At 34.0% G+C, this 144179-nt stretch overlaps 8 protein-coding genes and 1 long non-coding RNA gene across 14 annotated transcripts; 2 read left to right on the top strand and 7 right to left on the bottom strand.

Annotated features, from left to right (window-relative positions):
• The first annotated feature begins 14771 nt into the window (after positions 1–14771).
• On the top strand, positions 14772–15765 carry LOC144544955 (pterocarpan synthase 1-like). Its single transcript, XM_078293511.1, has 2 exons — positions 14772–15055; positions 15263–15765. The coding sequence occupies exons 1-2, from the start codon at positions 14772–14774 to the stop codon at positions 15462–15464; spliced, it is 486 nt and encodes a 161-aa protein (XP_078149637.1). The 3' UTR covers positions 15465–15765.
• A 4779-nt stretch (positions 15766–20544) lies between these two features.
• On the bottom strand, positions 20545–21772 carry LOC144544937 (uncharacterized). The gene is made up of 3 exons (XR_013508364.1): positions 21694–21772; positions 21298–21365; positions 20545–20671 (listed from the first exon to the last, which is right to left on the bottom strand). It is a non-coding gene; the product is annotated as an uncharacterized LOC144544937 (long non-coding RNA).
• A 1338-nt stretch (positions 21773–23110) lies between these two features.
• Positions 23111–27018, bottom strand: LOC144544851 (uncharacterized). The gene is made up of 2 exons (XM_078293389.1): positions 25178–27018; positions 23111–24149 (listed from the first exon to the last, which is right to left on the bottom strand). The coding sequence occupies exons 1-2, from the start codon at positions 27016–27018 to the stop codon at positions 23111–23113; spliced, it is 2880 nt and encodes a 959-aa protein (XP_078149515.1).
• A 13646-nt stretch (positions 27019–40664) lies between these two features.
• LOC144545191 (cysteine-rich receptor-like protein kinase 25) lies at positions 40665–76891 on the bottom strand. 3 transcript variants are annotated; one of them, XM_078293783.1, is made up of 10 exons: positions 76480–76888; positions 76086–76316; positions 75313–75529; positions 73303–73344; positions 72833–72988; positions 42529–42695; positions 42245–42455; positions 41716–41959; positions 41362–41512; positions 40665–41280 (listed from the first exon to the last, which is right to left on the bottom strand). In XM_078293783.1, the coding sequence occupies exons 1-10, from the start codon at positions 76792–76794 to the stop codon at positions 41014–41016; spliced, it is 2001 nt and encodes a 666-aa protein (XP_078149909.1). In that variant the 5' UTR covers positions 76795–76888; the 3' UTR covers positions 40665–41013. The 3 variants fall into 3 exon arrangements, with proteins under 3 accessions (XP_078149909.1, XP_078149910.1, XP_078149908.1); XM_078293784.1 differs by lacking the exons at positions 40665–41280; positions 41362–41512; positions 41716–41959; positions 42245–42455; positions 42529–42695 and adding exons at positions 70599–71214; positions 71296–71446; positions 71653–71722; positions 72195–72405; positions 72479–72645 and having other exon boundaries at positions 76480–76891; XM_078293782.1 differs by lacking the exons at positions 40665–41280; positions 41362–41512; positions 41716–41959; positions 42245–42455; positions 42529–42695 and adding exons at positions 70599–71214; positions 71296–71446; positions 71653–71896; positions 72195–72405; positions 72479–72645 and having other exon boundaries at positions 76480–76890.
• A 14771-nt stretch (positions 76892–91662) lies between these two features.
• LOC144545192 (cytochrome P450 81Q32-like) lies at positions 91663–93966 on the bottom strand. The gene is made up of 2 exons (XM_078293785.1): positions 93014–93966; positions 91663–92396 (listed from the first exon to the last, which is right to left on the bottom strand). The coding sequence occupies exons 1-2, from the start codon at positions 93920–93922 to the stop codon at positions 91782–91784; spliced, it is 1524 nt and encodes a 507-aa protein (XP_078149911.1). The 5' UTR covers positions 93923–93966; the 3' UTR covers positions 91663–91781.
• Positions 93967–106424: 12458 nt separating this feature from the next.
• LOC144544850 (putative glycosyltransferase 2) lies at positions 106425–107768 on the bottom strand. The gene has a single exon (XM_078293387.1). It carries the CDS (start codon positions 107766–107768, stop codon positions 106425–106427), a length of 1344 nt encoding a protein of 447 aa, XP_078149513.1.
• Positions 107769–114316: 6548 nt separating this feature from the next.
• LOC144544849 (cysteine-rich receptor-like protein kinase 6) lies at positions 114317–116130 on the bottom strand. The gene is made up of 5 exons (XM_078293386.1): positions 116008–116130; positions 115672–115882; positions 115154–115397; positions 114910–115060; positions 114317–114589 (listed from the first exon to the last, which is right to left on the bottom strand). Exons 1-5 carry the CDS (start codon positions 116095–116097, stop codon positions 114317–114319), a joined length of 969 nt encoding a protein of 322 aa, XP_078149512.1. The 5' UTR covers positions 116098–116130.
• Positions 116131–116551: 421 nt separating this feature from the next.
• Positions 116552–117364, bottom strand: LOC144544848 (antimicrobial ginkbilobin-2-like protein). Its single transcript, XM_078293385.1, has one exon. The coding sequence runs from the start codon at positions 117362–117364 to the stop codon at positions 116552–116554; it is 813 nt and encodes a 270-aa protein (XP_078149511.1).
• A 15398-nt stretch (positions 117365–132762) lies between these two features.
• Positions 132763–139320, top strand: LOC144544747 (cysteine-rich receptor-like protein kinase 8). 4 transcript variants are annotated; one of them, XM_078293308.1, is made up of 9 exons: positions 132766–133689; positions 133778–133894; positions 135697–135842; positions 135993–136203; positions 136322–136565; positions 136658–136808; positions 137208–137478; positions 137767–137889; positions 138869–139320. In XM_078293308.1, exons 1-8 carry the CDS (start codon positions 132858–132860, stop codon positions 137841–137843), a joined length of 2049 nt encoding a protein of 682 aa, XP_078149434.1. In that variant the 5' UTR covers positions 132766–132857; the 3' UTR covers positions 137844–137889; positions 138869–139320. The 4 variants fall into 4 exon arrangements, with proteins under 4 accessions (XP_078149435.1, XP_078149434.1, XP_078149433.1 ...); XM_078293307.1 differs by lacking the exon at positions 138869–139320 and adding an exon at positions 138699–138849; XM_078293306.1 differs by lacking the exon at positions 138869–139320 and having other exon boundaries at positions 137767–138136.
• Positions 139321–144179: the final 4859 nt, after the last annotated feature.

The following is a 144179-nucleotide window of genomic DNA, read 5'->3' as shown; positions in this document are numbered from 1 at the left end:
TTTTGCCATTTTAATTTACAGAATTTTCATTTTTAAAAGATGAACTTTGGAAGCTCATAACTTTCTGTAGGAAAGTCCAAATGAGGCAAACTTTATATCAATTTTGTGTGTTTTGATGTGTTCTATCTGACTGTGAAGTCTGTTTTCCAGTTTGATCCCTCTATTGTTCTGAAATGGCTGATCTGTCAGCAGAGGTCATTTATATACATTTCAATTAATTCCATTGTACCAGTGGTACTTTCATTGCTTTATATTGCTGAGTATGGACTTAGTGTGTTATAAGGGGCTGATATATGTCACTTTATACAAGATTAAAGGTCTGGTTTAGTTCAGAACAGGTTTTCAAGGGCTTAAAGCCACTGTTTTTATACCAGTAAAAAAAAAGAAAAGATCAAAGAGTTCAAAGATCATGAAATCATCACTTTTAATATATTTTTGATGTGTCAAAGCTTTGGAAATATGCAGGGAGGTCCCTGATTGCTTTAAAATCATGTTTTTATACCTTTTCACTTGATTTCAAGAGGCATTATCATCAAAACTTCATAAATTCAAGGATGTAAATGACATGTGGCAATGTAATTGCTGTCTTTTTACACATTGAACCTTAGTTTCTCACTATTTGCAAATAAATCCTTTAAAATAGTGAAATTAGCCATTTTGATAGCATAACCTCATTATTTCTTTGGTTTTATTTGCAATTAGGCCTTTCTCAAGTGGTCATTAGGTTGAGAGTTGCAAAGGATGCCTGTGGCTCACTTTAAACAACCCTTGTGCATTTATCTTTTATTTAAATTCACTTTATTCCCTTATTTTGATTATTTTTGTAAAGAAATCAAAGGGGCAGATGAGCAAGGATGCCTGTGGCTCACTACACTCATCTTTGCCTCTAATTAATTTACAAAAATGATCAAGGGAGGCAGAGATTAAGAAAATGAAAGAAAATAGAGAAAAATGTATAAAAATGTGATTTTTGTGAAAGGCTTTGTATTAAAACAACACATTTTGTGTTTTTAATGCTTATATGCATTATTTAAATGTTTTTAAAGAAGATTGTTGCATCAGAACAGAAAAGAAACAAAGAAACACAAGAAAGAAAGATCAAATGGCAAGAAACAAACTTTATTAATGAAATTGATACTTGAAATGGCCCCCTAGGGGCCTTACATTGAATTCAAGTCTTAATTACCTATGAATTAAGCTTGCTAAACACAAAGGAAGCCTATGGTGTGTATGTGCACCACTGAATATGTGTATTTGTGTGTATAGAACTTGATGTGTGTGTATCTTTCTCTAGCTATCTCTTCTTTCCTGTCTGTGTCTCTCCTTTAGCTTCATTTGAGGTGCCTTTTTATAGGCAGAGAGCATGGCTCCAGATTTGGTAGGGCTGAGGTGGTCTCATCTTGGCCCAAGGTGTTTGATCAAATGCTTCAGCTTGATTTGTGTTTATTTGAATGCCATCAAGGAAGGGGATCACCCAATCATCATTTGGCATGTCATTTGAGTGTGTTGTATTGATTTGAGCCCTTGGATTGATGTGTAGGGCATTGCATGGCATCATAGCCCTTGATTTCATGGTTTCAGAGGTGCAATTTGATTTGCATGACTCCTGGGGTGCAAGAGGAATATTCCTCTATTTTGGCATGACCTCAGGTGTCCCAAGCACGTGTCCTGGGGACCAGAATGAGCTGGGAGCAGCTAACAAGCTGATTTAGGGTGCACCCGAGCCACTTAATGGCTTAACATGGGCCCTCCTCGATTATTGAGTGTCACACCCCGAGACAACCCGCCACGTATTTATACGTAAGGCGTGTGCACATCACATACATTATCAATAATAAATACTCATGCAATATTTACAAGTCAAACAAAGTCTTTTAACATCACCAATAGTTCAAACACATAACGTACATTTAACATGAGTTCAAGACAAACATGGCAAAGAAATCGATAATTGCCACATCAGTCAATGTATCCACTTTTAAAGAGATAATTAAAGTTTAACTAAAAGAAAAATAAAAAGATATTTGAGTCATCTGCTCGTTGACTTCCTGATCCGCATCCCTTCTATTCGTGCTCCTCGTCGGTTTCATCAATTTCCTGGAACCCACGTAAAAGTGGAAACGGGTAAGAGATCGAACAGTCTCTCAGTACGGGATTCAGTTCCAGTCCCGGAGTTTGTCAAATTTACTTATTAACACAAAAAGGATATTAAAATTATATCATCACATGCTATATTACTAATGCATATTTAAAAAACACACACACAAACACACAAGCACACACACACTTCTTTAGTTATCTTTCATGTTTTTAACTGCCTCACCAGGGGGACTCAAACCCCACTAGATCTTGGCTGTGTCACTAGACGGGGACTCGAACCACCGCTAGATCTTCTTTGCCTCACTAAGGGGACTCGAACCACCCCAGCTATTGGCGTCTCACTAGGGGGACTCGAACCACCACTAGTTCAACTGTCTCACTCAACGGGGACTCGAACCACTGCAAGATATTGACCCGTGACGGAAAGTCTAACTAACGCCACGTTAACGAGGGGTCCAGTCGAACACCAGACCCAATGTATACATTCCAACATGCGTTCAACGCATATTGGCTCCTTTCCTTTAATTTATCCATTACATTTCATATTCATTTCATTAATCACACACGAGTCATACTCAACACATCACGTCCTTCAAATCCGTTGATCAAACGAATAATCATATCCTAGTATTCTAAAACAAAGCAAAAAGGATCGTTCGATTCAACATGCATAATTCCATAAATAAATAAATGCAAACAAAACGATAAGTAACAATTTGACAATGTCCAGGAAACCCGTACCTGTTGTCGTGGCTAGTTCACTGTTGCCTCTACTTTCTCTTTCGTCACTCGGATCTAAATCACGAAATATGATTTCTAAATTAATATCTATACACGTTTCTCATTAAGTAATTTATATCTATTATAATTAGAACTATATTCCTTTAAAATAAAATAAAATAAAATAGCTTCGGGGTCAGTGAATGATTTCCATGATTTTCGGTGAAGATTTATTATTTAATAAATAAATAAAATAACCTAGTTACAATCATTTTATTGTTTACAAACCATGAAATCGTAGTATAATATATAGAATTCAATTCTAGACATTTATGCACCTATTCATACAGACCTATTGTTTTTGTGGATATTTTAAGAAAATATTATATAAAATACATATGATTAAAAGATAGTATATTTAAGAGGGTAGTACAATATGATGCTTTGAAAGAGTATATATGTATATCAGAAATATTCTAGGGAACATCATTTATATATATAGATAATACGAAATAATATCTTCTCAATCTTGCCAATTCCAGAAAAAAAAATGAAAACAAACAAAGTACGAATATGTAAAATATTTTATTATTGTTTAACAAACTGATTTGTGAAAGTCTATAAGTTTTTGACAATCGAAATCCTTCTAAAATTTTACTGATTATATGTTCTAAAGATTTTATTAATTAAATGAACATGAAGAATCTTATCAAATAAGTAATTTTCATAAACTATATAATTTTCATGAATCATTATCAAACGAATAAATAAAACAAATAGATGAGAGTCAATAGACATTATTTATAAACGTTTAAAAAATCAACATACTAAAATTATAATAATTATAATAAAATAATAAAATAAACATTTATAATAATTCCTCACAGATTACCTTGATGAAGGACTTCAAGTTTCACAAAGGATGATTATTATAATTGCACCAAGTGTGATACCCGTATTCATTCAAGTGGTATATAGTCAATCTTGAATTTGACCAATTTGAAGAAAGAGGAGAGAGAGATGTGTCAGGGAACAAACTAAATTCTTAAGTAATTTACAATCAACACAGAGGGAGAGCGGTTTTTGAGACAAAATAGGAACGGCAGAATTTAAAAGGAAGATTTATGGTTTTAATTAAAAGGGGTGCATCGGGATAATATTTATAAGGAACAGGGATTTGAAAGGGTGCTTAAAAAAATATAGGAGAACGGTTATATCTGAAAGGGTGGCTGATCAAGGGGTGAGTTATTGGTAGTTATTTAAAAGAAACATGTTATTTTATTATTATTATTATTATTATTATTATTATTATTATTATTATTATTATTATTATTATTATTAATTTTTATTTATATAAGGCGCAACCCTACTCCCCATATTATTTTTAAAATATGAAGAGTCACTAATTGAGACGGTTACTCTGAATATAAATACAGATCATCTGTGAAGAGTCGCTAATTGAAACAATAGATGGTTATATTTAGGAGTTATTATTTCAATTTGAGTAGTTATCATTTAATGAAATTTTTCACTGCCGACTATATGCTAAATTGTTCCGTTTAATATAAATACTCACATATATATCAATCAGAATATATCCATTCTATTCAAGGTGCCTATTTCCATTTAATTAAATTAAGCTATTTAATTAAGGAAAGAAGAAATGTATCTAAATTATTTTCATCGTACATTGATATAGTACTTCCACTACTTCGTGTTAGCAAACTGAATTTTAAATTGTGTCATACTTAATTTTATTTCTTAATTCACGTGGCATTACATCATTCACCCCTTAAAAAGAATTTTGTCCGCAAAATTCAAATATTAATTCATTGTAGTAATTTTCAATTATGTAGCGTTACATAATTTATATATATATATTTTTCAATGAAACTTTTAATTAGATCGTACGTACCTAAAATTACATGACGTTACATTGAGCTTCCAAGCATATAGCATTGACAGATAGCATCGTATTGACTCCCTTATCATGTTCTAAGATTCAATTTACCACCTGCATAACCAATTTGATGCTCTCAGCCATGGCCGGAACTGAGCTAGTGCTCCTTGCTCAATTCATCTCTCTGAGTTTATTAAACTTCAAATTGAGGGCATAGATAGCATCGCCTGAGCATATTGAGTATCCCTGTGAAATACCGAGGTCCAATTATGCTCTAAACTCAAGTTCCCAAATTCACCTTCCTTCTCTTCTCAGCTAAAATTCGAGCTCGTGAGAGAGAGATATTGGTCAATTCTCATAATTAGAGAGGAGATTATTGACATCTTTTGACTTGAGGTGAGAGTTCATGTTATTCTCTAGCCATTCCCTCGAATTTTTCGCTTTGATTTCATGTTTGGAGCTCGGGCTGAGGGGAGAAGACAAAGTCAGAACTCGGGTCCCACGAGTCAGTGACTCTAGGGCACAGTACCCCTTCATGGAGTGCTTGGGTGCGCTTGGTACTTGGTGAGCCGCATAGGGGCTCAAATACGGTGTATGGAACACCGGGTGTGCGCCAATCGAAGGGGCCGGCCAAAGCGCAGCAGCGCTGAGTTTAAATTAAACCCTTCCGATTTGGGTGAACTTGGTTCAGTGTGAGCCTAGGTGCAGACTGCTTGGTGTATAGAGTTCAAACCTCGTGTTCCAAGTTCACCTATCTCCTGTGTTCAGCGAAATTTCGCTTCTGCTGCTGACTAGAGGGTCCCACCTGTAATATAGGGGTTTGCGGCTCCTGATTTGTACCCAGGCTGCTTAGGGTTATTGCTATGGGTACCCAGGCTGAGGTGGCACCAATCAGAGGTTGCCATGTCAGCAGAAACTTTGAAAATTCATAACTCCTTGGCCATTTGGAGTTAGAATCTGAACCTTATATCAAAATTCATGGTTTTAAATGTAGAATATTACCATGAATTTTAATATGTCATTTCCCTTTGTCTTGGGAAGGTTTTAAAACATTTGGCATCTTTCCAAGCATTTAAATTATTACCAATATTTAATTGGCAATATTTTAGGGTACAACAAATGCCCCCCACCTGGGTGGGGTGTGAAGACCTCAGGGGCTGAACAACTCAGCCAGGTGCCCCCAGTGTATCTCATTATACTTCATGAAACTCCTCCTCAGTTATATAACCAACCAGTCACCCACTGTCCCGTTTACAGAGAATTTTTGAGACAGATTTTTGAAAAACCATTTCCTTTCATATAGTCTTACAATATTATAAGATTGCTGAATCAGGGATTACAATTTTGCATATATTCTTACAATATTATTATTTTATTGGTTATAAGATTGCTGTATTGGAGCTTTGAATCATCCAACTTTACAATATTATTATTCCATTGCTGTTCTAAAAAATACCAGAAATGCCTTCTATGAGAAAACAGATAAATCTGAGGGCATAGGCCATGTTTCTGTCAAACCCAAGTTCACAGACAGAAAGAAAACTCTTTTCCAAGCAGTTTAGACTCAAATTTTGTATTATTCGGGTTTTTATACTATTTTCTATGAATTGTTTAATCTCAGCTTCTCAATTTGCTTGATATATTCTTCTTTCTTCTTCCTTTATTAATGCTGCTGGCACATATCATTTATTTAATTTAAGAACAGTTGTTTGTTTAACCGATCCTTATATAAATTGAGTTCACAAATGGTCAAGAACTTGATTTACTTGATAAGATGATACTGGTAAAGAAATTATCAGATAACGACCTTCCATATTTATTTCATTGCTTGTTACAATAGGAAAAATCTTACCATGTGTACTAGAGTCTGGAATTCATGGAGATACTTTGATATTCATGCCAAATCAGATTGAATGGTCTGGATCTGAACTCAAATTTGAGTTATTTTAGGAAATCTGAATTTTATGTACTATAGAATAAAATGCTGATGTATATCTTGGCCTCTTGTAGTAGTACTTTTGATGGATATTAGAAATTTAGAATACTATTATTGAAACTTGTTGCCAAACAAGATCTTCAAAGAAATACATGATGAACCAGCTTGATAGCTGAATTCTGAGGACAAGTCTAAATTGCTTGTCTATGGAGCTGGTGCTTTGGTTGCCCTTTAGATATCATCAGTTGTTGTTTCGGCTGTCGACTCTATTTCTTTGGAATCTACTTCTAACCTTGTTAAATATCACGCTACCTTGTATACCTATTATAACTTAGCAAATAAATTGGATTAATGCACATCCATTGATACAATTCAAACCATTGATACAAAATTGATGGAAGTGGTTTCATCGGTCGTTGATAGTCCAATCTGCTGTAATGTCTACTCCACCTTTAAGAAGCCAAACGAGAAGTAAATTTGAAAGAGTAAGATGGAGTAACATTTGAGATAATCTGGATTAAGTTACTTCACCTGTAGATCCTACAATTAGAGTAACACCATGTTCTAATTTTCTCTCTTTTCATGAGCTTACTTTACCAAACTCCAACCAAAACATAATTATTTTAATCTACTTTAGTTCGGAGTAAGAAATTTAGTCCAAATTAACTTTACTCCATAACCAAACAATTTCACCTTCAATTATGTAGTTCTCCACCATGTGGGCTCCAAAGTGGGTGGGTAGTGATCAAGTCAATTCCCTACAGTCTACATTATCATTTGCAGCATGCATGCAGTAGTGAAGCATGTGATTTAATTTTGTCAATGACTGTTGTGGGTTGTGGCTTCATCTGTACCTACCACAGCCTGCAAGAGGAAATCTATATGTTACCCGATTGCTTAGTTTTTGTTCAATGCTTTTTCGCAGGCAGCACATGTCATCACTGTTCGTCCTGTGAACACCTTTATCTTTTTGCCAAACCAAAACGCACTTCTAATTCACAAGGAAATAAAAAAGAAGAGAAAAAAAGAAAGAACCATTGAACTCGATCAAATATCCCACTTTACTGTTTCATTTTGTACCATTAATTCCATTTCATCTTGCTGAACTTTACTAAAATTTCTTAATCATTCCTTATACGAAGAGAAGAGAAGGTCAGCCATGGTGGCTGAGGCGGCACTTCCCAGCTGGCGTCACCCTTGATCAAAATGCTTTTCTACAAAGCACATAACCATCTTGGCACTGGAATCGTTAACGAAGATTATTGTCAAAATCAAAAATAAGTCTAGAAGATATTATTATCCCTAAAAAAAAATCAAGGACTGCTATTAGATATTCATGCATGGGCCTTGATTTTAAATTTCGACTCTTCAAAGACTGGAAACTAAAATTCCAACTCTTATCTTCTTCCTTTGTATTACAAAAAAAAAAAAAAAAAAATCAAGTTTATAGGACGCAATTTGAAATTTCAAGTTTATTATGGCCGGATTTTGGTAGTTGGACAGAATAAAAATTATGAGATGAATAAATCTCTGAATAGAAGAGATTCGGATTCCAGACAATATCACCTTTAATTATGGAGTTCTCCACCATGTGGATTCCAAAGGGGAATTTTTTTTTCATAGAAATTAATAAAAAAGTAGAGAGAGAAACAGAAAGAGTACAGTAGTTTTATTATTGGTAAAAAGAACGGTACAAATTTTACCAATTCTAAAAATCAAAAGCGTTTAGAACAGTAAGAGTTTCACCGTTCTTAAATCTTTCTTATTTCTTTTTGTTTATTTCTGGCAACAGGAGTTGTTACAGATTCGTTGAAAAAATAAAAAAATTGGATTTTAGATAGGTAATTTTTTACCAATCCAAACATTGAAACATAAGGAAGGATCTAATTAAATTATTTTTTGGTGACACCAGATTGCACTATATTTTCAAAAAATGTAAAATTTTCAGTTTTAATAACACGATGAGAAGAACTACATGAATTAGACCAAGGTTATAATAGATATAATAGTGGCCGACTGAGCATATGACATGCATGCTTTTCTGCTTCTTTTTTCTGTTTTTATGCTTTGTCATATGATCAACACAACTGCTAGCTACTTTGTCAGGTGAGACGTAGAGTTATTCCCGATAATCATATTATGTACTGGAAAGTCTGACGGTATAACACATAAACCTCAAGTAGAAGTACCAAATGATGCGCAGGAATGAAATTTTGCAATATGTGCTGGATAAAGCAATACACAGAGGTACGTGCAAGACAATTCTCTAGAGCATAGTGAAAATGGAGCATCCCAATTTTTGCGAGAAGTACCTTGAAGATACAAGAAGAATAGAAGTAAATAAATCTTACTATTCTCAGGTACACAACAGATAATACTAGATATTATCATACACAACTTAATGGAACTGATTGTAATTATGCATGAATTAATATCATGTTTTCAAATTAAATAGTAAGAAAAATTGCTTACCTTCTGCTCCATTTTCATGAATTGATAATACTCTTGATATCTGAATAAGCCGTGAAAGCATCACACTTGGCAGTGTGCTTGCACCAAGAAGAATCCCAAATGAAGCATCAGGCCTACAACATGAAATGGCTTACATTCAATATTTTAGATGTGATATCGTACTGTTCAAGTCAAAATTAAAGACTGGTTTCTACTTCTTTGCTAGAACTTCAACCCAGACAAATCCGATCGATCTTCCTGGACAACCTTCTATTTAATTATTTACAATTAATATTATGAAAGCTCCTTTAAGAAGGTAGCGAACAAACATGGTATTGTACTAGTAAGGTCAAGTACCAGCCGACAATACCAGTATGAATTGATAGTACAAACTTGTACCAGTTACTCAAGGTAGTCATCTAACCCCTTTTCCCTGAATTTAGTTCTACCTAGCTAGCCTCTTATTTGGATAAACCTTTGCTTGATTTATTTCTAGCAAACATTGAATATTTTTCTAGAGTTGAAAGAAAATACAAATGATTGCTTTATTATCTTTTGTAGATATTGTAGCATTGGTATTTTCCACTAATATTACGTTGAAGTTCTCTAAATTAGACGCTAACAAATAAAAAATTTGACAGGTATTACTGTATTCTATTATAATTTAGATGATGATATCTTTCAGTCCAGTTATCTCTAGCAGACTGTAATTAATTTCATGTTTTATATATGAAATGAGCTTTGTACCTTCTATCAAAAAATAAAATAAAAAATTAGATGAATAAATCTCTGAAAAGAAGTGATTAGGATTCCAGACAATGTCACCTTTAGTTATGGAGTTCTCCAGCATGTGGGTTCCAAAGTGGGTGGGTAGTCAAGTCAATTCCGTACTATAGTTTTATTTATTTATTTTGGATTTGAAGCCCGTAAGCGTCCCTACTATTGTCTATAGGCTTTGTCAATGACTGTTATGGCTTCATCTGTACCTACCACAGCTTGCAAGAGGAAATCTATATGTTACCCGATTGATTAGTTTTTGTTCAATGCTTTTTCGCAGGCCGCACATGCAGAGCTGGTCCGGAAGATTTTGGAGCCCGGGGCGGAATAAATGTTTGGACCCTTTATATATACCCGTGTTGTAAAAAAACAGACTTAACGGCCTATTATATGCCTGTTTAATTGTTAATGACTGTCAAACAGTTATGAATACACTTATCGAAGGTCTATTAGTGAATTTTTCTGATTAATTGGCCGATTATTCTCGATTATTCCCAATTATTTCGTTTATTCTCGTTTGATCGTCCGTTTTTTCCGTTTATTCCCATTTATTTTCGTTTATTCCAGTGATTATTTAAGTTTACATTGTTTTTTTTTCCTATAACTGTATGATAATAAATTTCATAAACATGCATTGCAATTTTATTTGTACTTGACTATACATTCAATTTTTTTATATATGTTTTTTCTTCTTACTTATTTTGAATTAATTGATTAATTCCTTTATTATATATATATCATATATTTTTCTTACTTACTAATGTAATTTTTTCAATTAGTACATCATGTTCATATATTAAATTAAGTTGTTATTACAAACTAACTTTAATGATTTTATGTTGGAATGTTTCATGTCTTTAAAATAATATATTGTTAGTGTTTGAAAATGCTTAATTCTCGAATTTATTTTTTAATTAAATAAATGTGTTACTTACACATGTAAAGTGCATGTGTATTGTTAAGCGTAGTTTCATGTTATAATAATAGAACTAAGTTAAATTAAGTTTATTTGATAAGTTTGATGAGTTAAATAAATTATTTTTTTAATAAATTATGAATATATACACATAATTTTAATGAAAATACAAAATTGTCCGCATAATTCTGATTAATCGACCGCATTCCGATTAATTGCTTGATAGTATCCCGTTCATTCGACAAGCGTATACCGTTATTTACAATACTGATATACACAATTTTTTATTGATATATAAATAGATCATACCTATTTATAGAAAAGTTTGAACCCTTTGAATATTCAAAGTTTGAGCTCTAATATTTTATTTATTTTTAATATATACAAATTATTTTTTTTTTTAATATATGCAAAATATTTTTGTTTCTTTTGGGGCCCCATAAATCTTGGGGCTCGGGGCGGTCGCCCTGGCTACCCAGCACCAGGGCCGGCCCTGAGCACATGTCATCACTGTTCGTCCTGTGAACTTCTTTCGCTTTTTGCCAAACCAAAACGCACTTCTAATTCACAAGGAAATAAAATAAGGAAGCGTCTAATTGTCATTTAACTTGCGCCAATCCTGTAAAATTACTAATTCAATTTTGTAACTTGTATAAGAAATCTTATAAAAAACACACTTTAAATTTCTAACATTCGACAGGACCACTTTGTGTACTTGCAACTTGTACACAATTTACCAAATTAACTGTACTTGATGCGGAACCACTTGATGCACTTCTCTAAATTTAATGAATTGTATGCGGCAAGGTATATATTCCGGTATGATTTTTCTTTCTAGTACAAGGTGAATTTATTATTTCCGCACTAAAAATATTTCTTTTGCGGTTCGTCTCAATAAATGGTGTGCACAAAATATATTTCCTTCGCACCGAGGTGATTTTATATATATGAAAAGAATTAGTTGCAAATTTATTTATTTTTTATATAATAAAAATAATTTTGAAATCCAATTTAATTATAATATTTATAATTAAAAACAATATTCAAGTTGTTCGAAATATACGTAACATGCTAATTCAATTCTAAAATAATTCAACATTTTCTGCATAATTGTTAATACATTATGATATTACACAAATGAAGTATTTTATCTTGCATAATCTTGAACCAACCACCTTTCAGATTTTCTCCTCTATTAATTAAAAATAAGGATTACTGCAAAAGGGTACCTTCATTTAGTTTGAATTGGAGAACATTATACAACTCATGAAAACTAATTCCATCTAGATCAGAAGACTGCACATTCGTAATTGGAAGATGCCTCATGCATTAAAAGGCTGACTTCAATATTTATATATTATTAATTGCAAATTCCTTTTAGAAATATTTATGTAATATGTTCATTCCCATCATGACAGACTAGGTACCACAATCCCTCGTGTATTTTTTAAATAGAGCTAGGGGTGTCAACGGTTATAATTAGGGTCAGGTGAAAACATTTTTATGCCCGTATCCATAACAAATTGTTCTTACTCGTACGAATTACATCATCAGTACACTACCTTTAGCTGCTATATATGGTTGTCAGATTATGAAATGGTAGAGGATAAATAACGGAGTAATGCGGCTTATATAATAATTATTTTCATTATTTAATAAATAAAACAATAAAACACATTTCATTTCACACATATATTTGTGTTTTAAAGATCTAAATTTTATTGGAATTTGCTGGAATTTATTTACGTGGTTTGATCATTAATTAAATGTATAACAACTACAGAGCAGTACGTTATTGATGCTGTCGATCGTGCTACGGGCCTTCTATCTAGTATTTCATCCTCATCAGCTAGTGCCTCCTCTTCTAGTGTTATTGCCACTTCTGACTCCATTTAGTATTACCTTTTTATGTTTTTGCTAGTATGCCTCTAATGTTCGATGTTATTTTGGTTTGATATGTTGATTTGTTGGTAGACTTTTATTGTTTGCTAGGTGTAGATGGATTGTATACTAGCGTTTTATTTTGGACCTGATGTATGAACTATTTCGATTTATAATGAAACCGGTGGTAAAATACCACTTTTTCAAAAAAAAAAAAAAACTGTATAACAACTACCAAGAGTAGTTGTACAATGTATATTCATTGCTTATATTTTATATAATCTATATAATTTTTTATTATAATTAGCCGATCGGGTAACGGGTATGGAATAGACTTTATCCATATGAAATACTTTTAATTAGTATTTCGATATATACGAGGTATAATAATTGGTTGGTACTGGTGCTGTCACTCCTACAATACGCTGATTAAGAATTAATATTGAGTTCAATTAAATGCTAGCTGAGAGTTTAGAACTGTATAATTACCATAATGTAAGTACTGTTCCATTCCTGTAAAAGGATGATAAATTTCATTTACAAACTACAAGAATAGTTATTATTTTCCTGTCGTGTAAGTGTCAATTAAAGCTGTTAGCTTTTGACTATTTTCAAGAGAAGCTTCGCATAGCCACTTTGGCGATAACACAGGTTCCGTCGTCATGAATGATATCTCATATTTTGAAATACCCGATATCCTTCAAATTGACGTTTATCTTGATTGAAGCCATCTGAACTTTAATTTTAGGTTAATTAAAATTAAAATATTCCTGTAGTGTTGTACATGAGATAACAACATGTAGCACCATGTTGTTATTTATCCATATCTCTTCACACTCATCTCTTGTGTTTTCCATTAATGAATAAAAAGTCAGCTATGACTTGTTTCTTCAAATTTAATAAATGTCCCGTGATCTTCACAGAAATTTTTATATTTCCGTAGCGGATCTTTCAATGAAGCTAGCCGTCAAACTCAGAAAAATTGCAGAGGCCCCAATTAAAATAAAATATTTAAAAAGGCATTCAAAACAGTGTGTGAAGCAACAAGTCATTATATAAAGGCACTGCTCTTTGTCCAGTCCCAACTCAAGTCCATCAGCAAACTTGTCTATGGAACAGCTGCTCTCCTAAAGTTCTGTAAATCAGGATCCAACTCCCCTCAGTTACCAGAGAGTGCGTATCCTCTGAGAAATCTCATATTTTGTGTAACCAACTTGGCTGGTGCCTATTCAGGGATAGTGCAGCGGGACAGTAATATTTGAGTTTTGAAATTCGTGCATAACATATTTGAACGGTGGAGATATCTCAGAGGATGCAAATTTGTTACCGGAAGGGTACAATGATTAAAATACGAACTATACATGGATTAGTCCCCGCCAGATGCCTATGGAAAATATAGGAAGTCCGTTTGAGATTTGAACAAGGTTAAAAGAACGGTCCGGATTTACTCATTGTACCCTTAAATACATAGGGATACAAATTCATGAAAAATCAACCCTTACCTTTTTGCAAGAATATTGTATACCTGAAAATAGGTAATATAGTCCTCATAAGGGATGAACATAGTGTTGAAATCTACGTCGTCCTTGCCGGGTTAACTTAACTGTTTCAATAATTTGATATAAAGATTTGAATGTCTAATATGATCTCAGGTTCACCTTTGGTGGGTAATTTTAATTATTTTGGTTTGAGATTCGTTAAATCAAAGTTAATAGGGTGTGTATACATACGTAATTTAAGTATAATCCAATTGTTATATGTAATTAATGGTTATTTAATCAATAGATTTTCTAAATATTTTTAATGCATTTTTGTGTGATACAAATATATTTGGTTATTTAGGAATATGTGATTCCCCTATTTAAATTTAGAAATTATTTTTTGATTTTTTAAAATTAATTTTCTAAGCACTTGTGATTAATTAAGTAAATATTTAAATAAATTATTAGAAGGCGTAAAAGATCATCTAGCTAGTGCACTATCACATTACTAAAATTAATTTTATAAATCTAGAGAGTGCATGTATGCATGGCTATAAATACCCCTCCCTTCCTCTCTTATTTCACTCAACCTAACAGTCCTCTATAGCCATGGCGTTCAACATCGCTCCTGTTTCCACACTCCAGAAAAATGAGCTTTACTTCCACTTGTACTTGCACCACACGTATGGGGGATCAAACCCTAACCAAGTAGTAATAGTAGACCCAAAACTTCCGAATTCATTTGGTTGGACCGTCGTTAATGATTGGCCCGTGTACGATGGAAACGGCACCGACAAGACAATCGTTGCACGTGCACAGGGCCTGCATATTCAGGCTGCAATGAGCCTCGGGAGGTGGGAAAATTATTTCAGCATTGTGTTCGAGGATGCCAGGTACGTACACTACATAAGTTAGAAACTTAGAGTTCATATTAATTACAAGAAATTAGTTTTCTATTTTCAACTTTTATGATGACTTGATCAATAGGATATTAATTGTCTGGTACACAACACATAAACATTTGAAACTTGACAAACAAGTAGAAGCAGTGTATGTAACTTGCTAACTTATATATGCATAATGCATGGCATATCGATCAGGTTCAAGGGGTCGTCGCTTCAGGTGATGGGGCCTGTTGTCGAAGAAGGGGAGTGGGCCATTGTCGGAGGGACCGGACAGTTCCGTATGGCACAAGGCATCATATTCAAAAAGCGGCTGGAAAAAAAAGCAGATGGGAATATTCTGGAGCTTGATATCCATGCCTTCTACTACGCGGGGCAACCTTGGACTCTCGGGGTGTGACTGTTCCGCACCAAAATTAATTCTGGCATTATGTGAATCAGTCAGGTGTCGACCTTTTGTTTCCAGTAGTACGTACTTGGGATTGTTTCGTTATATCCATGCTTTCTACTTATTCCCATATTTTATTTTTGTGTGTTTTGTTTGGTTTTGTTTTGTTTTATTTCGATCCCATAATCCTACTCAATGAAGTGGATAGATAATAATATATGCCAGAATTTGATTGTGCTTGACTAATTTGGAATGATGTTACTGCTTGATTAATATCATGAGTGCGCAATATATATATATATATAATCTTTCATTTTATTTTTATTTTCAATTAACAGTATGGCAATTTCAAAGTCCAAACTGTACAATGCATGCCACGAGATCAATATAATTCTTTGATATATTTTAGTACGATTATTATTCTTTTACAAATTGAGAAGGTAGTTTTTATGTTTCTATATATACTTATAGGCACCATATATTCCTACAACAAATGTGAAAGAAGTTTTATTACAATTAGATCCAAGGACCTATCACAATGAGACAAAAAGAAGAAAAAAAAATATCAAACTTTTATTGGCGGATATAATATCTCAAGCCGTACTAAAAGAAAAATGTAACTATATGTTTTAAAAAGTACTAAAAATGTTAAAAAGAACTACTGAAGTATTACTCTAGAGAAAGAGGAGGTAGCACAATTGGTTAGAAAAAAGTTCTAGACTTGTTGTACCCAAAAGTTGAGAGTTCGATTCTCCCTCATGCAAATTCTGCAAAAATTTTCAAAAAAGAAGTGTTACTCTAATAATTTTTTTCTAAAAAGTAATATTGTTTAATATTTTTAAAAATATACAGTCACCTGTTTAATATTTTTTGTAATTATATGTTGAAATCAACGAGTTTGTGTTAAATCTATGTACCTAAATGTTTAAAACTACAACATATTTGTTAAAAAAAAGTTGAACACTTAAAAGATATAGTCTTGCTGTAGCTCTTGATATAAAGTACTTGCTATATATAAATATCATAAACTGTGAGAGCATATACTTAGTCCGAGATGTGAAATTTTCTTTTGAGACAAGTCTATTTGATATTGCCATTTTACCATTTCAAATTAAAATTCGGTTGATTCGGATCTATTTCAGGAGAATCGACGGAGGTACGTTTGTGTATGTAGTAATTGGTAAATTCAGTGCAAATGGACTGATAGTCCTAAGATCATACCTAGACCATTGGTGATGCACCTTGAATGATTAATAACATGGTATATGTCCAAAATAGAATCAGTTTTTATTTTGTGTTTAGCATATAATTCTTATTTGGTATGATTTCATCTAGTTGATTGACGAGACATTTTAGATATTTTTTCTTCAATTAATGATGCTCACCCGACGCTAAAGTAGGTGGCCCAGCGTGCAGCTAACGAACATCACCTGAAGGCCTACAAGATATACATCCATTAGAAATTTTCTTGTACATTTTGCTTTTAGACATGGTTTTCTTTACTCCAGCTGTTGCGACTAGATTTATAACTACCTTTTTATTATCAGAGTTCTCTTTTTGTCTGTTGCGACTAGATTTTATGACAAATTTTTACAAATTTGAAGAGCATTTTTTATTCTGTAAACTAATTTATTTAATATTAATTTACTTGGGCATTAGTTTAACTCAAATTATTAGTTGAGAAACATTATTATCGTTGCCTGTATTTCATGGGTTGTGAAGCAATGTCAAGGACAGCGGTTTGTGTGTGGGTACAAACGTTTCCAAAGACAATTTTTTTCTTTTGTTATGAGACGTTATGATGATTACATTTGCCAGGAATATAATATAATTTCTGAAATAGATAATAAATCGGTGGAACATTAATTGCATGCTAAAATGAAACACCAATTTATTGATCAGATTGTTGACTTGCTGCCATTTAGTTGGAATAGGTGAACAATGCACTAAATTGGAATATATATGCCTCATCCATTAACACGCTAACCGCAATACTTTCATATTATTAATTTCAAATGGTATTTAGAAACATTAATATTATAACCCGTCACGACAGACTACCTACCACAATTAATTCCGCATCTACTTTTTTAAGCAGATTAAGTAATTGATTATGATGATCGAATGATGCGATTACCTAACAAGAAGAATATAATTACTACATATTTAAGGCAGCACTTGCATCAACATGTACAGATTTAACAATGAGAAGTCAATTCTTCTCGCTTTGGAGAGAAAAACATTTTATTTTTGTTTTATTTGAAGATAAGTGACATTATTCAACAGTGTTTGCAACTCATCATCGTGGGTGGCGCCTATGTCCACGTCAATATGTATAAATTTTTGCGTACTTAATATAGAAAATCTTCAGTATTCATTATTAGGTATTTATATAATAACATATAATAATACAATAATAAACAATGATCGGTTAACTAGGTATTTTTAAGATTTAATTTGTTACATTTGTATGATATTATTATTTTTTGCTAAACAATTAGTTACATCTTTTTAATACATTTTGTTCCGTTTCTCAGTTATATATTTATTTTTTTAATGCATACATTATGTGACATCATTAATCGGGTTTAACACGTCACCGTTATTTTTAAAGATATATTTTTTAATGCATAACCAATTGTGTTTTGTAAATTATAACTATATCTGTTAAAAACAGTACAATTACCAAACAAAATGTTACAAGGAATTTGTTAAGTGCTTGCAAGAATAATACTTTTGTCAAAAGTAACTTGTTTAATATTTTCTAAAATATTCAGTCACATGTTTATATTTATTTTGATTATATATTGAAAGCAACTATATTGTGTTAAAACTAGTTATCTAATTGTTTTAAATTACAATTAATATCTTTGTTAAAAAATTTTTTTGCTAACTATGTTTGGAGATGGACACTTAAATAATAATTAAACTCCAGCACCGGAGAATCAGCGGAGTTTTACGTGCAAAAATTGTTAAAATCTGTGCAAATTGAATATTTTAGGGTTAATCAAACCTAGACCATGGGAGATGCACCGTAACAAATTAATAATTAACATGGAACGTCGATCTCCAAAATGGAATAAGCTTTAATTAGGTGCAAATTAATTTGAATTATCCACTGATTATTTGTAGATCAATTAGCAAGACAACAATAATTTAGGCAACAATAACACAAGTGTTAGGCAGCATAATGACAGAGTATTTAAGCATGCAGCAAGATGTTCGATTAAGGTGATATTTATGAAGGCTTTGAGATTTGTAGTTGAATCAATTAATGCCTTTCATGGAATAAATTATAATCCATCTCTGTGTTAAATTAGGTCAGTGCTTATTAGAATTAATTATACTTGGTCTCTGTATAGTAGGTAATTTCCACCATCAAGTTTAACTGATACAAAATTTATGAAAATGGTAATTAATTAAGATGAACTAAAGAAGGCATTGAAGGTTAACTCTACTGAAATTACTAGATTGTTTCAGAGTAAATTCTATTGTTCAAATATTTTAAATTGAGATAATTTTTTTGTAATTTTTGCTCGTACAATTATTTTTTGGCCAACCTAAATTTAAACATGAAATTTGTTTAAGTTTCTATTAATTATAAATATTATACAATTTATAATTTTCACAAATATGAACACATTGGACATAATATAGGACACTATGATGCTTTCAAACTGGTGGTTTTTTTTTTTTTTTTTGTGAAAAATTGGTAGCAGCTACCAATATTGAATTGAATAAATGTGTTTACAACATCTCTAGTCTAATAAAATTATAGATATTACAAATCAGCCAATTCCTATAGGCATAACCCCTCTTAGCATTGTGTCATTAGCCATTGAATGTGGCCTCTGACCCATACCCACAGTAATCCACAATCGAGTCTCTTCTCCTGCCATGTTAGAAAGTACCCCTGGTGGCCTTCTCTTCCCTCGAAATATCACTTCATTGCGCTGCTTCCACAGCAACCATATAACTGCCATACATCGTGTCGCCCATTGTCTCTGTGGTATCCCTAGTGCTGCACTATACCGAGTTCTAGACCGCTCCCAGGTCTCCAAAACCGTATCAGCAGTTATATATTTGCGGCCTAGGCGACTGTTTGACTCTCTCGTGTGTTTCGATCTGAAATGACTTGAATCAATGATCTGAATCTAAAGTTTGAACCGGAATCAATGGCCCGCATCTAAACATTTTTCATTTTTATACAACAACACTCCAAGCAGCACTACGATGAAAATGTTAGCCACAAAAAACGACCTGAATTTTTTTGGATCTAGGCCATTGATCCCAGTACAAACTTTAAATTCAGCTCATTCCCGATCCTTCTAGTAAATCTAAATTTTTATGGAATTCCATATATATATTCTTTCAACCAAAATGAGGGGTAGATAAATGATTGAGAACTTATACCTTCTAGTCAAGCTTTTAATTTCCTATATTAATTGTTTGAATAATGTTCGGGTCCCCGAACTGTATTCTTCGCCCCATCCCCTCAACTAGTTCAACAGCTTCCAACTGACTTTTCAACTGCCAATATAAAAATAATTAATTTTGAATAGCATATGTGAAATGAATTATGAATAGCATTGTCTCCAACAACTTTTTGTACGTTCAATTCATTATGCACGTACTATGAATAGCATATCTGAAATGAACAGGGACCAGTCACTAAATTATGAACAGAAGCACCAGCTCCCAACCAAACCTTTAATAAATGCAGGACCACAATAATTCCATATTTTTATAGAAAAAATTGATGTTGAATTAGTTTCTCAAGATTATATATGAAAGAATAATAATGTTGTCTCAAACTTCAAAATCTTTCATTCTTTTTTTCATAAAAACGACCTGAAATTTGGAGGGGGGGGGGGTTGTGTGTGTGTGTGTCTATATATATATATACTAGTATTTTGCCCGTGCGATGCAACGGGATATATTATAAGAAAATAAAAACATATTTTTATTAAAAAAATATTTCAATAGAAATAATAATTATTTTGTTAAAAAAGTAATAACATCACAGAATTGTCTAAAATAGAATTTGATATGACAGAAAGAGAGAAAAAGGATGCAAACATTACATTTATACTGACATGATAGAAAGGTTATACAAACATTACATTTATACTAACATGATATAAATTGGATCCAACATTAGTTGCACCTATAGCTGCTAGTGCTATAAAGCCTTCCTTCCATTCCCCTTCCAGTACCACCTATCAAATATATACATAAGCGAAAAGAAATTGTTTAAAACGGAATAGATTCCCTGAGTCAATAATTGATTGTGGTATCGAAGTTGTATAAAAGAAAGAGTGGGGCTATGGTACTTTCACGTAGCGCAGATTGGTCTGTACTACGGGTCAATATCTTCGTTTTCAAAGGTCAAGTAGTCGATTTGAACTGTTTAACGTGATCTTCATATGAAAATGTACTTGCAGAGTAAATTTTATATTTTTTAGAACCTTTTTACTATTTTTTTAGGTAGGTAGAAGTCACTACTTTTGAATGGTCTAAAAAATTAGATAAAGTGATTTTCTACCCATCTAAAAAAACAGTAAAAAAATTGTAAAAAATGTAAAATTTAATCTACAAGTATATTTTCATATGAAAAACATATTGAACGGTTCTGATTGACTATTTGGCCTTTAAAAATGAAAATAGTGATCCATAACGGACCACTCCGCGCTATGCATTAGCTTCTTTCCTATTTATTCCAATAAGTCATTTGACTTTGTTAAGACACCTATTCTCAAGTCCCATTAATGTGTGTTAATTCACTCTTCTTAATTTGTGGTAATTGTAACAATATGAAAGCATGTAGTACTATATAAGAAATTACTCTTTCATTCGCAATGTACAAGTTCCCAATTGTCTGTACAGCACGTTCATTCTGAGGAAATAGGCGACCTATTCAAAAAAAGATCAGTTATTTGATATATAATTATTTTTTAGAAAGAAAAAAAAATCATATTTGTGCAGTATCGACCATGATTGGTAATTTCTCTTCCATCATCTCACAAACCTTAATTATTCTGATACTCCTGATAACTTACAAGAATGTATTTGATACAGTTCAGGTATGGAACTGTCTAAACAGAGGGAAATTAAGGCTAGGTCAGGTCCATTTGACACAAAATTGATGAAAATTTAAAATGACGCTCAGAAAAGACTCAATTTGGGTTGATTGAATAATTTTGGGAGTACTTGACAAAAGTGTATCACTAATTTTGCATACCAGAGAAATGACGTCGCCTTAAGACATTCCAATCTACCTGCGAATGTACTCTGTGGTAATCCCCTAGCTTCAAATATATCACACAATAAAAAATGCTCCTCTTAGGCCTGATAAGAAAACACATGCATGATGCATGAACTGAGAGGAGTTAGTTTGAGCATTTGGAGAGCAACAAAAAAGGGGGAGTTTCGTCTTATATCCTTCTAAATTTCAAAAACACACAAAAAAGGAGGCAGTGTATTTTTAACTTCCACATAAAATGAAAGAGTCTGAATTGAATTGGATAAGTGGCACATGACGCCACAATTAAAATTTTCAAATTTATATATAAATTCCATGCGCCGTCAATAACTAATTAATTGTAGGCTTGTAGCACTCTGTAAAATGAAAGAGTCTTAATTGAATTGGATAAGTGGCACATGGCTCCACAATTAAAAAATTCAAATTTATATATAAGTTCCATGCGCTGTCAATAACTAATTAATTGTAGGCTTGTGGCACTTTGTAAAATATATAAATAATAAAAATATTATGCAGAAAAATATCAACCAATTGAATATACAGTCCTAATTAAGAGCATATATATGTCCCAAGAGATTTTAATTAATAAAAGATTTTTTTTATTGCATAGAGCTTATTCATACTAATTGTCCTGGTTGTCTTTAAAGTCAATCAGTAGTTATGCTTTAGTTACCCAAAAGCCTAAAAAAGAAGGATAAACTAACATTTTGCTGGCTCTCACGGATGCAGTGCCTAGTGCTAGCTTGGCGAACATTAGTGTCGGGGCCAGCGTCGGTGCTGCCGGCGGAATCAGAAAAACAACAGTGAGCACAATTAATAAAATAATTTTATGCGGCCCCGATAAAGAATAAAAGCATCATGCATAACCCTACAAATGAATTAGAAATCAAATAACTCATAATCTTGTATGGAAACTGGCAAAACACCACATATGCCCCTATCAGATTTCTTTCAAATACTCAAATTAATCTGTTTTTCATCTCATTCAAAGAAATTATATTTTTTCTCTTTCAGAAGTATGCATGATTTCAATATTTTGCAGGGGTATACAAGATACTACGACAATAGCAGGATAAAAGCAATTAAGACAAGCACATAGTGTAAGTATCAGTCAGCCTTGAAAACATATACTAAATTGAGTAACAAGAAAATATACCAGCCATGAGGCCTCATTATGCAAGAGTCTAGGCACATCCAAATGGTTAGGTTTGATAAAGCATTGTAACAATCGAATTTTCTCTCATATATCTGAGTCTATTTTAGAATCTTTCGGTGATGAGGCAAATGTGTGATTGAATAATTTTGTCATGATAAATTTTTCTTTTTTTTTTTTTTTTTTTTTTGAAACTATTTGATAGCGGCTATCAAATTATATTTACAAGTAAACCAATTATCCTTAACAAAGATTAAACCACATCCGCTCCTCCTGAATTATCCTTCTCGCTAGTATCTCCGCAGGTACCATACTCCCTCTGAAAATCATTTTGTTCCGCTGCTTCCAGATATTCCAAACGGTACACAACATCTTGCAAACCCAATCCTTTAAGGTCCCACGTCCTTCCTGCCTATAGATTGCAACTGAACGGCTCCATATTTGAACAATCGAGTGCCGGTACGGTACCAGAATTGTTTCAAAGTGATAAATTTTGAACCCCCAGCTTGCTTGCACCGCTGCCCACACTCTCCTCGAGTACCTGCACTGATAAAATAGGTGCAGAATCGTCTCCTCATGTTCATTGGCACACATGACACACCCTCTCTCGCAGTGCATCCCTCTTCTTCTGAGAGCATCTCTTGTCAGTAATTTCCTCTTGAGTAGGAAATACCCAAAAATTCTGACAGTAGGTGGAATTTTTACAATCCAAACCTTCGGAAATGCAAAATTCTCTTTCCCCCCTTCCATAAAAATTCTGTAAATTGATCTAGAGGAGTAAGAACCTGCTGAACTCCATCTCCATCGGATCTCATCCCTCATGTCAGTAAATTGCAAATTGAAGTCCGGTGCCACCTCTTCCAGCAAGGACTGGCCCTGTCTAAGCGACAGCACCATATTGCTTGGTCGTTGTGCTCTAGTACTAGTCTCAAATAGAGGCATTCCGTCCCATGAGTCAAACCAAAAGTTGATTCGCCTACCATTGCCAACGATCCAGTATGTGCTCCAATGGAAGATCCATTTGATGTTGTGTAAAGCTGCCCAAAAAAAGGATCCTGTAATGTTCCATGCCAAAGGCCCTCCTTCTTCTGTTGGTTTGGCATGCAATCTTATGCAAATTGTAGCCCAAAGAGAATCTTGTGAGTCATATAGTCGCCACCACCATCTTAGTAGCAAGGAGGTGTTCTGAACTGTTAAGTCCAGTACTCCCATCCTACCAACTGATTTTGGTGTTGTGACAATAGCCCAATCCACCAGGTGCATACCTCCCCTTGCATTATTCCTGCCCCAGAGAAAGTCCCTTCTAATTTTGTCGATACGCTGAATTTTCCGGCCGAGTCAAGCCGAGTTACACCGAGTTGAGCCGTGTTAGACCGAGTTGAGCTGAGTTTTAAACAAACTTACACGGCGAGCAAGTTTTCTTCGACAATCTTGGTTGAAAAGTGATGAATCGGCTGAGTGAAGAAAGTCTGCACTGATTCCAGACAGATTCTCACGTTTTGGGTTGATTGTCTCACCGATTCTACATTTTTTTTTGTTCAATTTGGTTTTGCTAAGCAAGTAGTGCAGAGGAAAGGGCGAACGGGTTGAATTTGACCCATGTGGACATCGTGAAGAAGAAGGAGATATGGGTCAATGCATAAATGAAAAAGTAGAGATATGTGGGCCCCGGGTTGAATTTCATTTTTTCTTGGATTCCAGGTTCATCCACGTGAGTGAGAGATTAAAGATATGTGGGCCCCTCAAAAGAGAAGAAATGAAAAAGAAAATTTTTTATCGGACTCCATAATTTTTTTACATTTCACAAAAAAAAATGAAAGAAATGACAGGAATTGAGAAATGACATCCTACTAATTTTTTATTTGACATTATATTAATGTTTTTATTTTTTGACTCTGTACAATAATATTTTCATTTGTATTTTAATACAGACGACAATGAGATAATTCAGTCAGCTTGATATAGCTTCTGGCAATAAAAATGTGTTCTGTTTATAATATTTGTAATAAATTATATAATTAGTGAATTATTTGAGTGTAATATTGTCTTAATTAACATAGTTTTTTTACAAATTATTTTTATTAATTTTTTCCTATTTTTTTGCTACAAAACAAGACTTCTGTCAAAAATATCCGAGTTACCGATCCGATTCTTTCGATTCCGGCCGATTTATTCGATTCTGACTCGGCGGTTAAAAGTCCGATTCCGATTCCGATTCCGATTCCGATTTCCGGAACCATGGTTAGAACCGACTGGAGAAGTTGTAGCCTCCCTACCCTAGTTAGCAATTTGCTCTGCCAACCCTGCAACCTTGACTGCAGCTTATCTATCAACGGCATGAAGTCCTGTCTTTGTGGTCTTTTGACCGACAGTGGCATGCCCAAATAGATTACTGGGAATTGCTTAACCAAACAGCCTGTAATTTGCCTCATTATCTCTGTTTTCCTTGGAGAGAGATTAATAGGGACTATTGCACTCTTTGAGAAATTTACTTCCAACCCCGATATCTTGGTGAACAGCCTGAGCAAGATCTTAAAAGATACCACCGTAGGCACATCAGCTTTCAGGACGAAAGCCGTATCATCCGCGTATTGTAGAGCCATCATTGACTCATGCAATTTTGTGGACATTGGATTTGTGAGTGTGTTGTTGACATTAGATATCATCATCTGAAGTACATCAACGGCCAATATGAACAACATTGGAGAAAGGGGATCCCCTTGGCGCAATCCCCTTTTGTGCTGGAAGAAGATTGTATGTTGACCGTTAATAACTACCCTGGAAGAGCTAGTTGATAGAATATCCATGATCCATCTTATCCATTTTGTCGGAAAACCTCGACTGTGCATTACCTCTCTCAGAAACTCCCAACTTAAAGTGTCGAAGGCTTTCGCGAAATCAATTTTCGCAAAAAGTGCCTCTCTTCCTCCAGTCGATAAATGCTGTAATATCTCTCTTGTTGAGATGAAATTTTCAGCAATAAATCTGCCACGCACAAAAGCTGTCTGGTGAAATGAAATCAGACCAAGCAAGACCTCTGCCAATCTGTTGGCTAAGATCTTTGAGAGGATTTTGGGAAACAAATTTATGACGCTGATAGGTCTATAATCCATAGTTGACTTGGGGCATTCCTTCTTTGGTATGAAGATTATATTGGCCCTGTTGATGCTTGTAAGGTCCAGTTCATGGTTATAGAACTGATTGATCATGGCTGTGATATTTCCCCCAATATCTTGCCAAAAAACCTTTGCAAACTCATTAGGTAAACCGTCTGGACCGCATGCCTTATTGCTTGCCAAACCCCGAATTGCCCGATCAATCTCTATGTCAGTAAATGGAGATTGCATATGAGCCAAGTCCTGAGGAGTATATAGGGATCGAGCATCAAATGCCTGGACCTGTGAGGGCACACCGAGCACCCTTTGCATTCCTTGGAAGAATAAATGACGAATTTGCCCTTCGTCAGTGATTACTTGTCCCTGATGATGAATTTGCAATACCGAATTCACTCTCGCCCTCGAGGAAGCAAAATTGTGAAAGTACGCCGTATTTCTATCCCCATGCTGCAACCATCTACACCTTGATCGTTGGTGCCATCGAATTTCCTCAAAATTTGCTAGTTCAAAGATTCTTTCTCTTAGGGTGAGCCTCAACTTGAACTCTCGCACGTCTAAGTTCCTCTTCTCCTCAATGCAATCAAAGAACAGAACTGCCTTCTTACAAAAGGATAGTTGTTCTGTTAATTTTCCAAAGTTCTCCAGATGCCACTGTCTCAATTCGTTATGCATCTGATTACACCGACTCTGAAAGTCATTTCTGGACTCTGACTGAGTCTCAATCTGTTGCCATATCCTTTGAATGATGCTCCTCATCTGTGGATATCTGAACCAAGCCTTTTCTAGTCTAAGCGGTTTCCTTACCGATTGTGGATGCTTGCAGGTGAGTAAGAGGGGTGTGTGGTCCGAGACACTCATCTCCAGGGCCATTAGACTTATTAGAGGGAATTGAAGGGAAACCTCTGTGCTGACAAAAATTCTATCCAGTTTAGAGAAACTTGGATTCGGCCTTTTATTGCAGTAGGTGTATTGTCTGTTTTGTAATTGAATTTCAATGACCTGCAAACTAGAGATTAAGTCATTGAACGAGTCCATTAGCGCAAAATTTCGGGTGTCCCCAGTTCGATCCGTTAACCACCTCACAAGATTGAAATCTCCCATCAAATTGTTAGTTTGTAATAATCTAGAAGTCAATAATACGATAATTTATCATAAAGCTTTGTTCATGAATTGGATGATTAATATCATTTTGTTGCCTTGAGTATTATTGAATTTATGGATCATTTCGAGTTCATGACTGAAATTGTGAAACTCCATAATATATATGATATATACTCTTAAAAGGTGACTGACCAAGGTAATTAGCAGGAACACTAATTACCGCTATAAGGTTAGTATGTGGATTAAAAGATGGTTAAGTTTTACAAACCACCTGACACGAGATGTCATTTTAATCACATAGATACATGTTCTAGGAACATGGTATTTGACAGACCCCGAATGAAACATTAAATAGAATTGTGTTCGTGTCATTAATGTTTTTCATTCAGTGTCACGTTCTAAAGTATGAGGTATTTATCGTTCCCACTAAGAAATATGTATGTGTGATTGCTATCTACCGCTGTCCGTAAAAAGCAGTCATAACGGTAGTTTTTCCATATGTATAGCTTAGCTGAGGAAGTGATAGTTTACCAAGAATACTATTTGTCCCTCGTATCTCTATACGAGCTATAGCATCACTGGGCCCCTTGATAGAGTAAGATTATCTGCTAGCGGTATAATTACAAGAGTAATTATATTTGATAATCTGCTCAAGATCAAGAAAAGATTCAGTTAGCAAGGATGACACACATCTACCTTGAAACTAATCTGATAGCTATGAGACAGAAGAACAGACACAAGTAAATTGTTTACTGGATCGTGATATTGTACAGTACAGCATCATCTGTGTAATTGGATGGTCATGATGTGTTGCCAGATGCCACCCATGATTATAGAAGTTAAAACAGTTTTAACTCTATTTACCAACATAACACAGATCCTATTGGGTCACACCATATAGGAGTTAATCGGAGAATCTTATTGTGATTGATTATAAATTTGTTATGATCAATAGTAAGATGGTTATAATTAATTATACGTGTTATAATTAAATTATAAATATTATGTAAAAATAACAAGCAAAAACATTGGTTAATTTATAAACGTGTGTGACACGTTGTATAAAAGTTAACCGGTTAATTTATAAATGTGTAGGACACGTTGTATAAATTACCGAAACAACAACCGCAAGAAAAATATATATAATTGTTCAGAATAATTATACGAATATTATTTGTATTCGGGCCGAGGGCATTCGGGTCTTTTCAGATTCGTCTTATCCGCATGACATGTCATCGATCATATCCAGATGACACGTCATCGATACCGAAACAAACAACCGCAGAAAAATATATATAATTGTTCAGAATAATTATACAAACATTATTTGTGTTCGGGCCGAGGGCATTCGGGTCTTTTCAGATTCGTGCTTATCCGCATGACATGTCATCGATCCTATCCAGATGACACGTCATCGATCTTATCCACATGACATGTCATCCTTATCCATTCAATGGCATATCTTGTAAATAGGCATAAGTTGAGGGGTATTTCGGTCTTTTGCGAACCTCCTCAAAAGCCTATAAATAGAGGGGTGCATGTAGAGAGAAAAATCACTAATTCACTTGTATCGTTTCGTGCAGAATCGAATCGGTATTTTCTCTCTTTCTCGGTTTCTCTCCCAAATAGTGTTTCGGTTGAGAAAAGAAAGTTATACGTAGTTGACGTATAATCTTGCGGGTTGTTGTGGAGAATATTTACGGGATTGATGAATAGTGTTTTACCGAATTTAGCGGTATGTCAGTTTTGCATATTGATGAAACTGAGCAACCGAAAATTCGTGTTTACGAGTTTTCGTCTTTTCCCCGTGAATAGTGTTTTTGCAGAATTCTGCGGTTTACGGTATTTCTGGCAGAAGAAATAAACCGCTCTCTGGTTAGTCCTGGTGGATAACCGATAGAGGTATCACACGTGTGATACTCCGAGTCGATTCCTTCCCTGGTGAGGCTCTACTCGCTCGGTCTGCATTCCAACTGTGATTTGGAAACAAGGTATAAATATGTTATATTTATCTATTTAATTTGTAAGTAGATTAAAGTTTTAGAAATCAATCATGGAGTAGATCTGTAAAAGGATTAAATTGGGTTTTGATGCCAAAGGAATACTGAAGGTGGACCGCCTTAGAAAGTTTCCTGACATACCCCGTTTAATCCTGAGCTTAAGTTGGCCGTAGAAATTTTTGTTCTACGGTCATTCCGCACCTTAAGCCTAAACGGGTTTCCGGTTATAGCACCCCGTAAACCCCAACACAAATACCATGGCGCGTTAATATGCCGGTGCATACCTTGCATCTCTTGCAAAAAGGATTGCTTATTGGCATCATTTGTTGGTCCATAGACATTGGTGACTATGATGACCCTCCCCGTTTGGCTTTGTTTCAACACTGCTGTACAAGTGTTTAGAGTTGCCCAACTGTTAATTAACTCATAGGACCTTTTCCATGAAATAAGTAATCCCCCCCGAGAAGATGATGCATTTAAATAAACACAATTCCTTTCGAAAAAAGAAGGTAATATTCTGGTCACATACAGAAAATCTAATTGATTGATTTTAGTTTCCTGTAAACAACATATGTCACAACGGGATGTTCTCAGCATATCCCTAACCACATTACATTTGTCAGGTCTCCCAAGACCTCGCACGTTCCAGCACAATAATTTCATCTTTTTGATTCCTATCATAAAAATTAATTGACAACTATCACAACCGCATGGAATCAGATCCTTATTCAGGATCGGACCCCATCTCCTCATCTGCGTACTGGGTGTAATCTTGATCGTCAAATTCTGAGTCTTCCTCATTAAGTGCATCCCGAGTAGCCTGGAGAACTGCCTGGTCCATTCTGGATTGATTATCCTCCTCTATGGTTTCCATTACCACCGATGGTGACAGGCCCGACCCAATTGCTATATCTAAGCAATGACCATACTGGACTTGGATATTGTAAAATCCTTGTGGATCAAGGTTCACATCACACTTATCCTGGTTGCTTGTTGGGCTGCAGTTGTCTTCAATTGATGGTGCTAGTGTTTTCCTTCTAGGCCTCAAGGCCTGTTCCGACGGCCCGCTATTAGAATTCTTTTTTCCCAGATTGACACGTGGCACTTGCTCTGATTCTGGGGTTTTGAGCACATGTTTATCCTTGCGAATGGCTACTGTTGGTGCCAACGCCCTTTGCCTGCCACGCGCGTCTCTTGCCTCTTGTATTTTTTGTGAGTTTCCTCCTGTGGTCCTTCGTGTGCGCGTCAATGTGCTCCTCTCTCCTTGACCCGCACTACCCATATCACTATGCCTCATTATCATGTCATTTACTCCCCCTTTGGACGCATGTGCCATGTTCTCAGCACTGGCTCTGGATGCTTCTGAGACTGCGCTGATTCTTTGTGACCCTGATCCCAACAGTGCCACCTGTCTTTCAGTGACAGCCAATTCCTTCTCCCAACTTTCTGGAGGGGTATCCGTTCGGGAAACGACAACCCCCCTTTTCAGGATCCTATGTGGCAATATCTGAACATGTGGTTCCACTGCGATTGCCTTATCCGCTCTATATCGACCCGCTTCACCTCTAGTTTCTGTGTATCGAGCTCCACTCGCACACATCGTCACCTCATTTGAATCACTGTGATTCTGCACTGTGATCTTCTGTGGCCTATTCTGTTGCATTGCCTTGATTTGGGTTGGAATTGCTTGGTTGTTACCCGCCTCACCCTGCTGTCCATTGTTCCGTCCTACGACCGGTGCCATTGACATTGCTTCGGCCAAGGCTTTCCTTACCGGCAGAGGCAGGGTATGTTGATCCATTCCCTGACAAAGGTCCATGAATATCGCCCGTGATAGATGGACCACCTCTCCATCATCAATTAGCTCTTCAGCAGCCGGTGGCGAGCTGGGAGGTGGTGGTGAGATTAGAGGCGGTGGTATCTTGAACTGTTGTGGCTGAGTTGGCAAGTCTGAGCGTGTGTAAATCAGACCAATCTCCCATGTTATCGGTTCAACATACACATCCCTCTCAAGACCTCCAGCCACCATTGTGACAATTTGCGGTATTCTACAAATATCATCCACCGCCACCGCCGTTGTCCAGGTGCTCAGCTTCTCAGTTGGGATGGCTGACCCCAAGTAAACACCAAATTGAGACATGGCCCTGATTACCTCCGATTCCCTCCAGAGGTCCATTGGAATCCCTGTGAGCTCTAGGCGAACCTTGAAGGTAGGGATGTTGATTGCTGCATTGTGCAGTGCCGTCCATTGCTGGAACGAGACCCCTTGCATCCACAGGTAGCGAGGTGTCCTTTGGATGAACGTTGCCGGGACCAGACCCTCCGGTAGCTGCAATAAGAACTTATCATCGCCAATAGTGGCCACCGAGATCTCATCAATATTTACCAAGCCAGTTGCCATTGCCCAACCAACTACGTGCTCCTCCTCTACCTTCTTGTGATATTTGGTTGTGTCTATAACCACCGAATTATTAAGGCGGCACAACTCTTGAAAATATTCTCCGTCTCTGTTGACGAATGAATAAATTCTCAAAGGTCTCTCTCCCGGTATGGTCTTCCTGACCAAAGGTTTTGGGCCCATTAGCTCCTCAAAGCCAGGCTCAGAATTTGGTGCCATGGTGGTGGTTTTTGGTGGAGAGTAAGGCCTTGCCGCCGGATTCAACTGCTTCTCGGTGCAATGTTTAGCCGTGTGTCCATCCCGCCAACACCTACCACATTTTCTCTAATTCCTGCACGTGGCAGTGGAGTGACCCACTCTACAGCACCGAAAACACCTACCCCGCCACTCCGGATAGGTCGCCTGAGGAGGGAACCGTAGTACCGTGGGACTATGGGGTGAGATAAAGTGCCTTATGCCTGCAGGTGTCGTAGTCTTGGTAGGCGGTGGAGACCTCCTTGGAGCAGGTGGTTTTGCCTAAGGTGGGACTGTTACCATCTGGGCATACGAAGGCTGAACTGAGTAAGGGACGTAGCGGCGAGCCATGGGAGGGGAAGATGGATTTGGGGTGATGTCCTTCTGTTGTGGGTAGCGTCGCCTTCTCCTGACCACTTCCCAGCCGCCTTGGTCTGCTTCACCTGAAGTCGCCTTTGTTGCTCCTAAAATCACCCTGGTCGCTCCCATCTCCTATCGCCCAGACCGAGATTGATCTTGCTTCAGATAATTCAACAGTCGTCATGATAAATTTTTCAAGGCCCTACATGCACAAAAAAAATTCATCAGATTTTTAAACATAAATATGTAACTCAGAAAGTAAAGAAAAAAAATTTAATTCATCATGAAAAATACAATGGTACAGTGTAAATTGTTTGGCATGCAGTTCCTTCACATCCTAACTTTGCAGTGTAGTCCTTGTACCTTTAATTTTTGCACAATGAACTCTGTAACTCGTAGAATTTAGGACAGCAAAACTATGAAACATAATAAAATTTTATGATACATATCAATTTCGTTCTGATGGATGCAGAGTAGATAGATGTATCATCAACAGATATAATTAGAATTGTGGATCTTCCCCTAATTATTTCCCCGAACTGTATTCTTCGCCCCATCCCCTCAACTAGTTCAACAGCTTCCAACTGACTTTTCAACTGCCAATATAAAAATAATTAATTTTGAATAGCATATGTGAAATGAATTATGAATAGCATTGTCTCCAACAACTTTTTGTACGTTCAATTCATTATGCACGTACTATGAATAGCATATCTGAAATGAACAGGGGCCAGTCACTAAATTATGAACAGAAGCACCAGCTCCCAACCAAACCTTTAATAAATGCAGGACCACAATAATTCCATGTTTTTATAGAAAAAATTGATGTTGAATTAGTTTCTCAAGATTATATATGAAAGAATAATAATGTTGTCTCAAACTTCAAAATTATTCTTTCTTTTTTTCATAAAAAAAGACCTGAAATGTGGTGAAATAATATTATACACAAAATTGGGCTGGATTCTGATCGCACGGTACTAATTAATTTAAACACAAAATTCGGGTTACTTCAGAGGATCTGGACACAATCTTGTGGGAATTTTTTTTATAAACCATAATTAATTAAATTAATTTTAGCAAAGCAGTATGATTACTTTTTATTTTTTACAAAAATCATAAGGACCGAATCTCCAATTTGGTCTCCAAATTTTACTTTTTGGAGAGATCAAATTGGGGATTCGGTCTCCACATTTTTCTCTGTTTTGGCCAATTTTTGACTCTGTTTTGGTCTGTTTTGGCTATCCACGAACACCCTATATTTCTGTGATTATGTTTCGGCCCTATTTTTGCCTGGGACAGCCACTGTTTCATTCAAGAGCAAGCTATTTCTGCCAAGGACAGCCCCTGTTTCAGCCAGAAACAAACTGTTTCTGCCTGAGATAGCCCCTGTTACAGCTAGGAACAAGCTTTATCGGCCAGGAACAGTCTCGTGTTTCAAAATAAAGGGAAACCGAATCCCCAATTCGGTCCAAAAAAAATAAAATGTGGAGACTGAATTGGGGATTCGGTCGTTATGGTTTTTGTAAAAAAGAAGTAATAATGCTGCTTTGTTAAAATTAATTTAATTAATAATGGTTTATAAAAAAAAAAGTCGTCTCGCGGACCCAGTATCAAAATAGCAAATTAAGATATACCTTATATTTTATAGCCATCCACTCTCTCCGATTAGAATATAAAACTCTCCTCGCCGTTTTTACATTAGAGAAAAAAAAGAAAAAAAAAGAAGAAGATGGAGTCTTCTGATTTGCTCCAATCTTTCCATCCGATAAAAAGTAAGAAAATAATTATTTGAGTCATTTTCTTTTAACTATCCAATGATAATCTTCCAATTAATATTATGCTGGTACGATACCAAATTCATACTTTGCCGGGAGCATTTGTTCACAAATAAAGAGAACATATGATATATACACACGCAAGTTCGATAAGTTTAAACTAAGTTTCCAATTAAGATTACATTCAGTTTACCCGGGAGAAGTATACACGTGTGTGACTATCTGACTCCACGCAAACTGTCAGGAATTAGGAGGTACTGGTACAGACTCAAACTTTCAACATTGTGGATATTTTTTATTAGCATTGGGCCTTTCTCTATATGGAAAACGCATCTCGAATCAATAAATGGGCCTATACATAGTGTTCTCGGCCCATTTATGTTAGCACTTCCTTCATTGTGAACGCACAGGCCTCAATAAAACCCAAATAGAGGGATGCGCAATTGGATTGAATGCAAATAACAGGGACCTAAGAAAAATACAGAGGGCTAGTTGACTTTGTAAAAATCCTGCCACCGGTACTTAACAACATTTATAATACAATCCAGATTGGCAGATTTTGTTTCAATTTGAACTTTAGGTTAAATCTTCTTCATTGCTGCAATGCTGCTTGATTCCTAGCTAGGCATTGATATTCTTTTATAAACATATTTAAGAATCAATTCATGTTAGTCTTGCAACTGATCTTAATTTGAAAAAAATATCCAAAAAAGCAAAGTTTATTATATTGACGATATGAATATACTCAGAGCAATTGGGTGAGTGAAGTAAACATGTGAATTTTTTTTTTTAATGGGTAGTGAATATTATATTCTTAGGTTTTTTTAGTATGAATTAAGCATATTAAACCAGGATGCAAAATTTGTAAGCCATTTCGACATTACAAAAATGGTTATCAAATGTCCACTTTTAGGAATTAATTTCATAAAAGCAAAGGAGCGCTTCAACCGAGGCGACTATGGCGATTAAGGCGATCCCAGAGCGATTGCCAACTGGAGAAGAAATACCACCAAACAACGCCGCCGATATTAATGGCGGATGGCAGCAAGTGATCTCGAAAAGGCACAGGAAACAGGAGGCAAACGAATTTTCGCAGATGAAACCTAGATTTTCTTCTCACAAGGTACAGTACGAATTTGACATGGCAATAAAGAGGCGTAAGTGTTTCCGATGCTTGGCAGTTGGCCATCAAAGGGCGCAGTGCAGAGACCCTCCTAGGTGCTTTAATTGCAAAAAATTTGGGCATATTTCATCAAGGTGCCGGACTACAAAATATGACCAAGGTGAGAAAGAGAAGCAGAAAGAGAAAATCCCAAATACACACCCAAAAACAGCACAAACAAACACATACGCACAAACAGTCTCAGGCCAACCGAAAATGGAAGACTTTGTTGAAGAATTCATGAATGATCGTCCTGAGGAAGTAGATGTCTTCATCCCTGCGACTAACCAACTAAGGTCTCAAAACTCTTACCTCGGTAGCGCAGCTATTATCACCTTCCTCAGAGGCGGCTCCAGCCGTGATTTCCCATGGGTAGTCAAACGCACCATGGTTGAACTTCATGGAGGGCTTCCTGAACATTACCAGTGCTTTAAACTTGAAGGGGAAACATATATACTCATATGTGTTACTCAAACCATCAGAGATGCAATTGTTCAGCAAGGTCCCTATGAAATTCCCGTTGCTGGGGTTAGAATCAAACTACAACACTGGACCAACACCCACGGCATGACTTTCTGCCCCACCGAGTATCAGGCGTGGATCAAGGTTATAGGTCTTCCTCACAGCTTGTGGAATGATGAAGACCTTAAGAAGGTCATGACTAGGGTGGGAACAGTTAACTACGCCATGCCATATGGTTTAGCGGCTGGTCAATTTGAACATATTACCCTTTACATGAACACCAAGCACCCAAAGAATATTTCAAAGTTTTTGAGGGTAAGAATTGGTAATTTCACAAAGAGAGTCAGACTTGTGTTATTGGGGTGGAGAATTGAGCAAGATGGCTATTTTCCACCACCGGTACCGCCTAACAAAACTCAGCAAGCAAGGGAAAGACATGCACCATACCAACGTAGAACTCGGGTTGTAGTCAGACCCCCACCGCAGCCAGTGCAGGCCCCCTCAAATACTAGAAGTAGGGGGGCATCAAATAATCATCCATGGGTGGGGGATGAACTGATAGCTAGCCAAATCAAGGTAACAAGGAGGGGAAATACTTGGGTGCCAAAATCGGTAGTGCTACCGGTACAAGAGCTCAGGTGGGTGCTGGTACCTACAGTGGCAGAGCCAAAACCAATGGAACCGGTGCTCAAGCCGGTGCAAGTGCTTGAGCCAGGTAAGGATCTCCAGACTTATCACAACTCGAGCACACACATGGTGGCAAGGTCGGCGCCGCAGTTAATCACGCAAATAATATGGCAGTTGGGAGAAGTTTTAGTTCTATGTGGAAATATGAGCAAGTACAGGATTTCAAATGTTCTGCCTGGCTGGAATAATCACATCAGCACTAACTTCGCCGCGCTGATTGTGAGTAAGGAGCAGAGGGGGTACACTTTCAATAGTATAGTAGGCGTGCTACTTCAGTCAGGAAGCGAAAAGGATGGGGGAAAAGCTCTGACAGCTGGTGAAGACGAAGGAGACCAAGGCCCACACTTCCCACCGGGCTTCGAAGAATGGGCTCTATTACACACACTAGATAAGGCAGAAAATGGGCCAAAGAAATTTACTGATGAAGAGCAAGTGGCTACGGGTCCAGAGGGGCTGACACTGCAACAGGCCGAGGATCAGTTCACAATCACTGATATAACAAACGGGCCCCCTCCGGGCTTTGAAGATTACACAACACCAGCAAGGAGAAGCCCAAGACTTGTTGCCAAGAACAAGGGGGCCTACATCACAGCAATGGATAAAGCCTCTCGCCTCAAGGACACACACAACTTCACCGCACAGAAAAAGAACAAGGAAAGGAAGAAGCAAATCGCCAAACCGGGCCCGAGTTACATGCAAAATTTGGATCCGATATCAGCAATCCAAGCCGAGATAGTGGTGGGCATGGCAGGTATTGAAGTTGATGAGGCAATGAAAGTCAAGATGGGTAAGTTGGTCTCCGAGGGGCCAGAAGCACAGTAAGGCCCTTTGGTACTGTAAAATTGATGTTCAATTGTGCTCATGAATAGTAAAAAAAAACATAATTTTATTACCTGGAATGTTAGGGGCTTAAATGAAAGACAGAAAAGGCTAGCTATTAGGCAGACAGTACTTTTGGAGAAACCTCACATCCTGTGTTTACAGGAAACCAAAATTGAATGCATGACAACAGTAAAGGCAAGAGAAATATGTGGTAGACAGTTAGACAAGTATGCAACACTGGATGCAATTGGAACTAGAGGTGGGATACTAATTACTTGGGCAACGAGCAAATTTACACTAATTGATGTTAGAACTACAAATTACACGTTATCAGTTCTGCTAAAGAATCGCACTGATGCTTTCACATTCATGTTCACTGGTGTCTATGGCCCCTCATTAAGATCGAATAGAAGAGCATTTTTTGAAGAGCTGTCAGAAATCAAGCCAACAAATGGCCAGCCATGGATTTTAAGTGGCGACTTCAATGTAACCATGAGTGGAGATGAAAGGAACAACCCACAATCCGATTGGAGAGGCACACTTAACTTTGCAAGATTAGTCAGTGATTTGGGTCTGCTTAACATATCAATGCAAGCAAGGCAATTCACATGGTCAAATGAACGAGACAGTCCGGCAATGGCAAGGCTGGATAGGTTCTTGATATCAACAGATTGGAATACTAAATTTCCAAATTCACAGCAGCGAGCGTTTCCCAATACATCCTCCGACCACTGTCCGATCAATTACACAGCACAGACGCAATTTGCAAGGACAAATCTATTTCGGTTTGAGAATTTTTGGCTAAGATTTCAAGACCTAGACGAGCTTGTGCAACAGAACTGGGAGGAACTAGAGGAAGCCAACACACTGGACCAACTACATCAAAAACTGATAGCGCTCCAAACAAAAATCAAACAGTGGGCGGCAACTAAAGTTGGCTCAGTAAAGCTTCAAATCAAGGCCTGTAGAGAATTTTTGGGATGGATTGATAGAGTTAAAGAAGTCAGATTGACCACGGCACTTGAAAAATTCCTTACATGCTTGCTCAAAAGGAGGTTTACGGAACTATCAATCTTAGAAGAAGACATCTGGAAACAACGAGCGAAGGTCAGGTGGGAAATGCATGGAGATAGAAACACTTCATATTTTCATGCACTTGCCTCAAGATCGAAAAGGAACAATGCGATCATGCAAATTGAATGGGAAGGAAGAGCATACTCAGACCAAAAGGCAAAGGCGCAAGCCTTCTTTCATTTTTACAGAAACTTGATGGGGACTGCATCACCGCCTACACCGCACATTGCCTGGAAAAACCTATATGGCAATCAACAACATAGCCTATCGAACCTTAGTGAAGGAATTTCAATAGAAGAAGTGCAGCAGGTTATAAGGGAGTGGCCAAAGAACAAAAGCCCGGGGCCGGAGGGATTCACGGGTGAATTTTATTCAAAGTATCAAGCCATATTGATCAGGGACATACACGCAGTTTTAACTCATGTCACAACAGCAACAAATGCAACCCTAGCACCATTAAACACATCACATATTGTTCTTATCCCCAAAAAAGAATCAGCACTCACTCCTCAAGATTATCGACCCATCAGTCTTGTACATGGGGTGCAGAGAATTCTCTCAAAAATTCTGGCAAATCGGCTGCAACAACACATACCGCACTTGGTTAATGACTCACAAACAGGGTTCATTAAAGGTAGACAAATAGCAGAAGGATTCATTTACGCTCAACACATACTTCACCACTCCCATCAAAACAGAATACCTCTAGCAATCTTTAAAGCGGATATCCACAAAGCATTCGACACACTAAGTTGGGATTACTTGATAGAGGTTCTGCATAACCTAAACTTTCCTGACAATTGGTTGAGTTGGATAAGAAACTCAGTTCTCACGGGTTCATCACAAGTTCTGATAAATGGTTTAGCGGGAAAGAAAATCATATTAAGAAGAGGCGTTCGACAGGGAGACCCGCTGTCCCCCTTTCTGTTTATAATAGCAATGGACTTCATCAACAGGTGGTTCTCAAAATTACTGACAATCGGTGCAATCAGACTACCGTTTACCCGCATGAGACCATGCTTGCTCTATGCGGATGACGCACTCTTCTTCCTCAAGCCAGAAATGAGGCAGATTCAGGTCCTAAAAATTGCTTTGGTGGCATTCCAAAACATCTCCGGATTAGCAGTTAACCTACACAAAGTCAGAATTGCTCACAACAATGATTGCAACGCCTATGGAAAATGAACTTGCAGCAGCCATGGGATGCAAAATAGGGAAATTTCCCTTCACTTACCTTGGTCTCCCACTTTCCAACAAAATATTGCCAAAATCAGCATACATACCCCTAATTCAGAAATTCAACAAGCGTTTGGAGGGATGGGCGGCTAGCCACTTGTCAATAGCAGGAAGACTCACACTTCTTAAAGCAGTGCTTTCGGCAATGCCCACATACTACATGACATGCCTCAGAATTCCCGCTCCGGTAATCCAAGACATAGACAAGATAAGACAACATTTCCTATGGCATGGTACGCAACAGACGGGTAAGATCAGCTTGGTAAAATGGGAAATAGTGTGCACTCCGAAATTAATGGGGGGTATGGGGGTAACAGACTTAAAAACCTTCAACTGTGCAATGCTAGCGAAGTGGTATTGGCAATGGGTAAATCCAGAAAAAAGATTATTGAAGACAATTTTTTATGAGACGAACATTATATTATGGCCGGTACCAAAATCACACCTTTTCTCAGTGACACTCAAAAACATTTATGGTTACATGGATGCATCAATCCTGCACACACTAGGGAAAGGGGATTCCATCATGTTTTGGTCACATGACTGGGGCACAGGGTATTCTCAGGCACCAATCCTGCACAGGTATTCTCAGGCACCATTTTATCTTACCTTTTTACTTTATTTTTATTTCTATTTCCGTTTTTACCCTTCTTCATTTAGACTTTTTATCTTTTTCACATGCTCAAATATATTGAGCCAATTGTATCTTATTTCAATCTGAGATATATATCTCATGTAACTCAACCCGTTGAATGAAATTAGGCCATGAGCCTTATTTTTTCTCAAAAAAAAAAAAAAATGTCCACTTTTAGAAGTGTAATCAATGCGGAATGCTGAATTCGAGAAATTATATATATTGGAGTTCAGGGAGTAGTGTGTATGAATAAAATAAATTGAGGGTCAAAATTAAGGATTCTGACATTCTAAATTGTTTCAATCAAAATTAAGGATTTTGCGTTGTTAGAAAGATATTGCTAAGTATGTTCAGAGATAGACGAAGATGAACACTTAATGAAACTCCTATTGCAACTCTTAATATATATCATTAGTTACTATGAATAACAAAGGTTTACATGTACCAAGGTAGAGATGTCAATACTTTTTTTACAGACAGGTCTATTCTGAGTCGAAATATGGTTTATTTCATTTTATCATTTTAAGATTTTATATTAAATTTGGTAGAGTCAGCTCTTGCCCTGGAGAACCCGCTGAGTTTTGCACGCAAAAATTGTTAAAACCTGTGCAAATTCAATTATTTAGGGCTAATATCAAACCTAGACCATGGGAGATGCACCTTAACAAATTAATAATTAACAAGACAACAATAACAAAAAGTGGGCAGTTAATTAATATGAAATGCAATCAGTGTGGAAGGCAGAACTTGTGAACATACATTGGAGTTGGAGGTGTTGCCATTAAATTGTTCCAGAGTAAATTCTACTGTTCAAATATTTTAAATTCTATTCTTCAGAGTACATTGGGATTGGAACAATTGCTTCAACTGTAAAATTTGAGGATTGGACCTTCATGTTTTTCTTCAAAAGCAACTAAAAAGCAAGTTAATTAAACACCTTGCCATTTTTATAATACTAACAAGTCAGATTGGATATAGATTGTTTCATTTATCTAAACATAGCTGTCCATATTTTATGTGATGTATGTAGTGACTAATTAATGTACATTAGTATCCATCTACCTAATGTGTAATAATATGTTTTTCTAGCTAGTGCTCTGCTCACTAGTAGAAAATAGAACGGATGGCATGCTGGAAGTAGTATCCGGTGATGATGGCAGAGCGGGAATAGATGGGGTGTTTGTACCGTGAAGCATACCACTAATGGCTGCCATGTTTGGTCTTTTGGTTGGATCGTCTTGCACGCAGAGTAACCCGATGTGGATGCATTTCATAACTTCTTCGGAGGATGCGTTATCTAAGACTGGGTCCTTCAATTGATCAATTTTCCCTTCTTCCACATGTTGCCATACCTGAAAACCGATCAAGGACATTTATTGAATTTGTAATGTTGATTAATTTTACTAATTAAGTTTGTGTCTTTGAGAATGTACATAGCTAATTAGGCTGAAAGCACGGACAGAATTGACAAATGCGCTGATTTTTCGTCCCGTTACAATCTGTAGAAGTAGAACACCAAAGCTATAAACATCCGACTTTGCTGAAAAGCTCCCGTGCAGGACATATTCAGGTGCCATGTATCCACTATAATATTTCAATGATTTGGAAATTAGTGTATAATTTGATTGAATTAGTAGAATTCAATAAGAAACACAGAAACCTTTGAAGTCGATCTCTCAGCAAAGATGAATTTTTTTTTTTGAAGAAAAAAAGATTTTTTTTTTTTTTTTTGAAGAAAGCAAAGATGAAATTATTAATGGACATTGAAAAGATAACAGCGAGCTTACAATGTTCCGGCAACAATAGAAGTATCGACATGAGTCTGATCTTCATCAAAAAGCCTTGCTAGACCAAAGTCTGAAATTTTAGGGGTCATATCTATATCAAGCAAAATGTTACTAGCCTTTAGATCACGATGTATAATTTTGAATCCAGATTCTTCGTGAAGATATTGTAAGCCGCAACTGATTCCATATATTATTCCATATCGTGTTTCCCAGTTAAGTTTTTCACGTCTGATGGCTTCATTTGCTGAAAAGTTTTCAGATTTATTACAACAGGTTATACATTTTTTTGATAGATTGTTACACATAATAAACTAATTTAAATGGAAGTTGGTATTAACATCATATAATAAATAACAATCATAACTATTGCCAATTGTACTTGTGCAAATATTATCTATATTTGTAAGTTATTTACTTATCCATTTGTCAAGTAAAAAAAAAAAACAAATGTAAATTGTCAAGACCTCCATTAGGTAAGAACTTCCATTTGATAAAGTTATACTATAAATGTATATAGCAACTGGCTTACTGAAAAGAAAATTGTCAAGACTTCCATTAGGTAAGAACTCGTAGCATAATATTTTTTCTTTCTGCTCTATACAACAACCAAGTAACTTCACCAGGTTCCTATGCTTAATTTTGGCAAGCAAGTCCACTTCGTTTTTGAGTTCAGAAAGTCCTTGCTTCGAACTTCCCGAAAGTCTTTTAACTGCCACCTCTTGTCCATTTATCAGTAATCCCTGTGTCACTTGTTTAAAATCAGAATTTCATTCTTACATTATCTTAGTAGGGACATAATATTATTTTTCATACCTTGTAGACTGATCCAAATCCACCTTCACCGAGCTTGTTCTCATCAGAAAAGTTGTTCGTAGCCAATCTTAGGGTATCTAACTCAAATACTTTAAACTCCGAATAACATATCAAACTTGAGTATGACTGATATTCTAGCGGGCCAATGTATTCTTCATCATCAGTTTCTGTGTGAAAATAAAGTTTGAGTGTATCAAGCATTTTACTAGTCTAAAATTGTATTACTCATACAGGGGACAAGAATAGTTAATTAAATTCACAATGTAGCTAGCCTAGTTAGTTTATTTAATTTACCTAACAACTTCAAGAAAAATAAAAAGTTATGTAATTTGAACGTTGATAGTTGGAACTTACTTGAAGTATTTGCTAATGATTGCCTTCTCCATAACCAAATACCACCTACTGCTAAAATTAAAGCTGCGGCAACAGCACCAACTGAAACCCCAACAATTTTTGATAACTTCTCTCTACGGATACCCCTTACAATTTTCTTTATCTGTGGTGGCTGAGCTGGAGCAGTAATTTGTGGGTGCGGAATCATGAAATAAAAGCAAATAAATCAATGAAGACATCCAATTCATCGGTTCAAATTAATAATAACAAAACATTGCTTTATAAATTATACTCATATATAAACAAATTTTGAAATCCATAATTTTCAGTACACGAAGTTACTGTCATTCAACTTGATAGTTATTGATTTTATATCTTCTAAAATAAATTATAATAATAAATAAAATTGTTCATAGTTATTGGTGTCTGCTTTTTGCTAAAAATTAAAATCTAAATGAATAAACTAATTTTATTTTTTTTCATTTCTACTAACCATATATAGGAGGCAGCGCTGGAGATTGCGTACTTGGTAACACTAAAACAATAGATTAACTTTCCGTTAGAACATTAAAAGATACTTCTTAGAATTAACTACAGTGTATACATACACACATACACACACACACACATGCACACACAAACACACACATAAATACATACATACATATATACATATATACATAGACACATACACACACACATGCACACACACACACATAAATACATACATACATGCATGCATACATATATACATATATACATACAGGGTAGAGCTAGACATTCGAACAATTTAATTTAATAAAAAAAAGTAAAAAGGTTTTTGTTTGTTAAAAGGTTGGTTTGATTGTGATTAAACTGAATTAAACTAAAATCTTTAAAGCAAAATCTGATTTTTATCAAGTATGAGAAATTAGGTTTTCTTAGGGTTCCTCTCCACTAATGTCATGACTAATTGGTTTATTAAATTTGTTCTTATAATTATGAAGGCACAGTTGGATGTTATAGGTACAAAGTGATATCTATATATTAATACCATCTTTAAATTAGAATAAACATCACCTCTCGGTACTTGGCTACACTAATCTAAAGTCATTAAGTTCTTTACTGTCCCAATAGATCTAGAAAGCTAAACTTCACCTCTCGGTACTTGGTACAATTTTCTAACCTATTAGGTAAAAGCCGTATAAGACAAGCATCACCTCTCGGTACTTAGCCTATCAAATACCCTTTTCTTTATGGTCGGGACTTAATATTCAATCTCTCAATTGCAAATACCAAATCCTAGGGTTTCATGCGATTTTGATTAAGTCTTCACAATCAATTAAAATAAAGAATAGATCATAATAAAGAACAAGAATATATAAAATAAAACCAACTAAATCATAACAAAAGTTTCAAGTACAACCCTAATCAACCCTAGAAAAGCCCTTAGCCAATCATGGCTAATACACAAATGAAATCAAAAGAATAAAAGAGTTCCAAAGGAAAGGAAATAATAAAACCGGTTGATCAATGTTCTTTTCTTCCTTCTTCTCTCTTCCTTGCTTTTCTTTGCTTTTCCTTGTTCAAAACCAGAAATTCTCTTTAAAAAACACGTCCTTAATATGTTCTACAGGTCCCCTTTTATACCCCTCTCTAAAACCTAGAAATAACTAACTAAAAATAGCAAATTCGGGCTCTGAACCGACCTATTTGCAGGCCGCAATACATTCATTGTGGGCCGCAATGAGTGGAGGCAGTTGACAGACTGCGCAGAAGAAACTGGAGAGGTTATTGCGGGCCGCAAAGGATATCGTTACGGGCCGCAATAGATGTGCAAGAATGAAGGTGCTCTGGCCTGTTGTGTTGCGGGCCGCAATAAATCCATTTCGGGCCGCAATAGATGTTGGCAGTTGCTCCAATCTTCGTGCTAACTCACCCGTTTTGCTTCGTTAAGCTCCAACACTTGATTACCTGTAAAACAAACATAACTAGGGAAGGAACTTGAACTTTTGGACATTTCTAATCTAATTAAACCTAATTTAATCAGAACTTGGCTTAATTTACACACCTAACCCTAGGTTTCAATAGATATAATTTTGGCTTATCAATGCTATGCAATATGAGTTGTTTTTTTTCCTTTTCAATTTATATGGGCTTTAAATAAATGCTCATATTGGATTTTAACTGTGATTTTTTTTTTTTGCAATTGACGTACTAAACTTTATATTAAACTATTAATTATTAAATGAGAGATCCATCAAATGAAATCAAAATAAGAAAGCTACAGCGCGCTATGCAACATGAGCATTTTGTCTTTTCTTTTCAATTTATATCGGTTTTAAATAAAGGCACAGATTGAATATATTAAGATATTTCTTGAAATAACAAAATGATACTTACTATATGGTAGTTTGAATATTTTGAATTGATTAAGATAGTTAATTATGCCATAATATCTAGGTTATTTTAAAATCTAAATAGAAAAAAGATAGATTATGTCATGACGCTGAATATATTTTGAATAAAAAAAGATCGATAGTTTATGATATTCGTATTACTTTGGATATTTTGAGTCGCAATTTGGACTTTGTATTGGTTCAGTATGAATATTATAATTTTTTAATCAATTTCATGTCATTTTTTTTTCAAGGTTTAATTTGATGTCATTTATTATTCCATGAGACTTAGATAATGTTGATATTTAGTATAAATATATGATATAATTTTTATAAATAAAAAAAAGCTATGTAGCATAGCTTTCGCTATACCTTTTTTTGCAGGCTTTCCTCTATGACGCAATAAACATTATTCAGAACCTTGATATATATAGAGTAAGGCTATGCTACTTTGCAAATTAAACGGGTTATTTTAATTCACGCTCATATCTCTACTTTCGAAGTCCAAATAGCCGATCCAAACCGTTAGATGTTTAATCTATATTAAAATGTGTTTGGAAACCAAATTTTACATTTTTTGAAATTTTTTTACTATTTATTAAGATGGTTTGAAAATCGTTGTTTTTATTAAAATTTTGCACCATTAAAAAATAACGATTTTCAAACCATCTTAATAAATAGTAAAAAAAAATCCAAAAAATGTAAAAATTAGTCTCCAAGCACATTTTAATATAGATTAAACATCTAACGGTTTGGATCGGCTATTTAAACTTCGAAATTAGAGATATGAGTGCGAATTGAAACAATCCGTTTAATTCGTGAAGTAGCGTACTCTAGAAGATATTATTATACCTAAAAAATTGAAGGACTGCTAGTAGATATTCATGCATGGGCCTTGATTCCAACTCTTCTCTTCTTCCTTTGTATTAGAACCAAAAAAAAAAAAAATCAAGTTTATAGGACAAAATTTGTAATTTAACCCTTATTATGTCCGGATTTTGGTTGTTTCACATAGTAAAAATAATGAGGGTCATGTTTGGTTGCGAAGAAAGTGGAGTAAATCCTCTCACTACAGCAAAAAGGAGTATCAGCGACCGATACCAAAAAGGAGTATTAGCTGATCTTTTTCATTGTTTCTTTGTTGTACTTCTTCTTTTTATGGAATCTGCTTGACATTATTTAGCAGTGCATTTTGTATAGGACTCATTAATTGTCGAAGAAGGTTTGAATTTAATCTCTTCCTTTTTATCGTTCCTTTTTAAGTTCTTCTATGCTGAGTAGGTCGTAATTTCGGTTTGGTTAGATCCAAGTTTGAATCTGTAGTGTCAATAAATTGAGCGTCTCAATATTCTTTTCATGCCCATTTATCTAATCAGCCCGGGAATTTTGACAATATCATTTCTCCTTGGCATATACACAATCTGCATCAAGGTAATTGATTTGATTGGAAATCTGTTTACTATCTTCATCACATTTCCAGTGTGTCTTATTCAAAGAGACCAACCAGTCACCCACTGTCCCGTTTACAGAGAATTTTTGAGACAGATTTTTGAAAAACCATTTCCTTTCATATAGTCTTACAATATTATAAGATTGCTGAATCAGGGATTACAATTTTGCATATATTCTTACAATATTATTATTTTATTGGTTATAAGATTGCTGTATTGGAGCTTTGAATCATCCAACTTTACAATATTATTATTCCATTGCTGTTCTAAAAAATACCAGAAATGCCTTCTATGAGAAAACAGATAAATCAGAGGGCATAGGCCATGTTTCTGTCAAACCCAAGTTCACAGACAGAAAGAAGACTTTTTTCCAAGCAGTTTAGACTCAAATTTTGTATTATTCGGGTTTTTATACTATTTTCTATGAATTGTTTAATCTCAGCTTCTCAATTTGCTTGATATATTCTTCTTTCTTCTTCCTTTATTAATGCTGCTGGCACATATCATTTATTTAATTTAAGAACAGTTGTTTGTTTAACCGATCCTTATATAAATTGAGTTCACAAATGGTCAAGAACTTGATTTACTTGATAAGATGATACTGGTAAAGAAATTATCAGATAACCTTCCATATTTATTTCATTGCTTGTTACAATAGGAAAAATCTTACCATGTGTACTAGAGTCTGGAATTCATGGAGATACTGGATCTGAACTCAAATTTGAGTTATTTTAGGAAATCTGAATTTTATGTACTATAGAATAAAATGCTGATGTATATCTTGGCCTCTTGTAGTAGTACTTTTGATGGATATTAGAAATTTAGAATACTATTATTGAAACTTGTTGCCAAACAAGATCTTCAAAGAAATACATGATGAACCAGCTTGATAGCTGAATTCTGAGGACAAGTCTAAATTGATGGTTTTACTAAAGAAAGTAAAATAACTGGAACTGCACAGATACACAGGATTTTGCGATGCTCAACTCACTGCATCATTTTCTGGTTTTCTTATATATATAGAAGCAAATACAAAATCATAACTGCTATATGAAAGGTTACATCCACTAAAATAAAAACTGGAATCTAAATAACTGCACACTAAAAATAACCTCTACTCTATTCTTAGCCATCCGCTAGGATTACTCTGTCAGCCTACCTTGACTGAACCGATACCAGAAACAAAATAAACTTTGCTGAAATAAACATAATAAACCATTTACAACAAGATTAACTCTATCATTCTCCTCCTTAAGCTTGTTGTTCTTTATTGACGTTTTTCACACCAATCTTTCCTCTCATTTCTTGAAACTTTATCCTTGCTAGTGACTTTGTTAAAATATCAGCACGCTGGTCTTCTGTGCAAACATTCCGAACTTCAATCAAACCCGACTCAACACTGTCTCTGATATAGTGGAATCGAGTATCGATATGTTTACTCCTCTCGTGATGAACTGAATTCTTGCTTAAAGCAATCGCGGACTGATTATCGATCTTCAGAACCACTTTCTTAATCTCGGTCTTAAGCAAATCAGCCAACAATCGTCCCAACCATACTCCTTGACACGCTGCTGCACATGCAGCGATGTACTCTGCTTCACATGAAGACAGTGCAACCACTTTCTGTTTCTGTGAACACCAACTAATAGGATTTGACCCAAAGAAAAACATCAAACCTGAGGTGCTTTTCCTGTCATTAGCATCACCAGCTAAATCACTATCAGAATAACCAATCAGCTCCGGATTTTCTTCTTTCTTCTCATACACACAACCGAAGTTCAATGTTCCTTTCACGTACCTTAGTATGTGTTTTACTGCGGCCATGTGTTCCGTCGTGGGTTTCTCCATAAATCTGCTCACCATACCAACAGAAAATGCCAAGTCTGGACGTGTGTGCAGTAGATATCTCAAACTACCCACCACACTTCGGTACAGAGTTACATCAACAGGAGGATTGATGCTTTCCTTGTTCAATTTCAGACGAGGTTCCATCGGAATGTGCGTTGGATTGCAGTCCTTCATCCCACAATTCTCTAACACCTTCTTTGCATATGCTGCTTGGTTTAGTGTAGTTCTTGTAGGAGACTGGAACACTTCGATTCCCAGATAATAGCTGAGTGGTCCAATATCACTCATGCTAAACAACCCTTCCATCTGAGACTTAAACTCGTCAATGTCTTGTTTGCTTTCTCCGGTGATGATTAAATCATCCACGTATACCCCAACAATTATCCTTCTTCCTTGATATTTGCAGTATACAGCATGCTCTAAACTGCACCTCTCAAAACCGATTGTTTTTAATGTTTTATCCAGTTTTGAATTCCATGCTCTTGGTGCTTGCCGTAAACCATATAGAGCTTTGTGCAATTTCAGCACCTTATGTTCTTCCCCCTTTATCTCAAAACCCGGTGGTTGAATTACATAAACATCCTCTTCCAGATCACCGTTAAGAAACGCTGATTTTACATCCATATGATGCACTTCCCATCCTTTCTGCGCAGCAATTGAAATCAGCAGCCTTACAGTTTCTAACCGTGCAACAGGAGCAAATACCTCGTCAAAATCTATGCCTTGCTTTTGAACATACCCCTTCGCTACCAATCTCGCCTTGTGTTTCACTATTCTGCCTTGAGTATCTTTCTTCAATTTATAAATCCACTTCAAACCTATTGGCTTTTGATTTTCTGGTAATGCAACAGGCCTCCAAGTTTTGTTTTTCTGTATACTGGATATTTCTTCCTCCATAGCTTTTCTCCAAGCCGAATCTGTCTTGGCTTCTTCATAACTCGATGGCTCCTCCTCTCCCAAGAAGCACAGCCCCGAGTATTCCGGTTCAACAGGGGAAGTTTCATCATACAGACTTTTGATATCTCGTTTTCCTCTTGGCCCTATTTCCGATGCCTCAGGTTGCAGATTTTCAGTTGACATCTGTTCAACAGAAAAGGGAACTGGAGTTTGTGCTACACCAGAATCGGACACTCTTGCTCTCCCTCTGCCTGTAGGGGTGATTTCTTGATCAAACTCGGGTTGTGGTGATACCATGTCAGTATGTTGTCTCTCTTCTTCAACCCGCTGCCTTGTTACATCAGTTGAACCGGTGATAGGAAAATAAATCACAGAGAAAATGTCACTTCTTGCTCTTGTTTCTACAGCAGATGTTTCAGACCAATTCCACTTATTTTCTTCATCAAACACGGCATCTCGTGTCACCACCACTTGTTTTGATTTAGGATCAAACATCCGGTAGCCTTTAGTGTTCACATCATATCCAATAAAAACCATAGGCTTACTTCGGTCTGCTAGTTTTGGAAGATGGGAGGTAACAATCTTCACATGAGCGATACATCCGAAAACCCGCAGATGTCCTACTCTTGGTTTTCGATTGTAATAAGCTTCATAGGGAGTTTTATCGACAAGGCTCTTTGTTGGTGCTCTATTAACAGATAAATTGCAGTTGACACTGCCTCTCCCCAAAATTCACCAGGAACCCCCTTGCTCTTTAATAAACTTCTTGCCATGCCGACCACCGTCTGATTCCTTCGTTCAACTACACCGTTCTGTTGAGGGGAATAGGGTGCTGTGAGGTAGTGCTTGATTCCCTGCAATTCACAAAAACTCCCGAACTCCTTCGATGTGAATTCACCACCACGATCACTTCGAAAAGCTTTCAGCTTGCAACCCTTCTCCATTTCGGCTGCAACTTTAATCTTCTTGAAGGCTTCGAATGTCTCGTCCTTATTTCGAATCAGCACCTGCCACATAAACCTCGTGCAATCATCAACGATCAACATAAAATAACGCTTCCCTCCATTTGTAATAGGTGTAATCGGCCCACACAAATCTATGTGCCACAGTTCAAGTGGTAACTCGGCTCTGTATTGTGCTTCTGCTGGGAAAGGTATTCGATGCTGTTTTCCAATCAAACACCCGTCACAGATACAGTCTTCTTGCTCGATCATCGGCATTCCATGCACCATTTCCCTTTTAGCCAACTGCCTCAGCGCATGAAAATTAACATGCCCGTACCTTGCATGCCAGCGCCATGCTACTTCTTTGCCTTTTGCTAGTAGACATTCAGGAAAAACAGGGGTGATGCGCAACATGTATAATTTGTTTCTTGAACGGCTGGCCTTTGCTAGCAGTCTTCTTGATGTGTCCAGTATTGACATTACTCCTTTCTCAATCTCAACCTTACATCCATTTTCATCTAATTGGCCAACACTAATTATGTTGCTCTTCAACATAGGGATGTAATAGACATTTGTTAGTATTCGGTGCTCACCAGTAACGCACTCAAACATTACAGACCCCTTCCCTTGTATTTCAATCACTGAACCATCACCAAATTTCACAGAGCCTCTGACTGTAGTATCAATCTTAGAAAATTTCTCAACCGAGCCTATCATGTGGTTACTTGCTCCCGTATCAAGATACCAATCATTGTTTTCTGTGTCATCAGGTTTCACTACCACTTCGTTTTTGTGCAGCACTTCCTCACTTGGTGCCGAGTGGAAAATTTCACAAATCTCAGTCATCAACAGTGTCGGTTCATCTTCGGTTTGCGTTGTGACAAGGTTAACTCTCTCTCTTCGGTTTGGTTTGGGGCACTCTTTTGCAAAGTGACCATATTCATTGCAATTGAAACACTTAACCCTGGATTTGTCGAAGTTACGTGGCTTTCGGTCTTCGTTATTGCGTTCAACATTTCCTCGACCTCCACCATAACCACGCCCACGACCACGTCCTCTCCCGTGACGTCCTCCTCTTTTGGTACTGCCCGAACCTTCATCCTTCTTCCCTTTTGAGTATTTAGCCTCCCATTCGGCTTGGGTGAATAGCAACTGCTCTCCTGTACTCTTTGTAGGAGATCGCCCCTTCAATCCCTCTTCAAATGTTCTCAAACGCCCAATGGCTTCTGAAACCGACATCGTGTCTACATCTCCAAACTGCTCAATTGTCCCAACGATTTGAAGAAATTGATCTGGAACCGAACTGAACAGCTTTTCAACAACTTCGCTTTCTTCAAGTTTCGCGCCAAGTGATCGGATCTCACCAACCAAGGCAGTCAACTTCATCGAATACTCATTTACGGTTTCTGAATCTTGCATATGCACCTTGTACAATTGTCGTTTCAGTACTTGTACACGTGCCTTCTTGACACGATCTTCGCCAATTCGCATCTCCCTGAGTGCGTCCCAAGCCTCCTTTGCCGTCTGCTTCTCCGCGATTGCCATCATCACGTCATCTGGCACGGCTTGCGAAATGGCTACCATGGCGCCTTGATCTTTGTCGTCGTCTGTGTCTTCACCTTCGATCGCTGACCATACTCCTAGCGAACGCAAGATTATCTTCATCTTGACAGCCCATATGCCGTAGTTCGTTTCGCTTAACGTTGGATAATGGATCGGGATTGAGGCTCCTCTTGCCGTCGGCTTGACCACTGCAAGTGTCTTTGATTGATCTCCTGTATCACTGACCATTGCTTTTTCAACACGGCTCTGATACCAATTGATGGTTTTACTAAAGAAAGTAAAATAACTGGAACTGCACAGATACACAGGATTTTGCGATGCTCAACTCACTACATCATTTTCTGGTTTTCTTATATATATAGAAGCAAATACAAAATCATAACTGCTATATGAAAGGTTACATCCACTAAAATAAAAACTGGAATCTAAATAACTGCACACTAAAAATAACCTCTACTTTATTCTTAGCCATCCGCTAGGATTACTCTGTCAGCCTACCTTGACTGAACCGATACCAGAAACAAAATAAACTTTGCTGAAATAAACATAATAAACCATTTACAACAAGATTAACTCTATCATAAATTGCTTGTCTATGGAGCTGGTGCTTTGGTTGCCCTTTAGATATCATCAGTTGTTGTTTCGGCTGTCGACTCTATTTCTTTGGAATCTACTTCTAACCTTGTTAAATATCACGCTACCTTGTATACCTATTATAACTTAGCAAATAAATTGGATTAATGCACATCCATTGATACAATTCAAACCATTGATACAAAATTGATGGAAGTGGTTTCATCGGTCGTTGATAGTCCAATCTGCTGTAATGTCTACTCCACCTTTAAGGAGCCAAACGAGAAGTAAATTTGAAAGAGTAAGATGGAGTAACATTTGAGATAATCTGGATTAAGTTACTTCACCTGTAGATCCTACAATTAGAGTAACACCATGTTCTAATTTTCTCTCTTTTCATGAGCTTACTTCACCAAACTCCAACCAAAACATAATTATTTTAATCTACTTTAGTTCGGAGTAAGAAATTTAATCCAAATTAACTTTACTCCATAACCAAACAATTTCACCTTCAATTATGTAGTTCTCCACCATGTGGGCTCCAAAGTGGGTGGGTAGTGATCAAGTCAATTCCCTACAGTCTACATTATCATTTGCAGCATGCATGCAGTAGTGAAGCATGTGATTTAATTTTGTCAATGACTGTTGTGGGTTGTGGCTTCATCTGTACCTACCACAGCCTGCAAGAGGAAATCTATATGTTACCCGATTGCTTAGTTTTTGTTCAATGCTTTTTCGCAGGCAGCACATGTCATCACTGTTCGTCCTGTGAACACCTTTATCTTTTTGCCAAACCAAAACGCACTTCTAATTCACAAGGAAATAAAAAAGAAGAGAAAAAAAGAAAGAACCATTGAACTCGATCAAATATCCCACTTTACTGTTTCATTTTGTACCATTAATTCCATTTCATCTTGCTGAACTTTACTAAAATTTCTTAATCATTCCTTATACGAAGAGAAGAGAAGGTCAGCCATGGTGGCTGAGGCGGCACTTCCCAGCTGGCGTCACCCTTGATCAAAATGCTTTTCTACAAAGCACATAACCATCTTGGCACTGGAATCGTTAACGAAGATTATTGTCAAAATCAAAAATAAGTCTAGAAGATATTATTATCCCTAAAAAAAAATCAAGGACTGCTATTAGATATTCATGCATGGGCCTTGATTTTAAATTTCGACTCTTCAAAGACTGGAAACTAAAATTCCAACTCTTATCTTCTTCCTTTGTATTACAAAAAAAAAAAAAAAAAAAATCAAGTTTATAGGACGCAATTTGAAATTTCAAGTTTATTATGGCCGGATTTTGGTAGTTGGACAGAATAAAAATTATGAGATGAATAAATCTCTGAATAGAAGAGATTCGGATTCCAGACAATATCACCTTTAATTATGGAGTTCTCCACCATGTGGATTCCAAAGGGGAATTTTTTTTTCATAGAAATTAATAAAAAAGTAGAGAGAGAAACAGAAATAGTACAGTAGTTTTATTATTGGTAAAAAGAACGGTACAAATTTTACCAATTCTAAAAATCGAAAGCGTTTAGAACAGTAAAAGTTTCACCGTTCTTAAATCTTTCTTATTTCTTTTTGTTTATTTCTGGCAACAGGAGTTGTTACAGATTCGTTGAAAAAATAAAAAAATTGGATTTTAGATAGGTAATTTTTTACCAATCCAAACATTGAAACATAAGGAAGGATCTAATTAAATTATTTTTTGGTGACACCAGATTGCACTATATTTTCAAAAAATGTAAAATTTTCAGTTTTAATAACACGATGAGAAGAACTACATGAATTAGACCAAGGTTATAATAGATATAATAGTGGCCGACTGAGCATATGACATGCATGCTTTTCTGCTTCTTTTTTCTGTTTTTATGCTTTGTCATATGATCAACACAACTGCTAGCTACTTTGTCAGGTGAGACGTAGAGTTATTCCCGATAATCATATTATGTACTGGAAAGTCTGACGGTATAACACATAAACCTCAAGTAGAAGTACCAAATGATGCGCAGGAATGAAATTTTGCAATATGTGCTGGATAAAGCAATACACAGAGGTACGTGCAAGACAATTCTCTAGAGCATAGTGAAAATGGAGCATCCCAATTTTTGCGAGAAGTACCTTGAAGATACAAGAAGAATAGAAGTAAATAAATCTTACTATTCTCAGGTACACAACAGATAATACTAGATATTATCATACACAACTTAATGGAACTGATTGTAATTATGCATGAATTAATATCATGTTTTCAAATTAAATAGTAAGAAAAATTGCTTACCTTCTGCTCCATTTTCATGAATTGATAATACTCTTGATATCTGAATAAGCCGTGAAAGCATCACACTTGGCAGTGTGCTTGCACCAAGAAGAATCCCAAATGAAGCATCAGGCCTACAACATGAAATGGCTTACATTCAATATTTTAGATGTGATATCGTACTGTTCAAGTCAAAATTAAAGACTGGTTTCTACTTCTTTGCTAGAACTTCAACCCAGACAAATCCGATCGATCTTCCTGGACAACCTTCTATTTAATTATTTACAATTAATATTATGAAAGCTCCTTTAAGAAGGTAGCGAACAAACATGGTATTGTACTAGTAAGGTCAAGTACCAGCCGACAATACCAGTATGAATTGATAGTACAAACTTGTACCAGTTACTCAAGGTAGTCATCTAACCCCTTTTCCCTGAATTTAGTTCTACCTAGCTAGCCTCTTATTTGGATAAACCTTTGCTTGATTTATTTCTAGCAAACATTGAATATTTTTCTAGAGTTGAAAGAAAATACAAATGATTGCTTTATTATCTTTTGTAGATATTGTAGCATTGGTATTTTCCACTAATATTACGTTGAAGTTCTCTAAATTAGACGCTAACAAATAAAAAATTTGACAGGTATTACTGTATTCTATTATAATTTAGATGATGATATCTTTCAGTCCAGTTATCTCTAGCAGACTGTAATTAATTTCATGTTTTATATATGAAATGAGCTTTGTACCTTCTATCAAAAAATAAAATAAAAAATTAGATGAATAAATCTCTGAAAAGAAGTGATTAGGATTCCAGACAATGTCACCTTTAGTTATGGAGTTCTCCAGCATGTGGGTTCCAAAGTGGGTGGGTAGTCAAGTCAATTCCGTACTATAGTTTTATTTATTTATTTTGGATTTGAAGCCCGTAAGCGTCCCTACTATTGTCTATAGGCTTTGTCAATGACTGTTATGGCTTCATCTGTACCTACCACAGCTTGCAAGAGGAAATCTATATGTTACCCGATTGATTAGTTTTTGTTCAATGCTTTTTCGCAGGCAGCACATGCAGAGCTGGTCCGGAAGATTTTGGGGCCCGGGGCGGAATAAATGTTTGGACCCTTTATATATACCCGTGTTGTAAAAAAACGGACTTAACGGCCTATTATATGCCTGTTTAATTGTTAATGACTGTCAAACAGTTATGAATACACTTATCGAAGGTCTATTAGTGAATTTTTCTGATTAATTGACCGATTATTCTCGATTATTCCCAATTATTTCGTTTATTCTCGTTTGATCGTCCGTTTTTTCCGTTTATTCCCATTTATTTTCGTTTATTCCAGTGATTATTTAAGTTTACATTGTTTTTTTTTCCTATAACTGTATGATAATAAATTTCATAAACATGCATTGCAATTTTATTTGTACTTGACTATACATTCAATTTTTTTATATATGTTTTATCTTCTTACTTATTTTGAATTAATTGATTAATTCCTTTATTATATATATATCATATATTTTTCTTACTTACTAATGTAATTTTTTCAATTAGTACATCATGTTCATATATTAAATTAAGTTGTTATTACAAACTAACTTTAATGATTTTATGTTGGAATGTTTCATGTCTTTAAAATAATATATTGTTAGTGTTTGAAAATGCTTAATTCTCGAATTTATTTTTTAATTAAATAAATGTGTTACTTACACAAGTAAAGTGCATGTGTATTGTTAAGCGTAGTTTCATGTTATAATAATAGAACTAAGTTAAATTAAGTTTATTTGATAAGTTTGATGAGTTAAATAAATTATTTTTTTAATAAATTATGAATATATACACATAATTTTAATGAAAATACAAAATTGTCCGCATAATTCTGATTAATCGACCGCATTCCGATTAATTGCTTGATAGTATCCCGTTCATTCAACAAGCGTATACCGTTATTTACAATACTGATATACACAATTTTTTATTGATATATAAATAGATCATACCTATTTATAGAAAAGTTTGAACCCTTTGAATATTCAAAGTTTGAGTTCTAATATTTTATTTATTTTTAATATATACAAATTAATTTTTTTTTTAATATATGCAAAATATTTTTGTTTCTTTTGGGGCCCCATAAATCTTGGGGCTCGGGGCGGTCGCCCTGGCTGCCCAGCACCAGGGCCGGCCCTGAGCACATGTCATCACTGTTCGTCCTGTGAACTTCTTTCGCTTTTTGCCAAACCAAAACGCACTTCTAATTCACAAGAAAATAAAATAAGGAAGCGTCTAATTGTCATTTAACTTGCGCCAATCCTGTAAAATTACTAATTCAATGCTGTAACTTGTATAAGAAATCTTATAAAAAACACACTTTAAATTTCTAACATTCGACAGGACCACTTTGTGTACTTGCAACTTGTACACAATTTACCAAATTAACTGTACTTGATGCGGAACCACTTGATGCACTTCTCTAAATTTAATGAATTGTATGCGGCAAGGTATATATTCCGGTATGATTTTTCTTTCTAGTACAAGGTGAATTTATTATTTCCGCACTAAAAATATTTCTTTTGCGGTTCGTCTCAATAAATGGTGTGCACAAAATATATTTCCTTCGCACCGAGGTGATTTTATATATATGAAAAGAATTAGTTGCAAATTTATTTATTTTTTATATAATAAAAATAATTTTGAAATCCAATTTAATTATAATATTTATAATTAAAAACAATATTCAAGTTGTTCGAAATATACGTAACATGCTAATTCAATTCTAAAATAATTCAACATTTTCTGCATAATTGTTAATACATTATGATATTACACAAATGAAGTATTTTATCTTGCATAATCTTGAACCAATCACCTTTCAGATTTTCTCCTCTATTAATTAAAAATAAGGATTACTGCAAAAGGGTACCTTCATTTAGTTTGAATTGGAGAACATTATACAACTCATGAAAACTAATTCCATCTAGATCAGAAGACTGCACATTCGTAATTGGAAGATGCCTCATGCATTAAAAGGCTGACTTCAATATTTATATATTATTAATTGCAAATTCCTTTTAGAAATATTTATGTAATATGTTCATTCCCATCATGACAGACTAGGTACCACAATCCCTCGTGTATTTTTTAAATAGAGCTAGGGGTGTCAACGGTTATAATTAGGGTCAGGTGAAAACATTTTTATGCCCGTATCCATAACAAATTGTTCTTACTCGTACGAATTACATCATCAGTACACTACCTTTAGCTGCTATATATGGTTGTCAGATTATGAAATGGTAGAGGATAAATAACGGAGTAATGCGGCTTATATAATAATTATTTTCATTATTTAATAAATAAAACAATAAAACACATTTCATTTCACACATATATTTGTGTTTTAAAGATCTAAATTTTATTGGAATTTGCTGGAATTTATTTACGTGGTTTGATCATTAATTAAATGTATAACAACTACAGAGCAGTACGTTATTGATGCGGTCGATCGTGCTACGGGCCTTCTATCTAGTATTTCATCCTCATCAGCTAGTGCCTCCTCTTCTAGTGTTATTGCCACTTCTGACTCCATTTAGTATTACCTTTTTATGTTTTTGCTAGTATGCCTCTGATGTTCGATGTTATTTTGGTTTGATATGTTGATTTGTTGGTAGACTTTTATTGTTTGCTAGGTGTAGATGGATTGTATACTAGCGTTTTATTTTGGACCTGATGTATGAACTATTTCGATTCATAATGAAACCGGTGGTAAAATACCACTTTTTCAAAAAAAAACAAAAACTGTATAACAACTACCAAGAGTAGTTGTACAATGTATATTCATTGCTTATATTTTATATAATCTATATAATTTTTTATTATAATTAGCCGATCGGGTAACGGGTATGGAATAGACTTTATCCATATGAAATACTTTTAATTAGTATTTCGATATATACGAGGTATAATAATTGGTTGGTACTGGTGCTGTCACTCCTACAATACGCTGATTAAGAATTAATATTGAGTTCAATTAAATGCTAGCTGAGAGTTTAGAACTGTATAATTACCATAATGTAAGTACTGTTCCATTCCTGTAAAAGGATGATAAATTTCATTTACAAACTACAAGAATAGTTATTATTTTCCTGTCGTGTAAGTGTCAATTAAAGCTGTTAGCTTTTGACTATTTTCAAGAGAAGCTTCGCATAGCCACTTTGGCGATAACACAGGTTCCGTCGTCATGAATGATATCTCATATTTTGAAATACCCGATATCCTTCAAATTGACGTTTATCTTGATTGAAGCCATCTGAACTTTAATTTTAGGTTAATTAAAATTAAAATATTCCTGTAGTGTTGTACATGAGATAACAACATGTAGCACCATGTTGTTATTTATCCATATCTCTTCACACTCATCTCTTGTGTTTTCCATTAATGAATAAAAAGTCAGCTATGACTTGTTTCTTCAAATTTAATAAATGTCCCGTGATCTTCACAGAAATTTTTATATTTCCGTAGCGGATCTTTCAATGAAGCCGTCAAACTCAGAAAAATTGCAGAGGCCCCAATTAAAATAAAATATTTAAAAAGGCATTCAAAACATTGTGTGAAGCAACAAGTCATTATAGAAAGGCACTGCTCTTTGTCCAGTCCCAACTCAAGTCCATCAGCAAACTTGTCTATGGAACAGCTGCTCTCCTAAAGTTCTGTAAATCAGGATCCAACTCCCCTCAGTTACCAGAGAGTGCGTATCCTCTGAGAAATCTCATATTTTGTGTAACCAACTTGGCTGGTGCCTATTCAGGGATAGTGCAGCGGGACAGTAATATTTGAGTTTTGAAATTCGTGCATAACATATTTGAACGGTGGAGATATCTCAGAGGATGCAAATTCGTTACCGGAAGGGTACAATGATTAAAATACGAACTATACATGGATTAGTCCCCGCCAGATGCCTATGGAAAATATAGGAAGTCCGTTTGAGATTTGAACAAGGTTAAAAGAACGGTCCGGATTTACTCATTGTACCCTTAAATACATAGGGATACAAATTCATGAAAAATCAACCCTTACCTTTATGCAAGAATATTATATACCTGAAAATAGGTAATATAGTCCTCATAAGGGATGAACATAGTGTTGAAATCTACGTCGTCCTTGCCGGGTTAACTTAACTGTTTCAATAATTTGATATAAAGATTTGAATGTCTAATATGATCTCAGGTTCACCTTTGGTGGGTAGTTTTAATTATTTTGGTTTGAGATTCGTCAAATCAAAGTTAATAGGGTGTGTATACATACGTAATTTAAGTATAATCCAATTGTTATATGTAATTAATGGTTATTTAATCAATAGATTTTCTAAATATTTTTAATGCATTTTTGTGTGATACAAATATATTTGGTTATTTAGGAATATGTGATTCCCCTATTCAAATTTAGAAATTATTTTTTGATTTGTTAAAAATAATTTTCTAAGCACTTGTGATTAATTAAGTAAATATTTAAATAAATTATTAGAAGGCGTAAAAGATCGTCTAGCTAGTGCACTATCACATTACTAAAATTAATTTTACAAATCTAGAGAGTGCATGTATGCATGGCTATAAATACCCCTCCCTTCCTCTCTCATTTCACTCAATCTAACCTTGATATATTCTCCCCTCCTTTTACCAACAGTCCTCTATAGCCATGGCGTTCAACATCGCTCCTGTTTCCACACTCCAGAAAAATGAGCTTTACTTCCACTTGTACTTGCACCACACGTATGGGGGATCAAACCCTAACGAAGAAGAAATAGTAGACCCAAAACTTCCAATTTCATTTGGTCTGACCGTCATTAATGATTGGCCCGTGTACGATGGAAACGGCACCGACAAGACAATCGTTGCACGTGCACAGGGCCTGCATATTCAGGCTGGAATGAGCCTCAGGAGCTGGGAAAATTATTTCAGCATTGTGTTCGAGGATGACAGGTATATGTACACTACACAAGTTAGAAACTTAGAGCTAATATTAATTACAAGAAATTAGTTTTCTATTTTCAACTTTTATGATGACTTGATCAATAGGATATTAATTGTCAGGTACACAACACATAAACATTTGAAACTTGACAAACAAGTAGAAGCAGTGTATGTAACTTGCTAACTTATATAAGCATAATGCATGGCATATCGATCAGGTTCGAGGGGTCGTCACTTCAGGTGATGGGGCATGATGTCAAACATGGGGAGTGGGCCATTGTCGGAGGGACCGGACAGTTCCGTATGGCACAAGGCATCATATTCAAAAAGCGGCTGGAAAAAAATTTAGATGGGGATATTGTGGAGCTTGATATCCATGCCTTCTACTACGCGGGGCAACCTTGGACTCTCGGGGTGTGACTGTTCCGCAGCAAAATTAATTCTGGCATTATGTGAATCAGTCAGGTGTCGACCTTTTGTTTCCAGTAGTACGTACTTGGGATTGTTTCGTTATATCCATGCTTTCTACTTATTCCCATATTTTATTTTTGTGTGTTTTGTTTGGTTTTGTTTTGTTTTATTTCGATCCCATAATCCTACTCAATGAAGTGGATAGATAATAATATATGCCAGAATTTGATTGTGCTTGACTAATTTGGAATGATGTTACTGCTTGATTAATATCATGAGTGCGCAATATATATATATATATAATCTTTCATTTTATTTTTATTTTCAATTAACAGTATGGCAATTTCAAAGTCCAAACTGTACAATGCATGCCACGAGATCAATATAATTCTTTGATATATTTTAGTACGATTATTATTCTTTTACAAATTGAGAAGGTAGTTTTTATGTTTCTATATATACTTATAGGCACCATATATTCCTACAACAAATGTGAAAGAAGTTTTATTACAATTAGATCCAAGGACCTATCACAATGAGACAAAAAGAAGAAAAAAAAATACCAAACTTTTATTGGCGGATATAATGTCTCAAGCCGTACTAAAAGAAAAATCTAACTATATGTTTTAAAAAGTACTAAAAATGTTAAAAGGAACTACTGAAGTATTACTTTAGAGAAAGAGGAGGTAGCACAATTGGTTAGAAAAAAGTTCTAGAGTTGTTGTACCCAAAGGTTGAGAGTTGGATTTCCCCTCATGACTTTGCAAATTCTGCAAAAATTTTCAAAAAAGAAGTGTTACTCTAATAATTTTTTTCTAAAAAGTAATATTGTTTAATATTTTTAAAAATATACAGCCACCTGTTTAATATTTTTTGTAATTATATGTTGAAATCAACGAGTTTGTGTTAAATCTATGTACCTAAATGTTTAAAACTACAACATATTTGTTAAAAAAAAGTTGAACACTTAAAAGATATAGTCTTGCTGTAGCTCTTGATATAAAGTAGTTGCTATATATAAATATCATAAACTGTGAGAGCATATACTTAGTCCGAGATGTGAAATTTTCTTTTGAGACAAGTCTATTTGATATTGCCATTTTACCATTTCAAATTAAAATTCGGTTGATTCGGATCTATTTCAGGAGAATCGACGGAGGTACGTTTGTGTATGTAGTAATTGGTAAATTCAGTGCAAATGGACTGATAGTCCTAAGATCATACCTAGACCATTGGTGATGCACCTTGAATGATTAATAACATGGTATATGTCCAAAATAGAATCAGTTTTTATTTTGTGTTTAGCATATAATTCTTATTTGGTATGATTTCATCTAGTTGATTGACGAGACATTTTAGATATTTTTTCTTCAATTAATGATGCTCACCCGACGCTAAAGTAGGTGGCCCAGCGTGCAGCTAACGAACATCACCTGAAGGCCTACAAGATATACATCCATTAGAAATTTTCTTGTACATTTTGCTTTTAGACATGGTTTTCTTTACTCCAGCTGTTGCGACTAGATTTATAACTACCTTTTTATTATCAGAGTTCTCTTTTTGTCAGTTATTCTTATTTGTATGTTATTCATGCATCAGAATATATAGGACTAGGATAACTGTTGCTTCCTTAATTTTATGACAAATTTTTACAAATTTGAAGAGCATTTTTTATTCTGTAAACTAATTTATTTAATATTAATTTACTTGGGCATTAGTTTAACTCAAATTATTAGTTGAGAAACATTATTATCGTTGCCTGTATTTCATGGGTTGTGAAGCAATGTCAAGGACAGCGGTTTGTGTGGGTACAAACGTTTCCAAAGACAATTTTTTTCTTTTGTTATGAGACGTTATGATGATTACATTTGCCAGGAATCTAATATAATTTCTGAAATAGATAATAAATCGGTGGAACATTAATTGCATGCTAAAATGAAACACCAATTTATTGATCAGATTGTTGACTTGCTGCCATTTAGTTGGAATAGGTGAACAATGCACTAAATTGGAATATATATGCCTCATCCATTAACACGCTAACCGCAATACTTTCATATTATTAATTTCAAATGGTATTTAGAAACATTAATATTATAACCCGTCACGACAGACTACCTACCACAATTAATTCCGCATCTACTTTTTTAAGCAGATTAAGTAATTGATTATGATGATCGAATGATGCGATTACCTAACAAGAAGAATATAATTACTACATATTTAAGGCAGCACTTGCATCAACATGTACAGATTTAACAATGAGAAGTCAATTCTTCTCGCTTTGGAGAGAAAAACATTTTATTTTTGTTTTATTTGAAGATAAGTGACATTATTCAACAGTGTTTGCAACTCATCATCGTGGGTGGCGCCTATGTCCACGTCAATATGTATAAATTTTTGCGTACTTAATATAGAAAATCTTCAGTATTCATTATTAGGTATTTATATAATAACATATAATAATACAATAATAAACAATGATCGGTTAACTAGGTATTTTTAAGATTTAATTTGTTACATTTGTATGATATTATTATTTTTTGCTAAACAATTAGTTACATCTTTTTAATACATTTTGTTCCGTTTCTCAGTTATATATTTATTTTTTTAATGCATACATTATGTGACATCATTAATCGGGTTTAACACGTCACCGTTATTTTTAAAGATATATTTTTTAATGCATAACCAATTGTGTTTTGTAAATTATAACTATATCTGTTAAAAACAGTACAATTACCAAACAAAATGTTACAAGGAATTTGTTAAGTGCTTGCAAGAATAATACTTTTGTCAAAAGTAACTTGTTTAATATTTTCTAAAATATTCAGTCACATGTTTATATTTATTTTGATTATATATTGAAAGCAACTATATTGTGTTAAAACTAGTTATCTAATTGTTTTAAATTACAATTAATATCTTTGTTAAAAATTTTTTTTGCTAACTATGTTTGGAGATGGACACTTAAATAATAATTAAACTCCAGCACCGGAGAATCAGCGGAGTTTTACGTGCAAAAATTGTTAAAATCTGTGCAAATTGAATATTTTAGGGTTAATCAAACCTAGACCATGGGAGATGCACCGTAACAAATTAATAATTAACATGGAACGTCGATCTCCAAAATGGAATAAGCTTTAATTAGGTGCAAATTAATTTGAATTATCCACTGATTATTTGTAGATCAATTAGCAAGACAACAATAATTTAGGCAACAATAACACAAGTCTTAGGCAGCATAATGACAGAGTATTTAAGCATGCAGCAAGATGTTCGATTAAGGTGATATTTATGAAGGCTTTGAGATTTGTAGTTGAATCAATTAATGCCTTTCATGGAATAAATTATAACCCATCTCTGTGTTAAATTAGGTCAGTGCTTATTAGAATTAATTATACTTGGTCTCTGTATAGTAGGTAATTTCCACCATCAAGTTTAACTGATACAAAATTTATGAAAATGGTAATTAATTAAGATGAACTAAAGAAGGCATTGAAAGTTAACTCTACTGAAATTACTAGATTGTTTCAGAGTAAATTCTATTGTTCAAATATTTTAAATTGAGATAATTTTTTTGTAATTTTTGCTCGTACAATTATTTTTTGGCCAACCTAAATTTAAACATGAAATTTGTTTAAGTTTCTATTAATTATAAATATTATACAATTTATAATTTTCACAAATATGAACACATTGGACATAATATAGGACACTATGATGCTTTCAAACTGGTGGTTTTTTTTTTTTTTTTTTGAAAAATTGGTAGCAGCTACCAATATTGAATTGAATAAATGTGTTTACAACATCTCTAGTCTAATAAAATTATAGATATTACAAATCAGCCAATTCCTATAGGCATAACCCCTCTTAGCATTGTGTCATTAGCCATTGAATGTGGCCTCTGACCCATACCCACAGTAATCCACAATCGAGTCTCTTCTCCTGCCATGTTAGAAAGTACCCCTGGTGGCCTTCTCTTCCCTCGAAATATCACTTCATTGCGCTGCTTCCACAGCAACCATATAACTGCCATACATCGTGTCGCCCATTGTCTCTGTGGTATCCCTAGTGCTGCACTATACCGAGTTCTAGACCGCTCCCAGGTCTCCAAAACCGTATCAGCAGTTATATATTTGCGGCCTAGGCGACTGTTTGACTCTCTCGTGTGTTTCGATCTGAAATGACTTGATTCAATGATCTGAATCTAAAGTTTGAACCGGAATCAATGGCCCGCATCTAAACATTTTTCATTTTTATACAACAACACTCCAAGCAGCACTACGATGAAAATGTTAGCCACAAAAAACGACCTGAATTTTTTTGGATCTAGGCCATTGATCCCAGTACAAACTTTAAATTCAGCTCATTCCCGATCCTTCTAGTAAATCTAAATTTTTATGGAATTCCATATATATATTCTTTCAACCAAAATGAGGGGTAGATAAATGATTGAGAACTTATACCTTCTAGTCAAGCTTTTAATTTCCTATATTAATTGTTTGAATAATGTTCGGGTCCCCGAACTGTATTCTTCGCCCCATCCCCTCAACTAGTTCAACAGCTTCCAACTGACTTTTCAACTGCCAATATAAAAATAATTAATTTTGACTAGCATATGTGAAATGAATTATGAATAGCATTGTCTCCAACAACTTTTTGTACGTTCAATTCATTATGCACGTACTATGAATAGCATATCTGAAATGAACAGGGGCCAGTCACTAAATTATGAACAGAAGCACCAGCTCCCAACCAAACCTTTAATAAATGTAGGACCACAATAATTCCATATTTTTATAGAAAAAATTGATGTTGAATTAGTTTCTCAAGATTATATATGAAAGAATAATAATGTTGTCTCAAACTTCAAAATCTTTCATTCTTTTTTTCATAAAAAAGGACCTGAAATGTGCTGAAATAATATTTGGAGGGGGGGGGGGGGGGGGGGGGGGGGGGGTTTGTGTGTGTGTCTCTATATATATATATATATATATAAGTATGGTGCAATAATAATTTGTTCCCCACCCATGAGCTTTCATGGACCATACTTCTCGGGATGTAATATCAACTTATATATGCTCAATTATCAATAGATCTATTGAAAAAAGAAAACAAAAATTATGAATAGAAATTGGGAAGTGAATATCATGAATAGCACTGTGTTCCAACAACTTTTTGTACGATAAATTAATTATATGCAGCTTATGTGAAATGAACGGGGGCCAGTCACGAAATGATGAACAGAATCATGCATGAGCTCCCAACCCTACCTATTTATCTCCCAAACCTACCTTTAAATACATTACCAAACTTTAGTCGTATCAAATTCAAAAACTGATATAGTACATATACGACCAAACTTTAGTCGTATCAATTCAAATACATTAGCACGCGTGGGAATGCCCTTACTAGTTGGTTATCTCCCAGTTTACACATTAATTTTATTAACTTAAAAACACAAAACCCTCGTTAAGAGATCGTTACCAGTATTTGTGGGATCGTGTCAAAACCATAATAGTGTATTGATTGATGGAAGAACTCGTTGGGGAGAAATAAATAGGGAGAAGATAGAAATTTATTTGATTTGACAGGTTTAGATGTTAAAAATAAAGTCAGGGCAGTCTAAAAGGCGTGAAATTAAGCTCATTCTATTGCCCTTATTAAGCTCATTCTATTGGTTACGAAATTAAGCTCAGTCTAATAGGGATATGCTTCTACTAGCCGAATATTAATCCGAACCAATATATATAAGACGTTCATTATGTATATGTTTTATTATCTGTTATGATAATAAGAAATAATTATTTACAAGTTAAAACTAACATTATTTACTCTTAATATTCCGCAAGAGATGTACAATTCAATATTATAATTCATCATACATATCTATATTCGAAATACACATCCATGAATTATATAGAATATTCGACATTCAACATACATACCTATAATTCAACAAACATTCAACATAAACAACATACATATATATTTATTACAACGTGTCATAGTGCCATATTTCGGCTCTTGCCATATTCTTCTTTCCTTCTTTTGTAGATCCTAAATATTACAACGTGTCATAGTGCTAGTTTTGATACTCCCCCTCACTGTGACACGTAGATGCCATTCATCATTAATTTTTCTAGAGCCGTGTTGAACTTTTTACTGGCAACCGCTTTGGTGAGAATATCTGCAACCTATTCATGTGACCTTACGAACAATTAAATAAAAGTTTGTAGGATAGATCTCCATCTTTCTCTCTCAAAATATAAATACACTTTTAGAAATTATAAAGTATGAAGACTGAATTTTTAATTTTTATTAATAGATAAATACTTCACAGACATAGCTACAACTTTTAGTAAAATATCAATGATAAATACTTTTCAAGCATAATAATAAACTAGTAATCGTGCCTGTGCACAGCAACGGGAGCAAATTATGTAGTAGAAAACATTAAGCTCCTTAATAAGGAGGAGAGATAATTTAAATAAAATTTGTAGAGAAAAATAGTTAAATATTATATCTATCTACAAGATAACACATGTGAACTCTAGTGTAGTGGTAAGAATTTTCGCAGTAACAGAACCCAACTGGGTTCGAATCCCGCCTTTAGCAGAAAAAAAGAAAAAATGGTGCGCGGTGCACAGACTCGGTCCGCAGGTGCCTAGCGTGGTCCACAGGTGTGGCACGCGGTCTACGGGCACTGGGATCATGTGCGGCGCGACCAATGCATACTTAAGTGTTGAAGCTCATAATTTGAAAAATTCATCTATGTGCGATCTGGAAATTCAACAGCTGAGCATCGTTATGAAAAAAAAAACAGTAAATCAAAACCCTTGAAGGATCTAGACATTGAGCTCCTTAATAAGGAGGAGAGATACTTTATGCTACATGGATAAAAATTGATGAAAGGAAGGGATTAATCCCATTTGAATAAAAATTTCGATACAAGGAAAGTAAAGAAAAAAAATTTAATTCATCATGAAAAATACAATGGTACAGTGTAAATTGTTTGGCATGCAGTTCCTTCAAGATTATATATGAAAGAATAATAATGTTGTCTCAAACTTCAAAATTGTTCTTTCTTTTTTTCATAAAAAAAGACCTGAAATGTGGTGAAATAATATTATACACAAAATTGGGCTGGATTCTGATCGCACGGTACTAATTAATTTAAACACAAAATTCGGGTTACTTCAGAGGATCTGGACACAATCTCGTGGGAATTTTTTTATAAACCATAATTAATTAAATTAATTTTAGCAAAGCAGTATGATTACTTTTTATTTTTTACAAAAATCATAAGGACCGAATCTCCAATTTGGTCTCCAAATTTTACTTTTTGGAGAGATCAAATTGGGGATTCGGTCTCCACATTTTTCTCTGTTTTGGCCAATGTTTTGACTCTGTTTTGGTCTGTTTTGGCTATCCATGAACACCCTATATTTCTGTGATTATGTTTCGGCCCTATTTTTGCCTGGGACAGCCACTGTTTCATTCAAGAGCAAGCTATTTCTGCCAAGGACAGCCCCTGTTTCAGCCAGAAACAAACTGTTTCTGCTTGAGATAGCCCCTGTTACAGCTAGGAACAAGCTTTATCGGCCAGGAACAGTCTCGTGTTTCAAAATAAAGGGTAACCGAATCCCCAATTCGGTCCAAAAAAAATAAAATGTGGAGACTGAATTGGGGATTCGGTCGTTATGGTTTTTGTAAAAAAGAAGTAATAATGCTGCTTTGTTAAAATTAATTTAATTAATAATGGTTTATAAAAAAAAAAATCGTCTCGCGGACCCAGTATCAAAATAGCAAATTAAGATATACCTTATATTTTATAGCCATCCACTCTCTCCGATTAGAATATAAAACTCTCCTCGCCGTTTTTACATTAGAGAAAAAAAAAATAAAAAAAAAGAAGAAGATGGAGTCTTCTGATTTGCTCCAATCTTTCCATCCGATAAAAAGTAAGAAAATAATTATTTGAGTCATTTTCTTTTAACTATCCAATGATAATCTTCCAATTAATATTATGCTGGTACGATACCAAATTCATACTTTGCCGGGAGCATTTGTTCACAAATAAAGAGAACATATGATATATACACACGCAAGTTCGATAAGTTTAAACTAAGTTTCCAATTAAGATTACATTCAGTTTACCCGGGAGAAGTATACACGTGTGTGACTATCTGACTCCACGCAAACTGTCAGGAATTAGGAGGTACTGGTACAGACTCAAACTTTCAACATTGTGGATATTTTTTATTAGCATTGGGCCTTTCTCTATATGGAAAACGCATCTCGAATCAATAAATGGGCCTATACATAGTGTTCTCGGCCCATTTATGTTAGCACTTCCTTCATTGTGAACGCACAGGCCTCAATAAAACCCAAATAGAGGGATGCGCAATTGGATTGAATGCAAATAACAGGGACCTAAGAAAAATACAGAGGGCTAGTTGACTTTGTAAAAATCTTGCCACCGGTACTTAACAACATTTATAATACAATCCAGATTGGCAGATTTTGTTTCAATTTGAACTTTAGGTTAAATCTTCTTCATTGCTGCAATGCTGCTTGATTCCTAGCTAGGCATTGATATTCTTTTATAAACATATTTAAGAATCAATTCATGTTAGTCTTGCAACTGATCTTAATTTGAAAAAAATATTCAAAAAAGCAATATTTATTATATTGACGATATGAATATACTCAGAGCAATTGGGTGAGTGAAGTAAACATGTGAATTTTTTTTCTGAGTGGGTAGTGAATATTATATTCTTAGGTTTTTTTAGTATGAATTAAGCATATTAAACCAGGATGCAAAATTTGTAAGACATTTCGACATTACAAAAATGGTTATCAAATGTCCACTTTTAGAAGTGTAATCAATGAGGAATGCTGAATTCGAGAAATTATATATATTGGAGTTCAGGGAGTAGTGTTTATGAATAAAATTAATTGAGGGTCAAAATTAAGGATTCTGAAATTCTAAATTGTTTCAATCAAAATTAAGGATTTTGCGTTGTTAGAAAGATATTGCTAAGTATGTTCAGAGAGAGACGAAGATGAACACTTAATGAAACTCCTATTGCAACTCTTAATATATATCATTAGTTACTATGAATAACAAAGGTTTACATGTACCAAGGTAGAGATGTCAATACTTTTTTTACACAGGTCTATTCTGAGTCGAAATATGGTTTATTTCATTTTATCATTTTAAGATTTTATATTAAATTTGGTAGAGTCAGCTCTTGCCCTGGAGAACCGGCTGAGTTTTGCACGCAAAAATTGTTAAAACCTGTGCAAATTCAATTATTTATGGCTAATATCAAACCTAGACCATGGGAGATGCACCTTAACAAATTCATAATTAACAAGACAACAATAACAAAAAGTGGCCAGTTAATTATTATGAAATGCAATCAGTGTGGAAGGCAGAACTTGTGAACATACATTGGAGTTAGAGGTGTTGCCATTAAATTGTTCCAGAGTAAATTCTACTGTTCAAATATTTTAAATTCTATTGTTCAGAGTACATTGGGATTGGAACAATTGCTTCAACTGTAAAATTTGAGGATTGGACCTTCATGTTTTTCTTCAAAAGCAACTAAAAAGCAAGTTAATTAAACACCTTGCCATTTTTATAATACTAACAAGTCAGATTGGATATAGATTGTTTCATTTATCTAAACATAGCTGTCCATGTTTTATGTCATGTATGTAGTGACTAATTAATGTACATTAGTATCCATCTACCTAATGTGTAATAATATGTTTTTCTAGCTTGTGCTCTGCTCACTAGTAGAAAATAGAACGGATGGCATGCTGGAAGTAGTATCCGGTGATGATGGCAGAGCGGGAATAGATGGGGTGTTTGTACCGTGAAGCATACCACTAATGGCTGCCATGTTTGGTCTTTTGGTTGGATCGTCTTGCACGCAGAGTAACCCGATGTGGATGCATTTCATAACTTCTTCGGAGGATGCGTTATCTAAGACTGGGTCCTTCAATTGATCAATTTTCCCTTCTTCCACATGTTGCCATACCTGAAAACCGATCAAGGACATTTATTGAATTTGTAATGTTGATTAATTTTACTAATTAAGTTTGTGTCTTTGAGAACGTACATAGCTAATTAGGCTGAAAGCACGGACAGAATTGACAAATGCGCTGATTTTTCGTCCCGTTACAATCTGTAGAAGTAGAACACCAAAGCTATAAACATCCGACTTTGCTGAAAAGCTCCCGTGCAGGACATATTCAGGTGCCATGTATCCACTATAATATTTCAATGATTTGGAAATTAGTGTATAATTTGATTTAATTAGTAGAATTAAATAAGAAACATAGAAACCTTTGAAGTCGATCTCTCAGCAAAGATGAATTTTTTTTTTTGAAGAAAAAAAGATTTTTTTTTTTCTTTTTTTTGAAGAAAGCAAAGATGAAATTATTAATGGATATTGAAAAGATAACAGCGAGCTTACAATGTTCCGGCAACAATAGAAGTATCGACATGAGTCTGATCTTCATCAAAAAGCCTTGCTAGACCAAAGTCTGAAATTTTAGGGGTCATATCTATATCAATCAAAATGTTACTAGCCTTTAGATCACGATGTATAATTTTGAATCCAGATTCTTCGTGAAGATATTGTAAGCCGCAACTGATTCCATATATTATTCCATATCGTGTTTCCCAGTTAAGTTTTTCACGTCTGATGGCTTCATTTGCTGAAAAGTTTTCAGATTTATTACAACAGGTTATACATTTTTTTGATGGATTGTTACACATAATAAACTAATTTAAATGGAAGTTGGTATTAACATCATAATAAATAACAATCATAACTATTGCCAATTGTACTTGTTGTGCAAATATTATCTATATTTGTAAGTTATTTACTTATCCATTTGTCAAGTAAAAATAAAACAAATGTAAATTGTCAAGACCTCCATTAGGTAAGAACTTCCATTTGATAAAAAAAGATAGTCATATTTATACTATAAATGTATATAGCAATTGGCTTACCGAAAAGAAAATTGTCAAGACTTCCATTAGGTAAGAACTCGTAGCATAATATTTTTTCTTTCTGCTCTATACAACAACCAAGTAACTTCACCAGGTTCCTATGCTTAATTTTGGCAAGCAAGTCCACTTCGTTTTTGAGTTCAGAAAGTCCTTGCTTCGAACTTCCCGAAAGTCTTTTAACTGCCACCGCTTGTCCATTTATCAGTAATCCCTGTGTCACTTGTTTAAAATCAGAATTTCATTCCTACATTGTCTTAGTAGGGACATAATATTATTTTTCATACCTTGTAGACTGATCCAAATCCACCTTCACCGAGCTTGTTCTCATCAGAAAAGTTGTTCGTAGCCAATCTTAGTGTATCTAGATCAAATACTTTAAACTCCGAATAACATATCAAACTTGAGTATGACTGATATTCTAGCGGGCCAATGTATTCTTCATCATCAGATTCTGTGTACAAACAAAGTTTCAGTGTACCAAGCATTTTACTAGTCTAAAATTATATTACTCATACAGGGGACAAGAATAGTTAATTAAATTCACAATGTAGCTAGCCTAGTTAGTTTTTTTAATTTACCTAACAACTTCAAGAAAAATAAAAAGTTATGTAATTTGAACGTTGATAGTTGGAACTTACTTGAAGTATTTGCTATTGATTGCCTTCTCCATAACCAAATACCACCTACTGCTAAAACTAAAGCTGCGGCAACAGCACCAACTGAAACTCCAACAATTTTTGATAACTTCTCTCTACGGATACCCCTTACAATTTTCTTTATCTGTGGTGGCTGAGCTGGAGCAGTAATTTGTGGGTGCGGAATCATGAAATAAAAGCAAATAAATCAATGAAGACATCCAATTCATCAGTTCAAATTAATAATAACAAAACATTGCTTTATAAATTATAATCATATATAAACAAATTTGAAATCCATAATTTTCAGTACACGAAGTTACTGTCATTCAACTTGATAGTTATTTATTTTATATCTTCTAAAATAAATTATAATAATAAATAAAATTGTTCATAGTTATTGGTGTCTGCTTTTTGCTAAAAATTAAAATCTAAATGAATAAACTAATTTTTTTTTTTTCATTTCTACTAACCATATATAGGAGGCAGCGCTGGAGATTGCGTACTTGGTAACACTAAAACAATAGATTAACTTTCCGTTAGAACATTAAAAGATACTTCTTAGAATTAACTACAGTATATACATACATACATAGACACATACACACACACATGCACACACAAACACACACATAAATACATACACACATATATACATAGACACATACACACACACATGCACACACACACACATAAATACATACATACATGCATGCATACATATATATATATATACATACAGGATAGAGCTAGACATTCGAACTATGGGATGAAACATGTATGGGGGTCAATCATATAAAACTTTTCTACAGAGAATGGGGGTGAATTTTACTTTATCATACCCATTTCCTCTAATTACATAGAGAATCATTTATAAATATAAATATAAATAAATAAGTATATAGATAGGGTAATGTACTTTCGGTATCATATGGGCCGAAATGCTACCGGTTCAAATTTGAAACTTTAAAATCCAAAAAGTCAATCTGAACCGTTAGATGTGATCTCTGTATTGAAATGTGCTTGGAGACCAAATTTTACATTTTTATGAATTTTTTTACTATTTATTAAGCTACTTTGAAAATTACTAATCCACTAGTGGCTTAACAAAATAGTAAAACCGTTGAATCAACGATTTTCAAAGTAGCTTAATAAATAGTAAAAAAAATTCAGAAAAATGTAAAATTTGGTCTCCAAGCACATTTCAATATAGAGATAACATCTAACGTTCAGATCAACTTTTTAGATTTTTGAAATTTTAAATTTGGACCGGTAGTACTTCGGCCCATATGCTACCAAAAGCATATTAGCCTATCTCTCTCTCTCTCTCTCTCTCTCTATATATATATATATATATATATATATGAGTAAGGCTACCATACATTGCAATATATAGGCATCTTTGTGCATTGGACTTTAAATCACCGGATTCAAAGTTTAAATAACCGATCCAAATCGTTCATCTTGTTCTCTATATTAATATGTGTTTAGAGACCAAATTTTATGTTTTTTGAAATATTTTTACTATTTTTTTAGATTTATTGAAAATCATTGTTTTTCAAACAAATCTGGACCACTAAAAACAACGATTTTCAATAAATCTAAACAAATAGTAAAAAAATTGCAAAAAAATGTCAAATTTGGTCTCGAAACACATTAATATAGATAACAAGATGAACGGTTCAGATCGGTTATTTTGACTTTAAATCCAATAATTTATAATTCAATGTACAAAAATGTCTATACATTGCAATGTATGGTAGCCTTACCAGGTTGGAAATCACTTGTTGAATAGTTGCATTGGACCGCCCCCCACCCCCATTGTTGCAAGTGTGTTGATGGTGTTGCGTGTACTGTTTGATGTGAAAGGTGTTGGATTTGGGAGACGTTCTTAGAATATTGGCTGGTGAGTTCTACAGTACAAGAGTGACCGATTTAAATATTTATTAGTGTAGGCATAATTAATCTGTTTGTTGTTTAAATAGGATAAATAATAAAATTTGACAGTGTACTATATATATATGAATAGGGTGAAAAAAAAAAGATCAATTATCACTGAAAAACTGTCAATTATCAATATAAGCTACAAAATAGTGTGAACAAAATATGGATTTTTCTCGAGTATAATGGAAGAAGCAAGATTAGTCCCCACTTTGAACAAGAAACGAGAGCCAAGATTGACCCAGTAAAGAAAAGGAATGGAAGTCAACGATTAGTACTGATGGTGGACCCAATGTAGAGCGACAAGAAACCATTATTCTTGCCTAACTTTCAATTAAATCAAATAATTGGTGGTTCCCACTTTATAGGTCTAAATTATTGAAGAAATAAAACATGCAAGACTGACTGTTAAATTAATTTCTTGAAACTTAGTCCTGTAGTTTTATAGTTTGTGACAATGGATATCTTTTTAATGAATTAATATCTTTATGGCCATAGAAGGAGGAAGCAAAATATAAATTAATACAGGGTGAACTATGTACCTGGTGGGTTCAGCACAAGTGCGTCCGAAGGGTAGAAAGGCCACAATGCAAAAACAATGTGGCAACTTAGTCCAGATAGCACTGTTACGTCCTTTAAACCACAGCATTTGATTAGCTTTTCATAATAAATTTTCAAGCATTGACCACACTCATCGCTTTTCAAGTCCGGGATGCACTGGACAAATACATATATGGTTTTGTTGGCAGCCACTTTACTCTGCGTTGAGACAAGCTTACGTCAAGGCCAAATTGATAATGAGGTTGTAATATAATTTTCAAATGCAAGTTTATTTTTAAAAATTTGCAAGATTTAATTAAGAATATCTTCTGGGTCAATTGCAATAGGCTATATGCATGTACAATGAGAAATATCTGCCTTGTACCTTACTGCTATTAATTTGTTTTTCTTATGTTTTTTCTTTAATGCTTTTACTTCTTTTTTGTGATTACCTGCTCCCATTTAATACTATGAGACACTTTTCGCGAAGATAAAAAAGTGACTTTTTGTAACGGACTACTTTCATTGTTCTGTTTTTTCTTTTTACGACGGTACTTTTTGCGACGGACGACTGTCATAAATGCGTTTTCTCTCTCGCAAAAAGTGTCTACTTTGTTGTAGTCTATCCTTGCAACTTTAAAATTCCTATAATATTCTTTTAGTTCAACAATCTGAGTGCCGAATATATAACAAATTAGTTAAACAAAAAATACATCACAAGAACTAGTTATGTTTGTATCAATTGCTATATAGTTATAAGATTTGACTATGTTACCTGATTCAGCCCGAATAGTTGAGGTAGGGTAATCACTCTTGCAATAAGTTGATTCATGACTTGACCCATTTCATATGTGAATTCGATGGATTCTGTTACATTGTCAATTTCGTAATGATAGTATTTAGGTGATGGATATAGGACCGAAAAGAAGCTTTGATTCGAATACCGCAAGCGGCATGGCCAGTACCATATGACAGCGCTTTTGCTATAGGGGCAGTATTGAAGTATCTGTGGCAAAGGAGTACAGAAAAATGACTGATTTGTAATTAACGATCAATAGTTAATAGTTAATACACATTAAATGGCACCTCACACTGAAAATTAACAATCAAAGGAAACAGAAATATGTAATTATGTAGTTGTTATATTTTCAATCTGTACATCTACCTACCTCTTTAGCAGCCTGAGTAACGCAAGACTGGCAATAATTGAAGTCATCATATGCATAGCACATCGCCATACCATACACACGGTCTGAATCGTTTCCAACCGTGTTATTGAAATAGAACAATTTAGTTTGGGCAGTGTTATCTATAAGGGAGGCCAGAAGCACTTGAAGATTCCCTAAGTAGGTGCTTCCATCGGTGTAGTTATCAGAAGAGCAGTTATATAAATGCAATTCTTCTTTGTATCCATTTAGGCTGGTGATGAAGGCGAGGGAAGTAAGAAGAAAGAGGGGAAAGAAGGAATTAATGTCGGTAGGCATGCCTCAGTTTGTATTGTAGACTGCTACTTGGGGCAAAATATAAGACCATAAATGAGAAGACTTAAGCACGCAAATAGTTCGCTCCCCCTTATAATTTCCACAAACACCAAGGAGCCTCTCTCACCACATACTTATTTTATTCTAGAAAAATAAGAGTGTCATTTTCATTTTTGATTTTTTTGCTGGTGCAACAGTTTCTCAAAACCTCTTTTATAGATATCAATCTTGTTCCTCTTCAAAACAAAATAATTAACTAGACTATATTTAAGCATAAGAGATATTTAAAATATTTTTCTACAAATAAATTTTGAGGAATAAAAATTACAATATAGCAACCCTGATAAAAGTATTAATGTAGCAATTTCAAGACTATTTGCACACATATCTAAAATTGAAAGGACGGAGTTCATAAATTAGAAGTGGTTTCCATCGGGAATAATTCGAGGTGGTCTAAGCGAACATGGTAGTGTTCCGACGAACTACCCACGGTAGCTATGAAATTTTATGGAAGTTGGTGTTCTTTACTATTAAATTCTTCCGTGGATGTTCACTGAACCTCGAACTACTCAGTTTGTGTGTTTAATAGTTGTTTAGTTAAAATGTTTTAGTGTTTAGTGTATGGTTAATTGTTTATTGTTCAATTTTGAGGTCTAGAGTAAGTCATATTCTTCAGTTTAAATGCTTCATTGCTCAGTTTGTTGGATTTATTGCCAATCTCGTTAGATTTAATGCCAACATTGAGCATATATGTAATTTAATTATGGATTGTTTACTGTCATATATGATTATCAATTAAAATGATCAAATAAAGTAATAGACAATTAATATATTCATTATGATGTGGTCCATAAATATGTAAAATAATTTAGGCAAAGATCAAATCATTGATGGACTGATTTAGAAATTTGCAATTCAGAAAAGTACCTTTTCAGATGTCAGAAATCTGCCTTTATGGAGGATTGTGCTGTCCGCACGGATATCAATGCAGTCGCACAGCTTTTGATGCGCCAGCACGGTTTTTGATGCACAACACAAAATACCTTTTTCAGTTTGGCCGATAACCATAAAGGTTATTATATATAAGGATTGGTCCGCAAGACACAAGGTAACCAAAAAAAGCATAGAAACTTAACATATATTTTTCTCTTAAGAAAAATACAATTCTGTGTGCTTTCTCTTCTTCTTCCACCATCAAAGAATAGAGAAGAGAAATCCATTAGAAAATTTTGGAGAGAATTTCTCAAGAGCTACACCTTGCTGTCTTGGAAGACTTATTCCTCAACCCGATGACAAAAGGCGAGAAGGACTTCTTGCCATTGAAGACTTGTCTCGTGCTCATGGAGACAGCTTGCTCTGCTATGGCTTTGGATATTCCATGACAAACGGCATGGAATCAAGTATTATGTTTTGCACTTAAGATTTATATTTTGGGTCTCTTTGGCATAGGACAGTCCTTAGATTAAGATGGTGAACTGTTTCTCCTTCCCCGGAGTGTAAGTGTTTGACCCCTAGATGAGATGTAATTGTTTGATCTCTAGGTAAGGCGTAATTGTTTGGCCTTTTATGATTCCCCATCAAGTGGTATCAGAGCATTCCTATGCCGAAGGATTAAGTCTTTTAGGATCTAGAGAGAATAAGAAATTATTTATGATTTTTTCGTCGATTTTTTGTCGATTTTTCTTGGTTGTTTTAAATCTAAAATTTTTATTTGGATAGCACAAAACTTGTAAAAGTTTGCAGCCATAATTGCCTATTTTTAAATTATTAAGTTGGTTAAAATTTGCTAGAAGATTTCCAATTGAAATCGCAAATTTTTAATCAAAATTTCGGTTCTAGCAGATTTTGTACAACCCTCCGTGTGGACTCACAGAAGCTACGCAAAGTTTCACATAGCCTTTATTGGCAAATTTTGATAGGCAGTTGTGGATTTTCTTTTGGTTTTTGGTGAAATTTATTTTTGATAAATTTCTTAAAATAAAATATACAGATTTGGAATTAAATTTCTAAATTTGAAAGATTACTTAAGGTGTTTCCAAAATTATGAAATCTCTTTAGATCATGAGTCAATTTCAGCATAATAAATGTAGTTTTACAGCTACTCAGAAAACATATTCGGTCGCACGTATTTTGATGCAAAAGCACGGTTTTTGATGCAAACACACAAAATACATTTTTTTACAAATTGGCATATCGCACTAAAATTCATGGGGGCCATAGAACTCTCTGAAAAATTACATAATATTTTCTGAGATTAAAATTGCAGTTATTATGATGCAATTATATTTATTTATTTAATTGCACTTTTGTTTTATGGCTAAGGTATAAATTATAATTCTTATAAAGGCATTAAAGTTGTATGTATCTTGAATTGAATTAATTGAGTCCTAATTGTACCCAAAGGTACCTCTTTTGACAAAATTAATTTAAATTCATTTTACAAAAGAAAGTTAAGATGCAATTAATGGATGTAATCACTACCGGCCCAAAGGAAGGTAATGGTTACAAAAATTATTTGTGCAAGTGAGTGATAATAAAGTATAGTGATGACCAAAATTTTTACACATATGTATTGTCAACCCAAAGGAAGGCATGTTGTTCGGTATGTTCTAGGCTATCAGTACTTTATTATTGTGCCAAAGTATCATAAGAAATTGACCCGTTACCCAAAGGTAGCCGCTTAATGGAAACCGATACTTTGTTTTTAAGATGGTTTTTAAGGAGTTAGGCTAATATGACACTAGTTTTATATCAAACTAAATAACACCACATCTTAAACCCTTAGATCTGCTTTAAGATTCGTACAAAATGAAGTGCTTGAACAGTAAAAGCAGATAGTACGAATCTTAAAGCAGATCTAAGGGTTTAAGATGTGGTGTTATTTAGTTTGATATAACACTAGTGTCATATTAGCCTAACTCGTTTTTAAGTATTATAAAATGTGATGATTTATTAAGATAAGTTACGATACTATGAATGTAACAATGTCGATGAAAGTTCTGTCTAGGCAAGTTGGAATTCGAAATGTATCCTTAGGGATCCCTAACTTACCTGGTTGTAAAATTCATGTGTACAGTAACAAAAAGGAAAATCATCTCATATATTTTGAGCAAGGTGGGTTTTTATTTGAATGTAATTTATAAATTCATTTTTTTTATTCGTGTTGTTCTTTGTGATTTTTAGTTCAAGATTTTTTAGTTAGCATTGTTAAAGGCCTAAGAAATATTTTTTTTATGTTCAATGGAACCAACAAATTTTGACATTAGAAAATAATAATAATTCTCAGTGTCATGGATCTGGACCTTGCGTTTAGAGAAACTTGTCCCACTATTAGGATACAAGTACTTCTGATCAAAAGAAGGAAAAGAAAAATTGAAACAAGTCTAATCGCATGTGTCTTATGATAATGAAAATGTTCATGAAGAGGCATTAATGAGCTCTCAAGGGATTATAGATTTTATAATCCTACATACCATAATGTATTTGAGACAGAAATGCAAAATTTTTGGAGGATGTTGAGTTTGTGGGGGGTGAGAAAATAATTGATTTTGAATAAGAATATGTAAATATTCCGTTAGGTGTTGGGAGTTTTGTGGATATAGATCCGAGTTTTACTCAAAACACCTGTACGGACGAAATCATTATTGAAACTCAAACTCAACAAGATGAAACAACACAAAATGAAAATCCAGATACAAGTGCAGGCCACAAGGCTGCATGATGTTTTGGAAGATGTTGTTGTAGGCTAGATTATTTTAGACAATGCTGGAAATTCTCAAGAAAATGCAAAAGTGCCAATAAAAAAATATAATCATTCACTGACAATGACATTAGGAAATTACCCCATTACCTAAAGATGCGAAACTCATTAGTAATGAGGAGTAAGATAAAGCTCTTCTTGTCGCTAAAAATTTAAGAGACTTTATATTTGATTTTATTTAATGAATGCAAGCATTAACCGGCCAAAAGAAAGGTTAATGATTGTTAAAATTATGTGCACATAGAGTATAGTGATAATTATTATGTTTACATATAATCAATATTGTCGGCCTAAATGAAAACATATTGATTGATATGTTATTTGAATCATCAATACTCTATTTTTGAAAGTCTCTTTAAATATCATATTGGCATTGGTTACGTATTTTAAGTTGGAAGTTTAGTAGATGGATATTAAGACAATGTTTCTAAAGGGTGACATTAATAAAACAATCTATATAGTGCAACTAGAAACCTATGTGTTAAGAGACGCAAAGTCTATAGTGTGCAAACTTAGAAATTCATCTATAAACTAAAAAAAGTGTCTCAACAATGGTATTGCCAAATCATAGTGAGATTATCTCGTTTGTTTTTGAGATAAATTTATTGAATGAATTTGTATACCTTAAGTTCTGTAGGGGTGAGTTTGTGTTTATGGTTTTATATGTGGATATCATATTGCTTGTCAATATTGATATAAATATGTTGCAATAAACTAAGAACTTTCTAATAAAGAATTCATAGATGGAAGATTTTAGTGATGCATCATTTAGCCTAGGGATTAAAACACTAAGGGATGAGATTCAAAATATTCTAAGTTTATCCCAAAGAAATTATATCGATAAGGTTCTCCTTAAGTATGACAAGCAAAACAGTAAACCAGAAAATAATCTCAAAAGCAAAAAGAGACAAATCTATGCCCCACATATTATTCAGCTAATGGAACAATGCTAAAGTAAAGTAAAGAAAAGAGTACAGAATGGTGAATTGAAAATAGAACATATAGGAACAGCCTCTATGTTAGAATATTCTCTTACTAAGGGATTGACGACGGCTAAGTTTGAAGAGCATGTTGCTCATATGGGTGTAATCTCTATTGAGAATATTCAGTTTTAGTGGGAGTCTGTTATTTGTAATTTAATGTTCTATTTTTCATTGTAATTTTAGATATGTAACTTGTGACATGTAACAAGTGTTATATATATTATGAAGTATTGACATTCTATTTCTCGTTTATGTTTGAATATTCAGTTAATTTATGAAATTTTGTTTCAAGCTTTAAGTGGGAGACCAAGTTAGAAATAGGCATGTAAAGATCACAATTGCATGTAATTTCTATGCTACACATCAACATCATGATTCATGTCATTCAGTTGTATTAGTGATGTGATTATTGAGGGTTTAGTTGCGAATAAATGCGACGAATGCCGCTTTAGTCCTTTACTGGTATAGTTGATGGACCGAATTGATTTGGGAATATATAAGGAAGACAGTAAAAAAATGTGCTCACATAAAGAATACAATGCATAATTAAAAAGTTATGACATATTGCTCAAGTGAGAGATTATTGGATTTATTGCCAACCTCGTTGGATTTCATGCCAACATTGAGCATATATGTAATCTAATTATGGGGTGTTTACTGTCATATATGATTGTCAATTAAAGTGATCAAATAAGGTAATAGAAAATTAATATATTCATTAGGATGTGGTCCATAAATGTGTATAATAATTTAGGCAAAAATCAAATCATTGATGGATTGATTTAGAAATTTGCAATTTAGAAAAGTACATTTTCAAAGGTCAGAAATCTGCATGTGATGTCTGCACGGATATCGATGCAGTCGCACAGCTTTTGATGTGGCAGCATGGTTTTTGATGCACAACACAAAATACCTTTTTCAATTTTATAGATAACCATAAAGGTTATTATATATAAGGATTGGTCCCCAAGGCATAAGGTAACCAAAAAAGTACAAAAACTAAACATATGTTTTTCTCTTAAGAAATATACAATTCTGTGTGCCTTCTCTTCTTCACCATCAAAGAATCGAGAAGAGAAATCCATTAAGAAAATTTGGAGAGGATTTCTCAAGGGCCACACCTTGCTGTCTTGGAAGACTTATTTCTCGACCCGACGACAAAAGGCGAGGACTTCTTGCCATTGAAGACTTATCTCGTACTCACAGAGACGGCTTGCTCTGCTATGGCTTTGGATATTCCATAACAAACGATCGATATGGAATCAGGTATTATGTTATGCACTTAAGATTTATGTTTTGAGTCTCTTTGGCATATGACGGTCGTTAGGTTAAGATGAAGAGTTGTTTCTCTTTTCCTGGGGTGTAAGTGTTTGACCCCTAGATGAGATGTAATTGTTTGATCTATAAATAAAACGTAATTATTTGATCTTTTATGATTCCCCAACACAGTTTCCTCAAAAAAATTGTTCAGATTAAGTGCGCAATTATTCAGTTTGTGTGATTATTGCTTAATTTAAGAGTATTGAGTATCTATTTTTTTGTGTTATTGTAATATTTTAGTATTCATTTTGTGTGTTTTATTATTTAGTTTAAATATTTTAATACTTACTAGTTAATCTACATTCTTAATTTATATTTTTACTTTAAATCTTTGATCATATTTATCCGGGTTCTTCATAGTTTAGTTTAGTTTACATGATTCTTCATAGTTTGCTGAGAGATTGTGTGAGCTAAATCGTATATATGCCATTATAAATATTGTTGACTAGTCAAATAGTCTACTGTCATAAAATCCAATCAATCTGAGTCTTAATAGATCATTACCATGCGGGTCCCATGTATTAATTTCTTTTAGGCCTAAGAAAGATTTTGAGGCTCGTTTCTCAATGAACAAACAAGATCCAATAGCCGTGTAATAATACCGTTCCTAGCCTTTGTCAATTGGCATAAAATACCGTTTTGTTAAGCATAAATTGTGCCAATTTTAGTTGTAGGAACTGTCCGGTTTAGTTTTCCATCACTTACACTCCAACTAGACATTCAAGATATATGTATTGGTTCCAATTATGTCCCACCAATTATAGTAAATCACATTAGTTTATAGTATGTTAAGTTTTTTAGCTGTACTCAGTTTTCTGCTTTTCATGGTTTTAATAATTAGTTTATAGTATGTATAATGCTATAACTAAACTCATGTATTAATTGCCATTTTGAATAATCAACGATGCAATAATTAAGGGGGACCCCTGATAACAGACCTCACACTGTCCCCTCATCATAATTGCTATAATTGCTTGGCGGACTGCAAAAACTCCAGCATCGAATTTTTTTTCTTGTGAAATATTAATACTCATGCATAGAAGTATTTATATCTATGGGTTGAACAATTTTTACTTAAATAATGGTCCTCCCAATCAAATTCCCCAAACGTTCCCGAAACGTTGTTGCACAATAACTATCATAACTGCCTGGCGGGATTGCAAAAAGTCTAGCACTGAATTTTTTTCTTAAATATTAATATTTAGAGTAAGGCTTAATTAGGTGTTATGGATAGCATAAGAACATTCATGCTACGGCCTCAAAAACATATCGTATAAACTTCAAACTTCGATTTAAGTAGCTCAATAAATTGGTTATATAATAAGCTTGTAGAATACTAATTTTTACAATTTTTGAAATTTTTTTACTATTTTCTAAGATTTATGAAAGATGGCCTAAAAATAAAAGAAAACTGTCAATATTTTAGGCTATTTTTTACCATCTTTCATAAATTATAAAAAATAGTAAAAAAATTCCAAAAATAATAAAAATTAGTATGCTACAAGCTTATTATATAACCAATTTACTGAGCTACTTAAATCGAAGTTTGAAGTTTATACGATATGTTTTTGAGGCCATAGCACGGATCCCCTTAATGCTATCCATAACACCCAAGCCTTACTCTAATATTTATGCACAAAAATATTTATACTTATGAGGTGAACAATTGTTATGTAAATAATTTTCTCCGCAATTAAATATCTCAAACGTCCCTGCACTATAAATATCTGTGGAGGACTACTCAAACTAAATGGGAGGGACCATACACATTTTTGAAAATATTAATATTGCCATAACTATCTTGTGGGACCGCAAAACTTGAATTTTTTTTTTCATATGGAGCTAGATATATGAAAGTATTAATCTCAAGTATTGAAAGTATTTATACCTATGTACTGAAGTATTTATTGGATAAATATTATACAAAGATTAATTTTTAGGCGTTTGGTCATAACAAGTTACACATTAACTAATAATATCTTATTTTGAAAGTATTTATACTTATCTACTGAAATATTTATTCCTATGAGGGTAACTATTTTTGTTAGAGAAAGGTTAATGTGGGGCCGATTGTGGAAGTTGATGCAGGGATATGGGGTCTCCACTACTTCATTAGAGGATTGTTCGAAGACCATTGGGAAACTGAAAAATAAATAATCATAACAAGTTACGCATCAAAGTATTATTAATATCTTATTTTTCAAGTATTTATAGCTATGAAGGTTGATGCGGAAACGAGTATGAGACTGGAAAAGGTGACCATACTACATCGTCAAAGTCAAGAAAGTATGATAGAAATTAGTGGGTGCCAACTGGTCACCAACAGGAAAATTAATTGAACGTAGCGCGTGCAACATGTTCGACCAAGTAAGCTCAAATTGAATCACTTAATATATACTAGTATCATACCCGTGCGTTGCAACGGAACATATTATAAGAAAAAAAATATATCAATAAAAATAATAATTATCCAAAAATTAAGACACATGTTAATAGAATATATATATATATGTATATATACTAGTATCATACCCGTGTGTTGCAACGGGAACATATTATAAGAAAAAAAATATATCAATAAAAATAATAATTATCCAAAAATTAAGACACATGTTAATATAAAATTTATATAATTATGTATTTTTAATTAACTTTAATCGTGATCTCTTAAAACAATTTGATGATGTGATGATTCTTTATTTTTAAGTACCAATGATATCAAATAATAGCTTGATTCGAATCTAATATAAAATATAGTACAACAATTCAATATCGACATATAATATGATATCAAAAAACATAAATAAAAAATGTTATCATGTGTATGTATAGGATATACACACACACATATTATAAGAGAAATATATATTCACACACATGTTCCAATTTATATTCTTCTTTGTTTCCAATTTATATATATTTTTTCTTTGTTTCCAATTTAGAATATATACACACACACACATTGATATATTATATACTGGAAATATATTCTAAATTGTCCACAACAATATGTATAGAAACTAAGAAAGAGAAATAAGGAAATAAAAGAAAATGATTTCCATTGTGATCCGTATAGAAACGAAGAAGAAATAAGGAAACAAATAAATAAAAAATAGAAGGTGGAGTCTTCTCAATTGAAGAGGAGAAATATGAAAACAAAAAAAAATAAGGAAACAAAGAAATATATCGCTAAATTTCAGAGTCTGTTCAATTTTAATTGTAACGTGTCGTGTGGCTGCATATGTGGTGAGTATGTTTTTAACTAAATTTGGACTTTTATACATAAAACTGATGCATTTAATCAAAAGAAGACAAATTATGTAATTGGAGAGCTGAGATCAAATCCGAAGTTTCATCTTTCAATCGTAGCCGTTGGCGGATCGGACACCCAACGTGCTTAATAATAGAATGGAGATAATTAGTCAAAAGTAAAAGTTAATCAAAGTTTGGTATTTTTTTTTCTCCATTTGTTTATACTTTAACGTTCATATAACATAATCATTCACAAAAACCCTTCGTAATATGATTTTCAAAGAATGAATCATTCTAGCAAATTGTGGCAAGTTGAAGCACACGCTTAAAGTTATGAATGTTAACTTTAAACACGTCCAATTGAGGATTTGTGGCATGAGGATAGATATATTTCTATTTTAAGAACAAATGAATAGTTGAGTTTGTTAGAGATGCAAATATATAGATTATCTGCACCGAAAGGAATAGAACGATTTTTCATCAGAGGATTCATCAGGGGGGCTAATAAACAGGATGGATCACAATCAGTATAGAGAAAGCATTATTGTTAACAGAATTTTTTTGAATGGTTGAATAATCGATTTAAAGACGTGTTAGCTAGAATTTCAATTTGTTATTGTGAATACTTGACTGCAAATCTCGGCGATGCAATGCATTTTAAGTTTCAGTCCTCCTATCTAAATTTTCTAGTTCCCCTCTTCATTGTTAAATCCCTCATATGCGGTGAACTTATTTATTTAAAAATATATGTATATTAATTAGCTTCTTTATTTAAATCTTGATTATAATCATGGCTTTGAAACTCGGAATAGGAAGAATCGGATCGGTAACTCAAATTTTTTTGGTAGAAGTTTATTTTGTCGCCAAAAGGTAGGAAAAAATTGATAAAAATAATTTGTTAAAAAAAATATGTTAAGACAAAATATTACACTGAAAATAATTCATTAATACAATATTAATATAAGCAGAAAATATTTTTACTGCCAAAAACTATGATGACTTGGCTGGATAATTATTGTACTGAGCCAAATAATAAAGACATTCATGTAGTAATTACTTAAAAAATATTTAATTTTGAAATAAAATAGATAAAATAATAAAAACATAACTAATATTTACAAGAGAAAGATAAATTTTTAATTTCTATTTTATATTTTCATAACAATTAAATTTATAACATAGTAATTCCATACTTCCATCCTTCAATCAAATAATAAAAATAAAAAAATATCGGGTGTCAATAGCTATGTTTATCAAGTAAAACATTATAACAATTTGTGCCAATCAACTTATCTATATAATAACTTGTATGAACATGGTCTACTGTGAAACAATTTATATTTATAAAAAAAACAATACACCTTACATAAACCAAGGCTACTTAGTATTTTATAATGTATAAAGCTTCCTCTCTAGTCTCTTCTCTGAGTCGCGAACATCTATTTCCCCAAATCACTTCAACAGCCATGGTAAAATACAAAATTGATTCGATTGAATTATCAGAATAGTTTAATTTTGCTCTTAATACAAGAGAATTAGACAAAATTTGGCTGATTGTTTTGATTCACCGTTGATTTTGTAGGTTTTTTGCACGTAACTTGCAAAACCAAGTTAACTCAGCAAAAATCGGCTTGACTCGGCTTGACTCGGCCGGAAAATCGGATAATTCGGCTGAGTCAAGCACTGTTTATCCGATTTTTGCTCAAAAAATCGCAAGGCGCGAGACTCGGGTGAAACTCAGACTGGTCTCGTCCAATACCGAGTTGACTTGGCCGAGTTGACTCGGTATCGGCCGATTTTAAGAACCATGATTATAATTATGATCCCATTCTATTTATCTGGGAAAACTTCTATATTTTTATTCAGCAGTGTACGTACGTAGTTTAATATGTGAGATAAAATTTGTGTAATTTTGGATCCTACAAGTGCTAGAAAATTATTTTTTGACTAACGAAAATTTAAACATGAATTTATTTTAACTTTCTATCAATCATATATATTATACAATTTATAATTATCTCAAATATTCACACACATATAGGACACTATGATGCTTTCGGACTGGTGGCTTTACACAAAATCTCTGATAAAACAAAAATGGGCCTAGAAATTGTTACGTGCAATCTGGGGATACCAAACAGAGTGCTGACAGCCTAGGACCACAAGTTAGCCGCTCAAGGTGTGCCACTGGACGCATCCGGTTCAGACTAAACAGAGGGGAAGAACAGGACACGCCAGCGCCAAAATTCAGACCCTGTTGCCACTGACTAGGCCGACCCACAAGTCAGCAATACAAAGGATATGCGCTGGAGACTCGACTCAACCGAACTGTATGAGCCAGGGGTATGAAGACCCAAGCAATCGAAGAGCCCTGTCATCTGCACGGGCACAGAGAGCCAAGTCTACGCAGGAAGGGTCCATTAAGTGTCTCAGCGCTGGTGAAACGATCCCTTCCTCTATGTGCCTGGGCTCGGATCACATGGTCCTCTATATCAAGTTAAATACGGCTCACGTGAACCAGTCTTACCCAAGATTTAAAGAATTGAAAGGACACTGAGACTGACGAGTGGGACCTGATCAAGTTAAATACGTCAACTCCTCCTTCCTTCACAGTGCACACCATATAGAAGGGTCTTTCTGCAATAAATCCCATCTAGAGCACTTGAGGATTCATTCATTCAATAAATAAATAATTTGCTGTTTTACATTAGAAATTGCAAATAAATACAAATAGAATGGCTTTCTGCAAAGACACTCTCATCACTTCTAACCAAATTTCAAGAGCACCATTAAAATAGACTTCGATAGAAAACTCAGATTTAGTCTTTTAAGTTGTGAATCTTTCTTTTTCTATTATATACATAAGAACCCAAATACAAGGTAGATGTCATTATCAGGTCAATGTCCATGTTCAGTAAGCCCCAAACATGGCATTAACTAGCAGAACCCAATAAACTGATGCGGTGCGTAAGCGATGGCCACACCAGATCCAATTTGATCAAGCGCTGTGCTTTAATTGCATGGGGTTTTATTAAAATTTAAAAGTTCCTTTGACTGTATGGATGCATGCATAGGCGGTCTTCAAGAGTCATGAAGGAATTAAACAATTGAACAGTCTTAACTTCATGGGTTGTATTTTCCAGAAGAATTTTGAACAATTAAAAGCAGTTTCAAACTTTGACTGCATGTAGAGCCTTTAATTTTGGACGGTATTCTAAAGTTTCTTTCATTTAGTCAAATTTAAAATTAATAGCATTACTTTGTTTGCAATTTCAAGGATAGCTTTTAATTTATTTTTTCCTTTAAATATGTACGGAAATTCTGTTGGAAATCAGTGAATGGGAAAATGAATAGAAAAGTTTGTGTGTTTTCTTGACTGTTTATTCTTTAATTATCTTCTCTATTATTACTTAACCAGTACGTGAGCTTAACGGATAAGATCGTAACGGGACCGCTTTGCGTCATAAACCAAGCCATGTACCAACTGGTACCAAAATGACCAAAAACAATACTGTATTACAAATCAAAATAAAAAAAAAAGGCATTTAGACTTTGCATTAGGCTAAACTGCTTTACAGTAAAACAAAATATTTACTCATGAGTACATAAACCAAAATTTTCTATTTTAAGAATTTTCTACAATTTCTGGTCAATTTTCAAAGTTCACACTTCAAAAATCCAAAAACTGGTACAGTAGTTGCTGATGTTGAAAATGTGACCACACCTATGATCAAACTCAGCAAAACAGTCCAAGAAAAATTTGAAATAAATCATGCATATAAAACAGGGTGTCTTGAAAATTTTTTAACAAGAACTTTTAATTTAGACTTGTGGATTGTCCTATACAAATATCATAAGCCTGCATGTCAGAAAGACCAAAAATACCCCTTATGAGATGAAATTTGATGAAATAATTTGCCAAAAATGGTATAAAAATTGTAAAGTGCATATTAAAAATAGGCAAAGACTTTTTACAAGATAAAACACAAAATTGAATATTAAAAAGTTATGAATGAGCCCATAACACAGATCACACTTGTGCTATGTATTGTCAGATATGTATCTCATCTTCAAGACCAATCCAGTGTCACATATCCCTGAAACAACACCAAAGAAACTTGACAAGGCCTAGAAACAACAATCACATCTGGATCTTAGCTCAAATTGACTAGAAATGCATAAAAAACCAGCTGAAACCATGTCCAAAGGCCCTAACATGAGCAAGACCACAATATAGACCTCCAGCCTTAAAACCACACCCAAAACCATGCTTCTGGCACCTTTCCAAGTTCAGTTCTGAATAAAACCGAGCAAAATAACAAAGAGATCTGTGAAAACTAGAAGAAGCCAAGCAGAAACCCTATAAATTGGGTTTTATCGGCCAGAACTGCATCTAACCACCGCAGGCTGCTGACGACGTCACCATTGTGCTCATGGGAGCAAAGGCAATCTCAGCCATGGTCTCCCCTAAGCCAATGGTGACCAGAGACGGCTGGAGAGCCAAAGCCGTGGCCGGGGTAGAAGCTCTGACCAGCCTTTGTCAGAATAAGACGAATTTCGAAGCAACAAAAACGGTCTGATCCTGGCTTGAAGAACAGTTCAAACTCCAGTTTGGAATGATACTATATTTCCGAATAATTTGAACTCCCCGTAATTTTTACCAACTATATCTCCAAGCTCAAATTAATCCATGTTGGAATTTTTAACCCACAGATTATGCAATTATGCCTGATCAATCTTACCTTATTTTAGGAATAACTGCTATTTACCCTTGCCAAATGCGAATTCTTCCCTAAACACGAACAGAGTGTCACTGTATGTACTGAAAAACAGTAAACTGTTGCATAGAAAAAGCATGTAGGCTTCACTTCAAAGATAGCTAAAATCGGCTGTTCTGACCCGGAATCGGATTGCATCGATCCGATTTCGTACTGAGTTACACGGTAGACTATTTTTTTATAGAATTTCGGCCGAAACGTCTCTCTATTCTGTCTAATTTCTGTTGAAACGATCCTATTCCAGTTAAATTTCGGTTGAAACGGCCCTATTCCAGTTAAATTTCAGCCGAAATGACTCTATTCAAAGAAAATAGTCTATGCTCAAAAAGTTGTCACCAGCACGGCTTGAAGCCAGGGTGTGTTGGCTGAAAGGAAAGAGGTTTACCACTACACAACTACTTTTTTGTGTTTAGAAAATGTATCCATAATATTTAAATTTTTGATGGGTTTGGACTAATCCCACAACAAAAATTGTATTATATTATTCAAATAAATTATTTGTGTGTAATATTTAGTTTCAATTTAATAATTTTAACATATTATTATTTTAGAAACTTTTTTACTAGTTTTTGGTACAAAACAAGATTATGCCAAAAAGATCTGAAGTTTCTGATCAGATTCAACCGATTCCGATTTCACGATCAAGTATCCGATTCCGATTTCACGATCAAGTATCCGATTCCGATTCCAATTTTTCCTTTTAGGGTAATATGCAACACATATATGATAAATTTATTTATAATAGTCTCTATCTTACCCAATGATACAAACTACAAAGAATTGTTTATATATGAGAGCAAAGAGTCATTGTTGATTATTACAAATAAGAGGAATCCATCTGATTCTCATTTAAAGACACGGAAAGGAATTACCATTGAAAATTGAAATAGCTTTAATTCATAACTCAGATAAAACTCTGATCATGACATGCCGCGGACGATACAGAGCTTCCAGTGGAACAGCCATAGGAAGTGTCAAACCAGCACCTTCCGTCATATCAACAAGCTTGTCTCCGACTCTTTCCCAGTGAAAGCACTGGATCAGGGTCCCTAATACCAGAACCATTTTGCGCATTGCAAGTGCTTCTCCCGGGCACCTTCTCCTGCCCATGCCAAATGGTATCATCCATTTGACATCCGCATTTCCATTCGCAAACCTCTCAGGCTTGAACTTTGTGGGTTCATCCCAGATTTCAGGGTTCCGTTGAATGTGGTACACATTTACCAGAAGCATTGTTCCTGGTGGAATTTCATAACCGCCAATAGTGACTTCTTTGCTTGATTCATGGGGCACGAGAAGTGGTCCTGTTGGATAGATTCGCATGGTCTCGTTGAGAATGTGCTGGAGGTAAGGAAGGTTAATCATGTCAGATTCATCTATGAGTCTTTCGTTCCCGACATTTGCATCAATTTCTGATACTGCCTTCTTGAGTACCTCTGGGTTGTTAAGTAGATTTGCCATTGCCCATACTAAGGTAGTTGTTGAAGTTTCAGATCCTCCTAGCAACAAGCTCTGTTTAAAGATTGACAATGAACAAAATTTAGTACCAAGCAAAAAAAAAAAGTAACTTCCAACTTGAGACAATCTATTGCAAAATTGTATACCAGGTGAGTGAGTACTTTTGGAACTTTAATTAAATGACAGTATCTGATTCAATGCATTTCAAAATTAAAGGCATAGTATGACAGAGTACGGTTCACAAATAACTATGACACCATAACCAAATACGGTTCCATCACGGCACGACATGACACGTGACCGAAGTCATATGTCTTGACTCGCAAGTCCCATGTTGTCACTATTATTCCGAAAACGGCATGGCACTATTCTTTGGAGAATCAACACGGCACATGGACGCCATGTTTATTTCCTATTAATAAAAAAAATTAGATTTCTCTATGCTTCTCTTATATGTTTTATTGTTCTCTTTATTTTATAAGTATCCTTTCCTAATGAATGTGGATCAACTTAATTATTTTTTTGAAGTACTCAATTTAATTCAAGTAATTTGGTAAAATAACATGTGTTTTCATGCTTATGGAGGAACAGCTCTAGGTGTTCATATGTATATCAAAGTGTTAGAGTATGTGGACAATTTCAGAAATTACAGAAAAAGAACTGGCACTTACTATGCAAATATTTCGGATAACTGAATTACTATATTTCTCAGGATCCTCTTTCTGCAGCTCTAGCATTCTGGCAATCATGGTGTTCCTATTCTCAGCCCCTTCTTGCTTATGCTCGTCGATCATCTTCTGTGCCATCATCTCATTCACATCTGTCAGTTCCCTCATTCTCTTCATGACCCCTTTCAAATCAAGCATTCTAAAAATTGGCAAAAAATCCTCTATATTGGAACCTCCGCTCAGCTCAAACCAACCCTCCACCGCTTCTTTGTACCGTTGCATCTCCTCATAGTTCTGTACGCTGTCACCACTGAACCGCCTTCCAACTATCATCATCATGACCACATTCAGCATCAACTCTAAAAGGAAATCTTTCACTTGGAGCTTTTCAAAGCCGCTGGATCTTTCTAATTTATGACTTTGGTTGTGAGACTGAAAGAGCCGTCGGGCCATATCTCGGACCTCCCTGGCCCGGATATCTAAAGAGGCATTGATCCTTTGATTTGATAGAAGTTCCACTACTGCAATCTGGCGCACGCTGCGCCAGTATGAACCATAGTTGGCCATGGCAATTGCGTTGGGCAGCATGACAGATGACAACTGGGGTCGATTTGCAAATGTCATATCATGTGTTGTGAAGCACTGCTCTGCCAAGGTGTGAGAGGAGATAATGAGAGCTAGACGGGAGCCGAAGCGGAGAAAGGTGGCCGGTCCATAACGGTTTGATATTCCGACTAGTGTTTGGTGTAAAGGTGGCTTTAGGAGATGTAGGTGGCCGATGAACGGCAGTGTGGGCGGGCTTGGTGGGAGTTTCTTCTTGCTGTTTTTGTTGATAATAGAGAAAAGGGTTTTGATGAATAGAAGAATGGCAACAGAGAGAAGGATGGTCTTGAAGGAGAAGATGTTGTCCATGAAAAATGAAGTAGCCACATTACTTGACACTCTATTAGGGGGGAATAATATATAAGCTTTTCGTACGAAGCCAAAAAGAAGGTTGAATAATGCATTTGTACAATTGTGCTCGAATGATATAGAAAGGAAAAAATGTCAAAAATTTCTTGTAGTAAAGGTGCTAACATGTTTTTTTATTGAAATGAATACATCTCATTCACTTCTTTATTACTGATGTGTTATACATTGAAAGGAATACATCTCATTCACTTCTTCACACGCAGATCACGATAGCTCTTAATTATTCATCGCACATGGCATTTATAAAAATTTGTGCATGCGGCCAGTGACGCCCAATAATGTTGGGACAAACTACCATAAACATTTTTTTAATTTTTAGATGGGGCCGATTATGTCGCGTCTAATCTGACTAAAATACTCGTAAGTCGTAACTGATTGAGATGAATGAATTTTTGGCTCAGAAGAATAATATAATTAACTAGCATATTTACGGCATATTCCAGTCTACTTGTATGGGTTTCTCATATTGTTTAATTATTTTCGTTATATCTATTTCAAATTTGAATGAAGCCAATTAATCAACCTTCAATCAATGACATTCAGAACTGGATTAGCATGTGCGCGCATGAATTAATGACTGTACATCTATGTGTATATATTCATTTTTTTATTTACCACCCCGAAAACTGAGAAGCACTTGCATCAATACAAATATTTTCAATTGCTATATAAGTCAAATCCTCTCGTTTTTGATGTGGACAACGTACTTATTTTTATTTAATGCATATGCCAGATTCAATGTGTGGATTAAAGTTTGGGATGTCTAAGTAGGTTATTCCAATTAAAGCCGGACTAAGTTATTTATGGTTAGTTCAAGTCTAATAAAGTCCAATAAAGTTATGTTATGGTCTAAGTAATTAAGAAATAGTATCGACTAAAGAAGAAAGAGAGGAACAAATGTAGGAGTAATAACTCGTAAAACACCTGGAAAGTTGGATTAAATTTAGTTGTCCAATTTTAGAGTTACCGTAGTTCGGCCGACCTAATTAATCTCTGTTTAATGTCTAAACCACTTATTTCATGGTTTAGGCCTCAACCAAACACAACCTTTGACTTTAAAAATAAGTTGGTTTACTCTTAGCCAATTGTTTCTCCAGCAATGTGAATGGCCAATTATTCTCAGAAAAATGACGTCGTTGGTCGACACTGAGTGCAAGTCATAACGAGCCGCTTTATATGCCATTCAGAATAGTACAAGGCATGAAGGATGTATAAACTTTTATATGTTATATATTAATTTAGCTTTTATTTAACAAGGTATTAATACGTTCAAAATATATATAGTTTCGTTTAAGTGATATGCGTACATATAATTAAGTACTTTATTATTTGGTTTTAAGTCACTTGGGTGGACATAGTTTCTCTGCTTTCCTTTTTTTTCGTCGTTTCACTGCAATTCAGCATCGAATTTGTATGGTCTGCAGATTGCATCACGACCGTCCCATTTATGTTGGCACGGATATTAAAGAAGCTCCGTGTGATTCCACCTCGGTTCAGATTTATTGAGACGATATGGATTAATCCTCCGGACATAGGTACGCCGTTAAGATGCTCCTATTTGGAGAAGACATCTATTTAGAATAAAAAAAAATGTTCTAGTCCCCTGAACTATCATATCCGAGCGCATCCCCCAAGTAGTTTAACAGAAAACCTTCCAATGTTGTCCAACTTCTATTTCCAGCGCTAATATCCAAACATTTAAAACTATGTTTAACATTTTAAGATGTTACTCACAAGCATTTAAATCTATATATGCAAGCATTTCTAGAAATATAGTTTAAACTTTTAACTACATTTGTATTCAAGCCAAAAAAGAAAAGATTAATTTAACCCACTCTTTTTTTATTTTCTCTGATCATTCTAATTCATTTTTCCGACGATCCGTAATGAATTTTACGAATCTAAAAATACTAATGTTTTCTGTTCGATTTTATCTTTCACATAAGATTCATGATGAAATATTTTTGAGTAATTTTGATGTCATTTGTTTTTATTAAAATAAAGCTCATGAGCACTTTAAATTTTCAAGTTTTTAAATCTCAGTCTACAACCATTAAAAATTTCAAGGCTTTGTACATAAGGTTTATATGTTTTGTACATGAACTATGTACATGTCGTGTTATTGTTGAGATTTATACAAAAGATTTGAAGGCTTGTAAACAGAGGTTTAAATTATTTTGAAGCAAAATAAAAAAAAATTAAAAGTCACAGAGATTTAAAGTGGTAAAAAAGATGACACAAATATAACTCGAAAGTTATTCTTTATGGATCTCATTTGAAATAGAAAATCGAGTAAAAAATATTTGTAACTTTAGATTCGCAAAATTTATCACGGTCGTCAGAAAAATGGATGAGAATGATTAGAGGAAAAGAAAAAAGGTGGGTGAAGTGAATATTTCCTATTTGGCTTAAAGACAAAAGTAGTTATGAGTTAAAACTATCTAAATTTAAAATTTTAATGATTTCAGATAGAGGTTTAAATGCTTGCGAGTAACATTTTAAAATGTTATAAATAAAGCTTTAAATGTTTGAAAATTAGTGTTGAAAATTGAAGTTAGAAAATATTGAAAGTTTTTTCTGTTCAACTACTTGGAGACATACTCGGAGATTTTATTTGAGATAAAATTATCAGGCTCCTAATAGCACACTTTAGGAAGTATAAGATATATAACAACCACAAGGTACAACCATTGATAAATTTTTGCATACATTTTATTTTAGTTCCATAATGGTTTCCATTTTAATTTTTGTTCTCAATAGCGCTATGTATTTTAATATTTTTTAACTGATATATTTTGAATTAAAACAGTTAGCCATTTTTTTTTCTAACATTCAGAGAGTTGCGTTAATATACAATAATTAAAATATTATTGAGTGAGGATCTTTACATAATTAAATTAATTACTTTTAACAAGAATATTGTTCTTAAAAAATACAGAGCAACATCATTTTAACATTTTTTTTTGTTTCGTTTATCACGTGTTTAAAAATATATAATGTTATAAAAACCTAGTAAGTGTTTACAATAATATATAATAATTTTGTTAAATTAATTTGTTAAATAATTAAAAAAAATATGTCTCATGTTCATACTTTTTATGATAATATGTTATAACCAAGAATAATTGTTTTAAAACTGACGATGTAATTAGTGGCTATATATATCATATCTAATACTTATGAAATTGGAATAACATTGAATCGATCGAATACGTTTGATAATGGACATCAGGTAGTGGGAGATAAAAAATATGAGTAGAACTAGGGTGCTCTTAAGCTCACCAAAGTTTTGGTGAGCTTAACTCTAAAACTCATAAAATTGATTTTAAATGACGAATCCGAACCGTTGAAACCCGCCTACCTTACGTGTGATGCATCTACATGTGAAATTTTAACATTCGAATTAATTTAGTATAAAGTCAAGTGGTCAAAATTAGAAGGTTAATAAATTAATTTTAGTGCATTCATTTTTTGAACATTTTTTGACCACTTGACTTTATACTAAATTAATTTGAATGTTTAAAAATTTCACATGTAGATGCATCACACGTAAGGTAGGCGGGTTTCAACGGTTCGGATTCGTCATTTGAAATCGATTTTATGAGTTTTAGAGTTAAGCTCACCAAAACTTTGGTGAGCTTAAGAGCACCCTAGTTCTACTCAAAAAATATATATATTATAATTAGTAATTATGAAAAAAGTTAGGGCTGAGTCTAGATGATGAGTTTAATTAGATACAGGAGATGAGTCTTTGCTTAATTTAATATGTGGGCAATGCAGAATAATCATAGGAGTTAATTTAAGATTAAAAAAATGGTAAAATCGTAATGTTGAACACAAGTAGGGGGTGCAAACGGATCAGATAGTGGTAAAACCATCTTTGTATCTGTTTTTATTTTTCAGATACAATTACGGATCAGATATTAGACGAATACGGATACAAATCAAATATTAAATGGATACGTATACATATATCCGCTTTTTATAATACTGAATAACATAATATATATTATATAGTGTATATATATCTACTATTTGCATACGGATAATTAAATATCCGTATCTATATTTGTATGAATATTCAGATATTAGATATCCGTATCTAGTTTTCGGATATGGATTCCGATACTATCGGATAATATTCAATCCATATGCACCCCTACACATAAGCCTAGTAAGCTTGACCATGCAACGCACCTAGGCCTATTCATAATATGGAACATAAGACCATATATATATAATGAGAAAGGTGTCGGTCCGAATACGGATAATTAAATATCCGTATCTATATTTGTATGAATATTTAGATATTAGATATCCGTATCTAGTTTTCGGATATGGATTCCGATACGATCGGATAATATTCAATCCATATGCAACCCTACACATAAGCCTAGTAAGCTTGACCATGCAACGCACCTAGGCCTATTCATAATATTGAACATAAGACCATATATATATAATGAGAAAGGTGTAGGTCCGATCCCCATCGGACCTAGTTTGATTTCGATGGGCAGATATACCGTCTAATTTGCTTCAGGATTTGTGCGCACGAATATTAAAGTAGACGCGAATGTTCTGACGCGAATCCTAAAGCCAATCCAACGGTGAGTGAACCCGTTAGAACCAAAGTAGGTCCGATGCCCATCGGACCTACTCTGTTTCCATATATAATAAGCTTGAATTTTTGGTTTGGAAATATATCTTTCTATTAAAAGAATGGAAATGGATGCCGTTAATGATTCAAATCCTATGACTACGTACTAGCTTGTAGATCGATTAATGACATGAGAGCAATATTTTTCTATAAATTTATGTTTCTCAATTTATAAATTTGTAATTATTTTTGTCGAGCTTTGTAAATTTGTGTTACATTATAGTGGTGTATTAGATTGGTGAAGTATATTAATCTTATATAATTTTGAACAGAATCCTTTTTTATATTTTCCAACTCAACCCAGACAATTACAGTTAAGTAGGCCCAAAATGCAATTTTGGGAATCGTTGAGTTCATTAAGGGCTCTACTACAAAAGAGAGATTATCCCATAGAAAATTCTTCATCTTTTCTTATTTGATTTTGCAATTAAGTAAATAGATTACTTATTACAAATACATGTTGATAAGAATATATAGTGTAAAAGTTAATCTATGATGAAAATGTTTTATGATCAATTACACATTCTTTTATTTTTATTTTGTAATTTTTTTTTGAGACGATTTAAGAACACTCTTGTTCTATTTTTATATTTAACATTTATTTATTGGAATTCATATCAAATTGTGTGTTTTTACGATTAAATTGGTTATTTGTAAAAAAATGACTATTTTTAGCTAAAAATTTAACTATTTTTTATATTTTCTTGAAATAATTCATCATTTATAGAATTTTGGATAAAAATTTAACCAAAGGTTTTTTGAAAAATATACCGCTCATGAAATTTATATAGTTGCAAATATACAACCTAAAGTAATGTTCTGAATTTCCAAATTATCTTTTGACACCCTCTACATAGTAAAAAATTTATCATTATTCCTTCTTACATAATTACTCCCTTAGATTTTCCGGAGGTCAGCCTAGTAGTAGTACCTATGAAGAAGAATTAAAACTCTGGAAGTATTAATTTCATTACCCAAAACGGACCAACAATTACAGCAAGTGCATCTGTACAATTTCTCTATTTTCCTTTTGCATGTAGAAGCAACCTTTAATGAACATGGGGCAAAACACCTTTGCCATTTAATACCATTGTTGCCCCCTCAACCGTTTCTTTTCCAACCATTAATGCCTCTCCTTAACCTTTTTAACTACGTACTAATCTTTTTTCTTTCTGCTCAAGGAATATATAGCAAGGACTAATCATTTCAAATCTCAATATGAAATGCATATTCAATAAATGTATCCAAAGTGGCACTTTCAGAGTGCACCAAAGACCACATATGAAATAGTGAAAACAATAAGACACCTTGTAGAACTACACTATAAGCACTATAGTCTGTTAACCTCAACTTTTTGAAATATATTTAGGAATGCCATGATAAAACTAGAGAACTTTATTTATGATTTCGGTGAACTAAATTTCATTCATTTATCAAATAAGGAAATCCCAAATCATTGTTGCATCACATATGCTGTGCGCCTGTGCCTATACATATACATAAACATACATATACATATATAGACGTGTAATTAACACCCCTAATTTCAATAAATTTTCATAAATTTATTTTGGGCTTATCTATAATATAGAAAATATAATACAAAAAGGCAAAACTTTAATGAAAAATAGAACTACCGTCGCATTTTAGGCCATGTGGCCCCCATGCATAAAAAACACCCACTTTTAACTGAGTCCGCATCTTCTGCACTAACTCAATTTTTGAATTAATACATGTTAGCCATCTTGTCAAGATCTGAATCAATTCGACCCGAGATAAAACACACGAGACATCTTAGCCGCTTTGTTTCTAACTCTGTATTGTTTTTGCCTGAGTTTTTGTTTGCAACGTAAGTTGATGGGACAAGCGATGGATATGAGGGTGCAATTGTTGTCGCATTCCTGACCTGATGGCAGGGGTGTGATAGTATAGATTTGAGTTGAACTTTGCCCATGTTTGGTTGTGGGTTAAAGTAATGATGTAATAAGTTGCTTATCCCAAGTTAAAACGGCATAAAACAATTCTTGTTTGGCCATGGGTTAAAGTTGAGTCACGAGTTAAACTAATTGTTGAGTTGTATGTTGTTATATTTTATTGTTGAATTAAGAAATTACAAAAGAAATTTAGAACACAAGAATTTATTTCGAAGGTTTTTAAAAATAATATTATATAATTTAGAAATAAACTAAAATACAACGGTATCTATTTTAGAAAGTCAAATGACAAATAAATTGTCTATGACATACAAAAGCTAGTACAAATAAGCTGTCCATCACGTACATTAAAAGGCTAATGCAAATAAGTTGTCCATCGATCATATATTACGTAATTTCGAAAAGAGGTGAGACACGGCATAAGTTATTCAACTTAAATAGGTGGATCAAATTATGACCGCATAAGTGATTTCTTATGCCATACTATTCCATCAAACGTTATCCATTTTTGGCAGCATAAGTGCAGAATAAAATATTATCTATGTTAAGTTTGTGCTCGATTTGGCTTTGGGTGGAGCTTTGTGGAGTTAGACATTCTAGTTTTATTTTGGTTTAGATTTATTTGAGGCTTTTAGTATTTGGTTTTATCCTGATTTGATTTATGGTTGTTTAGGACCAACTTGGATTTGATTTGGTTTGATTAACTTGAATTTGATTTGATCAACTTGAATTTGATTTGTGGTTTTCCCGGTCTAACTTTTGGGTTTTCAGGCCTTGATTTAAGTAAGTGTTAGCCTTAATTTGAAGGAATTTGTCTTGATTTTAGTTCAAAACATAATTATTGACAAATCCAACTGATGAAATCGTAATGGAGTCGACGAGTCGTTTTGATGCAAATGACTGACAATTCCCAGTGGAGTCTATTGATCGGACTTTTTTGCACACAGAGTAATCCCATGTGGAGTCTATTGTTTAAGGCATGCGTCGGTTGATGTCAAACCTCCACTTCCCTTTTGCGCAATGTTGCCTTGCCTATACATAGATGCAACATTCAATTTGTCCGTCTTTTTTCACTAATAAAACCAAATTAATTCTCTGTTGGCGTATGTGAAGTGATGACTTGTGTTTTTCAACCAACAAAAATAGTAGAAAAATCAGAAAAAAATCACTTTTATTCGAATAAATGAAAAATAAAGTAGAACAATTCATCATATTCATCGGACTTTTAGATACAAAATAAAGTATCAATGATTACCCTTTCTGTTTGACAATGCTGAATTTAATCTTTTATTTATGAGGCACTATTGCTCTATAAATGTGAATTCCTTTTGTATGTAGATATTGTTCTCAGCCAATAGGATGTAAATTTTATAACAGTAAACAACATACTTAATAGCATAGAAGGAAAAATCCGAATTGGAATGGGAATCAGTCACTTGATTGTCGAATCAAAATCAGGTGAATATATTGGTAGGAATCAGCTAAATCGGATCGGAAACTCAGAACTTTTTTTTGTCCGAAGATTATTTTGAACTAAAAAAATAAGAACAAATGGATTTGTCAATAATTTATGTTTTGACAAATGATTACACTGAAATAATCCACTAATACAATACAATACAAGCTAATAGTATTTTTACGAAACGTTTGAATGGATTTGTTTCAAAAAATAATATGTGCATTTAATGAGCAAATAGTAATTTTTTAGACATAGTAAAAAAAAATTCGTTAGTTTAAAATTAAAGACGATAAAAAAATTATTGGAATATCTACTTGTTAAAAATGAAAGTTGAATGTTAGAATTTATATGATATCGTACAAAATGTATACTTTATAATATTTAAATCATTTTTTAATGAGTATTGGGACTGATTTACAATATCTTAAAATTTGAAGGTCGAAATTGCAACAAGGAAAGTCTTCATAGGGCAGGTGGGACCCGCATTTCCCATCCATATCTTTTCTTCCGTCTCCCACCACTTCCCCATCTCTCCCATACCTTCTCCTGTTTTCCGATATTTTTTATGATTCTTTGTGTTTCTCCCTCAAACTCCAGCTAGGGTTTGCAGAATCTGCCTGAAACATCAAGAATAGGTCCATGGTTTAAGAATCAGTGAAAAATCGCTGAACTCGGTTGGTTTAAACCGGTTTTTCGATAAAAAGTTGCAACCAGGGAACTCGGTCCAAAATGGTATCACTTGCGTTCGATTCCGGTTCGAATCGGACAATTTTTCTTTCTATGCTAATATCTTAATTATTAGACATGAAGAAAGCGGGTTCTTACAAAATGCACTAATTTTTCAAACCAGATTCTTGATGGAGGTAATGTAAACCACTACTTATTCCTTCTTATCTTGTGTCGTGTCGGCCAGCTAAGTTTTTCTCTCTTTATTTCATCAGTTGGTACAACAACTAGGGACAAATGTTTAGACTATATATGATTGGAATAATATTCATCTATTTGTCGTAGCAACTGATGAAATGAAGAGAGAAAAATTTAGCTGGCAGACACGATACAAGATAATAGAAATAAATAATGGCTTACATTAATTATCTCCATCAAGAACCTTGTTTGAAAATTGAGCAAAGGGATCTGAAACCTAGCAACATATTGCTGGCTGAACATATGAATCCAAAAATATCAGATTTTACAAAGATGGCCAAACCCATAACGAGACATCCATCATTAATTGCAGGAACCTTGTAAGGCTTTAATTTCATTTTTTATTTAGAAACTCAAATTTGTATCAAATTTTTAATATAACATAACTCATTTTCCTCTTTTACAGCACCGATAATCAAAACAGTGGGTACATGGCACCAGAATACATCATGAACGTATTCAGAAAAGTTAGATATATATAGCCTCGGTGCATGTTTTGCTTCTGGAAATAGTAATTGGGCAAAAAACAGTTCATTTTTTAACAATGCTTCCAAAATAATAAGATACGTAAGCATGCAATTTACTGTTACGAAATTTACATCCTATTGGCTAAGACCGATAGTGAAAACAAAAAAAGATTTCACATGTATATAGCAAAAAGGGCCTCTTATATAAAGTATTTTCAACCAGAATGGATAAATCATTCATCACCATTTTTGTACCTCAAAATAGAAATAAAATATGGAATTGTTCTGTTTTGTGTTTCTTTAATTCGAATAAAACCAAATTGTTGCTTCATTTGTCTGCGATTTTTGTTGGTTGAATATTTTATGTTGTCACTTCATATTCAACAATGGTGATTTTGGTTTTAGTTAAAAAAATGTGATAAATTGAATGTTGTATCTATGCGTAGGCATGGCAGCATTGGGCACAGGAGGAAGTTCAGGTTTTGATGGACCCGGTACTAGATCATGCATGCCTTAAACAACTGTCAAGATGCATCCACATTGGATTGCTCTGTGTGCATCAAAGTCCGATCAATAGACCCAACATGGATGCCGTAAATCGTATGCTCCGAAAGGAGTCCATTATGATTCCAGCTCTACCAACGCATATGAGCAGAATGGATTTTTCACTAATTGAAGACAGCATGAACATAAGCAGAAATGATGATATGCCAAGTATGCATCTAATATAATTTACCTTCTTTTTCTTTGTCAAATTAACATATTTTTTCTTTTTGGAGATTTACAATATACTTTGTTCAGTTTATGGGGAATAACTTGTGTTGCCTTTTTTCAAATAAATATATTTTTTTGTTATTTTTTTTTATGTAGATATTTTTGGAGTATAGATGATGTGGTTGGGCAATCACTGTAATTCAAAATGGATACTTCAAATATTAGTAAATTAGTAATTTCTTTTGACCCAGGTTGAACATTTTCTACAGAAAGTGAGTAAATTAGTAAATTTGTAACTTCTGGCCCAGGTTGAACATATTCTACAGAAAGTTAGAAAAATTGTACTGTCTGACCTCCATCCAGCCTCTTCTCTTTAATAAGAACTGCCCCTTTGTTGCTACCCAAACAATGCAAGATAAACGGTAAAATCATTCAGTAGTGACTCTTGTTTATTTTGGAATAAACAGAGATAAATTTTGTGATTGCATTGCGAGAATTATCATATATAGGCAATTCTAAACTTTAGATTGTATGTTGCATCTTTCTTTCCGTCTTGGTGTTGTAAAAAATATTTGATATGACTTCAGATTGAAAATTTTGTTTGGATTCACAAAATCTCTATGTTGTCATATAGGAATTAATATTCGTACACAGGTGTTAAATTCAGTTCAAATATTATTATGCTAAATATATTATCTTTATTCAATCTTTTTTTAAAAACATATACATTGTTGTATAGTAAGGTGCTACAAAAGATCCATAATTATTATTTTGTTTTTATGAATTTCATAGATCGAAGGGTTGAGTTGTCCTTTGTGAAATTCCCATGTGATAAACAACTCAATTTCTTTCCAGAACAATCAACCGAATACATCTTTGGATTTAAATCACTTTGGATTGAATTTCCATTGAATTTCGATGAAAACTTCATGGTCCGAGCAAGGCCCAATAAAGTCAGCCAGCCCACTATATTTCTGAGCTCCATATTGGGCTTTATGGGTCTAATGTGTTCATGGAAAAGGTGACTGATTACATGGGCCAAAAGCCCTATGTTAGGCCCATTAAGAAGTCCATATATCACGCTTAATGTCTAAAAACGTGAGATTTGGTGATTTTTTTATAAACCATAAATAAAAAACAGAATTTTAGAGAACCAACGTGATTGGTTTTTTTTTCACAAAAATAATAAGTATTAAATAAGTTATTCAGTAGCATGCAACTATTTCATTTTTTCGATACCAAATAAGCCTATTCAGCACCGAATAACTATTAACGTTTTGTGTTATAGTTCATGCTAAAAATTTGTAAAACTTGAAGATTCAGCACCAAAAAAACATAAATGATTAGTACTGAATAGTCTATTCGGTACTTAGTTTTTTTTTTTTTTTTTGTAAAAAATCAACCAATTAAGTTAATTCCCTAAAATCTGATTTTCCATGGTTTATAAAAAAATTCGAGATTTGGTAGCGTCTAATGGATTGGTGTCATAATTGAGCATCAACGATCGGTCTGAAAGCATCATAGTGTCCTATATGTCGGAATATTTGAGAAAAATATACATTGTATAGTATTTATATTTTTTTTGAAAAATAGTGGTATTATCACTGATTTCATAGAAATCAAGCATACCTGATATAGTACCTAAAATAGATACCAAAATCAAATATGAAAAGTCTTACAACAAGTCATCATCAACAAACATAAAAACATACAAGTAGAGATAGTACCACTTCAAAGCTAAAATGGAAAAATGAATACTAAGCAAAGAAAAAGTCTCAAAAAACAATCATATCCTAGAAGACTAGTAATATAATAAATCATCATCCGACATCTCATCTCCAGACATATAATCTGGGGGTTGCCGGCTCCAAGAGCTTGGGTGGACTCCTCTTCCTCTCCCAGTACATTGTATAGTATTTATAATTGACAGAAACTTACTTAATTGACTTATTCTGACAAAGCTATGCAGATAACAAAAAAAAAAAAAAAAATTAATCGATCGTACGTAGCAATTTAAACGACTAGGCCATAGGACTATCTTCATAAATGGATGTATAACAATTTTCAATGAGCACACATCCCCTCTAAAAATAAAAATAAAAACACCAAATTTCAATAATGAATACTAGAAACAATCGAAGATTTAGAGGAAAAGCTACCCGGAGTTGCGCTTTTTTGAAAAAACCCCTTAGTAGTAACTAAAACATTAACCATTAAAAACATCCAAAACCTATCACCCGAATAAATTATAATGACAGCCAGATAAAAAAAAAAAAAATCTGTTCTATTAAACAATTATTCTGGCTGCCATGTCAAGCTTCTCCTTGACCTGAAGTGGGTCGGCGGTCTGGTCTCGGACCCGCTTAATCTTCGGATTCAACAACCCTACATGTGCAAACCCATACAATCTTAAGATCTGATTGTCAGCAAAATTAAATGCCCTCTCCATGTTATTAAGACATTTTTGTACCGGGTAATCCCCGTATAACCCGCAAGGCTTGCACCCGACGAAGTGGGTCACAAACGGCCACCTCTCATCTCCTAGTCCAGGGTGGTGTTTTGCCATCATCTCCTCGTATTTATCCACTAACCCAGCCCAAAACCCGTGAAGGTAATACGAGTTCTCAACATATACATTACTCATCCATTTATCTTGTTGAGATATTAAAAGATAGATTAGAGCAGATTGGTCGTCCGCTTCGAATGCAGGGCGCCCTTTCAAGTTCTCTGTTAATAACTTGCCGGCTAAATCTCTGATGATCCCTTTCGGGCCCATGGGTGCCCACGCGTCAAGTAGGTCAAGGGACCATTGACAGTTTCTCATGAGGAAGATGCCAGTGTTTAGTGCAATCCATGAGTGTTGCTCAAATAATAGATCGGGGTACCCGTGGATAATAAGATTGTGACTTTTGTACTTGTCGAAGGGCAATTCAAATGCCATATCGGTGAAGATTGCATCACTGTCCATCCACCATATCCACTCGACTTCAGGGTGAGACAACATCAGCCGTCGGATGAACGGGAGCTTTGCCCAATATCCGCTTAAATCCTTGTCAACATGGGCCATGTTGTGAATAATTTCAACCCCATGGAGACGGCAGTAGTCAATTTTGTTTTTCATGTATTTTAAAAGGTAGTGGTCGCCAAGTGGATTTTCGCACAGGTTTGGGGGGGACCCGGTAAGGAGAAGGACCCGGGGCTTACCGGATACCAGACTAGGAAAATCAGGATTCTGGCTTAACCAGTCTTGACGCTGGTGGTCCCAATCAGATATCTTGGGCCCCATTGTGAAATGCATGGCCTTAATTGCTTCAGTGTAATTCAAACTATTAGTAGTGGAGTTGCCCTGGTACATGAATGCAAATGAGTCTTCAGGTTCGGGTTCAGAGTTGATGCGGATCTCCTGAAGGATCCGGTCGATATCCTCCATGACCCGTTGGTCGTCAGAAGCAGTTGAAGAACCATATAGATTGCCCAGTCCGATTGTGCCACGTAACACCAGAATTGTGACAAATCCACAAATGAAGGTGAGCTTGCAATTGTTGAAGGATTTCTGGATGTTGCGATCACGAGGAACCCGGTATCGAGATGCACGTAGATTAAACCGGGATGAACCGGTGTTGAAAGCCATCCCTTTGCACTCCCTTGGAGAAACTTATGGCTGGTGAAAATTGGAAATGGGAAGGTGCCTCTCTCTCGCCTTCTCCTTCTCATTCTCCTTCTACACATATTTTTTGAGTGTTTATTTAATCAAGACGTGAGATCAAGTTTGTGAGCAGTATCTGGTGAGAGAGATATAGAGAGGGATAGGAGACAAGAGAGAAGTCAACTCGTGTAATGCGCAAACATTACCGACTAAGGAAAGTAATCAATTCGTGAGATTTATTATAGGTTAAAAAGATACCATTTGTTTAGTTTTAAACTATTAATTTCCTATTTTAGTTGGGTACCTTTATACACAAGGGTTAATGATATTTTATTTCTCTTTATGATAGGGGTGTCCATAGCACCATTTTATCCAGATATCTGTACCCATTTGCATTTTCTTAAAAAAAAAAAAAAATTAAATCGTTGTTTTTTGCAAAAAAAAATTATCATAAAAAAATTAACTTTTTAAAATTCTAAAAAAATAGCAAATAATTTTCCAAAAAATGTAAAATTTAGTTTTCAATCACATCTTAATATGTAAATCAAATTAAATGGTTTGGATAGACATTTTGAATTTTGAATCTAACTGTTTGCAGTCCAATGCACAAAAACTCTTATACATTACATTGCACCATAGCTCAACTCTCTCTCTCTCTATGTGATTATATATATATATATATATAGAGTAAGGCTACCATACATTGCAATGCATAGGCACCTTTGTGCATTGGACTATAAATCGTGGATTCAAAGTCCAAATAACCGATCAAAACCGTTTATCTTGTTCTCCATAGTAATATGCAGTGTTTTAAAATGCGGCCGCATGAGCCACATATGCGTATGCGGTCGGCAGCCGTGCTCAGAATGCCCATGCGGTTTTTCCATGCGATTTTGACCATGCGGCCGCATATGCGGTCCGAATATGCGGTCATGCGGAATAAAAAAGCGCATATGCGGATTAAAAATGCGGCCATGAGGTCCGAATATACGACCATGCGAACTGAAATATGCTGCCATGCAGTCTTTCCATGCGGTTTTGATAATTTGATTGTATTTTAATTAAAATTTATGTGAAAAAAGTCAAAAAACTATTGTTGGTTATGTTATTATGTGAAAATAAATTCAAATATATGAATATGAATATATATATACGTGAATTTTTATTTTAAAATCCGCATATATAAATTCGTATGAAAATCCGCATATGCGGTATGCAGTGGCCTTCTGCATGCATGAACAAAACCGCATTTTAAAACACTGGTAATATGTGTTTGGAGACCAAATTTTACATTTTTCGAAATTTTTTTACTATTTTATTTATTTATTGAAAATACATTCATTATTCATTTTTTTTTCTGTTTCTCTTATTTTGAAACTATAGTGGAAGACACAAATTAGAATATGAGTGGCACATTTTTAAGAATAATTATTTCAATCCCCACACTCCAGTACCCGCATTGTACCCCCATCTCTTAAACAGATTTTAACTTCCCATAAACTAACTTAACTAACTAATTTAATTAAATTTATTCACAACACTGTGATCTTCCAAGTTTAATTAAATTCATGGGTATAAATACTTGGAAGATAATAAATTAATACTTGCAAATTAAGATATTAATACTTACATGTCTAACTTGATATAACTATATAGAGGGACCACTCAAACTACATGGGAGAAGAATCATACACGTTTTTAGAGATGGGTTTTTTTTTTCAATATCTTCCACATTTCTCACGTTCTATGAGGAATTTTGCGAATCTAAAACTATGAATGTATTCTACGCAATTTTATCTTTCAAATGAGATCCATAATGATGTACTTTCGGATTCATCATCACACAAGTATTTATACCTCATTGTGCAAGTATTTATACCTCATCGTGCAAGTATTTATACCTATACTTGTAAGTATTTTATCCCTAATCGTGGACCCCGCATCTCCGCATCACATTTCCCTAATCGTCCCTGCGTCAACCTTTCTCTAACAAAAATAGTTGACCACATAGGGATAAATACTTCCGTGCATAGATATAAATACTTGTAATACTTGATATTAATACTTTTAAATGTCAGCAGTGTCATATGTAAAAAATACTAGATATAAATACTTAAATGACGAGGTATAAATACTTGTGTGATGACGAGCTCGAAAGTATGTTATCATGGATCTCATTTGAAAGATAAAATTGCGTAGAAGACGTTCGTGGTTTTAGATTCGCAAAATTCCTTATAGATCATGAGAAATGTGGATGAGATTGAACAAATAAAATTGGGAGGATAATGTGGGGATGAGAGTGCAGGTACTCATATCACGTCCCATTTTTAATTATCTATTTTGATTAACAGAAGTCGACCCGTGTAATGCGCAATCATGCCAGTAGATTGGCATTTTACCAAGGAAAGTTAATTATATTAGTCGGGTACCTTTATCCACATTGTCTATTTATGTATATTGCATAAATGCCGATACGGGTATCATATCGGTTATAATATAAATAAGGCTATATATTTATTTTTAAAATGCTAAGATACGATACACTTATTATATATATTATTTTTTACTATTTTACATATTATATTTTGAAAATCATAACTTAAATCATTATTTTGATAATCATAACTTAAATCATTATTGTACAAAAAATAAAAGCTTAATCAATGTATAAATTAAATACTATAGTCAATAGTATTCATTACATATGATACATTAGTGTAATAGTTAAAGATTTTAATGGTAGAGTAGAACTAGGGTGTTTCTAAGTTTATCAAGTTTCTTTGTGAATTCAACTCTAAAACCTATCAAAATGGCTTCAAATGATGAATTCAAACTGTTGAAATCCTTCTACCTTATGAGTGATTTGTCTACATGCAAAAATTCTAAAATTTCGAATTAATTTTGTATAGAGTTAAGTGGTCAAAATTAGAAAGTTTATAAATTAATTTTCATGCATTTATTTTTTGGATGCCTTTTTACCGCTTGAATTTATACAAAATTAATTCAAAATTTTAAAATTATTGCATGTAGACATATAATTACTCACAAGGTAGATGAATTTTAACGGTTTGGATTCGTCATTTAAAACTAATCTGATAGATTTTAGAGTTGAGTTCATAAAGGGCTTTGTGAACTTAGGAAGACCCTAGTTCTACTCTTTATAAACTGAACTTCCTAAGACGGATCATATATATAAGTGTGTGTGCGGTTCACGAGTGCGGGTGCGCTGGTGTTTCTTGGGTTGGAATTACATATTTCATCATAAAAAATTTGTTGTATGCCGTTGCGTTACATATTTTACTATTCAATAAGTGGTAAAATAGCTGCAGCCTGTACTGTACCATTAATTACGATGGTTTATTTATAAATGAGGTATATATGCGTTAATACTATGTAACCATACATGCCGCTTTGTTTTGTTGGGAGCCTTGGGAAACGCTAACTGTGTTGTGTTTCTCTGCAACATGAAGCGTGTGGAAAATTGTGTGCAACAGTATCTATTTTAGAGGTTATGAGTGTATATAAGCAGAATTAGAAGAGTAGATCCAGGGGCGGATCCAGAATTTCCGTCAGGGTAGGGCACTAATTGGATTCAAATAATTAATCGGGTTTAAATCCATTAACTTATTGGGTACATCCACTTTTATAATAAAATAAAATCATACAAAAGATAAAAATTTCCTATGGTTGTTATTTCCATAATAAACAGATTACACTTACAAGGAAGACTTGAGACAGGTGTGTATTCCTAAACAGTGTGCTAATTAAAGCTGGTTAGCTGTTATTAGATCGGGTTACTTTGGTAATCTTCAATATCTTCAACATTAATTAACAGCCACATGTAACGTTTGGTCTAGAAAACACTTGTGGGCTTTGGTGAGTCTAATTGGGCTGAAATTGTCTAAAGTTAAATGCCATGTTTAATAAATTTAATGGGTCCCAATGTCATAAACATCTTCTTCATTTTCTCCTTCTTCCCTTTATGATTTATCTTCTCCCGCTCAAATCTCAAATTTATTTAAACCAGATTTTCTTCTTTTAGAATAGGGACTAAGCCAAAACAGATCAAAACAAAGGTATTTTTGAGTTAGGGGTAGGCACTCTATCAAATTAGGGGTAGGCACATCAAAAAATTAGTACTAATTCTAAAAAAAAATTCAAATCCAGGGGTAGGCAAGTGCCTACCCCTGAGCCTTCATAGATCCGCCCCTGAGTAGATCTAGAAATTTAGAGGGTAATTAAACTAATTTGTAGTAATTTAGAGCGAGAATAAAAAAATAAATCTACGAATTAAAGTCACTTGACTTGTTTGACATGTTGTAAATACAATTTTTATCAATCGAATTGTTAATTACTATAAAGCCACAGCATAATAAATGTTTGTCAAATATTTTAGAGCATAATTATTTCGGATCTTAGAGCATAATATATATCAATATAGGGTAGAAAGTAGGAAAAAATTTAAAATATTTTTGGGCTTCTTTTATAGCATTCAAATTGGGCTGTTAATGGGCTGTTAGTGGACTCCACAATCCGATATACTAATCGACTTGACTGTAATCACTGACTCAGCAGTATTGCGGTATTGCCTTACTCGAATGGGAAAATTGTTTCTTTTTACGCAAAGTAATAGAGATCACAGAAACTAGAAGCTTGATAAAATAAATTATAAATTTATAAATTAGGAAAAAAAATATTGTTCTCTTACCAATCAATCTACAAAGAATCATAAGAAATTTAATTTAATTGTCTGTGCCTTGGTACGCGCACGTCTTTGTTATTCATAATTACTTGTGATATCTATATTATAAATTTCAGTTTTGTAGTTTGTATGAATGTTAGCAGAACTGAACCGGACATCGACCCAGTAACGCTTTAAGTTAAGGGTTTACCAAGCTGATTTCTTTAATAAGCTGAATCAGCGTTCACAGTGCTTTTTGAAATTTTAATAGCTCTATGTAGGTTTTGATATATGTGCAACTTATAGATCAAATTAGCTCAGTATATTTTTTCGAAGTGAATTCAACTCCATCCAACAATTTTGAATGCGTTCATACAGACTGAAATCTTTTGCTCTTACATCAACATCTTATGTATTGATCAATTGATCTTTGTGTGTTAAATAAACTACAATAACTTGTTAATTGATTAAGAGGTCAATAATGTTATTGCTTTGGTACTTACATTAGGAATATATATAAGTAGTCTAACACTCGAAGAACAAAACAAGGTTAGCCTATTTGACAGGAGTTGAATATTCAGAGGCTACATTAATCATTAATATAAGTAGTCTAACACTCGACTTCAAAGTATTAATTAAGTTTATTTCAATTAATAGGATTCTACAAATAAATTTTAAATAGTTTTCCAATTTGTTTTACAAAAGTTCGAGGTGAATTTGAATATGTTACAATATTTTTAGGATTCCTGATTTCATTGTTCAAAAATATATATGTTACATAACCTCCCTATTAATATGACCACCCCACCCACCCACACAATGCAAATTCTTAGCATCAGTTGAAAAGCCTAAACCATGGATGCACTCACTCTTTATCTTTTCCCTCCTTGTATCAACAGTTTTTGCCATTGAAGACCTTGAAAACACTGAAACTGTTGAGAAAGAAGAGAGACTCGCATTCCAACTTCTTCCTCTGAAGCTAGCTGATACGAAGGAATTCTACTTTCATGTGTAACACTCGAGGTTCAACCTCCAAAAATCCTTTTTAAAATTAATGTTATTACAATAACAAAAGATTTTATCCATCTGGGCTTCAAATTCATGACCAACCACGTTAGAAGACAAATGTCTTTGTCACTAGACCTAAAGCTGGTCTTAAGCCCAACTATTTGATATAAGAGATCTCAAATCGATCCGGATTTCAAACATGTGCCCTACCATCCAGTATCTTTTTTTTTTTTTTAATAAAAAAATATCTAAGTATATACTGGCCCCAAGAAACACATTTAAATTATAGCCACAATTCAGTTCTACCTCATTACTTTTATATGTTTATTCATTCAGCAGGTTTGGGCCTTGGGTTATATTTTTTGGTCTTGTTTTTTCTAATTTCAGCCCAACTTCATGAAAAGTTATTTTAAATTTTCTTGCTCCTACCTTTATCTGACCGCGTTAGCCTCACTGGTATCTTCCTTCTATCCAAGCCCAACCTCATGACAACAGTGTACCCTTGTGTAAGACATGAGTGTTGAGGGTGAAAGGTAAAACCAGTCAGTAAAAGCATTCTTTTCAAAATATATTTAATACAGCCAAAATATATAAAGAACAAAAACAGGTTGTCCCATCATATGCCATAAGAATAACTAAATCAATCTATAAACAAAGTATATCATACATACATGCGAAAAAAGAAGAAGACAAAGTTATGGTAAGGATCTCATGTAAGTCAATTATTGTAATACTTTAGAAAAAAAAAATCTGTAATTTGGAAAATAAAAAAAGAAGGTAATTTTTTTTTTCCATCTGTTTTCTTTAGAAAGAAGGGAAGTTCTAGAACTATATTTGTAATTCTTCAGAAAATAATATCGCTATTGCTTGTGCTACTCCTGCTGTTTTGGCTTAGCAGAAGTTGAGGTCGACTCGGAGCAGCTGGTAGAGCTGGAATCTTATTGGAGTCATTTCGGAGCATAAGATTTATTTCGGCCATGTTGGGTCTACTCATCGGACTTTCATGCACGCAAAGTAATCCAATGTGGATGCATCTTGATAGCTGTTTGAGACATGCATCCTCTAGGGTTGGGTCCTTTAGTACCTCCACTTCGTGTTTGTCCCAATGTTGCCATACCTATATGGAAGACCTTTAATTTGTCTTTCTTTTTGCACTATATAGGACCAGAATATAAGAAACTATGAAAAAAATTAGAATTGTGTTTAGTGTTGAGGTTCAAATTTTTCTACCAAAAGAAACTAAGAAAAAAAAAATTAAAGAACAATTCACTTTTTTTCCCAAAAAGAAAAAATGAGAGAACCAAACAATGATGTACTGAGGTGAAGGGCTCTTAACTCTTATGCCATGTTAAAAGTGAAATTAAATTTCTTTCAGATATATTGATATCTCAGCCAATACATGATGCAAGATTAGTAAGGTAACAGTAAACAGATTACATGGTTTACTAGGCTGGATGCAAGCTGATTGTTACGAAATGAACTGTTGTTTATCCCTGTTACTATTTCGAGGAGCATCATACCGAAGCTATATGCATCTAACTTCTCTGAATACATCCCGTGCATGGCATATTCTGGTGCCATGTATCCACTGTTTAGAGTAAAACAAGTTCCCATTATATTAATTAAATATTTGCTAAAATTGTTATTTCTGACTCAAAAAAAGAGGAAACTGATGCCATACTAGGTCCCTGCAATGACTGATGTCTCTTTATGAGTTTCATCATCTTGGTAGAGCCTTGCGAGACCAAAATCAGAGATTTTTGGGTTCATATCTTCATCCAGTAATATGTTGCTAGGTTTTAGATCCCTGTGCACAATTTTCAATCCTGATTCTTTATGAAGGTACTGTAATCCGCTACTTATCCCTTCTATGATCTTGTATCGTGTCTGCCAGCTCAGTTTTTCCCTCTTAATTTCGTCAGATGCTACAACAATTAGGAATAAAAGTAAGTTTAGAAACTCCAGACATTTATTTTTGAAAATATTTGAAGCATAATGAACTTAGATTTTAAAATTGATAATAAAAACATCTCACAAAATATTGAAAACATTTGGATGATAATTATAATCATATTTCTCAGGTGGACTAAAATAGAAGTTATATGAATGAATTTGCATAGTTCAACACTTCACATCATATCAGATTGTAGAAATAAAGTTTATTGCGGTAAAAGAAGGGTGCAAGGTATGCTAAGATACCAAAGAGGATGCAGTCAAGGCTTCCATAAGGCAAGTATTCATAACAAAGCAACTTTTGATTCTTGTTCATGCAATAACCAATCAGTTTCACCAAATTTTTATGCCTCAGATTTCCAAGCAATTCCACCTCATTTTTGAACTCCTGGAATCCTTGCTTCGACCATCCTGCAAGTGTTTTCACTGCAATTTGTTTTCCATCTGGCAAAGTTCCCTGCCGGATATTAATTTAGTCATTATTTGTTACTTTCTAGGTTGCAATTGATCAAGAATAACCATTTACCAAGTCTACTAAATTTCTTCATATTGAAAAACAATATAGTTACTTCTCTGTTGTACCTTGTAAACCGGTCCAAACCCACCTTGTCCTAGCTTATTCTCGTCAGAAAAATTATTGGTCGCAGATTTAAGTTCAGAAAGCATAAACATTCGACAATCACCACTAGCACCAAACTCCAATCTGTTGTCTTCGTTTTCTCGAGAACCTGTGATGCAAACTTCTTTGTTAGTTGATTCAAGGAAAAATTATATCCAATGAGAAAAAACAGTTACAGAAATAAGTGGTAGTTCAGAAAAAATATTTAAAACGATTCAAGTATTGAACTATAATTATTCAACGAGTTCATGTGCATGTAATTTCTAAGCATTGCAAATGAATGATATTAAACTCTGTAGTGATGGAACATTTACTTCTCTGTTGCATTCTCCAAAAGCAAACACCAGCTACAAATATGGACAACAAAACACCAAAGGTACTGATCACCACAACTACAACAAGCGTAGTTCTTGATCCTGAAACAAATTCATTAAAAATATGTAAATGCTTCAAAACCCAAAAAAAAAACAAATAAACCCAACAACAAAGGAAAATATTATTTTTCTGTTATTGTCTGTTACCCCTTGATGTTGATTTAGAAGGTGGTGGCAAATTTGGTGGGGATGCCGCAAGTAAATCGAAGGGAGGCAAGGGGAGGGCATAAAACTCAAATCTTATGTAGCAACTCGTACATGAGACCCTGACACCATTAGATTGTCTAATCTTTAAGTCTGAAGTTAAATTACCAATTATGGACTGGAGGCACAAACCACAATCGGCCTGACGCAAATCCCTTGTGCACTGAACTAATCCATAAACCTTCTGATTCATCCCCGGGTCAGTTTTGTTGCCATAAGCATACAATAATGTGGAGCTCATCGCCAGCAACCTCAGTGAATTCAACAGGTCATAAACTGTTTCCATTAATGTGCTTGAATTTGAAACAATATCTGGATTTCTGTAGATATTAGGCTGCTTATCAAGAGTGAGAACTCCTATGAAGTTCTCATTGGAGTAGCGAAGGAAGCAGCTATCATACGTGAAGTATGCATTAGTCGAATTAGGGCAGACTATGGTTGCGTTATTGAGGGAGCCGTGCAGACAATCTGAGCAATTATCTTTAGATGAACCAATATAGCACGTTATCAGGCCACTGGATTGGTCTTGAAGAATGATGTTGGTAGTTGTGCTAGCAAAGCCAATATCCGAGTGGTAGGCTTCCGTCAAAAGAGATAAGAAGAGAAAACTGTGGGTTACATTTTCGGTGCTATTAAGACCACAGTAATGGTATAACAATTTAGGACCTTCACTAATACTATGGAGTACGCCAATTCTGAAAAAGAGGATGATGAAGAAGAATTCTGTGACAATCCGGGTCATTATTTGTTGAATAGATTGCTTAATTTTCTATTTTTTAATGTGACACCAATGGAAATCTTATGTTTTGAGTGCATAGTTAGATCCTCTTTTATAGTTGGCAAGCAAGATGACATGGCAAACTTCAAACCTGTATAAAGAATTTCAACAACTAGCTACAATTATAATGTCTATTGGGGAATGGAAGGGCCTTATCCCTTACCTCGTCTGAGTTTCTCTGACCTCATCTTTTGATTGACCACATCGTTGAAAATTAGAGAAGTATTATTGTACATTTCAATTTTTTCTATCCAGGAAGTCCACAACAATGCACTAGCATTTTTTTTGTAAAATGGGAACGAACGCTATTTACGGAAATGGGAGTCTTCTATCGGGTAAAAAGGGGATCTACTAATGGATCTCTAACACTGGAGACCAACACAATAGAAGAACTTACATGTCTTCTACCGGTTCTGTCGGTTATGTATATGAACTGGTAGATGAAAAACTCTTCTTCTTTCGGTAGTATGTCTTCTATCAGTAATATGTCCTTATTTTGATTTTGAGTTCCACAACGGGGCTGTTCGGTAACCTCAAATTAAGCCTTCTTAGTTGTTTAATCCTTCCGAACACTGGTGTCTTAATGAGGATTAAGATCACCTTCTTTAACATAATTTTGCCCAAATCTTAATCTCATGCTCGTGTCTTAAGGCACCTCCACCCTGAGTTAAGTCTCCTTACCTTTATCCAACTTGTGTTGCAGAATGGCCCCAACATGATTTAAACTATTCTTCCAATGCAATTTAAAATATACACTTAAAAATTTTAAAACAACAATTTCTACGGTTGAACTGAATCTATATTCCAATGCAATTTTACAATTATTTCAGTACATATTAATGGTTATGATTTTTCTTACATTAATTTTTGAACTTCTATACTCATGAAATTTCATCCTGCATAATCTGTAACAACCGGACAACTTTTAAAAGATGAACTAGTAATGAACTCCACAATCTACTAGCCACAAATAGCATTACGCGTCGACTTGTTGTAATGGATGACTCAACAATATTAGGCTAACTCGGGTTGGAAAATTGATTCTTTTAACGAGAAGTAAATGAAATCTTAAAAATATAAAAAGTGGGTGTCAAAATTATAAAAGGTGGTTTCCGAATTATGTTTGATAAAATATTTCCAGCTATATATAATCCATTGCTATAACGTAATGCAAATATACAAAAGTAAATAAGATGCTCGATAAAATTAATTATGCTAGTTGTTATAGTTGTCATCTGAAAAAGACCAATTGCTTTTTATATAATTCTTACAATTAGTTTGTTTTCGTAAAACTATTAGCTGAATTTTTCTTTATATAGCGTACCTTACTATACTTTCGTTGTTTGTGAGTTATGCGCATATGTATAATAATATTAATGGTTGGCAGCTGGAAGAAAAGCACTCGAGCTTTTGACTTTGTACAAATTAGACATTACTTTTTTCAGAGAGAGAGAGCGAGAGAACATAACAGGAAAGAATTAAGAGATGCTTTGAATTCTTGGTAGCAATTTCTTTGATGTGCTTCACGTTGATGCTTATATTAATTATAGAAAGTAGATGTCAATTGACGTTTTAGTAGTGCAACATTTCGCCAGTTCTGGTGTCACAGAAGATCCATATTCGATTCAAGCATAAAACCATCCAATCCATGAAATGGTCTTGCAAAATTCAGTTATTATATATAACGTCAACTCAGCCCAACAGTGCAATTTTTTATATCCAAATTCTATGTCTATTTCTGACTAGAATTACGCCATACCTAGGGGTGTCAATGGGTACGGTACGGGTCGGGTGGAGACATTTTCATACCCATACCCATTAAAATTGACCTTACCCATACCCTACCCATACCCATTAAAAATTGATCTTACCCTACCCTACCCTTACCGGTTAATCTTATCGGGTAACGAAACGGTAGCGGGTGAATAACGGATAATACTAGTATAATAATTAGTTTTATTATATTTTACAAATTAAACATCAAAAACTCATTCATTTTAACACATATATAATTGCATTTCTAATAAAAAATAAAATAAATGTGCAATCAATTCCAACTAAATTATTTTTATAAAGAATAAAAATTCAAAAACACGAATAAACATTTAAGTGAGTTAGAAATTGAATTAAATATACATTTAACTGGGTTGGAAATTGAATTGAATACATATTTGAATTTTATAATTACCCTATAGGGTAACGGGTACGAAATAGTCATTACTCATACCCTTACCCATTTATTTAACGAAAAAAAATTCTTACCCATACCCATACCCAATAAGCCAACGAAAAGAAAACCTTACCCATACCCGCCTTATCGAATACGATACGGGTCGGGTAAACGGCTAAAAAGGTACCATTGACACCCCTAGCCATACCTGAAGTATATTAATTTTAAGAAAAAACATTGGACGGATTAACCACTAAAACACATTAATTTGAACTAAACAACTAAGCACACAAACTAAATAATTAAAACTTGAGTCCACATTCTATTAAGAATATATAAATATTTAAACTTAATAATAAAGAAGATTAGTTATAATAAGCATGATTGTTGCTATCAACAGTTCATCAAAATATCGCTTATTTGGCCAGATCAACACTGAAAATTTATTGTATATTGAATTGGTTAGGGACATCCTCATATTCAATGAAGACGTGATTTAGAATCCCAGCTAAGACTTGGTCTGGTGTGTGCGTTGTCTACGGGCATTAATAAAAAAAATGCCAAAAGAAGATAACCACAATTTTTTATGAGTCTTGTATGTTATTTAATTTATGTGGCTTGTATGTTGCTTGGAAAGAGTAATGACTGTTATTTTATGTATGCATACTTTTGTTATTATGGATAGTAAATTTAGGGGCAAGCTGATTATATATTTGTAATTATGTAAAAAAAGAAAAAGACTTCTTCTATAGTTACATAACATAATCAAACATAATTTCATATAATTAGGTTGTTTACGTAAGAAACAACATATTATTTTTTTGTATTTATTATAATTAAATTGTTATCATAAAACTATTAGCTGGATTTTCATAATTAGTGTGCCTCCGTATACTTCCATTGCTTGGGAGTTTTGCGCAGACATATTAATAATAAAAAATAATAATAGTAATAATAATAATAATAACAATAATATTAATAGTAATGATAATAATAATAATATTTATAATAATAATAGCAACAACAATTGGCAAGAAAAGGAGGAAGAAAAGTACGCGAGCTTATGAATTTGTACAAAATGTTACTTTTCTCAGAGAAAGAGAGCATCTCAGGAAAGAACAAGAGAAGTTTCGATTCTTCGTAGCAATTTCTTTGATGTACATGTCAATGGCGTTGTACATACTTATTTTTACAATGTACATGTCAATGGCGTTGTACATACTTATTTTTACAATGTACATGTCAATGGCGTTGTACATACTTACTTTTCTTTGATGTGCTTCACGTACATAAATAATTCGCCAATGCTGGTGGCAGAGAAGATCCAAATACGTTTCAAGTCAACCATAAACCATCCTACCCAGGAAATGGTCTTGCAACTTGAAGGATGCAACTTTTCCATAACACATCCAACTGGTTCAATTTTTAAGATCCAAATTCAATCTCCCATTTTAATTTATATCAAGAAAATCTTTCAGCGTACATCCATATTAGCTGTACGTGTAACATTAATTTTAATAAAAAAAACACGGACGGGTTCAACACTTAAATATTTGAACTAAACAACTAAGAACATAAACTAGATAATGAAAACTTGATTTCAAATTCTATAAAGAATATAATATTTAAACTGAAAAATAAAGAACAAAAATTGTAATAAGCATCATTGCTACTATGTAATGTTCATCAGAATATCTCCTATTTCTCCGGATCAATACTGAAAAATTATTGTATATACCACTTAAGTATTGCCGAGTTTTCTCGGATCACCGCCTAGTTATTCACGTAAAACCCACTTTGAATTTCTGCAACTTAATTCCTCCATTCATTTTTTGATATATTTCTAAATAATTAAATTTGTAATTGGTGGCATCCTCATCTCTAATGAAGACATGAGTTCAAACTCCAGGTAGGGTTCAGCGTGTGCCTTGTCGATGGGCTTAATTGGACCGCAGTTATGAAATCAGGGAAATTTTATAAAAGCGCGTACAAGAATTATATATAAAATTCTTTGAGTTTATGAATAACTAAGCATATTAAATAATCCTTTTGTATATGAAATACAAAAATAGTTTATGAATCTTGTTGCTACACTTACTAGCTAGTACTTGTCATACATTGGCAAAAAATTCTCAGTCTTTGACACCAATTATGGACTTCAAACAAATAAGAATACTCCATTAGTTACTAAATATAAATTGGTTTATACTCAACACTCCCGACTCCTGCAAAACAAATTATTCATGAGAAAATATGTGGAAGCGACGATATCTGTCCTCTAGCTACTTCACATGTCATGTTAGAAATATTTGGAATATATGCACTCTTCCCTGATTTATTACACAGATTACGACCTTAGGATGTCTACAAATATAGCAATCTGAAGGAGAGCACCTCCCAAACCCTCATCTACAAATATGGCATGTAATTAGATGTTATTGTGCTCAACTACTTACACATAATAATTATCATGAGTACAACTAATCATCTTTAAAGTTTCGATAGCGGAATTAAAAAATCATCAAAAGCAAATCAAAGATCTTAGAAATCAAAGTCTCCACGTGTAAATCAATCAAATAGATTACATACCTTTATCCATAGCAATCTGTAGAACAATACTTGAAACGTTCTTCGCAAACCGTCAGAAGAACCGTAAAGCGATTTCCCTCCTCTTTCTCTTTCTAAGCAATGACAACTTGTTCTTTATGAATATAGATGAAGAGAGGATCAACCTTACTATTAGAATTTTCGTTACTTATGCTCGTCATTAAAGCAATCGTTTATAGGGAGATGGATAATAGCGCATGTGGATAATATTCTGCAGGATGCACCCTTTAATCAAACCCGTCAGTATGCATCTGTCCAATTAATAGCGCACCCTTTAATTATGATTTAATAGCGCACCCTTTAAATCAACCTTTCAATATGCACGCACCCTTTAATTAATTAGTCTAATCAGATATGAACCTTTTAATCAAAGTCATCATGCATGATCCTTTGGATAATATGCACCTGTTGACTTGCGCACCAAGTTAATATGGAATCTTTAATTAAGGATATCAACGTGCACTGAATCCAGCGCTATGCACCTTTAATTAAGGATAAAGATTTATTTCCCCCATCTCCCATCCCCCAATTATCCCCCACAGTTATATCCGAAACAAATCAGGTAAGTACAATCGACTAGAATCACGTGGGTAAGTGAAATTAAATGATCACGTGGGTTCTTTGAATTTCAATCCAGTTAACCGGTTTCTTTGTCAAAACAGAATTTCTTCATTACTGGTTATAACTGGTTTCTTTGTCAAAATATATTTCTTTCGTTACTGATTATATCTGGTGATTTCCTTTATGCCACGTGGATAAGTGAATGAAGTTACGATAAGTTGAAGAGTGGAGACATCTTTTGTCCTTACTCTATGCCATGTGTTCAGATTTTATTCGACAAACTTTTTGATGAATTTTCTACCTTGATAATTGACGGGCCTGTATTAACAAAGAAAAAAACACTAAATTGATTGAAACTTTGAATCAGTACTATGTGTAGGCATTATTCATTTAAATTTATATTAAAAAATATTAATTAATATTTATATTTTACAAATAGATAGGACTCAATTATTTAATGATTATTCATTTCGTATATGCATTCGAATCAATAATAGGTACAAATACATGACATGCATATGAACTAGTGTTGTAAATAACGGTATGCAGTCGTCGGACGGATATGGTACCGCCAAGTGATTAATCGGGAATAATCAGGAATAATCGGAAATAATCGGTCGATTAGTCGGAAAAATTCATAACGGTTTGGTCACCGCCAACAACTAATCGACCGATTAATCAGCCTAAATGGATATTTTTTACAACACTAATATGAACTATTCACACATACATGACGGGATACTTTTCAATAATAGGTACCAAATAGAGTAATTTGTAAAAAAAATATTAAATTAAGATACTTTTCAATGTAACAATTCATACTTCAATTATAAGTATGAATGCTTACAATACAAGATATGAATACTTTCAAACGTTATCTAGTGTCATAAACAAAAAAAAATAGAGGATATGTTAGAACAAACACTTGATACATGAATTATTCACACTTGCAAAACAATGTGTGAATACTTGCAATACTTGATATTAATACTTTCAGATACCATCCAGCGTCATGTAAAAAAAAATGATAGAATTTGTTAGATACAAAAACTTGATACATGAACTATTCATACTTGCATAACGATGCATGAATACTTGTAATACTTTATATTAATACTTTCAGATATCATCCAGTGTCATATGAAAAAAAAAATTATTAGATATAAATACTTGATACATGAACTATTTACACTTACATTAAGAGGAATGAATACTTGCATACTTTATATTAGTACTTTCAAACTTCATCTGATGTCAAAAGAAAAGAAAAAACTTTTGATAAAATATTTTAGATAAAATGCTTCATACATAAACTATTAACATTTGCATGACAAGGTATGAATACTTGCATGACGATGTATAAATACTTGCACTACTTAATATTAATATTTTTCAAACGTCATCTTGTATCATATAGAAAAAACTTGATAAAATATGTTAGGTACAAACACTTCAGACATGAATTATATACACATGCATTACAAGATATGAATATTTGAACGACGATGTATGAATACTTGCTCGACAATATATGAATACTTGCATGACAAGATATGAATACTTGCACGACGGACAACCCGAAAGTACATCATCATGGATCTCATTTGAAAGAGAAAATTATGTAGAAGACGTCCATGATTTTAGATTTGCAAATTTTCTCACATATCGTCAGAAATATTGAAGAGATTGAACGAAAAAAAAAACCCAACTCTAAAAACGTGTAAAAGATGTGTGTGCAATGTGTCCAGATTTTTTTTTCGAAGTACATAATATCTTAGGTATGAATACTTGATGTATTATATATTAACACTTGCGTGTATAGGTATTCAGATTTGCACGCGTCAGTTATAAAATCTATCAAATATTAGGTGGTCCCCCAAGTAATTAATGAAGTGCAGTTAGTTAATGGTCCCCACAAGTAGTTATTGACTGGAGGATGAATGAGGGAAATTGATTGGGGGATAGTTACTCAATCCCTTTAATTAAACCTTTTAATTAAGCAGGCCATTTAATTTGCTTTATTAAAACAACCCGTTAATGTTTTATTTTGGGCCACCAAATCATATTTTCTTACATTCTCTCACTTAGTCCATTATAAAACTTTATGACATTACAACGTTCATAAGGTGCACAATAATATTGTATGTCTCTATATTTCATAAATTCTAAAATCATAATATTTATACTTAAGCAAAATTAATACGAGTCATGGCGGTTGCTAATAATATTTGTTACTAACTTCCTTCCATGTACTACAATATTAATTCTAACTTAATATAAACCGTAATGGTATACTTGAGGATCCACGTTAATTGTCTAATTTATATAGACTAATTCCTATTAATAGTAAACGATAATATATATATATACTTAAATAAATAGGAATTGTTTTTGAAACAATTGATGAACCATAATTTGATGCATTATTTGACACACGGTTGAGCCCAAAATTTACCTTAATTATCATGTTTTGTTGCATTTTATTTATCATTTCGTTTAATTTTAGTTAATGTTAGTCAAGACACAAGATACCGCGCAAGTTGTTAATTATTGCAGAATTGGAGCACGAAACCGCGTGATTTGCATGTGCACAGAAGATCAAGAATATCAAGCCGAACGAAGAAACAAATTGATCCATGATATCTTGGCAATTTTCTGCTAATTAATGCATTTAATTTGGCTGCCGAATCAATTGATACCAATTAATCATATCCGACGCATACTTGCTGCATTTGAAACATGGAAAATTAAGGGATCCGCTAATAATAAATTGAGACCGAAAGGAGAAATTTATATTAGAAGTACTTTTTAAAATAGTGATAATTATGCAAATAATATTAGGTGAATTTGGTGATGGACCGAAAGGAGAAATTGAATTGCTAGAACAACATAAACAAACTTAAGTACTCGAAACTACGAAAGTAGTCCAAAAGGCTTTTGGGGAAAAACACGGGTTATCAAATAGCTTAATGGGTTTAGATTAAAACTGGTAAGCCACGAACGTAGGAGACCTATTTAATCTAGATACGGTGCGAAGCCACGAAAGTGGATAAACATCTACCTTAGGATAACACCCCCTCAATAATTGCAACCCAAATATTATAAAAGTAATTAGAAATACATAATTAAAAGTATCATAGTGAAACCATAACCCTAGATATCCATTCTCTCTAGTATTTCTCATCATTTTCTGTTTCTGAAATTTATTTTGCATTCTGTTAATTCAAGTTGCATTTAGATAATTCAATCTGCATTCTGTCTGGAATTCAGGCTGAGGTTCTGGAATTTAGTCTGCATCAGTTTATAATTCATTCTGCATTTAGTTAATTCATCCAGCATTTTTATAATTTATTTTAAAAGAAAACCACTCAATATTTGCTTGTCTAGAATACTGAAAATCGGTAAACCAGTACTTACAATACCTCTCTGTGGTTCGATACCCAAATTACTAAGCGATAAGGTCATGCGCTTGTGACCAAATTGTATTAGGATTAGGGATAAAATTGATAAGCTACCAAAATCACATCAACAATCAATCAATAATAATATCATAAATAATCATTCATATATAATATATGTTTAATTACAATAATTATTTATCACAGATAACTATTCCCATTCTTTCGACATGTTCATGAAATATCTTGGGTGGTAATCCTTTCGTCAAAGGATCAGCTATCATCATCTCTGTGCTTATATGTTGTATTGTTATTGTTTGTTTCTGTACTTCTTCTTTCATGGCAAAGTACTTAATCTCCATGTGCTTGGCACCTTTAGAGTAGTTGTCGTTTTTACTGAAGAAGACTGCTGCAGAATTATCGCATTAAATTTTCAGCGGCTTGGCAATACTATCGACAATTCCAAGTTTCGAAATAAAGTTCCGCAGCCATAATCCTTGTACCATGGCTTCAAAACATGCCACGAACTCGGCTTCCATAGTGGATGCAGCGATTACCATCTGCTTCGCACTTTTCCATGAGATTGCTCCGCCGGCTAGAAGATACACATATCCGCAAATGGATTTTCGTGTATCGCAACACCCGGTATAGTCTGAATCTGAATAACTGACTGTCTCTAAGTAGTTTGATCTTCTATACGTCAACATGTGATCTTTAGTACCTTGAAGATATCGTAAAACTTTCTTTGCTGCCTTCCAATGTTCTATTCCAGGATTGCTTTGACAACGTCCAAGCATTCCTACAACAAAACTGATATCTGATCTTGTACAAGTCTGTGCATACATTAAACTACCCACAATGGAAGCATAAGGAATATTATTCATTTCTTTCTTTTCTAATTCGTTTTTAGGACATTGATATAAACCAAATTTATCCCCTTTCTGAATCGATACTTTACCAGCTAAACATTTCTTCATCTTAAATCTCTCGAGAATCTTGTTAATATATGTTTTCTGAGACAAACCTAACAAACCTTGTGATCGATCACAAAATATTTCTATTCCTATCACATAGTTCGCCTCGCCCATATCTTTTATTTCAAAATTCTTCAAGAGAAAATTCTTGGTGCTTTTCATCATACCAAGATCATTAGTCGCAAGTAAAATATCATCAACATATAGAACTAGAAACATTATCTTACTCCCACTGACCTTCAAGTATATACAGCGATCAACAATGTTTTCCTTAAAACGAAAAGAAGTAATCACATCATTGAACTTGAGATACCATTGTTGTGATGCTTGTTTCAGCCCATATATCGACATTTTCAATTTGCAAACCATATCATTTCCCCCAATTGAAAAGCCCTCAGGCTGATCCATGTAGACTTCCTCTTTGAGTTCTCCGTTTAGAAAAGCAGTTTTGACGTCCATTTGGTGATACGCAAAGAATCTTTTTTAGAGACGGGCGAAAATGTCACTTTATAATCAATGCCGTCTTTCTGAGTGAAACCTTTGGCAACCAGTCTAGCTTTATATCGTTCAATTTTGCCTTTTGAGTCATGTTTGATCTTAAAGATCCATTTACATCAAACTCGCTTGGAATCGTGAGGCAATTTGACAAGATCCCAGACTTGATTTTGTTCCATTGATTTTAACTCGTCTTTCATGGCATCAATCCATTTATCAGATTCTTCACATTCAATAGCTTTCTTGTGTGAAAACAGATCATCAATTGCATAATCAATTTCATATTCTTGTAGATAAACCAAATAATCGTCAGATATAGCCGATCTCCATTCACGGGTAGACCTTCTTAATGGTATATCATTTGGTTCAACTACATCATCAACAACGATGTTATCAATCGGAATGTCCTCAGTAGCAGTTGGTTGTTCTGGAACAGTCAGAATAATTACTTTCGAAACAACAGTCGGAACAACTACTTTCGAAACAACAGACAAAGGAACAGTAACTTGTTCTGTAATTTCCTAAAGATCAGAATTACACTGATCAGAACTTCTTGCACTGACTTCAGCATTCTCGATGAAACGCGCATTTCCGGATTCAACAATTCTCATGCTATGATTTGGACAATAAAATCTGAAACCTTTGGATTTCTCTGGATATCCAATAAATAATCCACTAACAGTTTTGAAATCAAATTTCTTTTCGTGTGGGTTATACAAACGTACCTCCGTAGGGCAACCCCATACATGTATATGACGCAAACTAGGTTTCCTTCCCGTCCACAATTCAAAAATAGTCCTTTCTACTGCCTTACTTGGAACCCGGTTTAGTAAATACATGGCGGTCTTAAGTGCATACATCCACAAAGATTTAGGCATAGTTGACTGACTGAGCATACTCCGAACCATGTCCATAAGTGTTCTATTACGACGTTCAGCAACACCATTTTGTTGTGGTGTGCCGGGCATAGTGTATTGCGCACATATACCACACTTTTCTAAGAATTTAGCAAAGGGTCTAGGATTTTGTCGTGATTCGTCATATCTACCATAAAATTCCCCACCGTGATCAGATCAAATGATTTTCACTTGTTTTTCTAACTGTCTTTCAACCTCATTTATAAACACCTCAAGTGCATCAATAGATTGTGACTTCTCATTTAGAAGATAAACAAACCCATAACGTGAAAAATCATCAATGAAGGTGATGAAATACTTTTTTTTATTAAATGAGGGAACATCAAATGGTCCACAAATATCCGTGTGAATTATTTCTAGAAGTTGAGAGCTACAAGTGGCACCTTTCTTTATATGTTTCGTCTGTTTGCCTTTTATACAGTCGATACATACACCTAAGTCAATAAAATCCAAGTTTGGAAGAACTTCGAACTTCACTAAACGTTGCATTCTTTCTTTGGATATATGACCCAATCTTTTGTGCCACAAGTATGCCGACTTTTCATCATTCATATTTCTTTTCATTCCAATAGTATTGTTCACGGTAATCAGAGATTCTACATAAGAATTATCTAACTCTAATTTATATAATCCATCAATCAAATTGCCACATCCAATCATGCAATTATTTTTATATAAACTAAAGCATTTAGATCCAAATTTAAATACATAGCCACAATCATCCAACTTAGATACTGATAATAAGTTGCGAGAAAACAAATGTACATATAGTGTATCATACAAATCGACAATATTGCGAGAACTTAATATAAGTCGGTATGTACCGACACCTTCCACTGGCACCTTATCTTTATTGCCCATAATTACATATCTTTCACTTTGTTGACTTTGGCTTGTGGTTTGGATTGTAAGAAATCCCTGTAATTTGTTTGAAATATGAGTTGTAGAGCCTGAGTCAATCCACCAAGTATTATTAGGAACATCAATAAAATTTGACTCAAAAGTAACAAAAGTATGATTCATACCTTTCTTTTCGAACCAAACCTTCATTTTCAGACAATCCTTCTGAAAGTGACCCATCTTACGACAAAAATGGCACTTTAGTTTGTTCCCTTCTTTCTTGAAGCTTGCATTAGAAGACACCTGAAAGGCTTTCCCCTTCTTCTTAGTCTTAGCTTTCCCTGGTTTAGCATTAGAACCCGACCCAGCTTCTAGGTTTGAAAAATGAATAGTGTTAGGTTTCATTTCCTTAAGCCTTACCTCTTCCTGAACAAGTTTACTAGTCAATTCATTTATGTTCCATTTCTTTTCTTGAGCATTATAATTAATTTGGAACGGACTATAAACATAATTTGGCAGAGAGTTCAAAATAAATTGAACTAGAAACCCTTCATAAACTGTCATTCCCAAACTCTTAAGTTTTGCGGAAAGAGATGTCATTTCTACGATATGTGCATGCATATTGCGACTACCATCATACTTCATGGTGGTAAGTTTTGCCATAAGCGCACCAGCAAGCGACTTATCGGCTGATTTCTTTAGGGTAAGGACACTTCAGTGTCTAGCAATACCGTCATAATTCAAAGTTACCGCAAATTTCAATCACAAATCATTAAAAGAAAAAATCACATATCCATAAATTGGGCGTACCCACACATAATGTAAGTAGACATATATCCAAAAAATTGTAACTAGCGTACTTATCCAAAATAAAAATATTATTAATAATAATAATAATAAATTCATAAAACAAAGTAAATTAAACGAGAGAATATGAATTCCAAAACCAAAAGCTCTGATACCACATGTAATTTGATGTTATCGTGCTCAACTACTTACACACAATCATTATCATGAGTACAACTAATCATCTTTAAAGTTTCGATAGCGGAATTAAAAAATCATCAAAAACAAATCAAAGATCTTAGAAATCAAAGTCTTCACGTGTAAATCAATCAAATAGATTACATACCTTTATCCATAGGAATCTGTAGAACAATACTTAAAACGTTCTTCGCAAACCGTCAGAAGAACCGTAAAGCGATTTCCCTCCTCTCTCTCTTTCTAAGCAATGACAACTTGTTCTTTATGAATATAGATGAAGAGAGGATCAACCTTACTATTAGAATTTTCGTTACTTATGCTCGTCATTAAAGCAATCATTCATAGGGAGATGGATAATAGCGCATGTGGATAATATTATGCAGGATGCACCCTTTAATCAAACCCGTCAGTATGCATCTGTCCAATTAATAGCGCACCCTTTAATTATGATTTAATAGCGCACCCTTTAAATCAACCTTTCAATATGCACGCACCCTTTAATTAGTCTAATGAGATATGAACCTTTTAATCAAAGTCATCGTGCATGATCCTTTGGATAATATGCACCTGTTGACTTGCGCACCAAGTTAATATGGAATCTTTAATTAAGGCTATCAACGTGCACTGAATCCAGCGCTATGCACCTTTTAATTAAACCTTTTAATTAAGCAGGCCATTTAATTTGCTTTATTAAAACGGCCCGTTAATGTTTTATTTTGGGCCACCAAATCATATTTTCTTACATGGCAATCTACCAATTTGGAATATATGCACTCTTCCCTGATTTATTAGTTATTGTAACAAACAGTGTTTCTCTGCATTTGTAAAACAACAAAAATATACTGCCCATGACCAACGTGGGAGTCCTCACGTTCAATCTGCACCCAGCTCACAGCTCGCATGGTTGTTTATATATTCTATTCTGTTTATGGGTGTTGTATGTTCATACCTTCATTGTTATGTGATTCCATATTCGATTAATTTTACAAAACCACTTGATACTAACATGAGATGTGCTGACATTAGATGAACATGTTCGTATACTATCGGAGGAAGTATTTATAATGACATAAGTCCATGGTTCTAAAACTCGGAATCGGAATCGGAATCGGATTTTTGACCGTGGAATTAGAATCGGATGAATCGGCCGGAATCGAAAGAATCGGATCGGTAACTCAGATTTATTCGGCAAAAGCTTGTTTGTAGCCAAAAAAGAGAGGAAACAAATGGTAAAAAAAAAAAAAATTTGATTCCTAACAATAATAAATATATAGAAGAAAAATAAAGAAAGAAAAGGAAACAAAAATGAGTTAAAAAACATAAAAAAAACAATTCAAAAGCAAATGTTAAATGTCAAAAAACTATGAAATGGATGGATCCAATGAAAACCGAAATGGAGATGACAAGAAAAAGGGTTGTCTGTCCAAAAAATACTCCTTACACTCGTTGATTCCTTACGCTAGACAGATTTCATTAAATCTTACATGTGGCCCCCATCTCCCATTTGTTTCGTTGCTCCTGGTTCACCCTGAATCAAAAGATTTTTCTATTACTATACTTATTGAATATGTACACCGAGTCTATTTAAAATATATTTATTGGGCCTTTCTTCTCTACAGGGCCTTCATATCTTGTTCCCAAATCGACGAGATTTCTTTCCGATAAACTCAAATTGACGTAAAAAAAATACATAATCGTGAGATAATCGGCCCACACTCGTGAGAATTGGTTCGGAATCAGTCAAAAATCGCCTAACTCGTTCCAAAAATCGGATAACTCGGCCGAGTCAAGCACTGTTCATCCGATTTTTGCTGAGAAACTCGCATAGGAGCAAAACTCGGGTGAAACTCGGCCCGGTCCCGTCCGATTCCGAGTTGACTCGGAATCGGCCGATTTTTCGAACTATGTCACACACATAACATGTATATACTAATTTATGATTATCAGCTTGTACTTAAATCAGTAAGGTTACTGGATCTCTTGCAGATTATGAAATAAGAAATTATATTTTATTATCGATCTTGTCAAATAACATTGAAGAAAAGGGAGGGAGAGACATTGAAAAAGGAAAGAGCTGGAGGATGAATTAATGTGTTCGATATAAAGGGCCAAAATTGAAGACCACAAAGTCTAACAAAGGAAGGTGCTGAGTCTGCGCAGGCCAAATCAAATGACGATTAATATTGAAGACAGAGAAAGAGAGGGACATTTTTCTCCTATTAAAAACCTTCTAAATACTATATAATTTTTTGTTCCCATTTTAGAGAAAAAAAATTATATTCGGTTGATGTTGACTTGTAATTTGGACTTTGGAGGACGATGTGGATTCAGTAGGTGAAAGGATAAGGCTATCCCCAGTTCACATTTATTCACAATTTGTTAAAATTTAACATGGCCTTGAAATTGCCAAGTCATCTCACTGGCCATCTATAAATGGGGAACCAACTATACCGTAATAACATATGATCTATCTGTGTAAAGAATGAAAAATAAAATCTTCTACTTCTAGCAATGACCCGGATTTTTACAGAAGTCTTCTTCATCGTCCTCTGTTCCAGATTTGGTGTACTCCTAAGTGGTTCTGAAGATTACAATCCGTTCTTCGAAGACTGTGGTCCAAATAGCACCCAAAATATAAACCTCCAATCAAATCTCAATGAGCTCTTTTCAAAATTAAAATCAAAAGCCTACAGCTCAGATATTGGCTTCGCCACCACATTTATCAACGGCGGTCAACCAAACCAAATCAACGGCCTCATAATGTGCTACACCGATTCATCTCAAGATAATTGCTTAGATTGTATCGACTTCTCCCTCAAAAATGCGACTCAGATCTGCCCTAATTCCAGTAATGCAACATTTACGTATAGTTGGTGCTTCCTCCGCTACTCCAATGAGAACTTCATAGCATCACTCAGTCTTAATCAGTATCCGAATCCATACTGGAATCAGAATAATGTTTCGAATCCACGCACATTTATTGAAACTGTTTCTGAACTGATGAATTCACTGAGGCTGGAGGCAATGAGCTCGAACTTATTGTATGCATATGGTAACAAAACAGACCCAGGGATAAATCAGACGGTCTACGGGCTAGTGCAGTGCACAAGGGATTTAGAGGACCATCCGGAACTTTGTGGTTTGTGCCTCCAAACCACCATTGGTAATCTAAGTTCCGCCTTGACAGAAAGACCATCTAGAGGTGCCAGGTTCTCATCTACGAGTTGCTATATAAGATATGAGTTGGATTATGCTCTTCCCGTTCTAAACTTCAAACCACTTGCCCCTGCACCGGGACCATCACCACCGAACATGCCACCATCTTCTAATGCAACATCTCGGGGTATTGGCAAAACATAAAATAATGTTGTGCTATATTGTTGGGTTTTGAATCACTTTCATTGATTACCCTTTTATTGAAATTGTTTCAGGATCAAGGACCAAGCAGGTTGCAATTCTAGTCATCAGTGCCTTGGGAGCTTTGTTGTTTATCTTTGTAGCTTGTGTTTGCTTTTGGAGAAGGAAACAGAGAAAAAAGATAATCACAGGTGAACATCTCAACATTACAAAACTGTTCAATTATTCTTCTGAGAGAAAAATGTTCTGCTATTTTAATTACAACATAAAGAAAACACAATACACTTGAACTCGTCGAAAAGATAATTCAACACTTGAATTGTTTTATTTTATGGTTCGAAAAATCGGCCGAGTCAGACCGGAATCGGCCGGAGACGAGCCGATTTTTCCCGAGTTGACTCGGGTTTTTTGAGTTACATGCAGAAACCGATAAAATTGATTGTCAATCAAAACAATCGGCCAAATTTCCTCTATTTCTCTTGCGTTAAGAGCAAAATTAAACTGTTTTGATGATTAAATAGAACCAATTTGATGATTAAATCGAACCATTTTGTATTTTTCCATTGCCGTCGAAGATATTTGGGGAAAACAGATGTGGCTGTGGAGAAGAGGTGGTTTAAAGTATTATAAAATGTTAAATAGACTGGGTGTACGTGAACCGTATGGCTTTATTTTGAGAACATAAATTGGTTCATGGTACACCATGTTCATATCAACTATTGGTTTATGTAATCAAGTAGATCAAAACTATTGCGGTAGTCAACTATTGGTATATTTTCATAACTCTACAGCTGATGACACTCATAGTGTTGTGTGTGTTTTATTTATTTATTTTTTATTTTTTGACTAAACGATAAGTATAGCCGTATGGGATTATTAGGTTAGAAATTTGATTGTTCGAAAAATATAGAAGTAGAAACTAAAAATGTTATATTTCTCTTGTATATATTAGTTAGTATTTTTATTTTCTTTATTTTATTTAAAATTACATAAATTTTATTTTTTTAAGTAATTACAATACATTTAATTGTTATCACATTAATAACTTTATTATTTAGTTTTTATTTTTTAAAGTACTTTATTATTTAGCTCAATACAATAATATCCCTTTTATATTTTAATACATAGGATGTCGAGATGATTTAGTCTGGTCATCGTAGCAATTGACAATAAAAAAATCTTTTGGTTGTAATGCATGTATTATATCATATTAATAGATTATAATATATTGTCTTAACGTAATTTCTTGACAAAACCTTTTTTTACCAATTTTTTTATATATTTTGGCTAAAAACAAGATTTTGCCAAAAAAATCCGAGTTTTCGATCCAATTCTTCCAATTCCGGCCGATTCATCCGATTCTGATTCCACTGTCAAGTATCCGTTTCCGATTCCGAGTTTCAGAACCATGGTTTTATATTACTTATTTTTCTGAGCATAGAATGATTCATGTGATTGGATTTCATAAAAGATTGAACTTGGGTATTGATTTCTGAGATGGGCTACGGTGAGTTGCGAAGTAAAGCGACTATTTTACTTCATGCTCATATTTTGTGATTTTAAAGTTTAAAACATCGATCCGAACCGTCAATTTTGTTCTCCATATTGAAATATGCTTGGAGACCAAATTTTACATTTTTTGGAATTTTTTTACTATTTATTAAGTAATTCTGAAAGTCGCTGATCTGACGGTCCAGAAAATTTTACTGTTTTTTACTGTTCACAGCAAAACAACACTTTTCAAAAATGCTTAATAAATAGTAAAAAAATTTCAAAAAGTGTAAAATTTGGTCTCCAAGCACATTTCAATATGGATTAAATATCTAACGGTTCGGATCGGTCGTTTGGACTTTCAAAATAAAAATACGGCGTGAAGTAGAAACGCGTTTTACTTCGCAACTCACCGTAGCCCATCTCATTGATTTCTGTGTTAGCTTTTCTCATTTGATATAATTTCTCCTTACAACAACTAATAAAAAAGGGTGCATCACAGGTTCACAAGAAATCGAAATCAGCAGTTTGGAGTGTGCTGCTAGTGGTGATTGCCGAATGTTTGTGTTGTCTGATCTTAAATCTGCTACCTACAATTTTTCTGAGGACAATAAACTAGGCGAAGGTGGTTTTGGATCAGTTCACAAGGTGCAACATAAATAACTACTTTTTTCAATTTGAAGAAATTTCAGTACATTTTTAATTTGTTACTGAATAGTTTTAACTAGGTAAATGTTGGTTTCGGATCAATTGCAACTTCCAAGGTGAAATAAATAATGACTACAATTTTTTGGGCAGGGAGAACTGCGTGATGGAAAAATAATAGCAGTTAAAAGACTTGCAGGATGGTCGAAGCAAGGATTCCTCGAGTTCAAAAATGAGGTGGAATTGCTTGCCAAGCTCAAACACAAGAATTTGGTCAAGCTGCTTGGCTATTGCTTGGAGAGGAATGAAAAGCTACTTTGTTATGAATACTTGCCTTGCGGAAGCCTCGACGTTATTCTCTTTGGTATCTTATCATCACTTGTACCTTCTTTTACCAGTCACTAAATAGTTAGCATGATCATCTCTTTAAAATGTTTCTTCTTGAGTTTCTAAACAATTAAATTTATCTATAAATATTGTAGCAACTGATAAAAAGAAGAGAGAAAACCTGAGCTGGCAGACTCGATACAAGATAATTGAAGGGATAAGTAGTGGCTTACAGTACCTTCATATAGAATCAGGATTCAAAATCATACACAGGGATCTGAAACCTAGCAACATATTACTGGACGAAGACATGACCCCAAAAATTGCTGATTTTGGTCTTGCAAGGCTCTACCAAGATGACCAAACTCATAAAGAGACATCGATGATTGCAGGGACCTAGTATGGCATCATTTTCATCCTTTTTCTTGATTCAGTAATCACAATTTAATCAAATATTTAATATAACGGTAAATTTGGTTTAATCTAAACAGTGGGTACATGGCACCAGAATACGCCATGCATGGCATGTATTCTGAGAAGTTAGATGTATATAGCTTCGGAATCATGCTTCTGGAAATAGTTACCGGGACAAAGAACAGTTCATTTTGTAACAATCAGCTTGCTTCCAACCTAATAAGCCATGTAAGCAGTTTACTGTTACCATTTTGCATACTATAAATAGCTGAAATCAATAGATCAGAGAGATTTTAATTTCATTTTTTATAGTGAATGTCTTATATATAAAAAGAAAGAGATATAATTAAAAGATAGTTCTCAATCATAAAGGACAACCATTAGTTAATTGTTTCAGTTAAACTGAAACAATACAATGTAATACATTTTTTCCTTTCTTTTTGAACAGGAAATGAGAATTTAAGCCCTTCAACTCACCCAAGCATTGTTTTCATTAATTCTTTGTGTTGAACAAAAGTGAATTATTGGTCTTTAATTTTCTTCAAATTTCATTTTCTTAAAAATTAATAATCTCATCACTTGACATAAATCATAATATTATACATATATATTCTTTTATATATATAGGTATGGCAACATTGGTCCAAAGGGGAAGTGGAGGTTCTGAAGGATCCAGCCCTAGAGGATGCATGTCTCAAACAACTATCAAGATGCATCCATATTGGATTGCTTTGCGTGCAAGAAAGTCCTATCAATAGACCCAACATGGACGCCGTCAATTTTATGCTCCACAACGACTCCGTGGTTATTCCAGCTCTGCCAAGGGTTATAAGCAGACCTCATTTTCTGCTCAGTGAAAACAGCATGAGTAGCACAAGCAATAGTGATCTTACGCGCAGTATGTGTATACACAATAACTCACCTTCTTCCTTAAAAAAATTATATATATACATGACTTATATGAGATCCTTACCAAAACCTTTTTTTTTCTCTCTTTATTCACATATATATTTATTATACCTTTTTAGATTCATTATATAATAAATACTATATATAAAATGATTCAAATTTGCTGAATATTAAGCTATAAACCAACAAAATTTCTAAATATTATCGAAAAATTGTTGAGATAATATAGACTTACTATTGATGGTTAAAAATAATTTTCGTTCGCCATGTGGATTAGGTGATCAGACAACTTCCAGTCAGGCTACCGAGGCCTCCATTTGGGAGAATAGCATGACTGCCATGCATACTCGTTAGTTGATGTACATCGTTAGTTGCTAATGTACATCTACTTTTTTTTCAGGTATAATTTTAGGTACCTTTTCTCTTAAAATTGTTGTGCATTTCAACCTATCTATACATAACATATAAAATTCAAACTCTTTTGGACTTATTTTGGTTGCGTTGTGTATATATATAGTCAGAAAAGTTAGTTTAGATGTATATTATCTTTGTTCTACAAGTTATTTATTTATTTTGTTTGGATCCCTTTTGTAATGTTTTTCTATAATGTTGCACAACACTAAAAACTATTTATTTTATGCTTTGTACCTAGTTGTTTTCTAAATTACATTCCTTTTTTTCTGTGGTATTAATTAAGATCATTCAGGAACAAAAAAATAATTGTGGTGATACCTCTGGACATGTGGGGCCTTGTAAGAGCTAATGCTTTACGACCCCTTTCATCAACAATATTAATTGTTTTGAAATTGTACATCATATTTTGTTTGAAAATTTTATATCATTTATATTTAGATTATCTCGAGTTTCCATTTGTTATGGACATGCATTTTTCGAAGCTTTCAAGATTTGTAAGAGTATGTTTTCTATAAAAAAAATACTATTGGCTCGTAAATGTTTTGGCTAGTTAAAAGCAGGTTGGTAATAGCTTTTAGATGTGATTCTTACAACAATAATGAAATTATTTCAAAACTACTTAATTTTTTTATTTTTTGTAGAAACATTATTAAGCTTTTATTCCAAAATTTTTTTTAAAACCTAATAAATTTGTAAATTAAGGTTATTAATATACATGCATGTAACTGTGGTTACTTTTGATTTCTTTTGTCTGGATAGTTAGTAAATTTAATTTGTATTTGTTTTGTGTTTTAGGTACCCATTCCTGTCGATGTGAGACTGTCGATATAAAAGAGGGAATTATATATGATTTTATTGCTATCAAATAATTTGGTTAATATTTTGCTAAAAATGATCAAATAATAGTTTATACTAATTAACGGTCTGATTCTATGCTAAATTGGTTGAGTTTATACTAATTACAGGCGTGAAACTTTGCCCAAAAAAAAAAAAAAAAGCTGTGAAGAGCGGCTGACTGAAGAGCAGCTGGGGGACTTGAATATTTTTAATTTTCATTACTTCAACAACACATCATGCATGGACAAAATTTTATATTTTTTAGAAAGTATTAATTAAATTTAATGAATTAGAAATGGGTAAAAAAAAATATCGTGTGATTCCTTTAAGAATTTGTTAAGGATTCGCAAAAGTAGTGTGGTTCCTTAACTTTTAACACTACACTAGCCGCAAGAATTTGTCAAATCGGTCGATTCAACTCGGAATCGGACGGGACCGGGCCGATTTTTGTCCGATTCTCGAGTTTGTGCGATTTTTTCCAAAAAAATCGGATGACGGCCGATTTTCTGATTTTCCGTCCGAGTTACACCGATTCAAGCCGATTTAAAGAAAATTGAGCCGATTTAAAGAAAAAATATTTTCAATCTCACTAACCTGTGCCGATTCAAGGCGGAGGAGAAAGAGGTGCACCTGTGCCATTTGAGTGAAAGGCGGAGGAGAGAGGAAAATCGCGCAGGAGGAGGAGAAGGCTTGAGTTGACGGGAAAACAGCGAAATTTTGGAGAAGAAGCGAGAGAGGGGCGTGCGACTTTCCTTCTCCAGGAAGGAAATGAGATGGAGAAGAAGAGATTAAATGGGTGGGGTCCGCGGGTCAGTGAGAGAGACTACAAAAGAGATAAATGAATTAATGAACGTGGGGTCCATTTGTAAGAGGAATAGAAAAAGAGGCACGGATTTGAATCCAAAATTGAATTGGATTTTTTTGGCAGCCAATGCCTTCTCCAAGAAATAAGAGAAGAGAATAGAGGTGGGCTTTAAAGATGTGGGGTCCGCTGGGAAGGAAATGAAGAGAGAAAGAAAAGAAATATGGTGAGGATGGAGATGTGTGGCATTTCGTGTGGTCACATAGTTATTTTGTTTCTTCGTTAAAATCTTACTCGTTATGTAAGTTCGATCTATGTTGAACTTTCAGTTTCAAATCGTTAATTATTATAATTTATAACTCTAATTTATAGTTTTTAGAAAATTCTTTTTAATAACCATATTATATATTTAAATGAAACCTGACATTCTTAACATGTCGGAAGAATTAGGATTTCTAAATATGCAATTGTATTTATAACAATTAATTTTATAAATTTCAAACTTTTAAATTGGTTTAAGAATAATTATATATACATCAAATTTATTGTTCAAATATTTTTAACTCATAATATGTTTCGATGCACTAAATTTGATTTCAGTTACAAATTATAATTTTATAGTTGCCCATTTATTTAATTCGTTAGTGAATTTTATTTCATTGAATCTTAGTATAAAATTTTCTTTTGAAATTTCAAAAGTTTTAATTAGTCCGAGATTTTATTATCAATAATTTGTTTAAATTTACTTAACATTAATTAAAATTAGGGTTATAACAAGATAGAAGAAAGGAAATCAAATTTATATGGAAACAAGATAGAAGAAAGAAAATTTATAACAGAGGACGAAACAGAGGACGATGAGATGATCTAGCCAGCTCGGCATAGCTTCTAGCAATAAAAGTGTGTTCTATTTGTAGTGTTTGTAATATATTATATAATTAGTGGATTATGTCAGTGTAATATTGTCTTAATTAACATAGTTTTTTTTTCAAATTATTTTTATCAATTTTTTCTTATTTTTTGGCTACAAAACAAGGCTTCTGCCAAAAAAATCCGAGTTACCGATCCGATTTCTCCGATTCCTCCGATTCCGGCCGATTCATCCGATTCTGACTCGGCGGTCAAAAATCCGATTCCAATTCCGATTCCGAGTTTCAGAACTATGCATAGAACGGCACGTGTGTTGATGAGATGCTGTACGTGACTATCATGTTCCATGTTGTGTGTTTTCTCGAACACGCAAGTTCTGAGCAACAGGTGGCTAGCTTTAAGTTTACTTACAGTCCGGTCTGCGCACAACTGCATTTCCTCAATTTCTCAATACAGGGGCTGAAAGGATAGTTTGCGGATCATTAGAAAAAGAAAAAAAATATATATCATATTTCCACCTGAAGTGCACAGTACAACACAGAACGATACATGTGCCTATCATATACTGTGATTGGCATGTCCTGTGTTGTGATAATTCACATGATCACAAAAGATGCACTATGATAGACCTAAAACGTGTGACTTAGTCGCAACACGAATTATAGAACTATGAGTTTGTTGAATATGGAGTATGTTATGTTATGATCAAAATTACTATATATATTCCTGTAAGAGAAATTAATAATTAAGAGAACTGAGTTTACTCTCTCCGAATTATTAGCATTAATCTACGATTTGTAAGAAGGACTTCAAATTGATGCTTATACTTTTCTAGATTTCTCCATTCTGACGCATACACAAAGAAGCCACTGTATATATGTCGGAAGTCGACAAATTGACCATTTGTCCTTAGAATCCGACTAATTAGACCGCTGACATTTTTTTTAAGAAGGCTACATATTTATTATTTTTAAATAAAGCTTATAATGGACATATTACAATTTAAAATGAGTTTTTACATAAAAGGTAATAAAACGGGTAAATTTATGAGTTTTAGAAGTTTAGAAGAAAAAATAAGCAATTTTGAAAAATTATTTTAAAGTTTTTGAGTGATATACATGAAATTTTAAAAACCATAAACGCACAGAAATATTGTCTCGTCGTTGGCAGGAGAGCATCTGGAGGGTCTTCAATATTTATTCTTGTTCATCATTCCAGTTGAAGGTAAACAAAAATAATAAGCCATTGACAACACTACCACAGGCAATTGGTTTTCCAAATTTAACATAAACAATAGTACAATATCCATTCACAACAGGCTTGGTTAAAAAAAAGTGTAGGCCGTGTGTGCCACTTGTTTGGATTTGGAAATACATTTTAATTGTAGATGTGGAATCATCAATTGAAAGAAATTCACATAAGAATTGTTGGATTCTTTTTCATAATCTCATTCTCATGTTCGCTACCACTTCTGGATAACAATTTATATGTCAGCAGATATTACTACTACATAATAGGCGCGCAACTGCCCACGGTTAAAAATATTTAATATTAGAGTTTAATATTAGAGTATTGATGTTTTGAAATATAATTATGATATTTTTCACATTGAAGGAAAAAACGTGATAGTTCTTCAATATATTTTTGATGGGTTAATAAAATATTTATAAATTTTAGGGGAATATAATTTAAAGACTGATAATGGTCAACAACACTAGATTGCAAGTTACATAATAAGAGTGAAGTCCTGATTAATTGTTTAACATTCTTAATTTTTTTTTAAAACATCACTTGATTATTGGCTTAAGATTCCTTTTCCAATTAAGTTTAAATTGCCACGTCTAAATGATGGCTACATCATGTCTAAATGGCCAATTGACCTTAAAAAGTTAAACTAACCCCAATTAATAAAATTAAAATAATTAATTATACAAACTAGCCTGTTTGAAGCATTAACTGGCATAACCGAGTGTGCCTTGATGAAAAACCAACTTGCTTGGTATGATGCATGCATGATTCGAATTTCAGATGCGGCTATCAATACCAGCAACAACATTGTGGGATCAGAATGTAAACCCAATGTACAAGGCAGCAAACATGAAATTTTGGCCGAACTGGAAAAATTCAGAGATATTTTGCAGCAACTGTTTGATGGTTTAGCCACAAATGCAGCTAGATCGCCTCTGAGATTGGCAGCAGGGAAAATGAACTACACGTCGAGAGCAAATATATATGCGCTTGCTCAATGCACCAGACAACTTCCTACCGACAAGTGTAGAATGTGCATTGGTAATCTGACTGAATTTGGAGTAGAATCTTGTGCGGTGCGCAATTCCAAAGTTCCAGTTGATGAGACCTTTAAGACAAATTGTTGCTATGCGAGGTTTGCGCTGAAACCATTCTACGTGATTTCAGAAGCACATCCACCATGGAAAAACTCCAGTAGGTACTCTCTCTCTTTCTCTCTCTCAACCTTATTGAGGATTTATGTATTTATTTTTTAGCCCAATTTTACTGTCAATGTGAGCTTCTATTATTGAGTTTCATGTAGGCAAGAGTTCAAGGGAGACTATTTCCACTTGTATGTTCACGATCATTATCAGTTGCTTGTTGGTTCTACTGGCAGGCATACCCCTTTGAAGAATAGCAAGCTGTAAGATGCAGTACTAGTTGAGTTTATTATAAAAAAAAATATTCTATGTACTGTTTTGGGTACATTTTGCTTGTTTATTGGAAATATATTTTAGCAATTGGGAACAACAAATAAATAAAAGAAGAGATTTATTTTCTTTAGAATTATCTTCTGGCCGGGTTCTTTTATGATGATCAATGATGCCCTAAGGGGGTGTTTGGTTGTGGACTAAAGCAAATATATATAGACCGGAAAACCGGTCTCTGATATTTTAGCAATTGGGAACAACAAATAAATAAAAGAAAAGATTTATTTTCTTTAGAATTATCTTCTGGTCGGGTTCTTTTATGATGATCAATGGTGCCCTAAGGGGGTGTTTGGTTGTGGACTAAAGCAAATATAGGCCGATTTAAGTTATACATGTTTAGATGATGCATAAAGTTATACCTTGACTTAAGTTATTCCTTGTTTTGTAAGAATTTGGTGGCTTAAGGCATGAGTTGATATTACAAATTATTTTGTATTACAAAATTTGTAATATCAATAATAAAACTATTCTTTTGTTTTTTTTTTTCATTTCGATTGAAAAAAATGAGTTATGTATAAATTAATTCTACATCTTAGAGATCCACATTGTATTTAGTGAATCTTGTTTAATTAAACTTATATGTGTACCAATTTATTTGTCAAAAATATGTTGGATTGATGAACAAATTATTTATTTTTAGTACAATTTCAAATATATTTTATTTAATTATTTTCTAGATTGCATATTTTGTTAATTTAGAAAGTTACCCCATTTAAAAAATTGCTAATTTTAGAATTAATAAAGTTATAAGTTTCTTTATACTTAAACAGGAACAAAATTAATTGCTTATTTTATATTTCTTAAAAATTGATTATAAATAAGAAAAACAATGAAAGGTTAGTCCTCATATTCAAATTAAATTAATATGGAATATGTTATGTTATGATCCAAATTACTATATTACGGGACCATCGGGCAATATATCTTTTATTTTATCGTTATCAACTCAATTGCTCAATAAAAATCTTAGACTATATATATCTTCCGGGGTGTTTTCCGGAATATGTAACTGTTGAGCAACAGGTCTGCAACTGTATATCCTCGTTG

Source organism: Carex rostrata, chromosome 27, assembly GCF_964058835.1.
Source record: "Carex rostrata chromosome 27, lpCarRost1.2, whole genome shotgun sequence".
Taxonomy (NCBI): Eukaryota; Viridiplantae; Streptophyta; class Magnoliopsida; order Poales; family Cyperaceae; genus Carex; species Carex rostrata.
The sequence above is the reverse complement of the archived record's forward strand: the minus strand, read 5'-3'. Positions and strand labels throughout refer to the sequence as shown.

Bases quoted from the DNA above. Each gene is read 5' to 3' on its own strand.
- LOC144544955 (XM_078293511.1), top strand. From the start codon at position 14,772: ATGGCGTTCAACATCGCTCCTGTTTCCACACTCCAGAAAAATGAGCTT. The intron at 15,056-15,262 runs GTACGTACACTA...CATATCGATCAG, and splicing joins ATTGTGTTCGAGGATGCCAG to GTTCAAGGGGTCGTCGCTTC.
- LOC144544851 (XM_078293389.1), bottom strand. From the start codon at position 27,018: ATGGACTCGTTCAATGACTTAATCTCTAGTTTGCAGGTCATTGAAATT. The intron at 24,150-25,177 runs GTTGCAGGGTTG...TCTCTGGGGCAG, and splicing joins ATAGATAAGCTGCAGTCAAG to GAATAATGCAAGGGGAGGTA.
- LOC144545191 (XM_078293782.1), bottom strand. From the start codon at position 76,794: ATGCCTACCGACATTAATTCCTTCTTTCCCCTCTTTCTTCTTACTTCC. The intron at 73,345-75,312 runs GTACATAGTTCA...CTATTGTTTTAG, and splicing joins ACTTGTGCTGAACCCACCAG to TGTTACCAAGTACGCAATCT. The intron at 72,406-72,478 runs GTATGAAAAATA...CAAGTGACACAG, and splicing joins GATTTGGATCAGTCTACAAG to GGATTACTGATAAATGGACA.
- LOC144545192 (XM_078293785.1), bottom strand. From the start codon at position 93,922: ATGGACAACATCTTCTCCTTCAAGACCATCCTTCTCTCTGTTGCCATT. The intron at 92,397-93,013 runs GTAAGTGCCAGT...ATCTTTAAACAG, and splicing joins TTATCCGAAATATTTGCATA to AGCTTGTTGCTAGGAGGATC.
- LOC144544850 (XM_078293387.1), bottom strand. From the start codon at position 107,768: ATGGCTTTCAACACCGGTTCATCCCGGTTTAATCTACGTGCATCTCGA.
- LOC144544849 (XM_078293386.1), bottom strand. From the start codon at position 116,097: ATGTTTATGCTTTCTGAACTTAAATCTGCGACCAATAATTTTTCTGAC. The intron at 115,883-116,007 runs GTACAACAGAGA...AATATCCGGCAG, and splicing joins GGTTTGGACCGGTTTACAAG to GGAACTTTGCCAGATGGAAA. The intron at 114,590-114,909 runs GTAATCTGTTTA...TCTTCCATATAG, and splicing joins CATCCAGCCTAGTAAACCAT to GTATGGCAACATTGGGACAA.
- LOC144544848 (XM_078293385.1), bottom strand. From the start codon at position 117,364: ATGACCCGGATTGTCACAGAATTCTTCTTCATCATCCTCTTTTTCAGA.
- LOC144544747 (XM_078293308.1), top strand. From the start codon at position 132,858: ATGACCCGGATTTTTACAGAAGTCTTCTTCATCGTCCTCTGTTCCAGA. The intron at 136,809-137,207 runs GTAAGCAGTTTA...TTATATATATAG, and splicing joins CTTCCAACCTAATAAGCCAT to GTATGGCAACATTGGTCCAA. The intron at 137,479-137,766 runs GTATGTGTATAC...CATGTGGATTAG, and splicing joins CAATAGTGATCTTACGCGCA to GTGATCAGACAACTTCCAGT.